Source organism: Dreissena polymorpha, chromosome 9 (assembly GCF_020536995.1).
Source record: "Dreissena polymorpha isolate Duluth1 chromosome 9, UMN_Dpol_1.0, whole genome shotgun sequence".
NCBI classification, from domain to species: Eukaryota; Metazoa; Mollusca; class Bivalvia; order Myida; family Dreissenidae; genus Dreissena; species Dreissena polymorpha.
This window is the reverse complement of record NC_068363.1, coordinates 36,422,712-36,566,890: the sequence shown is the minus strand read 5'-3', so window position 1 is coordinate 36,566,890 and position 144,179 is coordinate 36,422,712. Positions and strand designations below refer to the sequence as shown.

The 144,179-nt window shown below is 35.8% G+C and overlaps 3 protein-coding genes across 6 annotated transcripts; 2 read left to right on the top strand and 1 right to left on the bottom strand.

Moving 5' to 3' along the window:
- The first annotated feature begins 26,007 nt into the window (after positions 1-26,007).
- LOC127843684 (serine/threonine-protein phosphatase 4 regulatory subunit 1-like) lies at positions 26,008-96,507 on the top strand. 4 transcript variants are annotated; one of them, XM_052373401.1, is made up of 21 exons: positions 26,008-26,047; positions 26,128-26,172; positions 26,962-27,073; positions 27,490-27,590; positions 31,923-32,065; positions 32,344-32,404; positions 33,982-34,067; positions 39,285-39,389; positions 48,957-49,022; positions 50,613-50,771; positions 52,258-52,385; positions 52,785-53,710; positions 63,467-63,579; positions 67,525-67,710; positions 68,556-68,717; positions 70,023-70,123; positions 70,661-70,781; positions 71,360-71,475; positions 88,536-88,696; positions 91,625-91,824; positions 93,185-96,507. In XM_052373401.1, exons 1-21 carry the CDS (start codon positions 26,041-26,043, stop codon positions 93,200-93,202), a joined length of 3,117 nt encoding a protein of 1,038 aa, XP_052229361.1. In that variant the 5' UTR covers positions 26,008-26,040; the 3' UTR covers positions 93,203-96,507. The 4 variants fall into 4 exon arrangements, with proteins under 4 accessions (XP_052229361.1, XP_052229359.1, XP_052229357.1 ...); XM_052373399.1 differs by having other exon boundaries at positions 63,401-63,579; positions 91,625-91,788; XM_052373397.1 differs by having other exon boundaries at positions 63,401-63,579.
- Positions 75,943-77,779, top strand: LOC127843688 (uncharacterized). Its single transcript, XM_052373406.1, has 3 exons — positions 75,943-76,456; positions 76,799-76,894; positions 77,175-77,779. The coding sequence occupies exons 1-3, from the start codon at positions 76,237-76,239 to the stop codon at positions 77,285-77,287; spliced, it is 429 nt and encodes a 142-aa protein (XP_052229366.1). The 5' UTR covers positions 75,943-76,236; the 3' UTR covers positions 77,288-77,779.
- An 8,033-nt stretch (positions 96,508-104,540) lies between the features above and the next one.
- Positions 104,541-115,697, bottom strand: LOC127846616 (zinc finger protein SNAI2-like). Its single transcript, XM_052378043.1, has 2 exons — positions 115,275-115,697; positions 104,541-108,733 (listed from the first exon to the last, which is right to left on the bottom strand). The coding sequence occupies exons 1-2, from the start codon at positions 115,456-115,458 to the stop codon at positions 107,931-107,933; spliced, it is 987 nt and encodes a 328-aa protein (XP_052234003.1). The 5' UTR covers positions 115,459-115,697; the 3' UTR covers positions 104,541-107,930.
- Positions 115,698-144,179: the final 28,482 nt, after the last annotated feature.

Genomic DNA, 144,179 nt, shown 5'->3' with positions numbered 1-144,179 from the left:
TTTACGTGAAAGAAATCACTCGAACAGAATCGTTAATTGTATTAATTGAAGCGTGTTATGTCTTACGGGACATCGACCGTATTTCTGTCGATTGTACTTAATAGTTAATGCAAATCGTTGACCTGGAGTATGCGAAATGGCCAACGAAAACAAATATAATTAACTTCATATACATGTTCCTCAAATACTGGTACTGTGATCCGCCGTCCTTTTTAAGCACATATACAAACATATAAAAACGTTTATACATAGACATTTGTCGATAATGAAATAAAACTTGATAGAATAATATTTCCATGTTTGATGTGCAGAAGTCACAAACTAAAAGTCGCATGGAATAATAAATTATCTCCAGTTCCAGTAAGGATACGACGTGTGATCCCGTCGAAAACAAACGCAGAGGTACTTGCTTGGTGAGAACATTGTTGCGTTGAAAAGAGGCCTTTTAACGTTTTGGTAAATTGACAAAATTTAAAAAAGAATGTGTCAGATTTGCAAATTTTTCGTTGTAGTTATGATATTTGTGAGGAGACAGTAAAACTCAACATTTACCAAGCTCTAAAAATATCCATTATATGCATTTTTTAGCGATTTAAAAACCTAAAAATTATAAAGCGTTGCAACGCAAAACAATTGAATAATTTGGAGAGTTCTGTTGTTGTCGTTATATTTTGAGATATTACGTATCTCATTGTATGAGCACGAATGGTCGAGTGGTCTAAGCGTTAGACTTTTACTCCAGGGGTCAATGGTTCGAGCCCAGTTGAAGGTTAATTTGTTTTCTTATTTTAATTTTATTCTTGTGTTTTTACTGGAGCTTTTTAGATTCAATGTTTCCAAGTATCAGTATAAAGCATTCAATGACAAACTTCAATACATGCCAAAATCTGTGAAAAGGCCCCTTTAAAAATCCCAGGTGTATTATTAATTTATAAATTGTTGCCATTGTAAATCACCTTCGCTCGGGGAAAACGGTGCTTAATTCATCACTGTAAAGTGTAGCCCCAGATAAGTTTGTGTAGTACGCACAGTCTTATCAGGGACGACACTTTCCGCCTAAACAGATAAGCCTTTTCGGACTGCATAGTCTTATCAGGGACGACACTACCATTAAGTACCGGGTTCCAAGAGAGAGGCTAATATATTTGATCATATAATTTAGTATATATATATAGTATCGCTCTATTTTTCAATGTTGTATATAGGAATGTACTAACTTGAGCTTCTGGTTCCGGCGAAAGAGTTCCCAAATGTAGTCTATGAACGCGTGGTGGAAGTAGAAGACAGGATCGAACGCGGACAGGAACAGGTCTCCCATGTCGCCGCCCACCCAGTCGTGAATTCCGTCGTGTAAGATCTCCAGATTGCAGGGGCCCGCGTCCGGGGGTGATGTAATCTCCTGAAAGGGCAAGGGCAGATAATAGTACGGGGTGATCTCCTGTACAGGATGTACACGGAATATCGATCGGATATGAATCTAGTAAGTTCATTAGGTCAGGGACACACTCTGGGTCCGCTCATAATGAAGTCTCAAGCGCAGACTTCATGAACTGTGAACTACTCACTCGGTAAATAAAGATATAAAAAGGGCACGACATATGCGACATATTAACGTGATGAATACATGGGGTGGTATCGTATTTTTGGCGCGGATTATTTGAGTGAATTGGGAGAGGCTATTGAGGTTATGTTGAGCTATTGAATGGGGCAGAACATTGGGAGGTTCAAGATTTATTAATTTGAAATGAATATTACGGCGATGATAAGAGGAAAAAGATTATCTAGATGATCAATACAAGGTAAATAGATGTATATAAAGGCGGAGTTACGCTGAAGTTTGATACACTGGTTATCAATAAAAGTGCGCGTTCAAGATCGAGGGGAGATAAGTCAAACGAGAGAGATGTGGTTGGGGTGGGCTGTATTCAGTAAGCAACTTTTAAAGCAAAATATTTTACCAGTTTTTAAACGCGCATTCAAATGCTTGTGACATTTCTACACCTAGTGGACTTGTGGAAGTGGTACAAACGTTGATGATAATTCTATATAAAAAAACATGTTATAAAGCGCAAAATGTCGAGGGCAGACTTGTCAATTATGAGCTGGCGATTTATGTTTGAATAAAAATACAGACAATTTTGCGTGAAAAACAAAGTAATCAATACATATGCTATCGTAATTAAACTATTACTAATAAATATATCGCAAAAATACCTGCAGTCTACACTTGCCGAGAATGCGGATGATGTCATTCTTGTTAAGAAGTCGGCCGTTGTTACACGCGTTTCTCGCGAAGTCACGCATGATCGGCCCGCTGCGACCCCCGTACCAGCCCCGGAAAGGACCGGTCGTTATGGAGCCGTTTCCGTTGCCAAAGAAACACGGCGACCACATGACGGACTCTGAGGGGAGCGTCATGTTGTTGTCCATCGTGGAGTCCCAGTACGGCAGGGAGACAGTTGGGTCCACTCGCCGTAACTCCTCCTCCACACTACAATATGAACACGTGGGATGATACTTATGTGCCGCGTTCTAGGAAAACTGGGCTTAATGCATGTGCGTAAAGTGTCATTCCAGATTAGCCTGTGCAGTCCGCACAGGCTAATCTGTGGCGACACTTTCCGCTTTTATGGTATTATTTGTTTCAATAAAGTCCCTCCTTACCGAAAATCAAGTTTAGGCGGAAAGTGTCGTCCCTGATTAGCCTGTGCGGACTGCATAAGTATATCTGGGATAACACTTTACGCTCATGCATTTCACCCCCTTTTCGCAAAGCACGGCCCAAACTAATATTTAGTGTCTATGAAGGTAGAACATGAATGTTCTCCGTGGTGACGTCTTGTGATTAACATTACTTAAAGTGCCATTGATTTATCACTTGTATAAAGAATACCATAAAACTAACATACATCATAATAAGTAGTCCCATACTCGTGCAGTATTGACATATCACATCTGTCAATAAGGTAACGCCGTTTCTGCGATATTGACAGATGGCGTAACGTTGCGTGGCGTGAACATTCGACGTCGAACACCTGGGTTTATAGATAAAAGGGCGGTCCGGGCTATTAGCTTAATTAGGTAGAAGTGCTGCTACACACTCCGGATCCTCACATGCACTTCGAAATGCACACACATGGCTCCACATATAGGGTCCCGACAAAGCCATCAATTAAAAGATGTGTCATGTTCTAGCTATGTGCGGAAAGGTCCTTCTTTATATTTCTTGCGAGGATTTTAATTGACACCCAAAGTTGTTACCCTGTTGTATGAAATGTAGGACCGCGTGTTCTATAGGATGCTATAGCAAACCAGGGCCACAGGTCTAGCAAATCGATGAGTTTCAATGCGCTGACACCTGTTTTTAGTCTATTTGCAACGCAAATAGGCTTTTGTAATACAGTAGACTCTTTGTAGAGAGTTCCGGTTTACCAAGAGTATGCATATTGCCGAAATATACATGGTATGCATTGTGTACAGAATCACATAAAAATAAAACAAATTAATACATTTACATGTACCATGTGATAACTGTACGCAGGTACTGATGATGTTAATTGCATTCTTAAAAACTGTGTTTTTAATCGACTAAAAGCAAACAAAATCCATACCGACTTGTTTTGATTAATCCTAAAGTGAGCGTGGTGCTTTGTACATGTACGTACGTGGCATTTGTCATATAGGCGAGTGACGACACAAATAAGATTGTTGTAGATACACGATTTATTATTCAATACATACATGTACCACATTTCATAAAACATACACACAAGCTTTATCATATCCTTTAACGTAAGCTATACGCGTCTGCGTTTAGCTGGAGGCTGCGACATTTTAGATGCGTTCGAAATTAGTTCGACAATGAATGAATTTGCATACAGATGGATGGATATTTAACAGTCATATTTCTAACAGTTTATCTGACAAACAAACAAACAACCATTTCAGCGTTAAAAACATGGCTTTAAGATCTGTTAAATACCCGAGAAGATCACAAGAAAGTGATCGTCGCAACGACATGCATTAATTTTTTAATTAAATTGTTTATCATAGGCGATAATAAATAATTAATAAAACGATCGAGTCAATCACTTTTTGGTGTTACCGCACGTCTATTATAGACATTCACAGATTGTTTGACATTACTTAATCGGACTCCCACAGCGCGGTAACGACTTGACACCCTTATGGTATGTTTAATCCGATTATCGATAATTGCGCGAGCAAAATGTGTGACACCGCACTCGCTGTGCTGACAAGGTATTGTTATTTTCACGCCTCGGTCATCTTGAGAATTTAGACCGTATCGCAAAAAACTTAATAGAATTACGTTCCTTAAAAACAAAGGAAGTTAATTATATTAATATTTCATGCGAGGTAGGGGACTTTTATTGCTTGGCAATAGTCTTGTTCTTCATAAAAAAATATTTATGATAGCCTTTTACATTTTCATTCAGGCAACTAATCCTTTAACATTTACTCCAGCAGAAACTTCCCTGTATCTTGCAAATAGACTTTTAAAGCCATCGGCGCTCTCGTTAGTTTAATGGATTTAGCCAAAGGACTTTATAACCGCAAATCAAAAAGACGACTCGTCGGTTCAGAGTGAAAATGCACGGATGTAGTAGGATGTTGGAAGATGAAATATATAACTAACATTGAATTGTCTAATTCTTACAATGTTTTCAATTAGAAACTTTGTTTCGAAGATTTTCCTATGAGAATTTTTCTACCACAATTTTTAGAGAATATTTTTAACACCTTTTTAGTGAAAATAAAACAAATTTCGTTCGTAAAACAAATTTAGTTCGTACACAATTCTGTAATTGGCCATAGATAAAGTTTACTATAGATATTATGTTTCGCATTGGAAGATAACAGTTGCTTGGCACACTGGTAGCGCATCCGCTTACGAATCGTGACGACACGGGATTGAATATCGGCGTTGGCAGTGTTTTTTTTTTCTACTTTTTTCATAATATAAAACTAAGTTCAGTCTATTAAAAACAACACAGATTTGTAATCAATCATATCTGATAAAATTTAAAAAAAGACCTACATGTAGTTATTAAAACGTGATTTAAATATAAAAAGACAATATCTTTCAAATGAAATATTTGTATGTGTACAGGTCAGGTCTCAACAAATGAAATCAGCATAATTTGTAAACGACTAAGTAGAATTAAGTATAAGAATAAAGAATATTCTGTAATTTGGCATATTCAAGAAATGTTTAATCTTAAGTCATCTTGATGTTAACTACCGGTAGTTAAATGTACATCATTTTTCATATACAACCTTTTTTAATAACATAATTACCATGTGTAGCGTTTATATATTCAAACGCCGGAAGTATTTTCATGAGTTTTATGTCTTTTCTTTACTCTTAAAGGAGGAGAAATGCCGTTCTTTATTAAACCCGTAAAATACACTAATTTATCAAATTAAGTGCATATAAAAACGTTTTCACACCTTACTTCGATTCAATAACGGTGTTATTGGCAAGAACCTTTACGACGCCAAATTTCACACATTCTGTTTTACTCGATTTTTTCATTCAAACCGGAAGTGACACTCGATTGGGTATTGTATACTTAAATGTACTCCGGGAACGGAAAAGATGCTAACACGTACCCAGCCAACTTAGACTGTACCCAAGTTTTATTCCCTCTAAAAAATCCGATGTCGTAAAACGCGCAACGGAACACGAAACAAAATTCTGTTTGAACAAACCTGCCTAAACATGCTTTTTGAGTACGAGTTTCGGTAATATAGAATCCATTTCTTCAAATTACTGACATAAAAATGAAAAAAAATTTAATAGTTTGAAAAAATAGCCGACAACGACCGATTAAGCGTTATAAATCCCGGTACGTTTCAGAATATTTTCCGTACCCGGGGTACATTTAATTAGTACCCGAGCCGACAATGACCAGTCGAGCGGAAGTAACGTAAATTTGACACATGTTAATGCTCTAAAACGAAACGGCATTATGGGCTTCGAATGTGATGATTTTTGCAACTTAAGAAGTAAAAAATGATGAACAAATGGAAGATGAAAGTGATTATGAAGACTTTTCCGTACATGTATGAGCCGGAATTTAGTGACTGCTAGTCAGATTTTCCTGAATAAGACACATTTCAAGATCCAAAAAGCCATAAACTACATGACAGAATGTGCATATCTGTGTTGACTAATACACAGCACTGATAAATGGGATCAGTTTGGGAACTGACTAGCCATGGGGTTTTGTGTTACTAGTAGTTGAGAAAGTGAGAAAGCAATCCTTCCTTATGTGACATTTAATTGAATCCAGATACATGTAATTACCATTACTGAAAAATGCCGAGCTGTTAATTTATTTCATTATAGCACACTGAACGATGTTAGCAAATAATATTTATATTATTCTTATGGCTTTTTAAAATGCTGTCTGTAACTAGTCTTAGTAGAAAACGGTTAAGGTATCAAGAATGGGCTGTGAATGCGGGCGCTGATGAAGCCCTGAAGTTAAACTCACAACCCACCGAGGTGCTAGCTGCAAGTGTCACTTACTCGGTGATGAAGATGCGATGCCAGGCCAGGAAAGACGCTCCACGGTGAATGCTGTTTGTTGCGGTTGCGTGCAGACGACCGAACTTCTGCAGGATGCCGTGCTGAAATACCGGAAGTGGGAAAGGATATGGTAGAGAATCTATGTACGGAGTGAGGGGAGTAAGAAGGAAGCAGCAGAGCAGAACAAATTATTGAAACGACAACATGTAGCGCATTAAAACCTCATAACGTTAAGAAATAGTTGCACAAGTATGTTGAACAAGCGGATTCAGTACGTTCGAAGCAGTTTTTGTATTAAAAATAAAAAGATATAATCCGAAATAACACGCTTATTTTCATAGCATTTAATACGATCGAGTTATCACGACAGACGGTATGTGAGAAAAGGGAATTGCGTGTTATTCGCACGATAATAAATAAGATTACTATTTCAATATATTGGTGACTTAACCCATTTATGCCTAGCGTCTAGAAAAAAGGACTTGACAAACAGCGTAGACACAAATGAGACGCCGCATGAAGTGGCGTCTCATCAGGGTCTGCGCTATTTGCTTAAAGGAATTTCCGTAAGAAATATTCTAAATATAGAAATAAATATACTAGACATCCCTAATTTTGGAAATAAATTGATACATTTTAGAAGGATGGGAGAGTCCACTAGGCATAAATGGGTTAATATATTGATGACTTAAACTACCTTGTAGAGCTCGTTAAAGGCTATGTGCAGGCGTATCCTCTCCTCTTTTGCTAGACGACGATATTCCTTGCGGATACGGAAACCCGTCGGTGGCGGTCCCATAGCGTACCTATGGCAAAACGCCGTCATTTGAAGTAGGGTAGGAATTGTCGTCACGAGGTTAACATTTGACTGATTTTTAAAATGGGTGTTATACTTATATTTTCTTCCAGGAAATAGAAAATCACCCACTGAGATTGAATATGTTAAATGGAGACAATTTGGGTTTTTACATAGCTACGGTTTTCTTAGATTATATATGAGTCGCGTTCTGAGAAAACTGCGCATAATGCATGGGCGTAAAGTGTTGTCCCAGATTAGCCTGTGCAGTCCGCACATTTCTCGCCTAAATTGGATTTTTACTAAGAACAGACTTCATTTAAACGAAAAATGTCATACAAGCGGAAAGTGTCGTTCCTGATTAGCCTGTGCGAACTGCACAGGCTAATCTGGGACGACACTTTATGCACATGCATTATGGCCAGTTTTCTCAAAACGCGACACATATATATTTTTAGCGCTTCATATCGCCATACTTGTTTTGAACGCGTTGGTCGAAGAAGATCCGGTCTTCCGCGGTGATGTTGAGATCCGGCTCCAGGTCGAGGTAGAACTGGCGCACGCACGCTACGTTGGCCTGCATCGGGTTCACCGGATGATACTGCGTAGAGACAACGATACACGACAGAAGTTTATACACAGAGTAGCTTTCGAATTGGGTTTCTTGAATTCAAATCCGCCCCGGCCACATGACTTATATGAGGACTGGTCATAATATCATCTCTAGGGCGACTCTTACCCACTTACCTCGGAATAAATACTTGCAGTTGGCCGTAATTAGCTTAAGTGTTCAAATGTGGCACTGGTTAACCTCTTAGATCGGCTTTACTTGCCCAGGAAATCGGTGCGTGAGGTAAGTTACAGTTACTAATATATTGCTAAAATATAAGGCGCAAAGAACACATCAGAAAAACAACAAAACCATGAACTTCTATTATATCTAATACAAAGGAAATGAAAAGAAGTTGTAGCTGAACCTGTGCGTCTTTGAAACATTGTGCGACCTGTGGCGGGTAGATGTCACAATACTCCACATTGGCGGTGGCAGGGTGGAGAATCAGCAGCACCGGGCTGATCAGGAGGGAAAGGTTCAACATCTGAAGACAACAACAACAGGTTCGCTTGTTTGCCATCGGTACATTGGTTGAAAGCCATTCCCGGGCATGGGGTGTTAACTAGATTTTTTCTTAATTGCGGTTCGTTCTGGGAAAACTGGGCTAAATGTAGTGCATTCCGAACATGCTAATCTGGGACAACACCTTCCGCCTTACCGGAATTTCGTTTAGAAAATAGTTCATTTAAACGAAAAATTCCATAAAAGTATCTGTGCGGACTGCACAGACTTATCAGGGACGAAACTTTATGCACATGCATAAAGCCCAGTTTTCCCAGAACGCGGATAGATTAAAAAAAAACAGTATGAGCTGCCGCTCGGTATTCGTGCAATCATCGTTTTATTTAGAAAACAACGGGTAAAACGCCGGATGGGCATTAGAGGCGAAAAATAGAGCATGATTTTATAACAAAATCTAATGCGATACCAAATTTCAAAGCAAATGAGTGGACACAAATATATCTTTACGCAAGTGATATCCTGTTCTTCACAGATATTAACTCTTTGCATGCTGGGAAATTTGTCGTCTGCTAAAATGTCGTCTGCTGAATTTGTAAAATAAGCATTTTCTTAATTTTTTTTTTCAAAGAATACTATCAGAAGAGCAAACAGTTTGGATCCAGATGAGACGCCACGTTCTGTGGCGTCTCATCTGGATCCAAACTGTTTGCAAAGGCCTTTAAAATTCGGTTCCCGCACTGAAAGGGTTAATAACAGCGTTGTTAAAACAATGACCAAACAGTGAAGTAGTGTGATGATCAATTACTAACATAGAGCTATTGGTGTATCGGCAGCGTATGCCATGCGTTATCAGAAGTGTACAGTCTTTAACGTAAAGATAACCAATGTGACATCATCAGTGCACAGTCAGACGATATTATAACCATTTAATATCAGCAATGTACAGAAAGGAGCCATGGTAAACATTATGTTGATGTATCAGCAGATTACATTCAGACGCAGTGGTAACCATGAGGTATCAGCCATAAGATATCTTCAGTTTACGGCCAGGCTCATTTTAACCACGAGATATCAGATTTGTTCAGTCAGACACAATTGTAACTACTATTATGAGGTATAAGAAGTCTAAAGACATACACAATTGTAACCATGAGGTATCATTATTTTACAGTCAGACACAATTGTAACTATAAGATATTATCAGTTTACAAGCTGACGCAATTTTAACTAGGAGGTATCAGTAGTGTACAGACAGACGTTATGGTAACCATGAGATATCATCATTTTACAGTCAGACGCAATTTTAACTACGAGGTATCAGCATTGTACAGTCAGACGCAATAATATTGTAACCATGAGATATCATTAGTTTACAATCAGACGCAATTGTAACCATATAACATCATAAGCGAACTATCATACGAATTGGTACCAATGAGATATCATTAGCGAACTCTGAGACGCGATTATAACCATGCCATAGAGGCATCAGCAGCATACCGTCAAACACAAGTGCAACCATATGACATCATCAGCGTGTTATCAGACGTAATCGTAAATAGACGAATTGGTACCAATGAGATATCATTAGCGTGCTCTATGACGCGATTGTAACCACTGAATATCAGCAGGGTATTATGAGACGAAATAATAACCACACGTTTTCTTCAGAATTATATCAGACACAATAGTAACCACACGACATTCTTTGCAAACTTTCAGATGAAATGATAATTATATGGTATAATTACATTGTATTGTGCAATCAGACGAAATGGTAACCATGCGAAATCATCAGTTAACTTTCAGACGAAATGGTAACCATGCGAAATCATCAGTTAACTTTCAGACAAAATGGTAACCATGCGAAATCATCAGTTAACTTTCAAACGAAATGGTAACCATGTGAAATCATTAGTTAACTTTCAGACGAAATGGTAACCATGCGAAATCATCAGTTAACTTTCAGACGAAATGGTAACCATGCGAAATCATCAGTTAACTTTCAGACGAAATTATAACGATCAGTGTAATATAAGACGAACTGGCAATGATACGATATCATAAGCGTTCTCTCACACAAAATTATAAACATAATGTGTAATGAGCGTACACGTGTTGATGTGTTTGGCGGTTTTGAAGAAGTTCGCAACCACGACACACCGGAACGAAAAATATAATTATTTTCGGCATTTTGGTGGGTTAAAAATTTCCAACGCGCCAAAACGAAGTCTATCTTCCATTATGACAAAAGGAGCGCCTTTGTCATTCTGGTGGCCATATGTATTGTCCTTGCGTGTACGATACGAGTGAAATCAGCCACGTTTTTAATATTTGTGTTAAATACGGCTATGAAAAATGATTAGTAAATAATTGCATAATTAATTTTGTTTGCTGGATAAGAAAGTATCACGGTCATTCGTCACAATACTGTGCTAATGGATATTCAATCAGAACATTGTTTTCAACAGAACGAACATATATTTTGCGCTTTGCTTAGTTGAGAAGCGGTTTTATCTATCAAACATTTGTTCTTCAAACTCAAACATTAATTTATTAATAAATCCATCAGTAAAGTATACGATAGCTACTTGAAAATGTGCATCATAAGACACCATATATAGCTTACGAAATATACACAGCTCAGGTGCCGATTCTGATCCTGTAATCACAAGCCATTTCTTTAACTCAGTACTAAGAATATAGAATTATTATATGTTAATTTTATATAAATTATATTGATCTTAAACTGCTTCAGTGTTGAATATAACCTGTCCATCACCCTATATTATCATATTTCATTAGCAAGAACAATTTGGTAATTGCAACGCCTACATATGTACCCTGAATAAATGTAAATTTGTTAGTGTGTTTTCTTTAGCCCAGGTTTATTATTTAGTCTTGTGTAAACGCGAATGGGTTTGGAACTGCAGGTCATTGTATCATACAGCGCGTTCTTGTGAATGCGAAGGTCGTTAAAACGACGATAGCGTTTAAAGAAAAACGGACGATAAAAAAGACACACACTTATGTAATTGCAATACTGTAACAATTGGACACAACTGTTGGAATGAAGTATTATTGCAAGTGGCACCAATCGCTGCTCTCACTAATTTTTATCTTTCGGTCAAAATTTATGTTTGTTTAAAGGGGCCGTCCAACAGATTTTGGCATGTATTAAAGCTTGTCATTAACTGCTTTGAATGCTTTATATTGATAAATTTAAACATTTGAACTAAAAATCTCCAGTTAAAAATAGGAATACAATTTATAAAAAAAGAATAAAAAACGTTAACCTCCACAAGGCTCGAACCACTGACCCCTAGAGTCATGGAAGCTTGGAATAAAATGTCTCCCGGCTTTACCACTCGACCATCCACGCTCACGTAAAACACGGAGGTATTTTTTTATCTATATAAGTAATCCTCGTAGTTTCCCAAAATATCGATTCGCGTCGAACGACGCTTTAATCTGTTGGACAGTCCCTTTAAGCAAACTACTTGCACTAAATCAAAACGTTAAAATATGCGTAACAGACAGTAAGGCTGAGCGGACGCAAAAGCTGACATAAGTATTGATTGTAAGTGCTTCTAAAAAAACAAACATACACATATTACCATATCCGTATCCGTAAATTATATCGCTTTTTAACAAATATATTATATGTACCTTAAAAGTCCACTTTTGCAAGATCAAGAAGCTCATGTCATCACATTATTTCACTAGTATATATATTTGCGAACGAGACATTAATCTTATCAATTTTTAATTATCATATAAAGCAGTATACTACGACGGACATTCCTCTTATGTTTATTATACTTTTAAATTACTATTTCATCGTTTTGACAGAATAATACATAGAAAGGCTAACAAAAGCCTATACAATATAGCCTCATTATTCCGTCAAAACAACGAAAGCGTAATATAAAAGCGTAATAAAACATCAGAGGAATGTCCGTCTTAGTATATTAATTACGTTAATCATTAAAAATTGACATAGATGTATTTACTAAATCCAAAATTCTCTTTTTGTTAGTCCACGTCAAAACATAAATAGAACAATCAAGTAAAAAAAAATAACACAAAAGGCAAAGCAACAATTATAGATACCACTGAATCAATGTCACAACACTTGAGGAAATACGCTGCAACCTGTTAAACGACCATGTTTGCTATGAAATTCTCATAAAAACATGATATGGGTCAGAATAGTTGTTTTATTACATCTCATTGACCAACTGTCATACCTCGAAACTCTCGGCAGTGTTCGGGTGTTTCCGTAGAATTAGCGTTTGCAACATAAAATGTAAGGCCAGCATTTTTTTATTTGTTTTACGGGAAAATTTTCAAAAAAATTGAGTCGGGGGGGGGGGTGGGATAAATAAAAATAAAATCATGAAAGTGAGCAGTCTACCAAAAAATAATAATAAAACTGTCTAAACTGAATTATTTTTTTTTGTAAATTTAAAATTAAGCCAATTTTACCTTATGTATACTTGCATTAACCTTTAAGTGTTTTATATATCTTATTACACTGTTGTGGAAGCTTTTTATAATAATAGTAAACATATATTTATATGTAAAAGCACCTTTCGCATGTGTTATACTACATGTATATTGCTTCAATAGAGACCATTAACCACGCCAGGTGTGTAGTGTATTATAGTGATCGTTAAACTTTTGTTGAGTGTTAATCATATATGTATGTTTATAACAAATATAGCATGCATTTGACTTAAATAAAAAAGAATTGAAAACTTTTTAAAATGTTTAATAGCTTTAAATAACAACCAACTTTGTAACTTTCATCCATGGGTGGAATATGCACACTAAAAATACTATTTAATATACAACAGACTTGCTTTATATCATGATAATTTGTATCAATCATGACAAAAAATGAGCCACATAACAGGAAATGGGACCTAAGGGCGATTGCGACCATGTTGGCTCCAAAAGAGCAGTCTGATCAGGATCCAAACTGTTCAACATCATTGTCTTGATCCAAACTTTGTGTAGTGAAAGTTCTAGTACATAAAATGAGAATGTTTTATTTAAGAAACCGTGAGTTATAGACTTATAAAAACATGTGCTGCATTTCATTTTATATTCAGAGAGAGTTGTAGTGGATATATATGTAAAGTGAACACAAGAGGCAGGACTACAATATTTGGTGTGTAACATCGTTATAAGGTTCTCTTTGAAGTTTGTTCAAATCATGCAGAAAATTTGCCCTTTCTAGTGGTTACTGTTTTGCTTATAAATATAAATAATATAATCAATCTCTGAAACCGCATTGCCCTTTGGTTTGTTGCGTTGCATGCCAACCATATAGTGTTTTTTGCTAAGTTTCCTCAAAGCATGTCTCCGTGCTCAAAACTGTTTGCGCTTCAGGGGTCAACTGTTTTACATAGATTAATTTCTTTGATAATCCCTAACAACACAGACACCGCAAGGGTCAGGGGTTCAATATTTGGTGTGTAACATGTTAGTGTTTTCTTCTTCTAGGTGTGATCAAATCATACATTTGGAGTTAAAAATAACCCGTCCTTGCTTCACATGCTTAATATTTACTTATATAATAAAGAGTTAAACAATATTATTCTCTCAAAACGCATGGGTTAGGTGATAATTATTTTGTATGTGACATTTTCTGGTGGTAATCTTCGTAGGTTTTGTATCATGTCCATTGGCTTCACATTAGCACCAACAAAATATTGAGGTAAAAGACACAATATACCTAGAAACCTAGATTTATTTCATTGAACATTTTCTTAAGTGAAAGCCGTGTAAAGAATTAAATAGCACATGTAGCAAGGATTTAAATTGTTCTAGTAGAATTACTCTACTGGCTGTAAACAACTTACTCGCAAGATTAATTATATATAGAACACAACTTTTGAACTATGTAATTGTATATTTTAAAATAGTATTTTATTTTTAAATATTCGTAAAAGACTCACAGCATTGTCAAAATAAAATGGTGTAAACTTTTGCACATGTTATTTTGTTTCTCTCTTATTCACAGTTTAAGTTCAAATGAAAATTTCTATGGAATGTGTTGTCCGTATTATTTTAAGTAGAAACAGCAATAACATGTTTTGGATATATAATAAACAGAGAGAGCTATATAAATTTGATGATAATAATAATCCTTGGAACAAATACATAGAGCCGATTGAGCACCAGGGCCCTTGCTACACTTTGGGGGATTGGGGCCGGGGCCCTTAGAGGGATGAATTTCACGTCGTTTTCGGCGAAAAGGGGAATTTTACAAGATCTTTTCACCAATCATTCAACACTTAATACTGCTCTATTTTAATGTAATTTACATAAATATACATTTAATCAAAGGTTTATAGCAAGATACCAGCTGGCAACATAGGTATAAATGTAAAAAAATTGTTTTGGAGGGTGGAATTTTTAGGTGAAATAGGGGGAAAAAGTATACTATTTTAAGGTGGGAATGGGGCCGAATTTCGGCCCCAAAAACGGCAAAACGAGGGCCCTGAGCACATTTATCAACAGAGCCTGAGGTGTGATAAATTTATTTGCATTCCTTGCAGTACAAATCTTGCAGTATAAAACCATTATTTACAGTTGATAGAACATCATATTTCGGCTAAATAATAAATCCTTTTTGAAAAATTATGTCAAGAAAAATAAATAAAACTTTCTTGTGACTTTGACGGACATACGCACATCGGGACCCAATGCTATTTTCTTCAGCAGCTGTGTTGCATACTTTTTTTCCAAATAAAGAATATATATGGGTGGGTGGGGAATGGGATTATTGATGCAAGTACCTGTGGTTCAGTCCTCATGTTCATTATAAAGAACGTAAAGTAGTACTTTTTGGACATTTTCGGGATGTTGATTTTTATCTATAAAAAATATTACATGATATGTATTTTAATAAATACGCATATTTATTAAACCTACCCAAAACTTTTTAATACACCGAAAGTTATCGATGGTGACACCTCTGCATTATCTGGAAAAACTCATTATTATTTTGAATTTCGTATCACATAATATGGGCATGATGTCAACAATAGTGTTCTGAAGATTATCTTTTCTAATTGAAATTGTTTCTGCTCCGGTTTTAATTAATTTAATTTTAAAATATGCTACATTTGTCTCGTTGATGTTAATGTCCGCCATTTCGGAAATGCAATATGAAAATAATTTGTCAAATACTCACCGATTGGCTAATAGCGTGTGGTATTGACTGCAATAGCCAATGAAAATCGTTGACGCTTTACAAGTTGAATTGGAACAACGAAACAACCCGTATTATAAACAAATTTTGAACAACACTTTCGGCATTCTGCGCATTTTTTTTCTAGTTTTGGATAAAATACTAGGTCGGCGGGTGAAATGTAAATAAAAAATCGAAAGTGACTTTTATTTTTATTTGTATTTGTCGAAAATAGGGTCGGTCCCACCCGTAAAACAGATAATAAAGAATGCTGGCCTAAAGCGCCTTTGAACGCACCTCTCGAGTATGAAAAAGGGCGCTAGATAAATGTGGTATAAAAAAATATCGGCTGTCCGGTAAGCGCAGTGGTATGTTCTAGCACTTATCGCCCACGTGACCCGGGTTCAATCCATGCTCCACGGGTATGTGAGCTTGGTTGGTGGTCACCACACCGGACAGGTTGTTTTTTTTCACCTGAGTACTGCGTCTTCACGGCACAGCACAAGGCCAAACCAAAATTGAATATCTTTCAGTAAACACTTTATAGCTGGAAACTGTAGCTATAATTCAAAAGTTCGTTTAAACTTTCGTGAGGATAAGAATAAGGTAGGCATGATGGAACCAATTCCGGATACTCACGTTTTGCAGCCTCAGGACCTTAGAACCTTATACACTTTGATATGCACGCACGCACACCGTCATACCTGACTTATATATACAGATAACGTACAGCAGACGACATTTTTACAAAGGGCGAATCAGACGTTCATTTAAGGTTAATGAATATTTATGAGCATGTTTGATATGAGAAACATGACAAAAAAATCGAATCCGCCGGTTTCTGGGCTGTTTGTTCCTTATGACTAAATAAATAAGTCCCAGTTATTGTGAGAATTAATCATGAAAATATTACTTAAATATGGCACATTGTAGAAATGAATTTGACGTTTAGTGTTTTTTTCTAATTCAGTACAAATTACACAAAAATATGGATACAATATGAATGAATACATTAGTACATTAAACGTAAACAACAAATAAGTATAGCTTCTTAGTTTGCTGTTCGGATGATTTTATCTAAATCATAAGTGCATTATATTTTCGAACAAAGTTAATAAAGTTTCATTTACAGAAATATTGACTTCACTTCACTAATTTACCGATATTTATTTTATGCTTTCCGGTGGTTTATAGAGAAATATCAGTGAATTAAAACTGATAATTTCACTGTTACAAACAGTAGAAATTATCAGTGAAAATTATCGATAATTTTCACTGTTTACTATGAAATGACGTCATTTTTGTGACGAAATGACGTCATTATCCAAGCGAAATTCTTTAGTTAAACTCTTAAACGATGTATATAAATTGTGAAAAAAATCATAAAATAAAAAGAAAATTTGTTGGATTCGGTGGAATATCGATTTTAATTTACTAGTGATCATAAAAAATATTTTGTGGCTGCGCCACTCGTGAAAATATCATTTTCTATGATCACTCGTGAATTAAAATCGATAATCCACCGAATCCAACAAATATTCTCTATATAATCTCCGAACAAAAACGACACACCAATCAACAGTTGCGAAATAAAAACGAGAGCGCCGATGGCGTTAAAAGCATACGTGCAATATACAGGGAAGTTGCTGCTTAAGTAAATGTTAAGGGAACAGTTGACTGAATGAAAAACTAAAAGGCGAACAAGAAGAAAAGTTATTTTTAAGATTAAGTACAAATAATGAAACAGGAAGTGAGGAAACAACACAACAGTAACAACAACTTATCGTGTAATGTTGTCAGTTTAAAGCTCGGAAAAACAATGCTGAATGTGATATATGCAATAAATTGATCATTGTTCAATATAGAAGAAAATGAAGCAATATGTTTAATTAATATAATACATTTAACATTAATGCACAATATAAATTACAATAATACTTGCGATCATAGTGAATCAGCTACTCAGTTACAAAATGGCGTCACGTGGTATAATGTAATTCGATATCGCCATCCGCGAATTTCTCAAATCAATAATTTCAAACAATTACCGACTATTTAAATAGATAATCTTTCCATTTACATCAGTGTTTGAAACGCTTATGAAAAATAATTACCCAAGCCTTTCAAAATTTAAGCACGGACAGATCTGTATCGAACTAATCTTTTCACAAATGAAAATAGACGCTACCCTATTCGTCTGCGTCAAGAATTTGTCGTAGAAATTGTGGTAAGCGTTAGATGCAGACGTGCACAACAGATTTAGTTCTGAATACAGATTTCTGAATGCAGATTTTTATAGAAACTCCTCACAGCAGTTACTTCCCTTGCTTCGCCCGGTCAGTAACTTCTAGTATAAGGGAGACCACTGCGTAGGAGATTGAGATTTATAGTGCAGATAGAATTGTTTAACGAACGAAGTTTGTTTTAGGTTATAAGAAGATTTTTTTACATAAAACGGTCTTAGAAAAATTCACTAAAAACGGTGTCAGCAATATTCTTGGAAGAAAACGTTAGAAAAATGTTTCCAAATAAAAAATTGTAGAATTACCATATACTATATTAAATAGAAATTTCGTCTGATTTTTTATCAGGTAAGGCTTCATAATGGTCAACCGTATCATGTGCATTTTCGAAATGTAGTATAAACCTTAAGCATAGGTGCGTTGCACCTATGCTAAAAACTGATAATTATGTTGTGAATATGCGTGAAATAATTGTTTTTTTCCTCTAGTTTTCTCAATATAGTCAAAACTTTAAGTAAAAATGTATGAGAAAAGTTACTAATATTCGTCTTAGCAACACATTTAAAGGAAATGTCCTGATCCTAATCACTGAAATGATGATAGCCCAATGTGCCGATTTTTACTGTTTAATTATTTGTAACAATGAGTCAAACAGGTCCATGTTTTCTACAAACCGGGTAAACAACGTACAAAACATTACAGGTATAAACTGTTTAAAATGTGGTCAATTATTTACGTCCAAATACGAATAAGCCGCTCCAAGACATACGAAATATTACGCTAGTCAATTGTTCCAAGAGTTTGTATCACTCGAGTGGCTTGTGTGATGACGTATCACACGAGAGGCGGAGCCTCGAGTGTGATGCGAAATAGCACAATCCACGAGAGTGATACAAACTCTTGGACCAATTGACTAGCGTAATATTTCTTTTATTATATACAACAACTAACAAAAACAGTTAACAATTGTAGTTTTTACTTTAACAAAACTGACAAAACAATGACTAAAACGGTACGCCATAGATTATTTAAGACGCGTATGAATACAGTTTATGTAAATTAACGTGTAAACATTCGAACCGGGAAAACACAGGTTTCTGACACGCTCGCCTTAATGCCACTGTTAATCCAATGTTTATAACAATTAAGTTGACAACTTTAATCCGATGTTTATAACAAAAACGTTGAAACAATATGCACGTCCACTTCGTCCATGTCTTTATCGAAACTTAGTTTAAACCACACTATTTTATTGTATTCCTATCGAAATATACATTTATGCATGATAAACACACACTCCAAAATACGTTTTGAATTCGTTCGATGTTTTTACCAAATAGTTTACTGTTAAAAAACACCACGTCCGACATGTCCTTAAATTCCATAGAGTTTAGATAAAACTATTGTGTTTCGTCACAGAAATGAAGTCACACGATGTACTAAGTAATATATTTCGTAATATAAAATATTTCTATTTTCGGTGCGCGTAATGTGACGTCATTAAATGGGTCGAAGTAGTCCGGCTAGTATGGTAATACGGAATTGGAAACAGCGAGTAGCGTAATACGGGATTTTTTATTTCAACGATTTATACAACCTGTATTTTGTTAAAAGCATTAAACAGGTATATAATAAATACGGAATATTACGCTAGTCAATTGTTCCAAGAGTTTGTATCACTCGCGTGGCTTGTGTGATGGCGTATCACACGAGAGGCGGACCTGGTGTTTTTTAGCAGTAAACTATGTGTTAAAAACGTATTTTGGAGTGTGTGTTTATCATGCATAAATGTATATTTCGATAGCAATACAATAAAATGTATATAATAAATGTATAAATACGGAATATTACGCTAGTCAATTGTTCCAAGAGTTTGTATCACTCGCGTGGCTTGTGTGATGGCGTATCACACGAGAGGCGGACCTGGTGTTTTTTAGCAGTAAACTATGTGTTAAAAACGTATTTTGGAGTGTGTGTGTTTATCATGCATAAATGTATATTTCGATAGGAATACAATAATATTCCGTATTTATACATTTATTATATACATTTTATTGTATTGCTATCGAAATATACATTTATGCATGATAAACACACACTCCAAAATACGTTTTAACACATAGTTTACTGCTAAAAAACACCAGGTCCGCCTCTCGTGTGATACGCCATCACACAAGCCACGCGAGTGATACAAACTCTTGGAACAATTGACTAGCGTAATATTCCGTATTTATTGCTGACAGTATTGGTGGGATAGGGAAATTCAAAGTGCAACATCATTATAATATTGAGTTGCGCGTAGAAGTGACGACAGAGAGACGTTAAAAAAACGAAGACACCTACCAGTGTAACTGTTTTGTCGACTACACAAGCATATGCGTTTATTATTATCATACATGAAGGTGTCATGGTTTAATGTGCATATTAAAGGTTTATACACTTAAAGGGGCCTTTTCACAGATTTTGGCATTTGTTTAACTTATTCATTAAATGCTTTATATTGATAAATGTAAACATTGGATCGTAAAAGCTCCAGTAAAAAATCAAGAAAAAAAAAATAAAAAAAGGAAAAGAACATTGCCCGAAGCAGGTTTCGAACCAGTGACCCCTGGAGTCCTGCCTGAGTCCTGAAGTAAAAACGCTTTAACCTACTGAGCTATTACGCCGAGTACACATGCTTGACGTATTTTATACCTTATATAAGCAATCTTCGTAGTTTCACAAAATTTAACGACAAAAACAGAACTCTCCAAATTATTCAATCGTTTCGCGTTGCAACGCTTTATAATTTTTAGGTTTTAAAATCGTCAAAAGATGCATATAATGGCTATATTAGAGCATGGTTAATGTTCAGTATTACTGTTTCCTCACAAATATCATAACTAAAACGAAAACTTACGAATCTGAAACAACTTTTTTCAATTTTGTCAATTTACCAAAGCGTGAAAAGATCCCTTTAAAGCAAACTTCTGAAGCAACACTTAGCCTGCGCAGGTAACACGCAAATACTGGACGAATCTTAAAGCGTGTGTGGAATTCGTTATCAAGAGATCGGATCCGTGGTTTAGTGTTAAAACACTGCGTCCAAAACTCAGGGTCGCATGTTCGATCACTATAATACACTGCGCTATAACACACTAATATTTTTCGGACGAGACGTTAACTTGCGGTTCAGTGTAGTATGTGTTGAATATGGGACCCCAAAAGTGTCTACTGCATCTCGCACTTTGTCCAGTAAACAAACTAATAATTCGTATGGGGGCAATGGCCTTGTAAAAAATAGAGGTGCACACACAAATGATCTACATATATCCTGGTCATCATAATTGAACCTCACGAACATGGGTGTTTGACTTATTAATGTCACCTGATGTACATCATCATATGCATCACTGCACACCATCAATATTTCACCTTATAATGTTCGCTTGTGCTTTTGTGTTTGAAGTACTGTATTCATTTCCACTGCAAGTAATATGTATACGTTAAGCCAGTTCGTACGTCTTACAAGTTGTACACTTATGTACACCAATTTTAATTTATTGTACGTTTTGCACGTTATTTAAATATGTTTAAAGAAAATGCATTGAATATATAATCAAAGAAGCAATTGCATGTGTGAATAAAAAAATGCTATACATTATAAATGTGTGCGTAAGTATTACAATTTGGTAGTTGCTTCGTGGAAAGTTCATTGATAAATATATTTCAGGAAACAAACGAAAAATTAATATTTGACTTAAAGGGACCTTTTCACAGATTTTGGCATATTTTGAAGTTTGTCATTAAATGCTTTATATTGATAAATGTAAACATTGGATCTTAAAAGCTCCAGTAAAAAATCAAAAATATAATTAAAAAAAAGGAAAAACAAGTAGCCGGTACCAGGGCTCGAACCAGTGACCCCCGGAGTCCTGGAGTTAGTCTGAAGTAAAGGCTATTCCGCCGTATATACACAGTCTAAGTATTTTATACCTTATATTAGCAATCTTCGTAGTTTCGTAAATTTAAACGACAACAACAGAACTCTCCAAATAATTCAATCGTTTCGCGTTGCAACGCTTTATAATTTTTAGGTTTTCAAATCGTCAACAGATACATATAATGGCTATATTGGACTCTGGTAAATGTTCAGTAATACTGTTTCCTAACGAATATCATAACTAAAACGAAAATTTGCGAATCTGAAACAACTTTTTTCAATATTGTCAATTTACCAAACCGTGAAAAGATCCCTTTAATTCAAACACACACTCACGTACTAATGTCTCCTATTATCAATGTGTGCTATTTGTTTGAAGAGGTGCATTTCCAGCTTATAGAAATGAACAATATTAAATAAATATATATTACTCTCATAATATTTGTTTCAATGTTTTTGCACTGTTCTTATGATTTTTTGTTATCGAAACGAACGAACAAACTGATTGTATCAAATGCATGAAATGCAACATTTGGCTTTATCGGTAATTGCCGAATTGATATTTATATGGTCAGTTGCAACTGTTGAATCTATCAAGATACGAGTCTCGTTCTGTGGGAAACTGGGCTCATGCATGTGCGTAAACTGTCGTCCCAGCTTAGCCTGTTAAGTCTTCATAAAATAATCAGGATCGGAATTCAACCTAAATGAAATTCGCTTAGAAAAGACATCCTTTACATGAAAAATACCACAAAAGCGTAAATTTCGCCCTCTGATACGCATGTGCTGATTTCACGTACTAATCTGGGACGACACTTTACGCACATGCATTCAGTCCAGTTTTTCTCGAACGAGATTCAATTAAGACAAAGCTGCTTTTTCATTGAGGGATTGAATTCACTTTTGATTAATAAAATGGTATCAAATAAATTTAAGTAGTTATCGTGCCTTTTACGCGTAACATGAATATTATCCGTATTATATGTGTCGTTTTCGCTTAACATTCGCACTGGTACTACATATATAGATTTCTTAATTAGATGCCTTGGTTAGGAGAATGGTTTGGTATAGTGCACTATATGATGTTAAAATATTCACACGAGCGAAATATCTCAAGTTATTTACTTTTATATATCGGACTTGTAGGGCGTTCTAATATGAGCCGCGTTCTCGAAAACGGGGCATATTGAATGTGTGGAAAGTGTTGTCAAATAAAAGCCTGTACAAACCGCACAGGCTTACCAATCACGACAATTTACGCTTTTGTGGAATTTTATTTTAATCGAAGTGTTTCCGAAACGAAAATCCAGTTTATGCGGAAAGTGTCGTCCCTGCACAGGCTAATCTGGGATGGCACTTTATGCACATGCTTATATTGACAATTTTGATCAATATTTATAGAAACTAGACGCGTTATCTTATACTCTATTCTACCTCTATGACATTAAAAAATACTGACATATAATTTATCCGCTATTATAAGATGACATTCTCAATAATTGCGAACAATTTGGTATAAAGCAAATATAGAAACACTTAATTTAAAAGTAATATTATTTGCATTTGTATAAGTATTCTTCAAGTTTTAATTGAACGTACATGAATGTTACTTTGTGAAATAAATAACTGACCTGGTGATACGTTTTACTAGTGTATTAAGCTTTTGTTAATAAATATAAATTATAAAAATCAATCATAGAAACTTCATCAGATTGACATTTCTTTTCGCTTTTTGTGAAGAAATTCAGGATTTTATTTTCCATTTTTTCTCAGATATTGACTTTATACTAGGTATGGTTAGCCATAATTTAATTTGTTATGAAGATACTGTCTACCAATGTGTGAATAATAATCTATCTGGGTGGTTGCAAGGATACAGTTGAACTCTTTCATAAGCTTGAACACATGGCAAAGTGGTCGACATTTTACTTCATGAATTTATACATGAATTATGTATTGTGTTATAAAAGTAATTGTACAAAGAATTAAAAAAAGCGGAGTTTTAATAAATATCGTAAATAACAATAAAATAAGTGTTTCCATTTTGTTTGTTATCTTATTAACGTTTTGTAGCTTGAATTTGTGAATGATAGAGAATTGAAAATGACGATTTTTTAATCAAATAAATCTTTTAAAGTCCATTTATATGCATAAAATGTAAGGCAGTTACTCGTTGATGTTTGGAAATATATAGCTTTAGCCCGCATCGGTCATGCGCACAGCCTTGAAATGCGACTATGGAATGTTGTCAATGCGATTCATTGGTATCAAAGGTCGACATATCTAATTCAATTCTAAAAAGATATATAGAACTGTCTATATATTTTTACCATAATATCATGTTTTGTACACAATCTAACTATACCATCCTATCGAATGCCTTTTATACAAAATATACAGTGAAAGTTTGTTGTTAATGGGGCCTTATCACGTTTTGGTAAATTGACAATATTAAAAAAAAAATGTTTCAGATTCGCAAAATTTCGTTGAAGTTATGATATTTGTGAGGAAACAGTAATACTGAACATTTACCATGCTCTAAAATGTCCATTTTAGGCATCTTTTGACGATTTAAAAACCTGAAAATTATAAAGCGTTGCAACGCGAAACGGTTTAATATTTTGAAGAGCTCTGTTATTGTCGTTATATTTAGTGATACTACGAGGATTGCTCATATAAAGTATAAATACATCTATCAATGTATGAGCACGGATGGCCGAGTGGTCTAAGCGATAGAATTTTACTCCAGGGGTCAGTTTTTCGAGCCCAGTTGATGCTTACTATTTTTATTTTTTATTTATTTTAGACTCGTTTTTTTTACGGGAGCTTTTTAGATCCAATGTTTACACATAAATTATCAATATAAAGCATTTAAATAATAACAAACTTCAATTCATGCCAAAGTCTGTTAAAAGGTCCCTTTAAACACACCAACCAAAAATAAGAGGTAAAACAGCACATGTATTGCAGGTTCGGGATGTTAATGGTTTACAGTACTCTCACACTATGTACATTTTGTATAGTATTAGTGCAAATAGAATTTGCAAGAGCTATTTTTCTATTCATCTTTGTTTATCATATTTGCCATTAAACAACGGTCGAAAGTTTTGCTACTCGAAATATACAAATATTGTTTGAATACGTCCCTGTTAAACCACGAGGGCGTTGGTACGAATGGCGTAATATTTACGAGTCATATCGACAGAGATATCTATCGCCTATCGGCCAATCTGATAATTTTAATATACCGCGTTATTTTTTGTTTCAACGCATATACAATTGGAGACAACTCAAATAACCTGTTCGACCATAATGCAGGAATAGCTTCCCTTATCATTTGTACCAAGCTCTTGGTATCACAACAAGAAAAGCCATCTTTCATATATTCAACATTCCAGTGAAAATATGCGTACTTTAAAAGAACGTTTTGTTTAAAAAGTAAATTCCTAAAACGGGAAATTGAGGACGATATGTGCTTTTTCAATATTGATTCGTCTAACTAAATCGGCATTAATTAATAGTGTTTGTAAATCGAGTCGAAATTTGTATAAAGATGTGCTCAGCTTCCATTTTAATCAGCGTCGTCATCATTCAAATCATATCGAATGTAAAACCATTAAAGATTTAACTTTGTGTAATTTTAACGTTTAAAATCTGTACATGTGATCAGGGACCTATACAAACAAACAATGATGTGATGCAGTGAGATATACATGGCTAAATGCATTGCTCGCATTTGTTCTCGTCCATATAAGAAAAAATCTTATTTTGAATTGGAAAGTCGATAATAATTTTTTTTTTACATTTCACTTCAAAAATATGCGGTTATGGTGACCTATCAACGGATGATACCAAATGTTCACTTTGCACTATATTTCGTCGCGTAGACACACATGCGTAACTCTCCCCACGCCGTAAGAACACACATGTAAATAATTGTATGCACGCCTTTAACACCTGAGTTCGTGTATATTTGAAATGAAATGATGCAAATAATTAAACATTTCAATTAAAAAAGTCCTTTCATTTACAACAAATGATGTGTATTGTAAAAAATTAGTTTTAATCTCGCTTCGTAATGAATTAATGCGTAACAATACATGAATAATAAATATCCGGTAATTTCCGCCTGTTGCCGGTTGTCTCCGAAGGGTATGAAAAAAATGTAACCAATGAAATTAAACTGGTGCTAAATGCGGCAACCAATCAAATCACCGCAACAGTACCACGAGGCCTTGTCCAATATGGCGGGTGAGTCCACCTCACATTATGTATTTTTTTCGTTATTTTGGGGATTTTATGTGGTATTTATTATTTGCTTTTCATTCCAGATATAAACCTTTATCATGGAGAAGGTGATGATAACGCCGACGATGGTAAGTTTATTTTTCATATTTGTATTTGACCCTTTGTCACCCACGAAGATGCTGCTAAGTAAAAATGTGTGTCAGCGGTCGAAACAGCGAGTGTATTCAGCGTCCTGCACACAATTCTGTTCATTGCAAGTGTTTTCCTTGATGCAGTGGTCTTGTCTGTACACTACACAAAGATTATATTCTAAAATAAAGAATGTTTTAATTTGGAAAACACTAAAACCACGTGCGTTTGTAACGCAAATTTCAAACCTGACGCCAACCAACGTTGAAAGCCAGAGTCGATAACCATGATATTCAGATTGGTCACGTGACCTGTTTATTTCGAGCGGAAGGGGTTCCCGCCGGACATTTTTTTTTAGGGAATTCCTCATGTTAAACGTCAACACCCCGATTATACTCTTAATGAACGATACTGTTCGATAGTGTGAATTAGTCAGTATCGATTTTCAGAATGAGTAAGTAAACGTTAATCATTTGATTACAAAGCGTGCCTTTTATAAAAAAGTAGGTCATGTTGTTGTTGATTTTTTTCGCCAGTTTACTGCGTGATACTTATCAATATTTGCAAATAAAATACAATTTATGGTTTACTTTTGCTTTCCATTACAATTGATCATGTTGATTGATAGTTATATTGACAACACATAATTTCTGTATGTAGTTATTTTTAGAAAACAAAAATGTAAACAAAGCCTTTGTTTGATGTGGTCATTCATAATGTTTAGTACAATAATCTGTATTTAGTTATGTCATCTGCTATTTACGAAGATATTTTCTGTTAATAAACAGGTTACGGTTTGGAAGATAACTTGGACTGTGAGGAACCATTTAGTGTGGATGATAATTTATCAGCGCTACAGAAGTTAGAAAAATATATGGAAAGTGATAATGTATATACAAGGTAACTATTTGCATAACAGGGGTTCTAGTAAAGATTTGAATTACACTTTTTTATAATCTGTTCACTCCCAATAACAGAATCACAGAATACTGTTCCCAATTTAAAAGCAAAACTTGATGGACTGAAAAAGACATATGTAACTTCAATAAGTGTAACACGACTGTCAATTTAACATTTTTGATCTTAAATAGTGTAAAGAATCGATGTCAATCTTTTGAACAAATTGTCCAGGGTACAGTGTCTTTAGCAGGCATCGAATGAGTTGCAAAATAAAAACTCAATTAGTTTTTTACCTGTAATTGTTATATTAATTTACAATTAAGTCTTAGCGTAGATGTTGTTTTCTTGATCTATTTTGATTATACACCACAACCAAAACTTTTGTCACTTGCATATTAAATATGATTAATTTGTAGACAAATGGTAGCCAAAGGTCTGCTTGATACTTTACACTCTGTCGACACAGAACAGACTCGGGCCGTACTCACAGCTATGGTCAAACTGTCAGAGGATTCAGGTAAAGTGAAATGTATTGTTGTGCATTTCTTTAATTTTTTAGCTCACCTGTCACGAAGTGACATGGTGAGCTTATGTGACCTTGTGATGTCCGGCGTCCGTGTGTGTGTGTGTGCGTCTGTCCGTCAACAATTTGTTTGTGTAGACAGTAGAGGTCACAGTTTTCATCTAATCTTTATTAAATTTGGTCAGAATGTTTATCTTGATGAAATCTGGGTTGGGATTGTATTTGGGTCATCTGGGGTCAAAAACTAGGTCACATAATAGGTCAAATAATAGAAAAACCTTGTGTAGACAATAGAGGTCATAGTTTTCATCCAATCTTTATAAAATTTGATCAGAATGTTTATCTTGATGAAATCTGGGTTGGGATTGTATTTGGGTCACCAGGGGTCAAAAACTAAGTCACTAGGTCAAATAATAGAAAAACCTTGTGTAGACAATAGAGGTCACAGTTTTCATCTCATCTTTATAAAATTTGGTCAGAATGTTTATCTTAATGAAATCTGGGTTGGGATTGTATTTGGTAAGTCAGGTGAGCTATTCAGGGCCATCATGGCCCTCTTGTTTACAGTTTGATTTTGAAAATTGTCTTAACTTAAAAGATTGGGTCTTAAAAGAAATATTCTTAATTTATTTCACTTGCGAGATTTTTCAGAGGGACAGTAGATGAACTGTCACACAATCTGGTAGACGTTTCCAGTAATGTTTTGGTCCAAAATAACCGCCTCTTTTTGGCTGTTCCAAATTGCAAAATATAACATTTTTTCCACCAAAAAACTAACAAAAATTTACCCAAAAAGATGCTGAACTTTTTGAGTTTATTATACAGGGGTATAATTCTGTAGCACTTTATAAAAAAATGTAGTTGAACATGCACTCAGTGCTTTCCACAGGATTTTTGTCAGGCGCCCCGGGGCTGATAGGGGTGGTTTGGGAGGGGTTTCCCCTCCCGATGTTGATTTTTTTTTAAATTTAACATGTCAATTCACGTTCTGTGGTGCGTTATAACTCAAAGAAAAACAGCGTCAAAAGACGTTATTTGGTGCGCTATGAATACAAGAAAATCCCCCAGTCATTAAAAAAAAATAATATTTTTTTATATTGTTTGTTTTAAAACTTTCCCGCACAGATAGTAAAATCCCTACTCGAGCGATTCCCTAATACATCCGTTTCAACCTGACTCTATTACTGTATACTTACTACTTTTCAAGTTTCTATTTATTACCTGATAATCCTGTTTATTCCGTTTTTGTAAATCACTTTCTGGTAAATATTTACGATAAAAGCTCTCAATTATCTCTTTAACACAAACCTTGCCATTTTTCTATAGTATCAAATAAATTAAGTGTCTATTTATAGATTTGATGAAATATTGGCTCTGAACATGCGTCAATCCTCTGACAAATAGTGTGCTTGTTAAAACGCTCAATACACGCACAATACACATGACACGACGTTGTACATGCTTAATTTTCGCGCTCTTTTTAATTGAGAGAAAGATTCGACACAAAGTAAATTTGCACTGCTAATTTGAAGCAAGAATATTTTAACGTTGCGGTAACATTTACATTCGGAAGTGTGTTTCGGATTAAAAACCCGTTAACATCGACTTACGGGAATGGGTTTCGGATTACAAATTTAATTATGCCCATTTGAGATTTCAACAAATATTAACAGTTGCGTTATGAATTCAACAATAATTTGTTTAAACACTTAACGAGTCGAATAAATGTTTTGACGGAATTATGCATGAAATTCACGTTGTCCACGAGGATTACGGTCGATTGCCATCATCAGTCTTCTAAGTATTGATTATTGGACGAAACATTTACAAGCGTATGTAATTAATTCAACAAAAATGTGTTAACGCGCATTGCGTGTCGAATAAATGTCAGAAAAACGAGGTGAATCAGTTCTATAAATGGACATGATGAAATATACATGTACTGGAATAAAATTGTTATCTTAACCGGGAGTTATTTGCACAACTTACTCGCTATACGTAATTAATTGTTTACCACTTGCAATTAATTTCTCGTATTAATTATGAGTCATAGGTAACACTGGTTTACAGTAAAAAGGTGTGATGATGATGACTGACACCGTCTTTAATGTACTGTACTGTACTAGTTACCGGTTTTATATTACGTAAATGGTTTAACTTCTTGCTAATCAAGCTACGATAAATTCTTACTTCGTGCCCGACGTCAATAAAAAATACTGGTCGATATCTAACTCCGCCCTCCAGGGTCTTCCCCAGGCCATTTAAGCGCCCCTTGCCGGGGCGCTTGAATTTCGAAATCAGAGTCCCCGGGGCGCTTGTAATTTTCCGATCAGTGTATTCTTCAGTAAAAGAAAGTGGACATTGTCCAAAAAAATCAAGGTTTCCCTATCAGTGTATCAATATTCCCTGTTTTAAAAGAGCACTCGGTACCTACTTTCACAAGTAATCGCCATAAACACCACATAGGGTAATAGATAATCCACTGAAAAGAGAATAGCATGACGCGCGTATCGATTATTCTAGCCACATTACACGGTCATTTAAATGCTGACAAGGATGTATCTGGTAACTTTCCAGTCGTCAAACTGTGAAGTTCATAGTCCAATCGGTTACACGAATGCTTATGAGGGCGGGGTTAACTATCGACCATTATTTTTGATTGACGGCATGAAGTAAGAGTTTATCGCAGCTTGATTAGCAAGTAGTTGTACCATTTGAGTAATATAAAACCGGTAATTAGTACAGAACATTAAAGACGGTTTCGGGCATCATCATCACACCTTTTTACTGTAAACAAGTGTTACCTATGACTCATAATTAATACGAGAAATTAATTGCAAGTGGTAAACAATTATTATAGCGGTTACAATTATGTGATAACAATTTATTTAATTCCAGTACGTGTATATTTCAACATGCCCATTTTTAGAACTGATTCACCTCGTTTTTCTGACAATTATTCGACACGTAATGCGCTTTAACAAATTTTCGTTGAATTAATTACGCACACTTGTAAATGTTTCGTCCGATAATCGATAGTTAGAAGACTGATGATGGCATCCGGCCGTGATCCTCGTGGACAACGTGAATTTCATGCATAATTCCGTCAAAACATTTATTCGACTCGTAAAGTGTGTAAACAAATTATCGTTGAATTTATAACGCAACTGTTAATATTTGTTGAAATCTCAAATGGGAATAATTAAATTTGTAATCCGAAACCCATTACCGTAAGTCGATGTTAACGTGTTTTTAATCCAAACACACTTCCGAATGTAAATGTTACCGCAATGTTGAATATTTTTGCTTCAAATTAGCAGTGCAAATTTATTTTGTGTCGAATCTTTTTCTCAATTAAAAAGAGCGCGAAAATTATGCAGCATGTACAACGTCGCGTCTATTGCATACCAATGGCGTGTATTGAGCGTTTTAACAAGCACACAACAGGTCAGGGGATTGACGCATATTCAGAGGCAATATTTCATCAAATCTATGAATAGTCACTTAAAAAATTGCAAGGTTTGTGTTAAAGAAATAACTGAAAGCTTTTATCGTAAATATTTACCAGAAAGAGATTGATGAAAACGGAATAAACGGGATTATCGGGTAATAAATAGAAACTTGAAAAATAGTAAGTATACAGTAATAGAGTCGGGTTGAAACGGATGTATTGAGGAATCGTTCGAGTCGGGATTTTACTATCTGCGCGGAAAAGTTTTAAAACAATTAAACAATAAAAAAAAAATATTTTTAAATGACTGGGGGATTTTTTTGATGCCCGAAACCGTCTTTAATGTTCTGTACTGTACTAATTACCGGTTTATATTACTCAAATGGTACAACTTCTTACTAATCAAGCTGCGATAAACTCTTACTTCATGCCCGACGTCAATCAAAAATAATGGTACGATAGTTAACCCCGCCCTCATAAGCATTCGCGTAACCGATTAGACGATGAACTTCACAGTTTGACAACTGGAAAGTTACCAGATACAGCCTTGTCAGCATTTAAATGACCGTGTAATGTGGCTAGAATAATCGATACGCGCGTCATGCTATTCTCTTATCAGTGGATTACCCCATGTGGTGTTTATGGTACCAAGTGCTCTTTTAAAACAGGGAATATTGACACACTGATAGGGAAACCTTGATTTTTTTGGACAATCTCCACTTTCTTTTACTGAAGAAAACACTGATCGGAAAATTTCAAGCGCCCCGGGGACTTTGATTTCGAAATTCAAGCGCCCCGGCAAGGGGCGCTTAAATGGCCTGGGGAAGACCCTGGTTGAAAACTGTGGAAAAAAAACTTGTTGATGTCTGTTTCAGATCCAATAGTTAGGTCTGAACTGATGGATCAAGTTCCACATATTGCTCTTTATTGTCACAAGAATGGAGACCTCATTCATAACGCAGTTGAAGAGTACATTCTGCCTATGGTTGTTCGTTACCTTGATGATGCAAATAATCAGGTACATAAGACAGTCTTGTAATGGATTGTGTAAATTTACTTAAACCAATTTTCAAACAATTAACATAAATGTCAAATGTACACTTTTTTGTGTTCAATGATAAATTGTTGTTCAATTTAAATTCCATAACAACAGTATAATTTTTTGATATATTTTGCAATTATATCCATGGGTTTGTTGCATTTTCTCTATTTGAAATTGTGATAACCATATGCGATGTTTTTTTATGTCGCAAAAAAAAATCAGATGTTTCTTATCCTATTTTATGCTCTATGCAGGTCCGTAAAACAAGCCAGGCAGCATTACTGGTTTTATTGGAGCAAGATCTAGTAACCAAAGGTAAGAATTTATTAAGTCTCACTTTGGGAAAACATTGTTTGAAGCATTTTTGTAAAGTGTTGTCCAAGTCAATCGAGTGCAGTCCACACAGGCTAATCAGAGATGTAACTTTTTTTTGCTTTTAAAAGGAGGTCTTTTGTTAGCAAAAGTGTCATCCCTGATTAGAGGGTGAGGACTGTACAAGCTTATCTTTTCTTTTTTTTTCGACTGTAAACGACTGTTTTTTTTATATTTCCACTTCATGAAAAATATTTGGCTGCAGTGACTTTTAATCTTAGAATTTTAGACTCAAATTGTATGCACAATATCAAGTTTATTATTATTAATCACAAGTAAACATATGCTCATTGAAAATCTTGCTTTTTTTCAGTTTCTTGTGCGGACTATATTTACGTTTGTTGGCCTATTTTAAATTGCCAGTACTGTGTTCAACATAAACAATATGTATTAGTTAATGCTAGAGGCCTTTTTATCCCCACGCTTTTTGAAAAAAAGGTGGGGATATTGTGGTGATCTCCGCCGTCCGTCCGTCCGTCTGTCCGTCCGTCTGTCCGTCCGTCTGTCCGTCCGTCCTGGCCACTATCTCCTCCTACACTAAAAGCACTAGAACCTTGAAATTTACACACATGGTAGCTATGAGCATATGTGCGACGGTGCACTATTTGGAATTTTGATCTGACCCCTGGGTCAAAAGTTATAGGGGTTGGGGTGGGGCCGCGTCAGAAATTATCACTCATTTTTTTAGGTTATTTTACATTTACTTCTTTATTTCTACACCGATTCACTTCAAATTGATACTGGACCTCACCTATGACAATACGGTCAATCTCAACCATGCATGGCCCCATTCCCAACCCTGGGGCGCCCCGCCCACATAGGCCACACCCACCAAAAATTTCCATTTACTATAATTTTTTCATTTCTACACGGATTCACTTCAAATTGATACTGAACTTTTGTTATGACATTAGGGTCAATCTCAACTATGCATGGCCCCAATCCCAACCCTGGGGCGCCCGCCCACATAGGCCACACCCACCAAAAAAATCCATTTACTATAAAAAAAATTTAGGTTATTTTACATTAACTTCTTCATTTCTACACTGATTCACTTCAAATTGATACTGAACCTCTCTTATGACAAAACGGTCAAACTCAACTATGCATGGCCCCGTTGCCAACCCTGGGGCGCCACGCCCACATAGACCACACCCGCCCAAAATTGCCTTTTACTATAATTTCTTCATTAATACACTGATTCACTTCAAATTGATACTGAACCTCTCTTATGACAATACGGTCAATCTCAACTATGCATGGCCCCATTACCAACCCTGGGGCACCCCGCCCACATAGGCCACACCCTCCCAAAATTGCCTTTTACTATAACTTCTTTATTTTTACACCCATTCACTTCTAATTGATACTGAACTTCTCTTATGACAATACAGTCAATCTCAACTATGCATGGCCCCATGATCAACCCTGGGGCGCCCTTGGGTCAAACATGCGGCGTGGGGATACGCGTCGGCCTCTGCCGCGCCATTTCTAGTCATTGATTGTGGCTGTGTTTGCAGAACTTGTGGAAAGCCTGGTTGTGCATGTGATCTTGGAACTTGCTGGAGTTGACAGTCTGGACGAGTACAGGACAGAAGCAGTGGCAGTAAGTGGCTTTATTTCTTATTACAAATACTTAGTTGTTAGGGAAGATCCTGACATGGGACATGTGTAGGGGACTGCATAGAAATAGGTCTAAATGAATAGCTAGTTCAATCTGGATAGTCGTCAGACTACCTATTCGTGCATACTATTTTAATTAGTCATGAAACCAGACTGAAAGCTCTGTTTGGCCTCAACATCAAAATGGCTTTACAAAATAAGAAAGGAGGAGACAATTTGGTTGGAACTTGGACCCTGCAGTCTTGGACACTACACGACAGCATGGCAGCCTTTGTGAAGAGAGCGGTTGAGTCCATCTGAGTGATCGGCAAGAACCTGGTCTGTTGTGAAAGACATGGGTAGTGAGATGTTAGCATGTGTCACCTTGCTACTCTGTCTTTTGCACCATACATGTGTCAGACAGAGCAGGGAAGCCAGTAAATTAAAAGAAACAGCAAAGGATAAATACAAAGAAACAGAAAGGATAAATACAAAGAAACAGAAAGGATAAATACAAAGAAACAGCAAGGAGTATGATAGAAATGCTGTAGGAGTGTGTAAACTGGTGTTTGCGTACAATGGTCAAAGTCAAGGCCAGTAGTTGCTGCGGTCCTGGTGGCTGTCATGCATGTTGAAGTCTGTATCACAGCCTGCTTGGATCAGTAGAAACCTGGATATGGGCTCCAAGTAAAACACTGGCCCATCAGCAAGTGTTCATTGATCGGAATTTACTGAAACGGGAAAGTCTGTATCACAGCCTGCTTGGATCAGTAGTAACGTATGTGTTTGTTGATTAGAATATACTGAAACGGGTCATTGGTGAATTGAACATGTGATGAAGGATGAGAAGTTGGTTGGACTTCACTGAAAGAGGGAGCCCGTGGACAAAAGCGGTGTTTAAGCATGAGAATTGTGTGTGTCTATGGATGAAAGCATGGTGTTGAAGTCATCACAGTGGTTGTGATGTGAGGGTTGTGTTACATATCACAGCCAGCTTTGATGAGCTTTCTATGCCAAATAACATCGGATGAATTCTCAGCGACTAATGGATCTGTGGAAATTAGGACCTAACATTAATCTTACATTTGTTAATGACCTCAGTTTCTTTGGGGGGGGAAAATCTGTATTCTGGTAATGGCAATGTTAGCATGGTTGTTGCTGCTGCAGTGTGTTGTATAGCTTAAGGGATTGGATTTATTATTCCCCTGATACTTAAAGGGGTTATGAAATCGCCATGTTCATCTGTCTGTCTTGAATTATCTTGAATACTAACAGAGGTGTCCGCTTGAAACTAAAATAAGTGTGTCAATCTCATTAATAAAGTATGAAGTTAAGAAGTAACATAAATCTTGCCTCCATGTTTGTTAGAGTTATTGCCTGCAGTAAGTGTTAATAATTAAATTTGGTTTGTTGCATATCTTGAAAATGTTTTTCACTGATGAGACAAGGACAAAGTGTGATAGGGTTTATTTCAGGCATGTCATTGACAATAAATTCCAGTTAAAAAAAAACTAGCTGCCAATGATGGATCGGATTGTGATGGAGCATTTAGCCAGGGCGGTCAAAGTTGTTGTGATGTGCTGAATTGTATACATATCACAGCCAGCTTTGATGAGCCTTGCTGGATGCATTCACGTGGGTGGACATCGCAGGAAGATGGAGAGTAAGTAGTCATAAAGTGGACATATCAGCTGGGAACATGGTGTGTCAGGGTAATGCACCATTGTTTGAGGCATGCAATGGTTGAAATGGGGTACCTGACAATCTGTTTTTAATGTGGATTCATAGTCATTAAGCAGTCAGTGCACATTGGAGTGAAAACATGAATCAAGAGAATGTGTCGGTGTTGTTCATTTGATGGCTGACCCAATAAAGGAGATAACTGTAGTCCATTTGATCTGTTGTATTGTTGATTCATCCAAGTGGCTATGATGTGTTGACATCGTTCATATCACAGCCAGCTTTGATGAGCTCAACTGCAATATTAGTGACAAAGAATGGGAGTCGATTGTTCACCTTGTGATGTACACAAAAGGGGTATGCAGTGCCGTCAAAGTGGCTGTGAAGTGTATTTCCTTTCATATCACAGCCAGCTTTGATGACACTGTCCCCTAGAAAACATCTGACGGAACCAATTCATGGAATTCTCACTGACGCAGGCTTGTCTTTAATTAAGTTTGCCTTTGCTATGGCAAATCACTTCTCATTTTTGCTAGTTATCCTCACGCTTTTTGAAAAGCGTGGGGATATTGTGGTTATCTCCGCCGTCTGTCCGTCCGTCCTGGCCACTATCTTCTCGTACACTATAAGCACTAGAACCTTACAACTTACACACATTGGCAGCTATGAGCATATGTGCGACCATGCACTATTTGGAATTTTGATCTGACCCCTGGGTCAAAAGTTATGGGGGTTGGGGTGGGGCCAGGTCAGAGATTTTCACTCATTTTTATGCCCCCCTTCGAAGAAGAGGGGGTATATTGCTTTGCTCATGTCGGTCTGTCCGTCCACCAGGTGGTTGTCAGACGATAACTCAAGAACGCTTGGGCCTAGGAGCATGAAACTTCATAGGTACATTGATCATGACTCGCAGATTACCCCTATTGACTTTCAGGTCACTTGGTCAAAGGTCAAGGTCACGGTGACCCGAAATAGTAAAATGGTTTCCGGATGATAACTCAAGAAGGCTTAGGCCTAGGATCATGAAACTTGATAGGTAGATTGATCATGACTCGCAGATGACCCCTACTGATTTTCAGGTCACTAGGTCAAAGGTCAAGGTCACAGTGACCCGAAATAGTAAAATGGTTTCCGGATGATAACTGAAGAACGCTTAGGTCTAGGATCATGAAACTTGATAGGTAGATTGATCATGACTCGCAGATGACCCCTATTGATTTTGAGGTCACTAAGGTCAAAGGTCAAGGTCACGGTGACCCGAAATAGTAAAATGGTTTCCGGATGATAACTCAAGAACGCTGAGGCCTAGGATCATGAAACTTGATAGGTAGATTGATCATGACTCGCAGATGACCCCTATTGATTTTCAGGTCACTAGGTCAAAGGTCAAGGTCACAATGACCCAAAATAGTAAAATGGTTTCCAGATGATAACTCAAGAACGCTTAGGCCTAGGATCATGAAACTTGATAGGTAGAATGATCATGACTCGCAGATGACCCTTATTATGCCCCCCTTCGAAGAAGAGGGGGTATATTGCTTTGCTCATGTCGGTATGTCGGTCTGTCCGTCCACCAGGTGGTTGTCAGACAATAACTCAAGAACGCTTGGGCCTAGGATCATGAAACTTCATAGGTACATTGATCATGACTCGCAGATGACCTCTATTGATTTTGAGGTCACTAGGTCAAAGGTCAAGGTCAATGTGACCCAAAATAGTAAAATGGTTTTTGAATGATAACTCAAGAACGCATACGCCTAGGATCCTGAAACTTCATGGGTAGATTGATCATGACTTGCAGATGACCCCTATTGATTTTGAGGTCACTAGGTCAAAGGTCAAGGTCACGTTGACCCGAAATAGTAAAACGGTTTCTGGATGATAATTTAAGAATGCATACGCCTAGGATCATGAAACTTCATGGGTAGATTGATCATGACTCGCAGATGACCCCTATTGATTTTGAGGTCACTAGGTCAAAGGTCAAGGTCACGGTGACCCGAAATAGTAAAATGGTTTCGGATGATAACTCAAGAACGCATATGCCTAGGATCATGAAACTTCACAGGTAGATTGATCATGACTCGCAGATGACCCCTATTGATTTTGAGGTCACAAGGTCAAAGGTCAAGGTCACGGTGACCCGAAATAGTAAAATGGTTTTTGGATGATAACTCAAGAACGTTTTTGCCTAGGATCATGACACTTCATAGGTACATTGATCATGACTCACAGATGACCCCTATTGATTTTCAGGTCACTAGGTCAAAGGTCAAGGTCACAGTGACAAAAAACGTATTCACACAATGGCTGCCACTATAACGGACAGCCCATATGGGGGGCATGCATGTTTTACAAACAGCCCTTGTTGATTTTGAGGTCACTAGGTCAAAGGTCAAGGTCACGGTGACCCGAAATAGTAAAATGGTGTCCGGATGATTACTCAAGAATGCTTAGGCCTAGGATCATGAAACTTGATAGGTAGATTGATCATGACTCGCAGATGACCCCTACTTATTTCCAGGTCACTAGGTCAAAGGTCAAGGTCTCGATGACCCAAAATAGTAAAATGGTTTCCGGATGATAACTGAAGTACGCTTATTCCTAGGATCATGAAACTTGATAGGTAGAATGATCATGACTCGCAGATGACCCCTATTGGTTTTCAGATCACTAGGTCAAAGGTCAAGGTCACGGTGACCCGAAATAGTAAAATGGTGTCCGGATGATAACTCAAGAATGCTTATGGCTAGGATCATGAAACTTCATAGGTACATTGATCATGACTGGCAGATGACCCCTATTGATTTTCAGGTCACTAGGTCAAGGCACAGTGACAAAAAACATATTCACAAAATGGCTCTCACTACAACGGAGAGCCCATATGGGGGGCATGCATGTTTTACAAACAGACCTTGTTTAACGTTATTTTGCATTAACTTCTTCATTTCTACACCGATTTACTTCAAATTGATACTGAACATCTCTTATGACAATACAGTAAATCTCAACTATGCATGGGCCCATAACCAACCCTGGGGCGCCCCGCCCACATAGGCCACACCCACCCAAAATTGCCTTGTACTATGATTTCTTCATTTCTACACCTATTCACTTCTTATTGATTCTGAACTTCTCTTATGACAATAGGGTCAATCTCAACTATGCATGGCCCCATTACCAACCCTGGGGCGCACCACCCACATAGGCCACACCCACCCAAAATATCCTTTTACTATAACTTCTTCATTTATACACCGATTCATTTCTAATTGATATTGAACTTCTTGTATGACAATACGGTCAATCTCAACTATGCATGTCCCCATTACCAACCCTGGTGCGCCCCTGAGTCAAACATGCGGTGTGGGGATACGCGTAAGCATCTGCCGCTCCATTTCTAGTTTTCAGGATTATATTTATTAGTTAAAATTCTTAAACCTGTCTTTTTTGATTGCAATGCTAGCTTAATTTTAACAAGAGAAAGTGTATGTCAAGATTGCATTTTATTTTCAACAAAACAAAATGTTTGCTTTGGCAGCTGATGAGCAAAATGGCTCCACTGTTGGGAAAAGAGATGACAGAGAGAGTCTTCCTTGATCGCTTCTGTGAAATGTGCACCGATCCTCTATTCCATGTTAGAAAGGTACACACTGAGAGATTCTTGGCTTCCAAGGCCTACCATTTCTCGTTACTGTTACCCTTCAGTGATTTTTTTGTTCAAATTTACAGCCGATTTTCGGCTGCTTCCCAATCGCAAAAATACACGTTTTTTCCCAAAAATCTGACCAAAATTTCCCCCAAAAAAAACAACTTCCAAAAAAAACAAAAAACATTTTTTTTATTTTATTATTTTTTTAGAAAGAAGTCTCATATAACTTAATTATGATTTCATAAATCTAGGTCTCAACTATATTTTTTAAACATCTTACAAAATATATAACTTGAATTTAGTCTTTTTTGTCCATAAATCATTCCCAAACTTGCCACTTTTATTGATTAAAAAAATTCCCAATTTGACCAGACTCCTTTTCTAGAAAACTCCCTGAACATGCACTTAAAAACAATATCACTTCTGTTACTTATAATCCTATTTATAATGCTTAATTTTTCCCAATTTTATGGTTTATCGCGCTATTTTTCCCAATTTCATGGTTTATCGCGCTAATTTTCCCAATTCAAAAGGCACAGGCTGTAACAAATTAAAGCAAAAAAAATCACTGCACTTCCTTAATTTTTCCCCCATTACCATTGGTATTAATAGGGGCTCTATAGAAGTCACTTGGTCGGTTGGTCTGTCTGTCCCAAAAATTTCATCCAATCTTAATCAAACTTGGTCAGAAGTTGTTTCTAGATGATGCTTAGGTCAAGTTTGAATATGAGTAAGGCCATTTTAGCGTGGCGAAAAGCCACACCGTCCTCCCGGATCGCCACGCTGCCCTTTTCAAAGGCAAATTTCGCCACGCGCCCTTTTTTCAAAGGCAAATTTCGCCACGCGCCCTTATCGTAACATCTTTATTGCCTTGTTCTAACTTGGTCTGCAATCAGCTTCCTTGAGTTTGTGACGCTCCAACTGTGCTTGATTTACTCGTGAGACGTCAACGTCTTATCGACTATATTAATTAAGCAGATTTAATCTATAACAGTGCTCGATTTATAGGTAGGTCTTACTGACTGCTCCAAAGCTGTGAATTAGTCATGCGTGAATTACCCCGTGTCAGTATCAATCGATAATGCCGGAGGCTATGTTATACCAAGCGCACTTTTTGCTCGGCAATGTGTCCTCCTGCACGATAAAATCATTACTTCGGAGACTCTTGATAAAAAACTCGATGTTATTCTCGTGGCAATTGTGCATTGCATGCATTATTCAGTTACTGTGAAACCATTTATTTTCGACAGCACAAAATTTCGTCATTTTTATAAAAATGACGATTTCGTCAGCACTTAAATTCGCCGATTTCTGATTTTGAATTTTTTTAAAATGCGTCAGTCAATATCCGATTTGTGTAATACATATTCGCGATCAATCGCAGTTGCGAAAAAGCGTGGTACGAATGCAGGAACACACTTGAGAATCACTGCAGGAGTTGGGGCCTGTTTGTCACATGCCAATTAACTAGTCTTTTGTTATCAAGGGACAGTAATGGACCCTCTTAATGTATGCCATTCACACGTTCATTGTTATGATAAGCGGACAAGTGGGATCAAATAACCGTTAACGAGTGTTTGTAACAACGTAGCCAATTTACAATTTGTTTATTTTCTTGGGTATGTTTTTCTAGTTGGTATGATTTTTATTAAAATGCTGTCAATACCGTTTTAAAACTGTTTGTGTTATACGAAAGAGCTTCCAGATTGTAAAGTGTTTTTTTTTCAAATAAAATGCTTTTTTATTCTGATATCAACATTAAAATGATAAACTTTATGTGTGTTTTTGTTCTTAAAAAGTAAACTACCGGTATATAAATCAATTATAATGTAAATAATTTAAAAATAAATAAATTGATACATATAGAATAGTAATAAGTGTGGTTAAACGCAAACAATCAAACAACAAACAGCAATTAAAATATTCTTTATTAATTTGTGATAAATACGCATGTTTATCACACATCGTCATCTTTTCATTTGGTTTATTGTCTTTCATCGGCATTCACTGTGTGATGGCTAATATGAAACACCCCTGAAAAACACAATGCACCTTATGGGTAATAAAGTTATTAGCGCTAATTCATTACCATTCTACATAAACAAAGTCAACGCATTCGATACAGCTGTACTGCACACGCGTTTTAAAGAAGTGTAACGTGTCAGTTTAGTACCTTGTGTAATCTACATCCCTTTGTGTCAAAACCGGATTAATCTTGATTACGAAACAGCAGTGAATGTGTGAATGGATTATGTTGGAATTTAATGCCTCACGTCTACGGTAAAGTTTTAAAATATTGTTCAACTTAGTGTTTGTTTTTGTTCAAACATAGAGCATGATTGTTCGTAAGGATCTTAAATTCGCCGATTGGTCGACTGACGAAATTTATGAAAATTAATGCCTGACGATTAATAATGGTTTCACAGTATATCAAAACATATATTTTTACGCATAATTACATTTAAAATCACAAACAAATTCATTCTTTATCGTTTTCGTCTTTAAGATAATTCAATCTAATTATTGAAATAATTACTGAGACGTATACTAATTTAGCAAAATGCGAATCGCGTATACGATTTAACGTTGCTATGCGCACCTGTCGCTTACATCATTTGACATTTTATCAGCATGGCGGACTATACAGAATTAAATTGTGACTCGGCAAAAATGGCAAATAACGTCGTAAACGTTCGAATTAACGATGGAGATTATACATTAAGAAGGAATTGATGAAATGTCTGTGATAATCAACGATGCATAAAAAAATGTTTTAGATAGCAACAACATTATTTATTTATTTGTAATCTACTTGGTGGATATATGTCACGGAAACGAGTGTTTGCATATTGTTAGCGATCAATTTACCCGCAATGTTATTTTAAACATCTGTCGAAATTATTGTTAGAAAATGGGATAAAACAAACATGGTTTCATTTATATGTTAGTGGATCTGTGTATAATCAGATTCATATGCATATATTGCTTTATTATGTTTGTCGTGCTGTACAGTTAATTAAAACAGCATGGAACTTAAATGTACATTGCAAGGTAAATATATTAATATAAATCATAGTAAGTTAAATACATCTATTACCATTAAATGTGCTTGTTTATATGTTATTTTTTCCACAACTGCTTCTGATGCGATTACATGTTTCCCCGTAATTCAGGTATTCAGGGAACGTTTTTGCCCTTTTTTGCCTTAACTGCGCGCTAAAATGCCCTTTTTGAAAGTAATGCGCCATGCCCCTTTGCCCTCCTGGGAAATACACTAAGTAATGCCGTATCAAAAACTAGGTCATGGGGTCACTTAGTGCATTTTTAAACCGAAGGTATGTCGAACCATAACTATGCCATTCATTGTGAGATTTTAAAATGACTTCGTACATTTGTTCACCATCATCGTGTGTCATGCGAAAGAAGTACGTTGATATCTCCAAGGTCAAGATCACACTTTGAGTTGCCCATAAATGAGGTTGTCCGGGCCATAACTTTGTCATTAATTTGGAGACTTTAAAATCATTTGGTACATTTGTTCACCATCATTGATGGTGTGTCTTGCGAAAGTAATATGTCGATATCTGCATCTTCAAGGTCACATTTTTAGTTCAAAGCTCAAAAATGGCCATAAATGATCTTGTCCGGGCTATAACTAAGTCATTCATTGTGAGATTTAAAATTACTCAGCTCATTTGTTCACAATCATTGGACAGTGTGTCATGCAAAAAATTACATCGATATCTCCAAGGTCAAGGTCACACTTTGAGCTCAAAGGTTGAAAATGGCCATAAATGATCTTGTCCGGGCCTTAACTATGTCATTCATTGTGAGATTTTAAAATTACTCTGAACATTTGTTCACAAACATTGGACGGTGTGTCATGCGAAAGAATTACGTTGATATCTCCAAGGTCAAGGTCACACTTTGAGTTCAAAGGTCAAAAATGGCCATAAATCATATTGTCCGGGCCTTAACTATGTCATTCATTGTGAGATTTTAAGATTACTCGGTACATTTGTTCACAATCATTGGACGGTGTGTCATGCGAAAGAATTACGTCAATATCTCCAAGGTCACGGTCACACTTGGAGGTAAAAAGTAAAAAATTGCCATAAATAAGCTTGTCCCGGCCATAACTATGTCATTCATTGTGAGATTTTAAAATGACTCTGTACATTTATTTTGTTCACAATCATTGAACAGTTCTGCGAAAGAATTCAAGAGTTTAAAGGTCAAAATGGCCATAAATGATAATGGCATAATAATTCTTAAAAATTGCCATAAATTAGCTTCTATTCTTTTGTGAAGACAGCATGCAAAATATTCTGTGTCATTGCAGCATGTTGGGGTATACGTCACATCTGTGACAAAATATATTGTTTTGGCCTGTCTGTCTGTCATTCCGTCATTCTGTCATCAAAACTTTAACCTTACATAAAAGTTTTGCAATAACTTTTGAAATATTGAACATAGCAACTTGATATTTGGCATGCATGTGTATCTCATGAAGCTGCACATTTTGAGTGGTGAAAGGTCAAGGTCTTCCTTCAAGGTCAAAGGTAAAAAAAACACAAAAAAAACTTGAACCTTACATTAAAGTTTTGTAATAACTTTTGAAATATTGAACATAGCAACTTGATATTTGGCATGCATGTGTATCTCATGGAGCTGCACATTTTGAGTGGTGAAAGGTCAAGGTCATCCTTCAAGGTTGAAGGTAAAAAAAAAGCGGAGCATTAGGGGGCATTGTGTTTCTGACAAACACATCTCTTGTTTTTTTCTTCAAAACTGTGTTTTCATGAGAATAGGGCTGTTCTCCAACTCGAATTTCTTAAGCCGTATTTGTTAATAAGGAGTCTAACATTTATGTGTGTTTTTTAGCTCACCTGAGCACAACGTGCTCATGGTGAGCTTTTGTGATCGCCTTTTGTGCGTTGTGCGGTGTCAATATTTGCCTTGTTAACTCTCTAGAGGCAACATTTATTGTCCAATCTTCATGAAATTTGGTCAGAAGATTGGTCTCAATGATATCTAGGATGAGTTCGAAAATGGTTACATTTGCTTGAAAAACATTGCTGCCAAGGGGCGGGGCATTTTTCCTTATATGGCAATACTAAAGGCTTGTTAACACTCTAGGCCACATTTATTGTCTGATCTTCATGAAACTTGTTCAGAAGATTCATCCTAATAATATCTTGGACCAGGCCTAGACACTAACGGTGCCCGGGAACCCGAGGACACCAGATTTTGGCGAGGGTCACCAGTTCTTTCAAACATGGTGATCCTCCAGGAACCCTACATTTATAGAACCACTTCCTATTGATTGACCATTTGAATCCGAGTAATTGTCTTTTATTTCTTGCCGTGTTTATAAGAAGAACTTTCGAAACGGTAAGTAGTGTATTTTTAATATCTCGGACCAGTCACTATGTCCGTTAACTCCGCCTAAGAGCTACTGTTTTTAATGAATTTCTCAGGAAGAGGCCAATATTGATTTTTGCAGCTGTCAATCAAATTCTCCTTGGAAAGCACATCAACCAAGCAGCGCTCAGGCCATCGAATAATAATAATCAGGAAAGAAAAATGTGTTCTAGTATGCTTCTTATCTTGTACTTTGTCAAAAAAGTTAGTGTCAAGGCCTGTGGACGAGTTCGAAAATATGGTACTGAAGATCTAAAGAAACTTCAGCGTACAGTTTATATAGTATTGACAGACCTGTACGCTGGAGCGAACCCCTTATCGAAAGTCAACCAGAGTAGTAACATATTTATGTCACGCTATAAATCAAAGACAGTTCATTTTCTTTGATAAATTTCTACATGTATTGGTGAATGAATAAAAATTACTGCATCGGGCATATTTTAAGGTTAAAATGTTTCAAATGCATCTTACAATAGAGGAAAATAATTCTCATCAACCTGAAATTCACAATTTTGACACCATTGTCGCTTTGTCACATGACGAGTTTTCATTTGGATACTTTCGGATAGATCTTGACATTTTTTGCTGAAATTGTTAACGTTACTTTCGTTTTCTGAAATCTATTATTTGTGATTAACAACTTACGTCTGGTGGATTAAAATACTGATTTCAAAGTGAATCAGGTAATTTTAAATATTTTTATGCCCCCCTTCGAAGAAGAGGGGGTATATTGCTTTGCTCATGTCGGTCGGTCTGTCGGTCCGTCCACCAGGTGGTTGTCAGATGATAACTCAAGAACGCTTAGGCCTAGGATCATGAAACTTCATAGGAACATTGACCATGACTCGCAGATGACCCCTTTTGATTTTGAGGTCACTTGGTCAAAGGTCACAGGTGAAGGTCACAGTTACTGGAAATAGGCATTTTAAGGATTTAGCATGATTCAAACAAGGGAAACAACTACCGTTTATGCATGTTCTTTTTCTTACAGCATTTGCCTCCCTTGTAATTTATTTAAATTTTACCATATGTAAGGCTAACTGCATTTTTGTAATGCATTGTATCAATAAACATCGGGAAAAAATGAAACAACCACCACCACCACCAACCACCACCACCACCACCAAAAACGTATTCAGACAATGGCTGCTACTACAACTTATAGCCCATATGGGGGGCATGCATGTTTTACAAACAGCCCTTGTTTACTTTTAGTTTGTATTTACACTACAATTTGTTCACAAAACAAGCAAGAATAATTTAAAATACCGGGAAATGTCATTCTGAATTTGAAAACACTTGAGCACATGGTATGTTTCTAAAAATAGAAATAACGTCATACGAGCGTGAAATCTCGGGAGATTCGCATTTCAAGAATGTCTGTCGCTTCGCTGTTTTTCTCGATATGTTAGAGCAGAAAAGATAAATTTTAAATGTTTAAGATAGTATTTTGTGAAAAAATATATCAGTTAAATGTGAAAAATGTCAATCTTTCCAATCAAGTGGTTTATTTGGGCCAATAACTGCATTTAAAAGCTGTTTTGGACCGGTCTTTGTTAACTGTCAACTATTCAGGAATTTCTGGTTGACTTTCCTAATGAGGTTGGTCCATAACTTTAAAGTCGCGCCAGTCAAAAAATATAAAAAGCGATATTTTAAGTTATGGTAGCCAGAACTAATTCTATTCATGTGAACAAATCTTGAACTACGTAAACTGTGGTTAATTGTCATTAGTTGAACACTGTTATCACTGTTGACCTTATGTAGAGTTTAATGGCGTTGAGCTCAAACGAAAGATTGCCGTCATTGTTCACTCTTTGATTTTGATCACAATTAATACTGGTGACTTTGCATAACATGTTACGTGATTTTATAAGGATTTTTAGAAAAAAATCTTGTTGATGGTGTTTATTTAAATGCCTGTTTTAAGGTTTGTCATTGCGTTATGCATGCGATTCGGGTAGTCAAAATCAGTCTTCAGAATTTTCCGCCCCTCAGACTTTACCTCAATCACAGCCCTGATATGGCTACATATGGCTATAGTAAAATCTTGTTAACACTCTAGAGGCCACATTTATTGTCCAATCTTCATGAAACTTGGTCAGAAGATTCATCCCAATAATATCTTGAAGGAGTTTGAAAATGATGCCGGTTGGTTGAAAAACATGGCCGCCAGGGGACGGGGCATTTTTCCTTATATGGCTATAGTAAAACCTTGTTAACACTCTAGAGGCCACATTTATTTTCCGATCTTCATGAAACTTGGTCAGAAGATTTGTCCCAATGATATCTTGGATGAGTTTGAAAATGGTAACCTTTGCTTGAAAATAATTGCTGCCAAGGGGCGTGGCATTTTTCCTTATATGGCTATAGTAAAATCTTGTTAACACTCTAGAGGCCACATTTATAGTCCGATCTTCATGAAACTTAGTCAGAAGATTCATCCTAATAATATCTTGGATGAGTTCGAAAATGATGCCTGTTGGTTGAAAAACATGGCAAACAAGGAGGCGGGGATTTTTCCTCATATGGCTATAGTAAAACCTTGTTAACAAGATGATTTGTCCCAATGATATCTTGGATGAGTTCAAAAATGGTTTTAACACTCTAGAGGCCACATTTATTGTCAAATCTTCATGAAACTCGGTCAGAAGATTCATCCTAATAATATCTTGGATGAGTTTGAAAATGATGCCTGTTGGTTGAAAAACATGGCCACCACGGGGGCGGGTCATTTATCCTCATATGGCTATAGTAAAACCTTGTTAACAAGAAGATTTGTCCCAATGATATCTTGAATGAGTTCGAAAATGGTTTTAACACTCTAGAGGCCACATTTATTGTCAAATCTTCATGAAATTTGGTCAGAAGATTTGTCTCAATGATATTTTGGATGAGTTCGAAAATAATTATGTTTGCTTGAAAAACATGGCGTCCAAGTGGCGGGACTTTTTCCTTATATGGCTTTAGTAAAATTTTGTTAACACTCTAGAGGCCACATTTACTGTCTGATCTTCATGAAACTTGGTCAGAAGATTCATCCCGATAATATCTTGGACGAGTGAAAAAATGATGCCGGTTGGTTGAAAAACATGGCTGCCAGGGGGCGGGTCATTTTTCCTTATATGGCTGTAGTAAAACCTTGTTAGCACTCTAGAGGCCACATTTATTTTCCGATCTTCATGAAACTTGGTCAGAAGATTTGTCCCAATAATATCATGTTATCTCAGGTGAGTGACATTGGGCTTTTCAGGTCCTCTTGTTTATATAGGATGTTGGGGAATTCGTCTTGAAGTAATTTGTGTGGTAACTTATCCCTATTTCTAACTTAAGTAGGGGAGTACCGTAATTACTCTATGTTTTCGGACACTTAAAAATAATAATTTTTTTTCGTGTCCGAAAATTTAGATACGAAAAATATTAAAAAATAACGAGTGTCCGAAAATTTAGAGACAGACATGTTATGGTAGTTTGTCAATTATTGTAATAAAATAAAACCAATTATAAATGTGCAATAATTTTATTGTGTTGTACTCCCCTTACCCTGCTTCAAATCAAGTACAACTTCACTTATTTGCCATCGCTTACCTGAAATGGTTTATAAAAAGCGTCATTAAAAACAACCATACTGCTTCCTGAATACTATAAAATTTCAAATGCTGTTGGGTGTAACCATTGTTTATTTTACAGGTATACATTGTAAACTACCCAATAATGCAATTGTAATGGTCCATTGCCCTCAGGGCATTCTATGCCGGGTTTTATTACGGTAATCCGGTTGTAAAACTCCATGATCGAAGGGTCCCAGATAAGCGAAAACAGGGCAGAAATATAGTAAACTAGCGCTGTTAAATAAACTGTCCGAAAAATTGGAGTCATTAATTATGAACGAAAATCCGTATGTCCGAAAATATAGAGTCACGAAAAATAATTATTTTGGCTAAAAAGGGTGTCCGAAAACTTAGTGTTCGAAAACTTAGTAATTACGGTAGTCAATTTATACTGGAATAAGTTTGTGTACTGGTAAAGGAGGGTACACAGAAAAGGTGTGAGGTTTCTTTGACCAGAGTGATAAGACAAATTGAGATATACCGGTAGTTGAAAATAAAGGTGTACATCATTATTGTTCTATTGCAGGTTTGTGCGGCCAATTTCGGAGATTTTTGTTCAGTCGTTAGCCAGGAGAGCACTGAAAAGAAACTAGTAAGTGTACTTGACAACTCAGAAATAGTATTTGCTACCTGGTTTTGATTTCAATGAATTCTAACGCTTGTATAAGTTAGCAATTTTAATAATTATTATTTAATTTTGGAAACACAATGCATAAGTTGTCACAAGTCTTTGTGATTCAGCAATCCTAATAAAACATGAATTTGATATAGTATTGATAAATGTGAAAGCAAAGCAAAAAATTCTTATAAGTAATGTAAAAACATTAATGGAAAGTTTACTTGATAGCTTATGCTGTTGTGGACAAATCTTTACAGCAATTGTAAACTATTACACATCTGAGAATTTTATAAGTCCTAGACTTGATATTTTTGAAATCAAATTGATGGTTCAAACTTTTCAAGTGGCTGATACTGTACAGCTAAGTAATGCTCGTTTTATGTCATAAGATAGGGTCACAAAAGATTACAGACCAAATGATAGTTCAAGTCATAAACACAGGGCGTTCTTCCTGTTTTTGTGAAGCGGCCTTGGCCCCCCCCCCCCACTTTGTGAAAAAATGAGAAGCGAATTGTTAATATTTTTTTTAAACAAAGACTGTTTGTAAAACATGCATGCCCCCCATATGGGCTGTCAGTTGTAGTGGCAGCCATTGTGTGAATACGTTTTTTGGCACTGACCTTGACCTTTGACCTAGTGACCTGAAAATCAATAGGGGTCATCTGCGTGTCATTATCAATGTACCTATGAAGTTTCATGATCCTAGGCGTAAGCTTTTTTGAGTTATCAACCGGAAACCATATTACTGTGTCAAGTCACCTTGACCTTTGACCAAGTGACCTGAAAGTCAATAGGGGTAATCTGCGAGTCATGATCAATGTACCTATGAAGTTTCATGATCGAAGGCGTAAGCGTTCTTGAGTTATCATACGGAAACCATTTTTCTCAGTTGAGTCACCGAGACCTTGACCTTTGACCTAGTGACCTGATAATCAATAGGGGTCATCTGCGAGTCAACTCATGATCAATGTACCTATGAAATTTCATGATCCAAGGCATAATCGTTCTTGAGTTATCATCCAGAAACCATTTTACTGTTTCGGGTCACCGTGACCTTGACGTTTGACCTAGTGACCTGAAAATCAATAGGGATCATCTGCGAGTGATGATCAACGTACCTATGAAGTTTCATGATCCTAGGCATAAACGTTCTTGAGTTATCATCTGGAAACCATTTTACTATTTCGGGTCACTGTGACCTTGACCTTTGACCTAGTGACCTCAAAATCATTAGGGGTCATCTGCGAGTCATGATCAATGTACCTATGAAGTTTCACGCAAGCCTAAGCGTTCTTGAGTTATCAACTTATCATCCGGAAACCATCTGGTGGACAGACATACGGACGGACCGACATGTGCAAAACAATATAACCCCTCTTCTTTGAAAGGGGGCATAAAAAGATTGTGAAATTATGAAAATTTGAGTCTCGAACTTCTAGAAATTGTGAAAATCGTGAATTTTCCAAAATTGTACACAATGCCATTCTCAGAGAAGTAAAAAAGCCCTGAAACATAACGGTATTTTACAAACCTCTCTAACCTGTACTGTACTCCAATGTGCAGCTGCCCAAGTTCTACTACCTGTGTGAGGACGGTGTGTGGGGGGTGAGAAAGGCGTGTGCCGAGTGCTTCATGACTGTTTCCTGCACCTGCTCCCATGACGTCCGCAAGACCGAGCTGTCGGCTCTGTTTGTCAGCCTCCTCTGTGATCAGTCTAGATGGGTAAGCTTCAGAGGGAAATCTTGGCCATGTCTTTTGCATGAAGGAGAATCTAGGTGAGGAGTATTTTTATACCCACACAAACAAAGTTTAAGGGGTATATAGGAGTGAACTTGTCTGTAGGTTGGTCAGTCGGTATTTAAACTCCGCTCTCTAATTATGTCCCCCATCCACTATAGTGGGGGACATATTGTTTTTGCCCTGTCTGTTGGTTTGTTTGTTTGCCCCAACTTTAACATTTGCCATAACTATTGCAATATTAAAGATAGCAACTGGATATTTGGCATGCATGGTTATCTCATGGAGCTGCACATTTTGAGTGGTGAAAGGTCAAGGTCATCCTTCAAGGTTAAAGGTCATATATATGGGGACAAAGTGTTTCACAAACACATCGCTTGTTCAAGTTGTTTTCATCCGATCTTCACCAAAATCGGTCAGAAGTTGTATCTAGATGATCTCTAGGCCAAGTTTTAACATTGGCCATGCCAGGCCAAAAACTAGGTCAAGGGTTTACTTAGTGCGTTTTTTAACATTCCGCATGATGTCCGATCTCTAATTTAAGTAGTTTTCATCCGATCTTCACCAAACTTGGTCAGAAGTTTTATCTAGATGATCTGAAGGCCAAGTTGAAACATGGGTCTTGCTGGGTAAAAACTAGGTCACTGGGTCACTTAGTGCGTTTTAAACATTGAGCATGGTGTCTGCTCTCTAATTGAAGTAGTTTACTTCCGGTCTTCACCAAACTTGGTCAGAAGTTTTATGTAGATGATCTCTAGGCCATGTTCCAACATGGGCCATGCAGGGCCAAAAACTAGGTCACGGATTCACTTAATGCGTTTTACACATTCAGTATCGTGTCTGCTCTCTATTTCAAGTACTTATCATCCGCTCTTCACCAAACTTGGTCAGAACTTTTATCTAGATGATCTCTAGGCCATGTTCAAACATGGGCCATGCGGGGCCAAAAACATTGAGCATGGTGTCCGCTGTTTTTTGTGAAGACAACATGCAAAATATTCTGTGTCAATGTGGCATGTGGGGGTATTCATCACGTCTGTGACAAAGCTCTAGTTTTGTCAGGAGGACCTGCAGTCATTGAAACAGCTTTTAAAATTAGAGTTACTGTTATAGAATGTGTGTTTTATCATATCATGACTGGGAATGGCCAGAAGTCTATGACTAATATTGTTAAAATCTTAATATTAGTAAAAATAACATCTTTTATGTCCCTATTACAAGAAGGCAGCATATAGCAGTCCATCTGTCTGTCTGTTTGTCTGAACTTGTCAGGTATTTGTTGGCAATCTATTTTATTAAAACTTGGCACACCTGTCAACCATCATAGGAAGACATGTCACTGTTCTCTCTAACCCAAAGAATAAGGTCACACTAAAAAAAATATAGTGATAATTTTATTGAGCATAATTAAACCTGTTTTACTGTCCCGATAAACAGGTTCTGTTTTTCAGTTTTTTACCCCTGTTTTCAGGTACGGATGGCAGCCTTTCAACAGTTAGGGCCATTCATATCCACATTTGCCGATGCTGACTGTACTGGTCTCTATATGCAAGAGGACGGTAGTCTCGTCTTTAAACCTTCATATGCAATGAAAAAAAGGTTGGTTATGTGGAAACTCTTTGAATTTGTGGCACTTACCGTATGGCTTGGTGTCTATGACCCCTCTATTTTGAGTGGTTTGTTCTTTGTTCTATTGTAATCGGTTTTCAATAAAAGTTGTTCTTAAGTTGACACCCTTTTCTAGGCCAAGCTTAATGAAATGTTTATATGCTGTTTCCAAGTCATTTCTTCTTTACCAAACAAATGAAATTAATCCTGTATGAAAAAATATTATTCAGAAAAAATCGAATACTTCAAAAATAGCAACATTTGTGAACAAGTCCTTCTAAGAGAGAATACATAGAATTTTACAAAAATGTTGATGAGCCATATTTCCTTTCTTATTAAAAAAATGTTCATATCAAACTTATCAGGCCATGTTTCTGTTTTCTTTAAAAGGCAAAAGGAAGAGGAGGAGGATTCTGTTGTTTCAGAGATTGTTGACTGTGATAGTAAAACTTTGCCTGATGTTATACCCACCAATATGTTAGAACAAAACCAATCTGCAGTTTGTGATATTACTGCTAATGTTATGATGGTTGACATGGACACATCTGCTGACAATGATTCATTAGAAGACAAAAAGAAGAAAGTTGGAACGGAATCTGAATGGAGGGACTTCGGTAGTAGTCCTGGTCTTGTACAAGTCAATACTGACAAATCTGTTGAAGAAATAAGAGCTGAACATTACGTAGGCCAAAATATAGAAAAGGACAAAATTGTAGAAACATTAAGTGATGAAAAGACAATAGAATCAAATGTTGTAGAACCTGTTCAAGATATTGTAGACACTCAAACTAGTACGGGTCATAATAGTAATAATAATCTAACAGAAGAACATATAGGTGATGTACATACTATAGGTACAAATTCAGGCGCTCAAGACGATTCTTCTGATATAGTAAAAAGTCTAAATGATGCAAAACATAAAGTTGAGAGTGTGCAGGACCAATCAGAACATCAAGAGGTAGCTGTAAATGTAGAAAACTCCAGTAATTTTAATTCGTTTCAATTCTGGAGGACTCCTTTACCTGTCGTAGAGTTAGATCTAGACTTGTTACAAGATTCCAGCACTGAGCCAGAGATGTTTAGGGACCCATTTGAAGATAACCGACCACACACCGATCAGTGTGCCGCCTTTGCAAACACTCTTGAAGATTTGTCTATCTGTGATAACCTGCCAAATACTGTGATAGATGACCAGTATAGAATGTCCCGGGAAAGCCTGGGTAGCAATGAGGTCGACATTTCTGACATCGAGCCCATAACGCCCATAGACGATACTGAGGAGACAACTATGAGAGTTATCAATGGAGTTGTTCAAGGTGGGTTTTAACATGTTTCTGAAACACCATTAAGTGTGCCTCAATGTTAAGCCTTGGCGTTTTTCCTCAATATCAGTGTGGTCTTGAAAAACGTTACCATTAGCAATCCAGTATATGCTGACCAATTTCCATATTTACAGATAAACAATTACAAAAATTAGAGAAAAAGAAGAAAAAAAAACACACTAAAATAGTTAACAATGAGGTTTACTTTTTTTAAAATAATTTTTCTCCTAGCATCTACTTGTTATTAAAATCAGTTACTGTTAACCACCAGGACATGCAATCTTATATCTACAAATGGCAGGACAAGATGCTTGAAAGCTTGCTTAAGGTTGACAATGATATTGTCAATGCTGTTGTCAGGTCAGAAGAAAGCTTCAGTCTTTGTTTTTTTTTTCCAAGTATGACTTGTATGGCACACTGTGGTGTCAGAGGAAAAACGCTGAGCTTTCAGCTTAAGTGCTTGCAAATGTAATGAATCCTATTCCTTTTTGTGCAATGTGCATTTTTGCTTGAAAAATCTCATCTAACTGCTTGATTTTTGTTTGATAATTTTTAATTAGCAACACATATCAAAATGTGGTTGTTATATTGCCTTGATGACTGTTCAATAACATGTTTTTGCTTGTTTTTCATGAAAGGTATGTGCCTTCTTATTTTGTCTTTTTTGTGTCCATTTTGTATAAGTTGTCCTAGCACACATACTTCATAGCCAGTCTTTATTCTAATATACATATCAATCATTCATATATTTTGTTTCATTATTTGGTATTATGAAAATATAGTGGGAAGAGATAACCCTATCATTAAGACTCAGTACTCCAGCTAGGCCTAAATGGAAGGGCCCTGCCCTTTTATTATTAAAAAAAAAAAGAAGATTTTTGTTATGCCCCCGGATCAAATGATCTGAGGTATATTGTTTTTGGCCTGTCTGTCTGTCTGTCATTCTATAGCACTATTGAAAATACCAACTTGATATTTGGCATGCATGTGTATATCACGGAGCTGCACATTTTGAGTGGTGAAATGTCAAGGTCATCCTTCAAGGTCAAAGGTCAAATATTTGGCTTCAAATGCAGATTATATGCAACAGGGAGCATTCCAGATATGACCGCGCGCTCAAAAGTGCCCTTTTGAAAAAAATTGTCTCGTTGAAAGTGCCCATTTGACAAAATTGCCCCCCCCCCCCCCCCCCCTGCCCTTTTTATGTCCCCCACTATGGTAGTGGGGGACATATTGTTTTTGCCCTGTCTGTTGGTCTGTTGGTTTGCGCCAACTTTAACATTTGCAATAACTTTTGCAATATTGAAGATAGCAACTTGATATTTGGCATGCATGTGTATCTCATGGAGCTGCACATTTTGAGTGGTGAAAAGTCAAGGTCAAGGTCATCCTTCAAGGTCAATGGTCAAATATATGGGTCAAAATGGCTCATTTTATGTACACTTTTGCAATATTTCAATATTCAAGATCTTAACTTGATATTTGGCATGCACGTGTATCTCATGGAGCTGCACATTTTGAGGGGTGAAAGGTCAAGGTCATCCTTCAAGGTCAGAGGTCAAATAAATGTGGCCAAAATCGCTCATTTTATGAGTACATTTGCAATATTAAAGATAGCGACTTGATATTTGACATGCATGTGCATCTCATGGAGCTGCACATTTTGAGTGGTGAAAGGTCAAGGTCAGAGGTCAAATATATGTGGCCCAAATCGCTTATTTTATGAATACTTTTGCAATATTGAAGATAGCAACTTGATATTTGGCATGCATGTGTATCTCATGGAGCTGCACATTTTGAGTGGTGAAAGGTCAAGGTCATCCTTTAAGGTCAAGTATATGGGTCAAAATTGCGCATGTAATGTCACTACTGAAATATTGAAGCTAGCAATTTTATATTTGAAATGTGTGTGTATCTCAAGGAGCTGCACATTTTGAGTGGTGAAGGGTCATGGTCATCCTACAAGGTCAACATCATATAGGGGGACATTGTGTTTCTTAAACACGTCTCTTTTTTTTTTTAAACATCTAATAAATTACCACACACCACATTTTACCCCCCTCTCACTCCCCCTACCCCCCCACTCCTCCCATTTTTTTTTTTTTTAACATGTAATAAATTACCACACCCCACATTATACCCCCCTCTCACTCCCCCCTTGATCATGACTGGCAGATGACCCCTATTGATTTTCAGGTCACTAGGTCAAAGGTCAAGGTCACAGTGACTCGAAATAGTACAATTGTTTCCGGATGATAACTTACATTAGATCAAAGGTCAAGGTCACAGTGACAAAAAACGTATTCACACAATGGCTGCCACTACAACTGACAGCCCATATGGGGGGCATGCATGTTTTACAAACAGCCCTTGTTAAAAAATAAATCCTAGCTGGAGCACTGAAGACTTATATCATCCACAATAGAAGAAGCTTAAGTTTGATGCCTGTTAATTACACAGTCTGTAAAAGTAGATTATTATCATATTCCTTAATTTATGAGTCAACTTTTTGGAACGATGCCTGGTTTTTACTTTGTTATACTCATTCTTCATCTAGGACTCTGTCACTAATTCTTATAGAGAATTTTTATCAAAAGACTTGTAATAAAGTTTTCATCATAAATCGCTTAAAATGAAGTTCTCATCATAAATCAATCTCATTACAATCAAATCCTAATGCTGGTTGAATCTAATGACATCCCGTAAAGCTAAGGTTTAAATGGACTTTCAACAACCCATCAAATCATCACCTTCAAAAGTCTAAGAAAACTAGTTCAACTCAGGATGTAGCTAAACACCTGTTGTTATAACACCTTCAACCCTTTGGATTTTATTAACAATAAATAAGTATGGAGGTAAAACATAACAATAAAACATCATCAGGTGAAATAAATACCACATAATTTCTCATAACTTAATGAATTTAATAACATATTCAGCATCCTAACTACTATATATAAAAATGTAAGGCTATATTGGTAAAATATCATATTTCATGGCTCCTTTACCTTTCGACTTCTTAACTGCCCATCTGATGAGACACAGATTAAACTTTCTACCAGAGCACATTTAGGTCTTATATGTCACTGTGCATTGGTCTATTTGGATCAAAATTAAATCTTTGGCGAATACGGGGTAGCTTGGCTAAATTTGACCCACTTTGGCTCTAAATCATTTTTTTTCCCCAGAAAGGTCACAGGGGCAGGTCCACCCTCTAGATGTACTATATGAAGAGGGTGATAGACCTGTAAATAAACTTCGAAATACTAACACACTGATGTCATTAGATTCAGTCAGTGGATGGGGTGAAGAACATTATTCTCCAGAAGCAACGGCAGCCAGTGATTCTCCACTTACATTTAATCTAGTTGCCAGCTACTTTCCCAAAAACATTAATTGAAATGGTGCAAATATACCAGTTTATTGCTGAGTCACTGGCTACTTTGAAAATATAGCTGGCTTCTCAATTTTTTCTGGAGAACACTGGTGTAGAAGTGTCAGATGTACTGATTTTGTGGTGTTTTCTATTTTGCATGAACACAGACCATTTCAGGGCTTTTCCTGGAATTATCTGCTGAATAAGACAATATATATAAAAAAGAGTGCATGTAGTTAGATAAAAAAAAACTAACCATGAGAAGCCCTTATATCAGTGTTTTGTGGTAATTTAAGGTCTCTAGGGGCAAGTTCCCAGTATTTTTTCTCACCATTTTGGGAATGGGGCTGGGTACCTGTAGATTGGGAAAAATTGTGTGTTTTTTTACTAAAATTGGGCAATGAGTGTAACTTTGTTTTTGTGCCAAAAATTGAAAAAAACGTGAATTGAGTATTATATTTATTTAGGTTGAACTTCTAAAATTGGATAGAAGATGAACTAATATTGAGACTTACATGTATAAAATATTTTTTTTAATCTTCAATCTCCATTTAGGAAATACTTTTTCCATTGAGAATGAGTCCCCTACCAGACCCAAATATGAATGACAAAACACTGGTGTCTGTCTAGCTTAAAATATGGGACACATAAGTGTTTACCATTACTTCTGAAATCAGTCTTTATCAGGCCCTTGCTTGATTTCTTCTCATAATCGCATAAATCAACTTATTTAAACTTGAACTTCATTAACATAACAAAAAACATTACTTATCTTCAACGTAATTGGTAAAATATATGTTACAATCACTGTTGTTTTTATGCCCCCGGATTGAATGATCGGGGGTATATTGTTTTTGGCCTGTCTGTCATTGTATGTGTGTGTATGTCACTGTGTGTGTGTGTCCAAAATTTTAACCAAAACTTTAACATTGGTCATAACTTTTGCAATATTGATTATAGCAACTTGATATTTGGCATGCATGTGTATCTCATGGAGCTGCACATTTTGAGTGGTGAAATGTCAAGGTCAAGATCATCCTTTAATGTCAAAGAACAAATATATGGGTGAAAATCGCTCATTTAATGTACACTTTTGCAATATTTCAATATTCAAGATAGCAACTTGATATTTGGCATGCATGTGTATCTCATGGAGCTGCACATTTTGAGTGGTGAAAGGTCACGGTCATCCTTTAAGGTCAGAGGTCAAATATATGTGGCCAAAATTGCTCATTTGATGAGAACTTTTGCAATATTGAAGATAGCAACTTGATATTTGGCATGCATGTGTATCTCATGGTGCTGCACATTTTGAGTGGTGAAAGGTCATGGTCATCCTTCAAGGTCAAATATATTGGTCAAAATTGCTCATGTAATGTCACTTCTGCAATATTGAAGCTAGCAATTTTATATTTGACATGCATCTGTATCTTATGGAGCTGCACATTTTGAGTGGTGAAGGGTCAAGGTCATCCTTCAAGGTCAAAAGTCATATACGGGGACATAGTGTTTCACAAACACATCTTGTTTCTATTCGATTTTTATCGCATATGCACATTTTTAACTGAATTTAAATTGGCAATTTATCCCAATTAATTCCGCTTTATGCAGCAGTCTCAATTTGCAATTTGACTAATGACAGAGAGTAACTTGTACTCTTAAAAACCACCCGAACATTTCGTGGGAGATTCTTCAACAATACATGTTTATGTTCTATGCCGGCCATAGCTTAATTATTTCAAGATTTTTTGTGTTTTATTCGATTATAAATACATAAATTGATGTAACACACCCGTACATTTTGAAATACCCCAAATTGTTATTCTCCCAACTGAGTGTCGCGTGTTGGTAATTCTAAATGGCGTCATTGACTTTTAATAGAATGTTCCCACTTGTTTGACTGCGTTTTTGGATTAAACTTTTAATGTGCAAGTCTGTTTCTCTGTTTGTGATATTTGTTTAGCTCAGTACTCAAATATATTATGACTGAAATTTAGCAGTGAGATTCGGACTGTTTTAAGTTGTACAAATTCATATATTTGTTTAGCTCAGTACTCAAATATATTATGACTGAAATTTAGCAGTGAGATTCGGACTGTTTTAAGTTGTACAAATCATCAAGCATAACAATAAATGACCATCATGTGAACAATGGCTGTATTGGTTCCCGGCAGCCTTGACAAATAACAAGAGCCGATTGAAAAACTGTAAACAAGGTCAGGAGCCTGGCATTCTATACATAGATGGTTACGTCAATTACACTATTGTCGGTAAGACCGGCGTGTACACAATGCCTCAACTGAAATAAACCAAGGCGACTTGCATCAGCGGTCAGTGATGCATAGCAAATCCTCTCGCTATCAGTAGATCAGATAACGGATAATTGCACACAGCAAACAATGGCAGTATTAGTGATGGCATTGCGCACACGTGCGGCAGATTATCAAAAGAGAAAATATAAGAAAATGTCGGCAATTTTGTTTTCGCTTTGATGTAATTTGAAAGCGATATCAAGCATCGTAAGGCGACAAAGTCGCCTACGTCGCCCTCTAGGATGATCCCTGATGTGTATATGGACAAGGCCTTTCATTAAGCACACAAATTTTGACCCTTTTGACCTTGACCTTGAACTTAGGGTCCGTGTTTAGGTTTCAAAATCAGCATTTAGGTTTCAAAAAGTGTTTTATGGGGGCATATGTCTTACGATGGAGACCTCTCTTGTTCTTAATTTGTTAGGATGCTATAAAACTACCAATGAAATTTAATCTAACTTATCAAATAAGACTTAATTACATCACATCCAATAAAAAAGGCAATGTTACACTTGATCTTTTGATAAGGCCTAAATTTAAATTAAGTTTGTTTGCCCTTTACAGACCGACCCACTTTTTATCCCCCAACCCAAAACATTTTATTGCGATTTCTGAAAACGTATTTTTTTTAGTTTTTGTATTTTTCGCCAATCATAAAAGAGCCTACTGCAATATTTATCCGTGTGTGTATTATCCCTGTCCATTCTTATCCCCCCTGACCGATCTAGATCGCTTCGATAGTTGGAATTTCATATGCTGATTGGGCTTGTCGAGTCGTTGCCGAATGACAATTGAATTTCGTTTTGCTTTGCGAAATGAGGCGTAAAAAAAATGTTTGTTTCCGGTGGCCCAACCCTACCTCATTTTTTGCCGCCGGTCCTAATCTTTTTTAAGCCCAAAATTTGAAGAAAACAAAAACGGAGGGCGTATTTTTCGGCTCCGCTCAATAAACTTTCAACGTTATCCGCATTTTTTTTTGGCGCCATTCATTAAACTTTCCACATAAACAAGGGCCCAGCGCCAGCTTGTTGTTGCTGCATTTGCGAAAATATTGAGAATTTGGCTAAAGCAAAATCTGATTTGCGAAAATGCTTAAATCTCATAAAATGTCATTGAAAACATCTGCTATTTAAATCCAGACTGGTTTTCTCTCTTTCTCTTTGTTTCAATGAAAGTGTCCGCAATTTGAACAGTAAACGAAACCCGGTCTGTACCAGAACATGAGACATCAATTGACCTTATTGTTATTGAAGCGCATGTGGTAACTGGCCAATCAACATTGAGTTCGCTCACACATAATATTGGGTCAATCATGCGTAGACACTCTATGCTTGGAATACACAGTTGATATTGTCGTCTGCCAACAATTTAGCGGCCGATGGCAAACGTCATATTTTAAGATCAACAAATGAAAAGAAGCTTAGCAATAAATAAATTATTTCTAAGTTGATCACTTAACACCTTTCTAGCGACTATCGATTTGCCCATTACAGTATCGTTTGAAATTAAAAGGTGATAATTAAGTTGTTGTTTACCCACAAACTATGTTATTGTAAAGCAATATGTCAATCAAATTGTATATTAATTACGTATTTGCTAGGTAACTGGTTTTCATTTTCTGCAGTCAAATGATATGCACATTTTATTTAATGTGCAAAAACGCGTAAATTTCTGACTGTCATTTTCAGATAAATTATTATTTGTCAATTATAATTTCATGAATTTATTTTCGAAGTTCTTTATAGAAGAAATAGAATGACAAATACATATGCGGTGATACAGACGGTGTGGTTTCTAATATTTCGAATTGTATTCACATGAAATTGCAATTAGAAAGACTATAAAAAATAACAATTAGTAAGGGCTCTGGGTGGTGTGAGGGGCTCTGCCCTTTATTCCTGTTGGGTTCCTGTGGCTGCAGTTCCAAGACCCCCGGCCTAATTTTCAGAATTTCAAATTTGGGACAATCGGGCTTACTGTGACTTGTAATAGTTATGCCTTTAATTGGTCATAAAATGGACTATTAAAGCCGTTTCAAGAAGTCAACATTAAACTGGGAAACAAGAAAAGCAACAAATGAAATATTAATGAACAGCAAGTTTTATTTCATAAAATTATTTAAATACAGCCATATAGCATTTCATACATCATCAAATTTATTGTACATACAGCTGTACACAATAAAATGAGAAAAAGATGCACCATATATGATAAAAATAAATGGTGTATATAAGAATCTATAGATCATTGCAAGTTTAATATGCATGAGGAGGGATATTAACTAAACATTGTTTTCATGGTAAGAAGACATTAAAGCAGCACTTTATAATATACAAATGCTGTCAAACATGAACTTAAAAGCAATTTTAATTTTGTTTACAGTTAGGTATAATCATAAATATGATTAATGCTTAATGTTTCCCAATGTCATGGTTTATCATGCTATTTTTCCCAATTTCATGGTTAATTGCGCTAATTTTCCCAATTCAAACGGCACTGGCTGTAAGATATAAAAGCAAAAAAAAAAATCACTATTATATGCAAGAAAACAGCAAACAAGATATGGTTAAGCTACATGTACATAGGGCTTCGTACACTGCAACAGTGCTTTAATAACAGTGTTTTTAATATTCATAGACTATAAGGGTATTAAAAATATAATTTCTCAAATAAAATAAAATAATTTTCCTACCTACCTACCCACCTGTAAAATCTAGGGTCGGTAAAGGGCAAACCAACAATATTTTAAGTGTGGCCTAAGGGACAGTTACAAAGTCTAAACATGAATTAATCATTTGTAATTTTGCATTGCTCACAAAGCCTTTTACAAAAAAATAGGGTTGGGACTAAAACAAATGGTAAGAACCATGGCACAACACTGCTAGATATATTTTGTACAACAACATATCTTCTGAAATATTCCAGCATGATTGATAATGCCATTTTCTATGTTTGATTATTTCTCTTATTTTTTGGATTAATCACTTAAGGGCTCTTTCTGTTGGCACTGTGAAAAAAGAACATAGCACTGCTCATGAATAATCCAGATACATTTTAATGCTAAGCATCAAAACCCATTTATTAGAAAATTATCCAGTTTAAGTTAATGCCCAACTATCATGTATGTTTTTTAGGAAAGATAATGTGGTTGGATTTAGATTTTCATTTGTAATGAAGAAAATTTGGTTGGGAATTGTTTTTTTTTTGTGTTTTAGTTATGCAGTAATACATTTCTTGTTCTTTTTTTAAACCAAGATTTGGATATAAATAATACTAACTTTGATAATGTTATATAATGAAATCATATGAAAGTCCATACAAGCAAAAAGTTCATAGTGCTATCAAAGTTATGACAAGAGTATCTATAAGCTGTTGTCCAAAATAGTCTCTTAAGTCTTTCTTTAATGTAAATTCTCTTCTTTATTATGAATTTTACCTTTGCAGAAGTTGTAACTGGTAATAAACTGTTATCTTTGCATTGGTTTCCTCCCTTATTAATAGTTTGGGGTGTGCTATGCTTTTTTCCGCTTTTCATAGAAGTATTGTTTTTTTGTTTTTTTTTTTTCGATTATGTAGTTAGGTGGTTTAAAGTTGGCTAATTTATGTTGTTAGTTTATTTCTTAAAGATTTACGTTATGCTTTTAAAATACTATTTACATAACAAAAAATTGTATTTTTTAATTGTTTCCTATTTCAATATTTGTGGGAATTAATTGAATCTATGCAATAGGCTTTAAGCTTTATAACATCAATTTCTTTTATGAGGAATAAATTACTATAGTATGCTGATAAATGTAGTTTATTTATACTTATAAGGCAACATAATCTGCATGTGTAGAGGGAAATAAAGATGTATCAGCAGAAAGAAATGTACAGCTTTCATTAATAATGCACATAACATACATGTACCGTTTTTAACTTGTGTATAACTGTGAGAGCATTATTGATTCCTGTGTACCTGTACTAACACCTGTCCCCCTGGTTTGTTTATTGCAGATCTTTCAGATATTAACCTAGGCCATATAGACAGTAAATTGCTGCTGTCCTTGTTGCCTCTTGCAGATCTAAGTGGGGGCGTGAGCAACATGATGTACATGGACCACGACTTCTCCTCCCTTTCCCCCAGTGGTCTCCATGGAAACCTACCGGACGATGCCACTCTGGCACAACAGCAGGTACTGCTGACACTGTTGACTGTCGGGCCTAATTAAGCAATTACCATTTAGATTCCCTTTTTTGGATTATATTCGAGACTTTTCTTAATAGATTTTATAGATAAATCAGGGTTCGACACTAAGGCATGTCCGACACATTGTCTAGTAAGATCGGTGGTCGGGCTAGTAAATCTGCGGGTTAGGTTGTCCGACTGGTCCAGGGTTTTTTTTTAGAAAAAGGGGAAGACGCTGGGTAAAAGGGGAAAATAGAGCGCGAAAGAGACATATTTGGGGAAAAAATATAAACTGTTCATTTCAATTTCTATAGCTCACCTACAGACTTCAGTTGTTGTTTTTTTTAGAAAAAGAGGCATGTCTCTGACCTTTTTGTTCTTAAACACATAAACAAGTATGATATTAAAGTCAAAGTCCTAAATAAAGTTGCAGGGGTAGATCTAAAAATGGGAAATGTTTTGAACTGGGGCCGGGGGACGATGTCAATATTATGATTTCAATTTCATGATGAATGGGTAGATGATTTAGATCTGCTACAGTATTGGAAGGGAAAGGTGCGGCAGCTGCCTATTGTGTACTTTCACTTTCACAATGTTCGATGTTTATTACATGTACCTCCGAAGTCTGCTGGGTTTCAACGGTTTTTGATGATTCATTCTTAAAAAATGCGTCGACGCAATTAATATTTTCCGAGTCCGAACGTTTTATTTTGTTCGTGTATGAACGCCAATTGTGAGACTTTCTGTTTTAACGTTTATATCTTGGCTTTCACATAACCCGGATGAAAATTCGACTGGTTTCCGGTAATTAATTTACGAAACGCCATTCTCGCGCAAGACCGGAATCCAGTAAAATAGTCCCATGATCATTTCGATTAGTTGCCCGGTTTCCATGACGTAATTTAAGAGCTATATTTAGAATCACTGGTATTCCCAGATTTGAGTGTTCGTCGGGAGAGAGAGAGAGAGCGAGATCGTTGTACATGGTACAAATTGGATAAGTGTCGACTTCCCAAAAGAAAAAAAAACATTTCTTTGAGGGGAAAATATTATATTTTGGTGAAAAATGATATTTTTGGAGGGGAAATTGTATTTTTAGGGGAAAAATTCTGGTAGGGGAAGACGCCGAATATGGACGTCACTTTCTTAGTAAAAAAAAACCCTGTGGTCGTACATAAAAAATCTATACTAATTCATATAACTATAACTAACTGCTGTGAAAACCTTTGTCCTTTCTGTGTGATAAATTACTCTTGTATCCTTTATTTACATCAGAACAAAACTATCGTATATAAATTAATGCGGAGCATTCACATGCTTCATTGCTATTTTTAGACACGAATGAGAGCTTCCCTCAGGAATTGCTTGTTTCCATTGGTCAAGTTGTTACGAATATTAATGATTTTCTGCAGTGTTGTAAAACTGTTCAGCTTTTTTTTACAACTTCTTTCTAAAAATCGGTATGGTCAATGTAAACATTTTTGCGTAGCATACAAGATAATGTAATTTAAATAATGGCTTTGTCCAAGTTCGGATTTTCGTCTGACAAATCAGTTAATAAAGAAGAATCCGACGGTAAAACTGAAGGAAACGTAAATATGAAAAAACCCGAAGACTTCAATTTTATCCTATGGAAAATCGAGTCAGTTCCCATGGCATGAATTTGACGAAGAAAAGCAAAAAAATAGTTTTATTTTATTGTTTTACTCTATGCATCAAAATAACTTTCTGGTGTTCACTGGTTATTTACTGATAAATCCTGATTAAACAGTTACATGAAACAATTGCGTTTATTTGCTATGTCATTTATGGTCTAGAAGACATCAGATTCGGGCTAGTACATTTTAAGAAGAGCTGATCCAATGGTCTTGCTGTAAAAACAGTTAATGTCGAACCCTGTAAATCATTCCATTTGAAGGCTTTATATCATTACCAACCCTAAGATAGTGATGGGCAGCAAAAAGCATAAAACCTGAACAGCCTGCGAGTTAGTCGCTGGCTGTTCTTTTTTATGCTGGTTGCATATAGCAATTTTCACTCTGTCCTTTAAAAGATCAAATTAAATTAAAACTAGAAATGGCGCGGCAGAGGCCGACGCGTATCCCCACGCCGAATGTTTGACCTAGGTGTGCCCCAGGGTTGGTAATGGGGCCATGCATAGCTGAGATTGACCGTATTGTCATAAGAGAAGTTCATCATCAATTAGAAGTGAATTGGTGTAGAAATGAAGAAGTTATAGTAAAAGGCAATTTTGGGTGGGTGTGACATATGTGGGCAGGGCGCCCCAGGGTTGGTAATTGTGCCATGCATAGTTGAGATTGACCGTATTGTCATAAGAGAGGTTCAGTATCAATTTGAAGTGAATCGGTGTAGAAATGAAGAAATTATAGTAAAAGGCAATTTTGGGTGGGTGTGGTCTATGTGGGCAGGGCGCCCCAGGGTTGGTAATGGGGCCATGCATAGTTGAGATTGACTGTATTGTCATAAGAGAAGTTCAATATCAATTTGAAGTGAATCGGTGTAGAAATGAAGAAATTATAGTAAAGGCAATTTTGGGTGGGTGTGGTCTATGTGGGCGGGGCCCCAGGGTTGGTTATGGGGCCATGCATAGTTGAGATTGACCCTAATGTCATAAGAGAATTTCAGTATCAATTTGAAGTGAATCCGTGTAGAAATGAAAAAATTATAGTAAATGGAATTTTTTGGTGGGTGTGGCCTATGTGGGCGGGCGCCCCAGGGTTGGGATTGGGGCCATGCATAGTTGAGATTGACCCTAATGTCATAACAAAAGTTCAGTATCAATTTGAAGTGAATCCGTGTAGAAATGAAAAAATTATAGTAAATGGAAATTTTTGGTGGGTGTGGCCTATGTGGGCGGGGCGCCCCAGGGTTGGGAATGGGGCCATGCATGGTTGAGATTGACCGTATTGTCATAGGTGAGGTCCAGTATCAATTTGAAGTGAATCGGTGTAGAAATAAAGAAGTAAATGTAAAATAACCTAAAAAAATGAGTGATAATTTCTGACGCGGCCCCACCCCAACCCCTATAACTTTTGACCCAGGGGTCAGATCAAAATTCCAAATAGTGCAGGGTCGCACATATGCTCATAGCTACCATGTGTGTAAATTTCAAGGTTCTAGTGCTTTTAGTGTAGGAGGAGATAGTGGCCAGGACGGACGGACAGACGGACGGACGGACGGACGGCGGAGATCACCACAATATCCCCACCTTTTTTTCAAAAAGCGTGGGGATAACTTTCTTTCAATATTTAAGTTTTAAAGGCTTCCTTTCCAACCAAAAGATACTGTCAGATGAGCAGAAAATAGCCTGTTAGTTACTCGCAGGCTGTTCTGGTTTTATGCTGGTTGCATATAGCAATTTTCACTTTGCTTTTGAGTGGGATGGGTTTAGGACTGGGCTTTATGTAGGCTCCTTCTCCTAGGAGAATATCTTGGATGGAATTTTCCCCACATTTAAAGATTTCCATTGAAATTTCGTTTCCTTTTGCTAGACTAATCATCTTTATTTTTAAACATAAAAAAGTAATACATTCATTTGGGATTTTGTTTTGACTGTATTTGGGAAAAAGATACTTTTTGTAATTGGAAGTATGACTATAATGGCCTTGAAACCAGACAAAAGTCCATGTAGTAAAATGAGTTAGGTCATGGCCATTTGCTGATTTTGTAAATGGCAAAGTAAGGTTTGATTGCAACATCAGCATTCAAAGAAGGGGGATAAAATAATGCTTTTTTTACTTCAGCCAAAAAGGAAAGAGGACAAAATTTACGTTACATATTGATTTTCTAGCAGCATTTGGAGCCCCTCTGTTTAATCTGCATTTAAATAATATTTTACCTCGTTATCTTCTTTACATGAACATTTAATTGACTGTTCATGTTTTGTATGTTATTGAATCTTATCCAGCCCTTGTATTTGTGCTTACTACAGGACATAATACCCCAGAGCCTTCTGGAGAATTACCTCGGGATGACTGAACCCTCCAGGGCCCAGACTGTGGACACGGACATCACCAAATACTGTGCCTACAACTTGCCTGCAGTGGCCTATACACTAGGCAGAGAGAACTGGCATTGTATACGTAACCTCTATGAGACCTTGGCTGCAGATATGCAGGTTTGTTGATGTAAATTACAATTGATGCTGTTCTACTTGATTATTTGGTAATGCAGTGTTTTGCCGTGAATCTTTGCTGTTGGGGACAGGGACCAACTGACAAACTGCATGTCGTTTTGTTGTTGTCAAACAGTAACCAAGAAAATTCTCGAAGCCAGTTCACTTTCACATTAAGGGCGCAGACTTTTTCGTCATTCACATTGCTTAACGATGTTAGGACTTGTTGGGGTGTTATAATTATCGTCATATTTTCTAATTTTACTTTCCGGAGGAAAAAAATCAGAATCGATTTAGTTTTCTTCGAGAGGTCACTTTCCGCCATTGTGATAGCTGTGGATTTTTTTTTTATATTTGATTGGATGTTATCATCTCAACTTACCAATGAAATATAGTGTTATTAAAGTAAATTAACCATTCGCTGCGAAATGACGTCACGTCAAATGAAATAATTCGTTCTAGTAACACATTCACTGGATTTCTTTACCGACTTACACATGGAATCAATTAGTTTTTATTCCTAATTTCTGTGCGCTCGCAGACCCATATACGTAAAACGGGTGGGGACAAATCTAATTTTTTTTTGCGCCAATGACGCAAGGGTGCATCCAAGGCAGAACACTGGTAATGGCACACATTTTGACTGAAATGAAAAGTATGTAGCTGCATATTAACTGTTCAGACTTGAAAAGAAAGTGGAGAAAGTTCAGCCATAAGACAGACTTAATTTTGTAGTTAAGTTAGGAAAAGTTGGAAAGGAGTTATTCATAAATTCAAGTCAATGAATGCCTAAGGGTATTAAAAAGAGATGTTGTTCAGTGTGAATGTGGTATTTTGTTTGCTTGCAGTGGAAGGTGAGACGCACGTTGGCCTTCTCAATACACGAGCTAGCTGTGATACTGGGTGAGGAGATAACGCACAGAGACCTGGTCCCTGTATTTGATGGCTTTCTTAAGGACTTGGATGAAGTCAGGATTGGAATACTGAGGCATCTTGCAGATTTCTTGAAGGTATTCACTGGAGCCCTGCTCTCTTAATGGATACAGTCCGCACTGGCTAATCAAGAACAAGACTTTTGACTGTAATGAATTTTCTTTTAGAAGAGTGTTCCTTTATACAAAATATCCAATGAAAGGGGAAAGATTTTTATCCTATTACCAGATGAAAATCGATAGCATAACAACGATCGTATAAACATGAGCTTTATACTATTGCTATTTTTAGATCAGATTTGGTGTTTGTTTTTTAATTGTGAATATGTTTTTGTAAACTACGGAAAGATAAAATCGTCAAAAAATAAAATATTAGATAATTGTTAATGGAAAAGGGGAGGAAATAATAGGATAAATAGAATATTATGGGAATTTTGGATAAAGATCAAGTTTATAATGCTCGGCTCGAACCATGGTAGCGCTCGGCAAGCCTTGCGCTACCCTGGTTCTAAGCCTCGCATGATAAACTTGATCTTTATCACAAACTCACATAATATTCTATATGTCTCTGATTACCTTGTGAGGACTGCACTGGCTAATCTGCGACAATAATAATCCTGCATGCATTGAGGCTCATTTCTCAGATTTAGGATCATTGTGATAATTACAACTTTTGCTTTAAGTTAGTTTTTGTCTGGTATAATTATCCCCGCAATAGGCGGAGGGATATTGTTTTGGCGTTGTCCGTATTTCCGTCTGTCCGGAGTCATATCTTGGAAGTGCTTTGGCCGATTTTATTGAAACTAGGTATGAGTATATATATATATATATGGATAAGAGGATGATGCACGCCAGATGGCATTGTAGACCATCTGATAATAATGGAGTTATGGCCCTTTGTATCTTGAAAAAATGCTTTTTTGTGTGTCCAGAGCCATATCTTGGAAGTGCTTTGGTGGATTTCATTGAAACTTGGTATGAGTATATATATGGATACAAGGATGATGCAATCCAAATGGTATTGTACACCATCTGTTAATAACGGAGTTATGGCCCTTTGTATCTTGAAAAAATGCTTTTTAGAGTGTCAAATATAACACTTTTGTGTCCAGAAGCATATTGGCAGGGGATATCAATTCAACGCATTCGCTCTTTTTTTTTACATTTTCAACTGAGCTATGGATATTTTTAGGCGTAATATACAATTATTACTTCTGTTTTCATATTTTACAAATGTTTGCATTCTGTTTACATAGTATCATACTCAGTTACATAAAAGAACAAATCCAGATGTGATATGGCTTTGCCAACAATTTTAGTCATAGCATTTCACGATACTTGTACTGATACGTCATTTGATAATGATATTTTTGTGTTGTGTAGTTTTTACACCCGAACGTTCGAAGACAGTATCTGATCAAGGTTCAGGACTTCATGAATGTTGACAACAGCAGAAACTGGAGGTTTAGACAGGAATTAGCTGAGTAAGACACGATTACTTGTTTTAATTATATGATAATGTTAGAATATTGTGGTCAAAAAAGGGAATTTAGTATTTGTGTTTTTACCCAATCAATGTGTATTTTAAGCAGTGTGGTTTATGATCTTTCGTGCTTATTTCCGTTCTTGCACATCCAAGTTTGATGTGTCTTTTGAGGCATTTCAGTTTTGTAAGAAGTTAACAGAACAAATGAGGACAAAAGAATATGAGTTAATTTTTCGAAGTTGTACCTTAAAATATCATAAAATCTCCTGAAAATGAATCTTAGAATGACAAGAAGTTAAGAAAAGAAGTTGAACAAACTATTTCCATGTAATGTTATTATGATGATATTTTGTCCCCCCACCCCCACCCCCTTAAAAAAAATAAAGTAAGAAAAGAGGTTCAACAAAATATTTTCAATGAAGGTTATTCTAATAACATTTTGATTCACTTAACAAGAACAAATTGGGACAAGGAAACCTTTGGTTTAGTTTTATCATTGAGTTCAGTACCAATGCGGTATGTTTCTTTCTTGCAGACAACTGGCGTTGATAGCAGAGTTGTACTCTGCAACTGAGATCAGTGATCATTTGTTGCCAATGGCGATAGCTCTGGCTGAGGACAAGGTGGCTGAAGTGAGATTGGACGCCTACCACTTGGTATGTCAGTCTTTGTCAGAGCCCAACCATCACGATAGCTATCTCGTCTTAACCCTTTCCCCCATAAAAAAGCCAAGTGAAAAGGGCTTTTGCAACCAGCATAAAACCAGAACAGCCTGCCAGTAACTTGCAGTCTGTTCAGGCTTATGCTGTTTGCTGCTCATCAGTAACTCAGGGTTGGAAATGAAGCCTTTAAAACTAGAATGTAGTAAGAAAGGTATTTGTTTAAATTTAACTTTAATGGGACTACAAATGCGTGAAAATACATATCGTGGTAAATGGGTAATTGTTATTGCTTCTTGTCAGTAAGCTGAATTAAGCACTTATTTGTTTCAGTGATATGATGGGTACCCACTTGCAAACAGCTTATTTTACTGAGCTCACTCTAGGAAAAAGGGTCTTAAAGCATGTCTGCCTAGACTGGATACCTTAGAAGTGGAATCTAACGTCCCCGATTGTCCTTTATAGTGAAGAGGCTAAACTTGGACAAAACTTGACGGACATTCTTTAAGCCCACTTTTCTTAGAGCAAGACTTGTTTATTGTCCATCTTATGCCTGCTGCTTGTTTTCCTTGCAGATAAGTGTGATGATCAAGCGTATGAGAGATAGTGGGGATGAGAAACTAGTCCAATACCTCATCAATCAGTTGATACAGAAGTTTGCACTTAACTCCAATTGGGCTCGAAGACAAATGTAGGTTTTGTTTTGAAGCGTTTCTTTAATGACTAAACAGTTTTTAGCTCACCTGATTGCTCAGGTGAGCTTTTGTGACCGGTCTTTGTCCTTCTTCTGTCCGTCTGTTGTCCACATTTGGTTTGTAAACACTCTAGAGGCCACATTTCTTGTCCGATCTTCATGAAACTTGGTCAGAAGCTTTGTCCCCATGAAACCTCAGTCGAGTACGAAACTGGGTTGTGGCGGGTCAAAAACTAGGTCACTAGTTCAAAAAAATGAAAAAACTTGTAAACACTGTAGAAGTCACCTTTCATGCCCAATCTTCATGTTACTTTGTCAAAATGTTTGTCTTAATGATATGTTGGTTGAGTTCAAAAGTGGTTCCAGTCCGTTGAAAAACATGGCCGCCAGTGGGCGGGGCAGTTTTCCTTATTTGGCTATAGAGAAACCTTGTAAACACTCTAGAAGTCACAATTTTAGCCCAATCATCATGAAAATTGGTCAAAAGTTCTAAATGGTCCAGATCGGTGAAAAAACATGGCCGCCAGTGGGCGGGGCATTTTTTTCTATATGTATATGGTGAAAACATGTGAACACTCTAGAAGTCACATTTTTGGTCCAATTTACATTAATTTGGTCAGAACATTTGTTTTTCTTGATATGAGAGTTGAGTTTGAAAATGGTTCGGGTCAGTTTAATAACATGGCTGCTGGGGGGGGGGGGCAGTTTTCTTATATTTATATAGTTAAAAAAAAGCTTTGAACACTAGAAGTCACATTTTTTGCCCAATCATCATGAAACTTGGTGAAAAGATTGGTTTTGTATATATCACATAATTAATGCCATAGTTATTGCCCTTATATTGTATTGTCAAAATTTTCATTATATTGTACAAAATCCTTGTAAACACACTAGAGGTCACAATTTTGTTTCAGATTTTATGAATCTTGGTCATAATATTTATTTTTGTAAGCAGAGTTTGATGTTTGGTAAGGGGGTCTACTCAAAAAATAGGTCACCAGGTCAAATCTTACAAAAACAAAATCACTCCATATGCCAGAGTTTTGGTTCAATAATGATGAAACTTGACCAGGATGTTTGTCTGGACAATATTTAGGTCAAGTTTGACGTTTGGTAAAGGGTGAGCGAACGAGGGCCATCTTGGCCCTCTTGTTTGTAATTTGTCTGTACAAAACATGTATAACCATTATACAATTGTTAATTGAGAAAAAAAAAAGAAGCTTTAACTGTTAATGTTTTATTCCTGTTTTCCATATTTTTATGCTCCTGGTAGGGTGGCAAATAGCAGTCGCACCGTCTGTCTGTCCGTCACACTTTTGAGTTTACAGGCTTTTTTCTGTCTATTTTAGGAAAAGTACCTAGCAAAATTTTGATTTTTCGAGTGGCAAAATCTTCCAAATTGGGAAGAATTATCATTGACAAAAACATTATTTGGGAAAGTATTTTTCTGATTTTTTCTTTAATGGTGTGTGTGTGTGTGTGTGTGTGTGTGTGTGTGTGTGTGTGTGTGTGTGTGTGTGTGTGTGTGTGTGTGTGTGTGTGTGTGTGTGTGTGTGTGTGTGTGTGTGTGTGTGTGTGTGTGTGTGTGTGTGTGTGTGTGTGTGTGTGTGTGTGTGTGTGTGTGTGTGTGTGTGTGTGTGTGTGTGTGAGTTTGTAAAACCTACCAACCGGGGAAAATCGTATGAATACACACCAACAAACCGGGGAACACCTACCAACCGGGGAATTCCCCGGTTGGTTTTAGGCGAAAATCTCTAATCTACGTGTATGAAATACCAAACTGTCAATTTAAATTAGAAATCCAACGCCTTCCCCGATTAGCGGGTTTGTGGCATGCACAAAATATACACAAATCTTGACCAAATTACAATCGAGTGTGTATCCAGGCTAATAACAGTTCCCCGGTTGCGCTGATTAAAAATCATACACTCGGTATTTATATCATTTAGTGAAAGTATGTTGGAAAAATGGAGTTTCGAGCGAACAAACGCATTAAACTAAGGTAAGTTTTTTAATTATATTTACAACTTTCAATTACTATTAAAAAGCGTTTTTATGTAAACGTTAAAGTAATACTGGAAGACGAATTCTAAAGATCGATTTATATATTATCATTTGATTACAAAGCTTGTTTTATGGTACATATTTCACGAATATATTTTATAAATATACGTTAAACAAAGTAAAGCTCTAGGTAGTTTTTCGTTTTATATATATATATATATATATATATATATATATATATATATATATATATATATATATATATATATATAGTGGAGCTATCCTACTTACCCTGGCGTCGGCGTTAGCGTGAGCGTTAGCGTGAGCGTTGGAATGTTAAAGTTTGCGTACCACCTCAAATATTGTCTATGTCCCTTGACATATTGCTTTTATATTTAGCATACTTCTTGACCAACATGACCCCAATCTATAATCAAGAGCAGACAACTGTAACAAGCATTTTGTAAGAATTATGGCCCCTTTTTCCACTTAAAATATGCATATTATTGATAAATCTTTGTTAAAGTTTACGTACCACCTTAAATATTTTCTATGTCCCTTGACATATTGATTTTATATTTTGCATACTTCTTTACCAACATAACCCCAATCTATAAACAAGAGCAGACAACTGTAACAAGCATTTTGTAAGAATTATGGCCCCTTTTCCACTTAGAATATGCATATTATTGATAAATCTTTATTAAAGTTTGCGTACCACTTCAAATATTGTCTTTTTCCCTTGACATAAGGTTTCACATTTTGCATACTTCTTTACCAACATGACCCCAATCTATAAACAAGAGCAGACAACTGTAAAAAGCATTTTGTAAGAAATATGGCCCCTTTTTCACTTAGAATATGCATATTATTGGTTATTCTATGTTAAAGTTTGCGTACCACCTTAAATATTTTCTTTGTCCCTTGACATATTGCTTTTATATTTTGCATACTTCTTTACCAACATGACCCCAATCTATAAACAAGAGCAGACTACTGTAAACAGCATTTTGTAAGAATTATGGCCCCTTTTCCCACTTAGGATATGCATATTATTAATAATTCTTTGTTAAAGTTTGCGTACCACCTCGAATATTTTAATTGTCCCTTGACATACTGCTTTCATATTTTGCAAACTTCTTGACCAACATGACCCCAATCTATAAACAAGAGCAGACAACTGTAACAAGCATTTTGTAAGAATTATGGCCCTTTTTCCACCTAGTAACTTTGAATATTTTGTTAAATTTTGTGTTTACATCGACTTTACTTCAAAAGTATCAAGGCTATTGCTTTCAAACTTCAAATACTTTCTTACCATCATGAGGGTACTGCACCTGGCAAGTTGAATTTTACCTTGACCTTTGACCTTGAATCTGAAGGTCAAATTAATAAATTTTGATTAAATTGCCATAACTTCTTTATTTAGGATCAGATTTGATTCATACTTTGACAAAACAACGCTTACCTGATATACCACAATGGACTTAACCCAAACCATCCCACACGCCCCACCCTAGAAATCCTCCCCCCCCCCCAAAAAAAAAAAAAGAGTTTTTGTTTTCCTTATTTTTTTTAACACGTTAAAAAAAACTTTTTTTTTCTTAAGACCGTCCAACCATCCCACCCAAGCTATTGCTATCAAACTTGAAATACACTCTTATTAGTATGTTTTATGTCTTTACAAATGTTCAATAGATTGTGGAAAACATACCTGAACTCAGAATCGTCTATAATGTACCACTTCTTTAAAACATAAGCGATCAATATGTTTCAATTATGGTCCTCTTCCAGTTAGAATATGACTATAGTACCTTGACCTTATTGAATATGAACAATTTCCCCATGGTGGCTTACTTTATACTATCAAGAACTTGAATAGTCGAGCGCGCTGTCTTCTGACAACTCTTGTAGTTTTTCTCATCGACATTTCCATTTTAACATTTAGTAGCCAAAAGGGGCCAAGTCCCCTTGATCTCGCAAGAACGTACTGCCAGAATTCCGTTGATCCACCAGGTTTTGAAGTAAAAACCGTAGATGATGTCATAGGTACAAATATTTTTGTATATGGTTATGTTTAAGGTCGTTTAGAAATTATAAAAGAATATCGTAGCCCCTTTCCATTAAAAAGAAGAAAACAAACATGGACTATTGGGTTACTTAATACTGGGCAGATATATGGAAGTAGCATAAAGATTTATTGATTTTTTATGAATAAAACACTATTGGCGCCTATATCTAGCCTTCAATTATATGACCAAAATGATTATTAATATAAAATGTCTACAAATATAAATATTTCATTAACCACTGTAGTCTATAAACATCGACTTCATCATAATCACAAAAACGTTAATTATCGCTTATCCAAGAAGTGTAATATCATTAATTTTAATTTTCAGTATAAGACTTATACGCTGCCACAAATTGACAAATGACGATGGAGAATAAGATGGATGTTTAACAAAACTGGAAAAAGACCTGTGCCGTTATTTTTACCGTACAGAGATTATTGCAAAACGAGGTCGAATATCTGCAGTACTGTTTCCAAGACAGGTGAAAGAAAATATCGACCTCCTGATACGCAGCAGAAATTCTCTAACAAACTGTTTCAAAAGTAAATATCTTTTCGCAACAAAATCTGCATCATCGCATATTCGTGGGACAGATGTATTACGTTCGATTGCAATTGACTGTGGAGCTGAACATCCGGAAAGGCTTCGTTCTACAAAGTTAAGGAAACATATTGCCACAATGACTCAGCTTTTTAACTTGTCTGAAAATGAATTAGACATTCTAGCTAAATTTCTTGGTCACGACATTCGGGTACATAGAGAATTCTACAGATTACCAGATGGAACCATGCAGGTTGCCAAAGTCAGCAAGCTGCTCATGATGATGGAAAGTGGACAAATTACCATAAATTCTGTCAATTCGCTAGACGATATTGATGTTGACGACGAATGTATTGAAGGTATGTCGCATTTTCAGTGTTAAATTCATACAGTAAACTTGTATAATGTAAATAATGGGCTCATTACCGAACTTGATAACCTGAAGTGATAAAAAGAATTACAAACATTTTTCTGAAATATACTTGTGTTATGCAAGGCAATTCTTTTTAATCGGAGACGACCAGGTAAGGTGGAATGTAAAGTCTACACTCATTTTGTGCTCAATAAGGTTTACATTGGCTACTTCTAATTTTTCAATTTCAATGCACTAACTGCATATTTATTTGGTGTGCTTCGGTTGTTTCCATTATTGTTATATTATTAACTATATATAATTTTTGATCTTGTGATTTACACGACAGATGAACAATATTCTTCTGAATCATCAGAAAATGAAAATACTGAAGACCTCGAAACTCTTCTTCCCAGCCCCAGTCAACCAAAAATAACAGACAAGGGTATGCAAACACATGTGAATGCATTTAAGTTATGTATCTCCAAGTTTCTTATGTTTCTTAGAACATGATTTGCTTTCATGTAATTGTTTGATTCATTAGGCAAAATAATGTTTCCAAATTTATCGTGTGACATCGATGTCATTATCAGGTGCCGTAAGTACCTGGACGCTTTTGTCGTAATTTTGCTATGAAAAATTGTACTGAAGTATATATATTTAATATGAATATCTTACACATGGCAGTTAGCGACGTCATATGGTGTTTTATTATCCATGTACAGAAAAGGGTACTTCAAATACCAGGAGAACAAAACAAGCAGCCAAAAAGCAATGGAGTGAAAACGAAAAAGGAGCTGTTCACAGACACTTTGGTCGTTTTTTTGATAATGGGTAAATTACCAGGGAAAAAAGAAATACTTGCGTGTATTGAAAGTGAGAATGACCTTCACAACAGAAGTTGGAAAAATGTCAAAGACGTTTGCAGAAATTTAATTGAAACAAAAAAGCGACGGGGACTTTTAACTCAAAAAAATATTACACATATAATGCACGTTTAGGAGAATACGTTAAAGGATGAAGTTGCCACATGTGTTTTGTGTGTTTTCTTGTTCTATATACTCTTTTCGAAAACGATATATGTGTGCTTATTGTATTTGAATGTTTTATTAATACTGTTCAGTCAAAAACGATATTTGTTCATAATCATATCGCCGAACAAATTAGGATTGGTATATAGTTCGGCCAAAGAGTGTTTCTTTGTACTTTCTATTACGAGTTTCTACGAGTTACTCACTATACAAGTTATTTTTTACCCTAAACTTGGTGAATATGAATGAATATAGCAAACATGATAACAAATCAATCTAGAAGGCTAAACGTTCAGAGAAGGCACAAAAAAAATCAGTCGGGTAAATGGAAACAAACATTTTGTTCAAGCATAAGAAACAAACACGTTAAGATTTAATAAGATAAATGTAAATAACATAAAAAACTACTGCTAAACTACTGCTACAATGTGATAAATACAAATGAATATTTTGTCAATTTTACAAAATTTGTTTTGAATGACAGGTGTCTGACTTGCAGTTGAGTACTTAATAGTTATTTTAAAGTAAAAATTTACCAAAATGTAAATTATTGCGTAAGTATTGCACTAGAATTGATTAAATGGTTGTTAAATATTACAATAATTTCCTACACAGATTTTTGTGGATTTGTTTTGCGTGTAGATATTCACATTAACTATCAATTCACATATTTGCTTTGTGTATATAATGGTATGTTTATATGTTTTTCATATCAAAATTGCTTGATCTACAAAAATTCGCGAGGAGTTATGCATTTTTTTCCCATGTTTTTAATTGAAGTTTATAATTCAACGGCGATGAAAATTACTAAGATGCCAGATTTAGTTATGTTTTGTCTCATTTATGGTTAAAGATCAATTAACATACCCATTTCCCAGACTAAGATATTGTTAAAACAATGTATCGCGTTTGCGACTGACCTCTTTTATGCATTCTAACACAAGCTATTTACTTGTTTTTTCGAATACTCTTCATATACACACACTTGAACAAGCTGTAGATTACCAAGAACAAAACATATTTGAAACATATATTTATATGTGATATGTAAATATATGCACAAAGCTAATAATTCATCATGTTTATACACTTTGCGATATGATGCTATAATGTCGGTTGTTTTAGTGATTAATCATTATGTTAACCATGTTATCCGCCATCTGGAATGTAATTGTTTTGACATGTATGCGAAATTGATCTTGTTCGATTTGGTTCTGTATATTCAGAATTGAGTCACACTGTTATAATTTTCCTGTTGGTACATATTATTTTTAAGTTGGCACCAACAAGGGTCTAACAATTGATCCACATGTGCACTCCCAGTAAGTATATATACTATAATGTAAGTGATTTAAAATAATATTAAACTACGTGTTTGATAAGTGTTTGCTTTGGTTCATATTTAATTATTAGTGTTTTTATGTAATGATAATGCTGTCAAAGTCAGCGGTGATTATACGTGTATAACAACATTAATTATAACTTTTATATTGTTTTCAACAAATAATATATGGATGACACATCGGCATAACTTTTCAGTGCTTAAAATACACTCTTTCTATTATATTTTATGCAAAAATTAGGTACATACGTTGGTTTACATAAAGGTAGTTTGAACAAAATACGTTAATCCAACTCTTGAAAAAAAGGTGTTTGGTTTGCAAGGGAAAACAAAGCGATTGCCAGTGACTATTTTCCTAAAAATATAATCTGTTATTTCGACAGGTAGAATTATATGTAAGTTCATTATTAACGTTAACCCGTTTTTGGCATTCTCTACTCAAACAAGTGCATACATACTGTATTTTTTTAATATAGCACATGTGTAATGGTATCACAGATGTAGAATTGGAACACATATATTATAACGATAAATACTGATCATCATTCAGATTGACCTACTGCCGTAGACTAAGTCACTGGCGCATCAAAATGCATTGTTATCAAGTCGTTTTGCTCGTTTACTAAACTATTTAGTTTCTCAGGCCTCGCCACATTCGTTGTGAAACGTTCATGATTGTTTAAAGTTACATATTTTATTATTTTTGAAAATGCAATAAATGTATTTAAGACAATTTAAGTGAAGTGGAAGTTGCCATGCGTGTGAATGAATTTTCTGATGTTTACCTGTTTCAGGGGATTAAATGCATGAGTTATTTTATAATGTCAGAGTAAGGACAAAGTAAATTTACACTACTCAATCTACATGCATATGGGCAGTTCTACTTTTAGGATAAAAACTTCATAGTACGTGGAAATCGTGAATGTTTTTTTCTGATGGAAAAAAGGAATTAAACAAATAAGCCGCCTCCCCCTCTCCTTCATTCTGTTTGACAAATAGCGTGGCCGGAAAAAAATAACATTATTTTTTAGTTTTAAGAACGAATTGTATTCATTTGTTGATTAATTGCACCATGATTGTTATGGTATAATGCAGCACTTGCATGCTTGCAGTCGGCTTATAGCTAATAAAGTCATAAATGTATTGTTTGATTTGCGTTATGTCTCTTATGCTTATTTTGATGTGAATAATATTTGAGTCAATCAAATAAGGCATTTTTGTATAACTTATATAAGGTCATATGATAAACATATTTAATTTAAATATTGTTTCATACATATTCTTTTCAATTTTTTGTACTTACTTAAATATTATCCATGAACGTATATACACCGTTCCCCAGTTGGAACACATTGAAGTGCCACAGTTGGAACGCACTAAGTTCCCCTGTTAGTATACACCATTCCCCTGTTGGTACACATTGAAGTTCCACAGTTGGTACGCACTTAGTACCCCTGTTGGTATACACCGTTCCCCAGTTGGCACACATCGCAGTTCCTCATTTGGTACGCACATAATTCCCCGGTTTGCATGTAAAATTTTCTTTGATTTACTACCCTATTTATCATAATTTTTATGTCAAAATCGTATTTTAGGTTCGAAACTTGTGTGTTCTTTATCACTTTCAGCTTTCTAGAGTATGTGGAAATGGTGGTCCCCGGTTGGTAGGTTTAGAACACATTTCCCCGGTTGGAAGGTTTTACAAGTATGTGTGTGTGTGTGTGTGTGTGTGTGTGTGTGTGTGTGTGTGTGCGTGCGTGTGTGTTAGACTTTTCTTGTTTATCTGATAAAAGTCCACAGTTTCCATCCAATTCTTTTAAAACTTGTTCAGTGTCTTTATATTAATAAGGACTCAAACCCTATTGATTTTCAGGTCACTAGGTCAAAGGTCAAGGTCACAGTGACTCGAAATAGTAAAATGGTTTCCGGATGATAACTCAAGAATGCTTACGCCTAGGATCGTGAAACTTCATAGGTACATTGATCATGACTGGCATATGACCCCTATTAATTTTCAGTTCAAAGGTCAAGGTCACAGTGACTCGAAACAGTAAAATGGTTTCCGGATGATAACTCAAGAATAATAAGACCTAGGATCATGGAACTTTATAGGAACATTGATCATGACTGGCAGATGACCCCTATTAATTTTCAGGTCACTAGGTCAAAGGTCAAGGTCACAGTGACAAAAAACGTATTCACACAATGGCTGCCACTACAACTGACAGCCGGTATGGGGCATGTTTTACAAACAGCCCTTGTTTAAAAAGAGCAATATCGAAGCAATTAGTCCAGAATGACTTCCCCTTGAATACGAGAAAATTTTGAAATCCCGCTTGTTTCCGCAATTAATTCCAGTTTTCATTCAATTATTTCCTAATTTGCACAGTATCTTCATATCAATGAGGACTTGAACCCTATTGAATATGAGCAGTATCGGAGAAATAAGTACACAGTAATCTCCCCTTGAATTTGAGAAAATTCTCCTTGTTTGCGCGATTAAGTACACAGTTTCCATCCTATTCTTTCCATACTTGCACAGTGTTTATAGCAGTAGAGCGATTCAGGCCCTTGCACGATTAAGTACACAGTTTCCATCCTATTCTTTCCATACTTGCACAGTTTTTATAGCAGTAGAACGATTCAGGCCCTCATGGGCCTCTTGTTATACATAGGTATTGTCCAAAAATGGTAAGAAAGTAGTAAACTTATTTTTGAAAAAAAATTATGAGCTATTGTCATCACCTTGGCGTCGGTGTCCGGTTAAGTTTTGCGCTTAGGTCCACTTTTCTCATAAAGTATCAATGCTATTGCATTCAAACTTGGTACACTTACTTACTATCATGAGGGGACTGGGCAGGCAAAGTTAGCTAACTCTGGTTTGCATTTTGACAGAATTATGTGCCCTTTTATACTAAGAAAATTGAAAATTTTGGTTAAGTTTTGTGTTTAGGTCCACTTTTTTCCTAAAGTATCAAAGCTATTGCTTTCATACTTGCAACACTTACTAACTATCGTAAGGGGACTGTGCAGGCAAAGTTATGTAACTCTGACTGGCATTTTGACGGAATTATGGGCCCTTTATACTTGAAAATTTGGTTAAATTTTGTGTTTTGGTCCACTTTACCCCTAAAGTATCATAGATATTGCTTTCATACTTGGAACACTCGCAAACTATCATAAGGGAACAGTAAAGGACAAGTTGCATAACTCTGGTTGTCATTTTTACAGAATTATGGCCCTTTTTTGACTTAGTAACTTTGAATATATGGTTACATTTTGTGTTTAGGCCATAACTTTTTCACTTTTGAAGATAGCAACTTGATATTTGGCATGCATGTGTATCTCATGGAGCTGCACATTTTGAGTGGTGAAAGGTCAAGGTCATCCTTCCAGGTCAAATGTCAAATTTATTGTGTCTGTCCGTCCGAAAACTTTAACATTGGCCATAACTTTTTCAATATTGAAGATAGCAACTTGATATTTGGCATGCATGTGTATCTCATGGAGCTGAACATTTTGACTGGTGAAAGGTGAAGGTTTTAGGTCATCCTTCAAGGTCAAATATATGGCGTGTGTCCGTCCGAACCCTTTAACATTGGCCATAATTTTTATGTCCCTCACCCACTATAGTGGGTGACATATTGTTTTTGCCCTGTCTGTCTGTTGGTCTGTTTGCTCCAACTTTAACATTTGCAATAACTTTTTCAATATTCAAGATAGCAATTTGGTATTTGGTATGCATGTGTATCTCATGGAGCTGCACATTTTGAGTGGTGAAAGGTCAAGGTCATTCTTCAAGTTCAGAGGTCAAATATATGTGGCCAAAATCGCTAATTTTACGAATACTTTTGCAATATTGAAGATAGCAAGGGGCGCAGAAGGGGACATAGTGTTTTTGACAAACACATTTCTTGTTTTAATATTGAAGATAGCAACTTGATATTTGGCATGCATAAACTGGTGGAAGTTCAAGGTCATGGTCATCCTCTAAGGTCAAAAAAAATAATTTCAAAGTGGCGTTCTCATGAAGCTGCACATTTTGAGTGGTGGAAGTTCAAGGTCATCCTTCAAGGTCAAGGTCATCCTTCAAGGTCAAAGGTAATAAAAAAACAAAAAAATCAAAACGGCGTTCTCATGAAGCTGCACATTTTGAGTGGTGGAAGTTCAAGGTCAAGGTCATCCTTCAAGATCAAAGGTAAAAAAAATAAATTTTCAAAGCGGCGTTATCATGAAGCTGTACATTTTGAGCGGTGGAAGTTCAAGGTCAAAGGTCAAAAACAAATATTTCAAAATTCAAAGCGGCGTTATCATGAAGCTGCACATTTTGAGTGGTGGAAGGTCAAGGTCATCCTTGAAGGACAAAAAAACAAATTCAAAGCGGCGTTCTCATGAAGCTGCACATTTTGAGTGGTGGAAGTTCAAGGTCAAGATCATCCTTCAAGGTTAAGGTCATTCTTTAAGGTCAAAGGTAAACAATATATATAAATAATTTAAAAGCGGCGTTCTCATGAAGCTGCACATTTTGAGTGGTGGAAGTTCAAGGTGAAGGTCATTCTTCAAGGTCAAGGTCATCCTTCAAGGATAAAGGTAAAAAAAAAATAATTTCAAAACGGTGTTATCATGAAGCTGCACATTTTGAGTGGTGGAAGTTCAAGGTCAAGGTCATCCTTCAAGGTCAAGGTCATCCTTCAAGGTCAAAAAAATATATTTCAAAGCAGCATTTTCATAAACCTTCACATTTTGAGTGGTGGAAGTTCAAGGTCAAGGTCATCCTTCAAGGTCAAAGGTAAAAAAAGAAGATATTTTTTTCAAAGCAGCGCAATAGGGGGCATTGTGTTTCTGACTAACACATCTGTTGTTCTTTTCAAACATGGTTAAAAAACACAAATATTTATTTTTATTATTTTATTTTTGAAATACCGCCCAACCATCCCTCCCAAGAATTCCCCCCCCCCCCCCCCCCCCAAAAAAAAAATATTTGTTTTTTGCATTTTTGGAATATAATATAATAAATGACCACACACCCACACTATACACCCCTCTCCACTCCACCCCTCCCTCCTTTGTGATTGAAATTATTGAGATAGGTCCCTACACTTTTAAAAAGAAAAATAGATGAGCGGTCTGCACCCGCAAGGTGGTGCTCTTGTTTTTACCATGCAACAGTCATTGTCCACTGCTAACGTAAGTATGTGTATGATAAAAAAAACCACAGACTTTGTTATTCTTGAAGTTCTAATAAAATACATAGCTCGATATGTCATTAAGGATTTTTTATGAATATTCACAGTTGAAGGACCTGCAACTAACATATTTTTATGCCCCCGGAAGGGTGTCATATAGCAGTTGAACTGTCCGTCAGTCAGTCTGTCCGTCTGTAAAAAAAAACAACCTTTAACATTGGCCATAACTTTTTCAATATTCAAGATAGCAACTTGATATTTGGCATGCATGTGCATCTCATGAAGCTGCACATTTTGAGTGGTGAAAGGTCAAGGTCAAGGTCATCCTTCAAAGGCAAAGGTAAAAATAATAATAATAAAAATTTCAAAACGGCCTTCTCATGAAGCTGCAGATTTTGAGTGGTGATAGTTCAGGGTCAAGGTCATCCTTCAAGGTCAAAGGTAAAAACAAAAACAATTTTTTTATTATTGTTTCAAAGCGGTGCAATAGGGGGCATTGTGTTTCTGACGAACACATCTCTTTTTTATTTAAAATTCGAGCTGCCAAATGTCTGAAGGCAACCATTTTTTGAAACACAAAAGTAAAGCTGAACATCATAAATGTACAGAATTGAAATGTTAAGAAGCTACAAAGGGTAGTGACTCTGAATCTGGCAGTGGCAAATGCTCATCACCTGCTTGATAATGTGCGAGTCAGATTCTGGGTTAACTGTAAACTGACTGGCGGTAGTATTTCCACACAAAACATTCAGTTTATGTGTGCCTTTCGAGTCAATTTTTTGTATTTTACTTCGATATTACTTCGAATTATGTGACATTTGTAGACTGCGTCCGATTTCCGTATTTTTTTACCCAAATTTACTCTTTCGAACCACAGTAATGTTAAAAGTGAAACTAGTCCACATTATTTACCTCAGACCATCGATATCGATTCTCAACCAATTTACAATATAATGTGAAAATACTGAGCTGAAGTCGGGGATTGAACCCACGACCTCCTGAGTGGTAGTCAGACACTTTAACCACGTCGCTAAAGAGCTAGCCCAACAGCAAGGCTGTTGGAAGTGACCTTAATTCACTACAAATAATTTATGCGTACACTTGGTTATCAATTGTTGTACACATACCTGATAATTCTGAATAATCCAGCACTTGAATTTTTAAAAGCTAATTCTGATCCAAAATGACCGTAAATGTGTCTTAAGAAATGCATGGACACAAGCAGCCGCCATTTTGTCTGAAGTCTCAATATCGCAAAATTGAATTATGGAACACTCGATGCGATGACGTTCTATGAATTGGCATGTTTAAACGCGGCGCCTGATTATTAAAAACACGGTACCAACCGGGATGCACGTTTTTCGGCTTCGATTATTTCGGTTGGAAATTGGGATTTTGTTTTGATTATTGGGAAAAAACATCCATATGTGGCATTGGGAATGGGTCCGACTATCGAACCCGTGAGATAGGCAGAAAAAGGCCTGGTTTAGGTTTCGAAAAATGCTCATAACTTCTATTTCCCTTCAGATGTTACCTTCATATTTGGTATGCATGTGTATATGGACAAGACCTTTCCGTACGCACACAAATTTTGACCCCTTTGACCTTGACCGTGATCTTAGGGTCGGTGTTTAGGTTTCAAAATCTGGGTTTAGGTTTCGAAAAAGCATTTTTAGGGGGCATATGTCTTCGGATGGAGACAGCTCTTGTTTCCCTATATTTTTCACATGTTTAATGCCAGGGTGCCACCCCAAGCCTCAAAATGAATCAGGGGGGGGGGGGGGGGGGGGGTTCTTCTATAATATGGATATTAAAGAAACTGTATACCTTATCATTCATCCCTATAAGTTTAATCATATAACATTATCTTAAAAAAAGAAATGACAGTATTATGTATGATAACTTGTGAATTGTGAAGTATTTTTGTCCGTTGTTCTGCTTAAATAACAGTTGAACTTTGGACAGTTCAGTATTTTTAGCTCATCTATTTTTTGAAAAAAAATTATGAGCTATTGTCATCACCTTGGCGTCGGCGTCGGCGTTGGCGTCGGCGTCCGGTTAAGTTTTGCGTTTAGGTCCACTTTTCTCAGAAAGTATCAATGCTATTGCATTCAAACTTGGTACACTTACTTACTATCATGAGGGGACTAGGCAGGCAAAGTTAGATAACTCTGGCGTGCATTTTGACAGAATTATGTGCCCTTTTTATACTTAAAAAATTGAAAATTTTGGTTAAGTTTTGCGTTTAGTTCCACTTTTCTCAGTAAGTATCAATGCTATTGCATTCAAACTTGGTACACTTACTTACTATCATGAGGGGACTGGGCAGGCAAAGTTAGATAACTCTGGCATGCATTTTGACAGAATTATGTGCCCTTTTTATACTTAGAAAATTGACAATTTTGGTTAAGTTTTGTGTTTAGGTCCATTTTATTCCTTAAGCATCAAAGCTATTGCTTTCATACTTGCAACACTTACTATCATAAGGGGACTGTGCAGGCAAAGTAATGTAACTCTGACTGGCATTTTGACAGAATTATGTGCCCTTTTTATACTTAGAAAATTGAAAATTTGATTAAGTTTTGTGTTTAGGTCCACTTTATTCCTACAGTATCAAAGCTATTGCTTTCATACTTGCAAGATTTATGAACTATCATAAGGGGACGGTGCAGGCAAAGTTATGTAACTCTGACTGGCATTTGGACGGAATTATGGGCCCTTTATACTTAGAAAATTGAAAATTTGGTTAAGATTTATGTTTTGGTCACTTTACCCCTAAAGTATCATAGATATTGCTTTCATACTCACAAACTATCATAAGGGTACAGTAAAAGGACAAGTTGCATAACTCTGGTTGTCATTGTTACGGAATTATGGCCCTTTTTTGACTTAGTAACTTTTAATATATGGTTAAATTTTGTGTTTCGATCCACTCGAAGTATCAAGGCTATTGCTTTCAAACTTCAAATACTTACATGCTATCATGAGGTTACTGTACCTGGCAACTTGAATTTTACTTTGACCTTTGAATGACCTTGACTCTCAAGGTCAAATTATTAAATTTTGCTAAAATTGCCATAACTTCTTTATTTATGATTAGATTTGATTGATACTTTGATGAAACTACTCTTACCTGACATACCACAATAGACTTCACCCAAACCATCCCCCGTGCCCTCCCCCCTCTCCCCCCCCTCCCCCCCCCCCCTAATTTTTTTTTTTTTTTTTTTTTTTATAAGATCATCTCACAAATGACCACCACACCCTCACACTATACCCCCACCCCACCCCCCCCACCCCCCCCCCCCAAATTATTTTTTTGATTTTTTTTTTTTTTTTTTTTTTTTTTAAGATCATCTCACAAATTATCACCACACCCTCACACTATACCCCCCCCCCCCCCCCGATTTATTTTTTTATTTTTTTTTTTTCGCTTTTTTGGAAGATAATGTAATAAATGTCCACAACCCCACACTATACACCCCTCTTCACTCCACTCCTCCCTCCTTTGTGATTGAAAATGAGAGTCCCTTCACCTTTAAAAAGAAAATAGATGAGCGGTCTGCACCCGCAAGGCGGTGCTCTTGTTAAGAATTGGCACCATGGCGATTATAAGGAAACAGTCTTAAAGGGATCTTTTCACGGTTTGGTAAATTGACAAAATTGAAAAAAGTTGTTTCAGATTCGCAAATTTTCGTTTTAGTTATGATATTTGTGAGGAAACCGTATTACTGAACATTTACCATAGTCCAATATAGCCATTATATGTATCTTTTGACGATTTGAAAACCTAAAAATTATAAAGCGTTGCAACGCGAAACGATTGAATAATTTGGAGAGTTCTGTTTTTGTCGTTTAAATTTACGAAACTACGAAGATTGCTTATATAAGGTATAAAATACAAATACCGTTCATGCTCGGCGGAATAGCCGAGAGGGCTAATGCGTTTTTACTTCAGACTAACTCCAGGACTCCGGGGGTCACTGGTTCGAGCCCTGGTACCAGCTACTTTTTTTCCTTGTTTTAATTTATTCTTGATTTTTTTCTGGAGCTTTTAAGATCCAATGTTTACATTTATCAATATAAAGCATTTAATGACAAACTTCAAAATATGCCAAAATCTGTGAAAAGGCCCCTTTAAGCATCGACTGCAAAATCATTTATATTTTTGGCATGAATTTAAAAAAAACAACGCTTTCTGTATATGTAAATTTATGGATTTCTGAGATTAGAAAACTAAGATGACATTGGGTCGTTCAATTTTATTATGTTTTCTAAATGTCGGAATGGTAAATTTTGTGGATTGGTTAACCCAGAAAATAAAGGACAACAACTGTCCCACAAGACAACAAATGTCCCACAAGACAACTAATGTACCACAAGACAACTAATGTCCCACAATTAATGATGATTTTACTACAAAAAATTAGTGAAATCAAACAACAAAACATACCACAGACGTGTAAACATTCCAAGACATTGGGCCATATGTCTTCAGTTCTCAGCTGTTGTTGCCCTTTGTTTCAGCTACACCCTGCTGTGCTCCAGTGTTGTACGGGAGGAGTCACTGAGCCCACAGGAGTTTGCCCGGGACATGCTGCCCTCCCTGCTTGACCTGGTCAAGGACACGGTGCCCAACGTACGCATCACGCTGGCCAAGACATTGTACTCATATATCAACAATGAAAGTAAGGCTCCTTGATATTTAGTTTAAATGGTGCTAAATATTTATGGTTGTACTACTATATCACAAATGAAAGTACGGGTACCTGCTATTTAATTAAAATAGTGCTTAAGATTTATGCTTGTACTTTGATAAGGGCTTTCCACAGGCCATTTAACGATCCCTCTCCGGGGCGCTTGAATTTCGAAATCAGAGTCCCCGGGGCGCTTGAAATTTTCCGATCAGTGTATTTTTCAGTAAAAGAAAGTGGAGATTGTCAAAAAAAATCAAGGTTTCGCTATCAGTTTATCAATATTACCTCTTTTTAAAGAGCACTCGGTACCTACTTTCACAAGTAATCGCCATAAACACCACATGGGGTAATGGATAATCCACTGATAAGAGAATAGCATGATGCGCGTAACGATTATTCTAGCCACATTACACAGTCATTTAAATGCTGACAAGGATGTATCAGGTAACTTTACAGTCGTCAAACTGTGATGTTCATCGTCCAATTGGTTACGCGAATGCTTATGAGGGCGGGGTTAACTATCAACAATTATTTTTGATTGACGTCGGGCACGAAGTAAGAGTTTATCGCAGCTTGATTAGCAAGAAGTTGTACCATTTACGTAATATAAAACCGGTAATTAGAACAGTACATTAAAGACGGTTTCGGGCATCATCATTACACATTTTTACTGTAAACAAGTGTAACCTATGACTAATAATTAATACGAGAAATTAATTGCAAGTGGTAAACAATTAATTACTTATAGCGAGTAAGTTGTGCAAATAACTCCCAGTTACAATTATGCGATAACAATTTAATTCCAGTACATGTATATTTCATCATGTCCATTTATAGAACTGATTCACCTCGTTTTTCTGACATTTATTCGACACGTAATGCGCTGTAACAAATTTTCGTTGAATTAATTACGCACACTTGTAAATGTTTTGTCCGATAATCGATATTTAGAAGACTGATGATGGCAACCGGCCGTAATCCTCGTGGACAACATGAATTTCATGCATAATTCCATCAAAACATTTATTCAACTCGTAAAGTGTTTAAACAAATTTTCGTTGAATTCATAAGGCAACTGTTAATATTTGTTGAAATCTCAAATGGGAATAATTAAATTTATAATCCGAAACCCATTCCCGTAAGTCGGTGTTAACGGGTTTTTAATCCGAAACACACTTCCGAATGTAAATGTTACTGCAACGATAAAATATTCTTGCTTCAAATTTGCAGTGCAAATTTATTTTGTGTCGAATCTTTTTCTCAATTAAAAAGAGCTCGAGAATAATGCAGCATGTACAACGTCGCGTCATTTGCATAGAAAGCGTGAGTGTATTGAGCGTTTTAACAAGCACTCAACACGTCAGGGGATTGACGCACGTTCAGAGGCAATATTTCATCAAATCTATAAATAGTCACTAAAAATTTATTTGATACTAAAGAAAAATGGCAAGGTTTGTGTTAAAGAAATAATTGAGAGCTTTTATCGAAAATATTTAACAGAAAGTGATTTATAAAAACGGAATAAACGGGATTATCGGGTAATAAATAGAAACTTGAAAAGTAGTTAATATACAGTTATAGAGTCGGGTTGAAACGGATGTATTGGGGAATCGTTCGAGTCAGGATTTTACTATCTGTGCGGGAAAGTTTTAAAACAATTAAACAATATAAAGAATTATATATATTTTTAAATGACCGGGGGATTTTCTTGAAGAGTCATAGTGCACCAAATGAGGTCTTTTGACGCTGTTTTTCTTTGAGTTATAACGCACCACAGAACATCAATTGACACGTGAATTTTTTTTTTTAATCAACGGCGGGAGGGGACACCCCTCCCCAACCACCCCTATCAGCCCCGGGGCGCCTGACAAAAAACCTTTGGAAAGCACTGCTGATGTAAACCATGAAAGTAGTGGTACATTCTATTAAATTTACATAGTCCTCAAGATTTATGCTTTTACTCAGATGTCAACGAATGAAAGTACAGGTACTTGATATTTTATTAAAATGGTGCTAAAGATTTATGCTTGTACTACTATGGGTACCTGCTGTTTAATTTTAGTTGTGCCAAAACCCTGTGGAATCACAAGTTTTATCGTGTATATATGTTTACTGTTTGGATTAGACTTGCGTTTGTTTTATTTTTTAACAAAATACGAGAAAAAAATTGAATCCAAACTACATGCAAGCATGAAGCATATTTACTCAGTTATAAGGTGGCTTGGCTAAAGTGGGGGGTCTGGACTGTTGCAGCAATCATTTCATATTTGCATTGACTTGCTAGTAAGACTGTGTAGAAAAATGCAGATAATGTTATTACAATTATTGTGTCCTTAAGTATACGGGCCCTCTGCGCTTTCTTGACTTGCATCGACAGTTCCAAGGGGGATGAACCTAAATTGGATTATATTGTTTGTTGCTCTTGGTCTGGCATTTAAGTTGTGGATAGGATAAGATTTCTCTCTCATGTTTAATCGTTATTAATATCATCTAGACAGTTTGTAATTGACATGAGGCTCCCTCTGGGAAAACCATGCTTAATGCATGTGCATAAAGTGTGGTCCTTGATTAGCCTGTGCAGTCCACACAGGCTAGTCCACACAGGCTAATTAGGGACAGCGCCTCAAGCTTAAAGTGGGTAGTCTCTTAGAAGGGATTTCCTTTATACGAAAGATAACATAAAAGCAGACTGCACAAGCTAATCTTTTATTTCATCATGAAACTTAATGGGTGTTTGCTTAAAACAATAACCTTACACTAAGTTATTGTACAGTTTTTGTGCTGATGATCCTTTTGGTGGTACTCATCAATAAACACAATTTATTTGGTGGGGGATAACAATGCTAACAATTTGCTTGTTATTGAAATTGTTTGTGTGGAATGTTTAGTAACGTGGGCTCCTGTATGTTCCATGTACAGAGTACAGTGGGTGTGAGGGCCATTCCAGCGTGTCCGAGGTGGAGGAAGTGATGTCACAGCTGAGGTTGGACAGCGACCGCGACGTGCGCTTCTACTGCTCACCCGAGGCCTATCAGGAAACTACTGCCTATTCAGACGACACTAATAGTCTAAATGAATACCAGGTAGATTTCAGGCTAGCTGACCAGCTCTCACAATGGGTAAAAACACTTCAGATGAACACAGGGCTCCAGATAGGAATTGTGGGCTGGGGAGCTTTAATCTCGTAGTGTTAGATAGGTTGGTAGAGAAATTGGTTGTTAACTATTAAGTCCAAGACAAAGTTAAATCTTGGTCATCAGAATTTTTGTACAAATAAATTGAGTGGGCGGGAAAGAAATGTAATTCAATTGTGAAGTTTGTTAAAAGAGTGAATCATTTTTCACAGAGCAATACAAATGAAAAATCACTTTTTGTCATTTTGATCATTAATGTGTGCATCATACAAACTTGCAATCATAGTAAAGTGAAATGTAAAAAAGCCTGAATTTTACAATAAAAAAAGTTAACAAGCATTGAAGCTGTTTTGATATGTATCAGAAACATGGAAATAACCAGTTTAAATTGAGTTTTTCTATATATTGCCTAAGATTCTATATCCTTTCATAACTAACAGTTAGGATTCTTATCTGGAGTTCTACTTATGTTTATGTGCATGCAAAATTTGACTGTTTTTAATTCTTGATGCTTTAAAGAAGTTCAAAATATCATGCTGTAAGTTGTTCTTAACATGATGTATAAAGTAATTAAAACATTTTATTAAATTCCTAAATGCGACATATTGCTTCAATGGTATTCTTCATCACTATTATGACAAAATCTTGTTTAAAAATAGTGATTTAATGTACATTTGCATTCCCCACAGAGTGAACATTGCCCTTGACCTTTGACCTGTTCCCATGTCTTGAAGCTGGTGTTTTGATTTCCTCTTTAACTACTGTGTGAATTTTATGATCATAAACATGAGAATTTTGAGTGGAACAAGGTTTGACAGAATTATGTCCCTTTGTTTTTTAATGCTCTTCGGAATATATATCGGCTTGGTCTGGTGCCCCATTATGATTTGCGGGGGCATATGTATCTAGGACACATTGCTAGTTTTATTTGAAGATTATTTTTTATGCTTCCCCAAAATTTATTTTTGGGGGAGCAAATAGTCGCCGCTTCTTCTGTCCGTGTGTGGGTCTTTCTGTACTTCCATGCACAATTTTTGTCTGGGCTATTTCTCAGCAACTAATGTCCGGAATTCAATGAAACTTTATGGGAAGCTTCACTACCAAGAGGAGATGTGCATATTATCAGCGGGTTCTGGTCGGATGATTTTTCACAGAGTTATGGCCCTTTGAAATTTTCTTTAAAAAAATTCTTGTCCCCCCAACTACTGTGCCCTCAAGATGTTTCTTTTTATCTGAATATATAGTGCAATATTGTGCAAAAAAAACACTTTCGGGAGCATCGCCCTTCTCCGACGGTTTCTTGTTGTTCTTAGGCTTAATTTGTGTACTCTTTTCTTATTTACAGTATTCAGGAGGAATGTAAACAGATTCTGACTGTCGAAAAAAAATGTCTGAAAAGCTGTGATCATTGGATTACATTTGTGGTGGGCTGGCTCCTGGACTCTTGGGTTCACATTAAAGCTACTAGCAGAAGATTGGATGCAATAAACATTTTGATGCAACTTGCAAATTATGTTTATTCACTGTTTGTACCCATAGCTGTGCCAGGAGAAGATAATGCAAGCTCAATTGGCTTGCATGCACTAATGATTTGATATAACAGTACATTTTGGGATGGGCTCTGTGAAAAGGGGGTAATAATATGTGCATAAAGTGTCAGCCAAGATAGCCTGTGCAGTCCGCACAGGCTAATCATGGAGGACACTTTCCGCTTGTATTGTATTTTTCGTTGAAAGGATGACTGTTCTTGACGAAAATCCAATTAAGGTGGAAATGGTCATTCCTGAATAGCCTGTGCGCACTGTTAAGGTTAATCTGGGACGACACTTTGTACAAATTCATTTAACCCCCTTTTCACAGAGCCCGGCCCATTTGAAGTACGGTTCTGTTGATTGTTCACGTAATAAAAAAGATAAGCCAGTACAGAACAAGACTCATTGTTCAATGACACTTTTCTGAGATGTGATCATTGTTTTCTTTAAAATAGATGGGCTCAATCTTGGTACAATTCTAGTGTGTGTTTTTACAACACATTTTAATTTATCCAAATTTAATGTTAATGAAAATAAAGCAATAACATTTACTGTAATTTCTTTCACTTATAAATAACATCGGCCTGTATTAACAATATTACATTGATCTTTCATTCAGTTAGAAATTGTATCATTTAGTTACATATTTTTTTAAGAAAGCATTTAAAACAAACCGTGTTTTGTGTGAAAGTTGTTTATAATTTACATAAAGCTAGTTTTTTAAAAACAATTTACTGACATTAATATAAGCAAGTGAAAACATAGTTGGTATTTCGAAAACCAGATTTCAGTCTTTTCAAATTCTTTCTGCTTGCCCATCCATTGTGGTGATATTCTGCCAGTCACAGATCTTGTAGTATTTTGTTATGCATGTGGGTCTTTGAGAAATGCTCTTTAAATATGTTTCTGAACAATATGTGTTTGTTTTTTGTGTATCAGTTAAGAAGTTGGTATCTTGGTGTATTAATACGTTTTAATTAATAGGCTGCACATAATACATTTGTAATATTATTTTTTATATATAAATGTTCTTTTTTAACTTATTTGCATCGGTGAATATTTTATTAATATCAAACATAAATTATATTTGTAAGAACATTTTTAGAGGTAGCATTATCAAAAACCATTTTAAATTGTTATCAAAATACTACATGACAGCAGAGATTTGTCAGATTTTCCACCATGATGGGGTCTTTTTGTAATTTACAATTTTACGAGAGGATAGCAAGTTTTTTTTAAAGTATAATTTGCCATGTGGGATGAGTGTAACAATGGCCTGCATGTATGCATAATACAATTAATCTGTGTTGCCATAAGATAATGTGTCAGTGAATTATATGTTTATATTAATTCTAATGTGTTTCTGTGATAAATGTTTGATATTGATTAAAGCATGAACTTTGTTTGGAAGTTATTTGCCTTATTTTTGTGTTTTACTGTGCAAAAATTAAGGAGTGCTCTAAACAGTGAAGGGGGACCACTCTGATTTCTCAGGCCTTCCGAGAGTTACCTACCATTCTACTATTTTATGGGAACATGTTTTGTATTCTTCAAAAAAAATGTGCACATTTCGTCTTCTATGCATGATGTTATATGCATTTCATCAGCACATTATAAGTGTTGCAAAGTAATGTTTTGCTTATTGTGTGATTAATTGAAATTCATGTATTCTTAAAATCTTAATAATTAACATTTAGCTTGTAAACTTTTAATGTGTGTGTGTAATAAATTTAATTATTTAGTAATTAGTGTAATAAGTTAAAATTTCTAATGAATTAATATGCAAATGAATTGATATGCGAATGCATAATGAAATGTGTTTTGTAAAAGAATCAAGTTTTTATGAACTTATTGCTTCTTCTGTATGGTCTTATATTTGGATACTTATTATTCCCCGCCAAAGGCACAGGGATACCTTTTCCAGGGTATTAACAGTCAGTCCACCTGTCACAATTTTTTTTCGGAGGATATCAATTTGCTTGTGGTTTTTTATAAAGTTGCCTGAAAAAGTTCTTTTTGAAACTTGAATAATACTGTAAGTCTCTTTTATATTTACCAGTATACCAGTATGGTCCAAATTATCAAGTTCTTAGTCCCATCAGGGACGATCTACTTCTTCATCGAGGGCTGGATTTAAACAATAATACTTGATTTACACATGTTAAATTGATATTATATATATTATTCCACGCTTGATTCTTTATTTATCATGTTAACATAGTTCTTTTCAGCTTGTCGTCTGTTAATGGGGTAGACTTTATATCAATGGGCGGTTGTTAGAACGGTACCTAGATAAATGAATAAGCGTGGGTGTTTGGTAGTCAAATGTCTTTCAAATGATTTTTGGTGCCAGAATAGCATTAGATGTTGACATGTTTGTGTTTATGTCATTTTGTTGTAAACTAATTTAAGGTATCATGTTAAATAGTTAGCTTGAAAATTTGACATAGAACGTTGTTAGCTCATAATAAAAATAGTTTTTGTTTTTTTGTTTTTTTCAGCAATTAAGACAATCTCATCCTAGTAGAAGTGTTGAACTGTTTTCATCGTAGATTATTTCCTGCAATTCAAAGAATGCTTTGAGGAAAATCCTTAGTTTCAAATTTATAGTAAAACAGTCTTTCATACTCATACTTATAATAGTTTATTGGTCTGACTCAGCCGAACGTTTAACAGACTAACATAAAAGACAATTATCTTTAAACAGATTGTTCACATGATGTTTATGCTTTTAAAACGGCCAGATATGGCAACAACTATATTCATAGTCAGTGTATTACAAATATGAAGCACAATATTGGTTAATTTTGATATTCGAGAAAAAGTTAACAAGAAATAGGTTTTTATATTTTATTTGTTTTTAAAGTCTTAACATCGCAAGTTGTGTCTGTAAAGGCCTGTGAATGTCTTATGCATTGTCTTGCTTATTCCGCGTTGTAACTTGAATAACCTAAAAAGTGTATTAGGATTTTTATTGTATATGATTTTGTTTTAGTTTGATGAATAAAAGCTTCTGTATGTATATTTATTTATTTACCAGATTATTTCATATATTTCAAAATAGTGTTAAATTTCAAAGATGCCTATACACTGTTTGTCAAAGAAAATTACGGTTGGGAATAAACATAATAATTTATTGGAGTCTTGATTTTGTACCCATTTAACGTTCTTAAACAATTGAGCTTCTTGAAAACAGGGCGTCGTTCATTTACGTAACGTTTCGTCACAGATTAGCGTGCATGGTCCTTTTACTGTCCGTACATGCTTATCAGGGACGACACTTGTATTTGTTTAAAGTCTCTATAACGCTAAAAATCAACGAAAATTTCGTTAAGTATTTCGCAAAATAAAGTTAACACCTTAACAATCAGTGTTCCTTACAGCAATAGCCAAAAATTTCCACGCCAGATGTGGTATGATTACATAGATTTTTATTTATTTGTGGCCACAATTAATTCCCGCGAAAATATCTATTCATACGACACACGAACACCATTTTAGTGTTCATGTGTCGTATGAATAGATATGCAAAACAATAATAAAAACGAGCATTTTGTATCTACAAACATCTATTGTACCAGACCACATCTGGCGTTGAAATTTCGGCAATTGCCATAAGGAACACTGATTGTTAATTGGTTAAGTTTATTTAACGAACAATTGTACGAAATTTTCGTTGATTTTGAGTAGTAATGTTACTTTAAAGGAGGTCTCTTTTTAGATAAAATCCTGTTAAGGCGAATCTGGGACAACACTGTGCACGTGCATTAAGCCCTTTTTTCCCAGAGCGAGACTGTTGTAATGTAGCTTCGTTAAATGTGTTTTAGTTCGAACTGTTCAAGATTTATTATACCCCCATTACCATTGGTAATGGGGGGCTATTTAGGAGTCAGTTTGTTGGTCGGTCTGTCTGTCTCAAAAATTTCGTCCGATCTTCACCAAATTTGCTGTATCTAGTTTTTGTCTAGGTCAAGTTTGAATATGGGTCATGCTGGATTAAAAACTAGGTCATGGGGTCACTTAGTGCGTTTTAAAACGAAAGTTTGTCTGGACCATTATTATATTATTATGTCATTTATCGTAAGATTTTAAAATGAATTGGTACATTTGTTCACCATCATGGGACGGTGTGTCATGCGAAAGAAGTACGTCGATATCTCCAAGGTCAAGGTCACACTTTGAGTTCAAAGGTAAAAAAATGGCCATAAATGATCTTGTCCGGGCCACAACTATGTCATTCATTGTGAGGTTTTAAAATTACTCGGTGCATTTGTTCACAATCATTGGACGGTGTGTCGTGCGATTACCATTGGTAATGGGGGCTATATAGGAGTCACTTTGTCGGTCGGTGTTTCCCGAAAGTTTGTCCGGATCATAACTATGTCATTTATTGTTAGATTTTAAAATGACTTAGTACATTTGTTCAACATCGTGGGACGGTGTGTCATGCGAAAGAATTACGTTGATATCTCCAAGGTCAAGGTCACACTAGGAGTTCAAAGGTAAAAATGGCCATAAATGATCTTGTCCGGGCCATAACAATGTCATTCATTGTGAGATTTTAAAATGACTCGGTACATTTGTTCACAATCATTGGGCGGTGTGTCATGCGAAAGAATTAAGTCGATATCTCCAAGGTCAAGGTCACACTTGGAGTTCTAAAGTCAAAACTGGCCATAAATTAGCTTGTATGGGCCATAACTATGTCATTCGTTGTCAGATTTTAAAATGACTTGGTACACATGGATCATCACACTAATTTTGTACAACTTAAAGCAATCACGCGAAATTTTTGACAATGGTAGCTGATCTAAAGGTTATTATATTTTCGTTTCATTTTGTTTTTCTTTTCAACAGGGCACATTTGGGATAGTCATTTGGAATAGATTGCAATAAGATGTAGCAGTATGCATCATTCCACTTGGTTTTCTCAATCATATTGCAGCTCGCTTTTGAAAATGTATACATCCTATATGAAAAGCATGACACTTAAATTTCTTATATAAGGCGAAACAATCCCCCCAAAAATTAGGGTAGGTAGGTCGGCGTGACTTTTTTATTTAACATTTTTAGCTCACCTGAGCACAACGTTCTCATGGGGTGAGCTTTTGTGATCGCCTTTTGTCCGTCGTGCGGCGTCAACATTCTTGAGGCCACATTTATTGTCCAATCTTCATGAAATTTGGTCAGACGATTGGTCTCAATGATGTCATGGATGAGTTCGAAAATGGTTACGTTTGCTTGAAAAACATGGCTGCCAAGGGGCGGGGCATTGTTCCTTATATGGCTATAGTAAAATCTTGTTAACACTCTAGAGGCCACATTTATTGTCCAATCTTCATGAAACTTCATGGTCAGAAGATTCATCCCAATAATATATTGGACGAGTTCGAAAATTATGCCGGTTGGTTGAAAAACATGGCCGCCAGGGGTGGGGCATTTTTCCTTATATGGCTATAGTAAAACCTTGTTAACACTCTAGAGGCAACATTTATTTTCCGATCTTCATGAAACTTGTTCAGAAGATTTGTCCCAATGATATCTTGGACGAGTTCGAAAATGGTTTTGGTTTCTTTAAAAACATGGTCACCAGGAGGCGGAGCTTTTTTCCTTATAAGGCTATATATTGTTTTTGTAAAACCTTGTTAACACTCTTAAGAGGCCACATTTATTGCCCAATCTTCATGAAATCTGGTCAGAAGATTTGTCTTATTAATATCTTGGATGAGTTTGAAAATGGTTACGTTTGCTTGAAAAACATGGCTGCCAAGAGGTGGGTCATTTTTCCTTATATGGCTATATATGGCTATAGTAAAATCTTGTTAACACTCTAGAGGCCACATTTATAGTCTGATCGTCATGAAACTTGGTCAGAAGATTCATCCCAATAATATCTTGGACGATTTCAAAAATGATGCCGGTTGGTTGAAAAACGTGGCCACCATGGGGGCGGGCCATTTTTCCTTATATGGCTATAGTAAAACCTTGTTAACACTCTAGAGGCCGCATTTATTGTCCAATCTTCATGAAATATGGTCAGACGATTGGTATCAATGATATCTTGGATGAGTTCAAAAATAATTATGTTTGCTTCAAAAACATGGCTTCCAAGGGGCGGGGCATTTCTCCTTATATGGCTATAGTAAAATCTTGTTAACACTCTAGAGGCCACATTTACTGTCCGATCTTCATGAAACTTGGTCAGAAGATTCATCCTGATAATATCTTGGACGAGTTCAAAAATGATGCTGGTTGGTTGAAAAACATGGCTGCCAGGGGGCGGGGCATTTTTCCTTATATGGCTATAGTAAAACCTTGTTAACACTCTAGAGGCCACATTTATTATCCGATCTTCATAAAACTTGGTCAGAAGATTTGTCCCAATAATATCATGTTATCTCAGGTGAGCGACTTTGGGCCTTTCAGGCCCTCTTGTTTATAGTAACAATACTTCTTAAAAATCGCCATAAATTAGCTTCTCTTGTTTTGTGAAGACAGCGTGCAAAATATTCTGTGTCAATGCAGCGTGTGGGGATATACGTACAAAGCTCTAGTTGAATTAACACGCATGGTGGACATTGTCATTAATGAGATGAATGAAATGTGATTCAAATTTAAGTTTCTGATAGTGTAGCTTAATTCGTTGTTCTCATGGCATCCGACTTTAAGAACCATACCTCTGATTAGATAATTTATTGGGTGACCTGGTATTTGCGGAAAGCACAAACGTGTAACGTGGATAACAAATCTAAACTAAAAAATGATAAATCTAGATTTAAAATTAATTTAAGTCTGTATAACAGTGCTGTATCATCACTTACTGCATAAATGAGTGTTGGGTCAGACGTGAACTATAAATGAAACAGTGTCACCACATGGCAGTAATTAATTGTACCCGTAAAATGATACTGCCTTTTGTTTATGATAAATGGTTAGAGGAAAATACTAAAACTTTTCTGATTGAATTATGTTTCTAATGTTATAAAAAGCGTTACGTATTTGTGGGTACCTTATGTTTTTACAAGCGTCACAGAACCACGCTTTTCCGTGAGTCAAAGGTTACCCGGTTTTGTTAACAAACTGTATGATTGGCAGCAGCGTAACTGATCGACTCACTGTGGTGACCAATACCCAGTGTGTGCGCTAAGTCACCGCTAATCACTTCGAGACAGATGGCCTAGTATCGACCGATCACCGGGTAGTTGGAATTAGCAATCGGCATGATGTAAGCGGTGACAAAGTGTTATTTTTTCGTAACCTCTTTAAACGAGACTATAGGGCTTGTTTGGGACGATGGATACAATATGCCAGAGGCGTCAGTTGTCATGCAATGTATGTAATCTTGTAGAATCTGTAATCATGAAAAAATACATAGAACAGTGGAAAGATTCAATACAGAGCGAACAAAGTCAATCCCGTACTGGTAGAAACAAACTTAGAACATTATCGTATTTTTAAGCATGATTTTGATACAGAAAGTTATGTGAAATCTAAAATGCCCATAAAATATAGATCTGCTTTTGCTAAATTCCGGTGTGGGGTGGCACCTATTCGACTAGAAACAGGAAGATATGAGAATTTGCCTGAACATTTACGGTTATGTCCAATTTGCAATTTATCAATCGAAAATGAGATTCATGTAATACTTAAATGTTCTGCGTATGTTTACGATAGAAATGTCTTATTTCGTAAGGCCACAGAAATAGACAACAACTTTATTAATATGTCAGACCAGGATAAATTTATATTTCTTTTTTCCATTGAAAGTGTTATGTATGAGACTGCCAAAACCTGTTAGAAAATACTTCAATCTAGAAATAACTATTTGTATAGATAGTGTAGTTGGGCAGTAGGGGTGGTCTGTTGTATGTACACTGGCAATGTCTTGGTCTTGGTCAATTGGTCTGTGTTGCAACCCCCTGTGATGACCACCAGTGTACATGCCATGGATTACCGTACTTATTGATTATACTATCAGATGTTTAGATTATTGAATTTCATTCTTTAAGTCCTACTTGATTTTACGGTTTTACATAGCGTACAAGGAAACATAATGATTTATGATTTTCCTAAGAATATGATGTAGTACATATCAGTGGTGCTAATTAGTTTACTGCAGACATGGCCTGAGGTGATATGTGTTTTATCTACATTTTACAATTTTGGCAAAAGTCACGATATCTCTTTTTAGTATCTTAAAATTCTTGTTTTTAAGACAGTTTTTAATATTATAAATGAAAGTTAAGATTAACACTTCTGATATGGCTTTGAGTTAAATGTACAGTTGTTGCATATTGAATGCATATATACTCTCTTCAGTAGTTCAGTAATCATGTTTAAATGTCAGACAATATGAAAACATTGATATTGCATACATAGGTTAAATGGTAGTTGATCTACCAATACACTAGGTTACCAACAAGACAAGTCAATCAACACACTCATTTTCAACTTAAGTGGTCAACCACTGGCTGTGAACAATGATTCATTATAGCTCAATAATCCCTGTATTGTCATTACTAACTTATACTCAACAGCCACACATCGACCTACACTCACACCACTCTCTATCTCTCTCACTCACTCACTCACTCATTCACTCGTATTCATATCACCTACCTAAACCCCATTCATACAACTCTTACCCTCACAATCACACTCACTCACTCACGGAATACATGTAATATCTTTTACCATAAATGTGTTCTCTGTGTTATATAGACTATTTTGTATAGTCTCTTATAATTCAAATTTGAATGGCCATTTACATATGTTTTTATACATGTGTTTTTATATCTTGTATATACTATGTTGTACATGTAAATGGATGAGACTGAAATAAAATAAAATAAAGTGCAATCTTGACCAAGCATTTCCATCGTTTGTAGGACTTTAAAGTCTCGCCTGACAGTAACGAGCTTTTATATAATGGACACGAAAGATCAGAGCATGTTCTGCTTTTGAAAAGGTCGTTTGCGAATGTATAGATAGATCTATCTATCCGATTTTCTGTATGTCAATAGTTCAGCGGCAACTCTATGGTATCGAAACGTGTATATTTTTTCATGTTTTTTACATGTAATAAAAAGAAAATGATCACAAAACTTAAGATACTGGAACCAATACCTTCAACAAGATACTGGAACCAATACCTTCAACAAGATACTGGAACCAATACCTTCAACGACAAAACAATCATTAGCGGATGTTATGTCGTTCTAATCGCCCGTGATTCTTCTCATCAGAGGGAATGGGTACTTCAAACGGCGAGTTCACTGTGGCCTTTCCGAAAGATTTCCGTGTGCGATTTGAGTCCCTAGAATAAAATCCCTTTTTACGTTCGAGCGACGCCATACGTAGTTTCAAGTCTGCGGGACTCAAAACAGAGCGGCCATTATTTTTATACCTGCAATTTAACTACAAAGTGCGTCAACATTCTTCGGATATTTCTTTATTACGTTGTCTATTTCGACATTAATCAGTCCTCGCAATTTTCAAAGAAGATAGAACAGATCGCCCCGTTATAAACAGGTTGTACTCGCGGAGGAATACGCGATAAAAGTAGGACCCCACGTGGTTGATAGGTCACGTGATTCGAGGCAAGAGTGTGCCGAGCGTGGGAAAAGTTTTACCGTTATTTGTCTGTGAATATTTTTTGACTCTCTTGAGTGTTATGATGCCACAAGAAGAAAGGTTCTGTATACTGCGCGAAAAAGAACAAGATCGTTCATATGTGTTCACCTGGTAAAGATACAGCCTATTCAACGGCCTATTTAGTCAAACTAAATATAAATTGACGAATTCCGTCAAGTTGTGGACAATCATTTAATTTAATTAAATTTCGCGTAAAGTCTTGAATAACAGGGCCCTTTGTACGTTTGTCATCATAAACCCCCTTTATGCTCATGGTTAAGCTATATAATTAGAAATTCTCATGTACGATTTGAAACAATCGACGTAAATATTAGTCTTACTGAATAACATTACATTTGTAATGCATATATTTAAATTAATATTATAATTAATACATGTTTTTCTTACCAAATGTATGAACCATATCTTTATTTTATTACAAATACATGTATATTGATTACCGGTATATTGAATCTAAGTTGAATGTATTTTTTCATGATTAATTCAGATTAATATTATCACATGTGCGATACACACCCTCGAACTTAAAATTGGCTTACTTAGAAACTAACAATCGAGTCGTTCGACATGCCGATTTTCATACAACTTTTAAATAGTGCAAACTTTGCAGACGACGTCAGGATGCAACAGTACCACTGCAGAAGCACTTTTATTTCGTAGAGTTTAATTATCAACACGTGCGATATCCATTTGCTCCCCTGTGCGCTCCCGATGCGCCAGGAATGATACCGGGATGCAGTTAATACCCAGGCTCGTAAACCCCGGCGCATTCTGGCGAGCCTCAGGAGCGGTGGGTATTAAGTAACGCTCCGTGAGTCCCCACCGAGTAATGCAGATTGTTGCGATAGCAGTGACGTTAACGGCATCTCCGCAACTCGGTTGCCGCACTGGAATTTGAGAAATTGCTCCTGTCTACTTAACAATTGTTTTTTCTGACACGAGTAGTTCTCTTTGTTATCTCTATACTTCTTTTATGCATACGTATGATTTTTTTTTCTAGTTCTTTTGCAATTCAACTCGATATCGTTATATATCATATCCACCGTTATCATCGTTATCATCGTCATCATCGAAATCATCATCATCATCGTTATTATTATCATCATCATCATCATCATCGTTTTCATAAGAATCGTTTTCATCATCATCATCATCATCATCATCATCATCATCATCATCATCATCATCATCATCATCATCATCATCATCATCATCATCATCAACAACACATCATCATCAGCAGCAGCAGCAGCAGCAGCAGCAGCATCATCATGATACTGGCATCAGTGTTCACAGTATCGAATCATTGTCATAATGATTTACCATCACCAACGTCGTCAATGTAATTATTGTATTATCTCTTTTTGGAGAACTGACGGCATCCGTGATTAACAGTATTATAGGTGACTGATATTTATATAACATAGACTTGCATTAGCGGAGAGGGTTTTTACTCTGGACGATGGAGGCGAGAAACAAGAAAAATATGCTGATCCAAAAAGTTTATTTGGCACAATTGCAAAAATATTCACAAATATCTTCATTTCGTTGTTAAAATTGCAAAATAATGATAAATATACTATATCAAAACGAATCACATTCCAATCTCAATGTTTGAGTGTATAATCTAACTATTTAGTCGTCTTTTATCATACACTAGTAATAAGGCGGAGATTTATAAGCCAGATATTTTGCAAATTACGCTAAAATCAAACATGCGAGGCATAATTGGCTTGTAATAAAAAAATATTCCAAGAATGTACCCTAGTTATTAACAGTATCTTATCAGTATGGTAAATATGTAATATCTCATAAAATTAGCCTGCCTCCGTGTCGGTTCGTTGATCTAAATACGATATGAAAATGCAGAAAATAGACAATAAACGTATAAAACGGTACTCGTTAATCAATCCACCCAAACACAAAGTATGATATCCCATTAATAACACAGTAAATTCCTATCTAAAAATAGGTGTCGAGCGAAAAATCGCAATCTGCACAAAAACATGACTTTCTTAACTGGTTTTTATACTGAAATGATTTATCATACTTGCAAGAAACTTCTTACACAGTTTTGTTCCTTTTACGTTAATACACATTCATGAACAGGAAATGTAATCGAAATTAAATTAAGTTACAAACATGACAATGAACAAATGACGTCGATGTAATTTTAGCGTCTGTGAGACGTAATGTTTTCTGGGCGAGTCTCGCGTTCCGATGATGTCACGATAATCCTATAACTAGTATGCTTATAGTCAAAATTTTACAGCCTGACGTCAAAAGAATTACCATTAATATAACTATTTCACGCTGCTTATGTATTGCTTGTTTATCCCACACTTATTTCTTGAGACCCGCACAGTATATGATTTGGTCCTACAATGTGTCTATATATTACCAACTAGGGGTTACACGCTACTAGAAATATATATCTAAACGATATGAGAATTGGGTAGAAAAGCACTACGATGGCGTGTGGAACCGACATAGTTAACGTGGTAAGGCACACTATTAGGCAACGGACGCTTGTAAATGTTAGGCTAACTAGCAAACACATTTCCGCTCGTCCTATGTATTTATCAATAAACTACTCTAACAATCGGCATATTATAAAGGCAGCGATGGAAGTATAGTACCGAATATATATCATGCACGGTATAGTGTTATTCTTGTCTTGTCCAATATTATCACGTGACCTAAACGTAACAACTAAATTTCAATCATTCCAGAGAAGGCTACATCTTTGCTACATAACCTAACATTCCATTTTGATTGGTCAAATTTTATATAACCAGGTCTTAAAAATGTTTACAACCACATCATTTAATTCGTATTTACACTCGGTGTCCTTTTCAAAAGCAATCATTCTGCAAAACAAAGCACTGATACTTCAAACCCTGTCTAGGAAAAAAGAAACACGCATTTTTTAAGAACTAACAATAATTGCTTTAAAATATCCATCTTACAAGCAAAATGAATGGCCGATGTTTGGTATTTTTCAAGTGCGGGGCTGTTATACCATGATGGAACCATTTTTTTTTATTTCTAAAATATTTGCATTTCATGCAGACGCCGAGCAGAGGTACGAATTAGCTCAGAAATATACACAGTAAAAATGAAAACCACAGCAAAAAGATAAATATCAACACCTTAAAGGCTAAAATATGGAAAAAATACATTAAAACACACAAAAATATTTTATGCAACTGTGATCGTACTCCATTTTGGATGATTGTACTATGTTTTGGATGATTTTACTTTGTTTTGGATGATTGTACTATGTTTTGAAGAAAATGATTATGGTGTTTTTATGACGAATATGTTGATGATTTGAATAATTTGTAATAAATGCATGAAAAAGCACAATTGAGATCCAAAATATTCTTCAAATAAATAATGAATACATTAAACAGGTTTAATAAATATTGAATGTAAATAAGTTACGAATAAATTATTAAGTTATCAATAAATATGTATATAAAATAAATAAAACAAACCACACGCGGTATAAATAGGGAATTATTTACAAAAATAGGGGAAACACATCTATATAATTCGAACGCAAACACTCATGTTAAATTAACATAAAATAAAAACCACAAACCATACAAAAATCAATAAAAAAATATACCGTAACATAATTCATTCAACTTATTAAAAAAAAATTCAGGCAACATACCAACGACTTCTAAAATGTTGATTTTACAAAGTCCTATAGTTTATATGCAACATTTAGCACATGTTCATTCTTGGATATATTTCAATAATTTAAACTTGCAAAATAAGTTGATGTAACTATTTTTCACCGCTAATCGAAAGATGATACGCAGACAATGTTTGTGATTAAAACACGAATTGTTTTCAACAATATAAACAAAGTAAACATAAATCTGTGCATCATTTGATTTTTATAAAAAAAATCCCATCTTATAACTTTAAAAGACATAATGTATAAACATTAAAAAACACACGAACAAACTAAAATTGTACACAAATAGATTACATAACTATAAATCTTCAACTGCTTGGATTATTTGAGACGCATTCTGAGAAAACTGGGCTTAATGCATGTGCGGAAAGTGTCGTTCCAGATTAGCCTGTGCAGTCCGCACAGGCTAATCAGGGACGACACTTTCTGCTTAAACTAGATTTTCGTAAAAAGGGACTTCCTTTAAACGAAAAATTCCATTAAAGCGGAAAGTGTCGTCCCAGATTAGCCTATGCAGACATGCACGCACATGCATTATGCCCAGTTTTCTCAGAACACGACTCATTTGTAAAAACAAATCCGTGTCGCTTAGAAACTTAAACGGTTAGTAACGAAAATTGCATGAATTAGTAAACTGTTGAAGATGAGAAATGGTAAAAAAGGTGATATATGAATGACATTGATCCCTTAGTAACTTGTAGCACTTGTTTATGGAATTAGCGTTTCGACTCCCTCTTCGAAGTGTAATTCTGGTAGAATGCTTGTATGTTATTGAACACATAAATATAATCAATACACGAAAAGCACACAATGTGACATCAACGGTTCGCATGAAATTGAAAGTATAACTATAAATAAAGCGGTTAAATTATTAATTAATAATTGTTATATGTATACATTTTCAATTTTTGTTATATGTATAAATTTTCAAAACAATAGGACTATGTATTCTCTTAACTAATGTAGTAACAATTTAAAAAACTACCCGAACATCTTTTGAAGTAAAGAACGCTTAATTATAAAAAAAACTACCTTTATACAAATAATATTTTTAAATATTAAACATATTTTAAAAATGAAGCGTTCTTAATTTATGGTATAATACTTTGATTTTACCATCTCGCTATTATAGCACAACATGCGTATTCTGAACCATTGGTGACTAAAGTAACTGTGACGCCACTTCCTGTTCCTTACTCGGCCTGCTTGAACCTTTGACCCCGCATACAGGAGGACTCCTCGTGCTTGTATAGGTAGCTCTTGAGCGCGAACGCCTTTCCGCACCGGCCGCAGACGAACGGTTTCTCGGCCGAGTGCGTCTGAACATGCGCGCGCAGGTTGGACTTGTCAGCGAACGATTTTCGGCATTGCGGGCAGGAAAACGGTTTCTCCCCGGTGTGTGTCCGAATGTGACCCTGGAGCAGCCACGGTCGGCTGAACCGCTTCCCGCAGAACTTGCATTCGCAGCCCTGGTTGTGTGTGCGCACGTGCATGCTGTATGCCGGCATGGACACGTACGTCTTCTCGCAGTGCGGACATTTTCGCGCCTTCTTGTCGGCGGATATCCGGTGTGTCTGTCGATGACGAGCGAGATTGGACGAGGTGCTGTACTGCTTGCCGCAGTCTGCGCATGTGTGGATCTCGCCGATGTTCTCGTCAGACGCGATAACCAGCGGAGGCGGCGGGCTGATGTTTGCGTTATGTAGTTGAGGGTACAACGGTGCCACGCGAGGGTAACCGACGCCATATTTGTAAAAAGGGTGGTCATATGGGACAGGGTTGCTCTCCTTCAATGCTAAGCTCGCTTGTGGGGTGGTCATTAGGTCATAGAGGAAGGAAATATGCTGCTGTCGGCAACTGATCCCAAATTCCATATCCAGCGATGTGGGCCGGTTTTCGGTGGTGTACGAAAAGCCACTGTCGCTTTCATCGGAGGAAGTGGCGGTTGACGTAGGACTGGCGGCAGGCGAGGGAATTGTTGGAGCATCGCTTATTTCTGAAAGCAGAAACACAAAATAATAAGTTTATACGCTTAAAACTTCATTCTTCGTCTGCGTGCACTACGCCTATCTGTAAAAATTGCAACAGTTAACAATATCCAATGGTGAGTTAATGCTGGCATGCAGCTCGCCGAGCCAAATGTTGCTCTCTAAAAGCCATTAGCGATTTGCACAACAGAAAAAAACATTCGGTGCAAAATTAAATTATAATAAGACCACGATAAAAGATATTCCAACAGAATGGTCGCCATGGTAACCAGAGATATGGGAGCCAATGACATGCGCTCTAATCTGGGGCACGCGCGCCTGTTCTTACGGTATCCGGTGTCAGCTGATGAGAGACACATGTGCACGAGCGGAAAATAATTATCGTCTGCTGCAAGGCCGCGGTTTTACTGCTTTATTTTAGCTGAATATTAAGAGAACCGTTCGTTTAACACATTCTTAACTTTTAACGAGCATTGTTTACATCTCCTTAACTGCTCGAGGAACATTGCGCAAAATCAGCACATGTTAAAAGGCATTATTATACCGCCTCAGTACATTTTAACCGGTATTTAACAAACTATTTTTTCTGCATTTGGATGCTTTGTAAAGTTTTTGTTTTCATTCATATAAATGTCACGTGATCGTTTTCAAAGCACGACAACGTTGCAAAGCCAAGCTTTTGTAAACTTAACAGACACAGCGAGGCGATCGCGAGAAAAGTACTTCGATACACTCTTGGAACTTTGCAACGCCCAGATACCTGCCTATGTTTGTATACAATCCTGCCAGGTGAACTGTGCCAACTCAAACCACACTGACCCGAACTGACGGATAATTAATTATAGTGATTAACCCCACGTGGGGAAGATACGGGTGCAGACGAGATTATTGTTCATATCTGGACCTTATGATGGATTTATTCCCCGCAATTTACCGCAGACGTTTGATGTTGCCTTAGAAGACAGTCTGCGATCAAAGAATCGAGCTTCTGTAGTGCTATGCTGCAGCAGGCGATAAATAATAATCAAATAGGCCCGCGATTAAGAACGGTTAGAGTTTCGGAGGTGTTGGTTGACACAAGGCTTAATGAAAGCTTAATTAATAATGATTGAGCAATGCAGATTAAACGGCATGCCGAAATTAAATACAAATCTACGAGCATTTCAGGGAAAGAAGATAATCTGAGACTTGTTCACGCCTTCTGATGAAAGTGAGGGTGCGTGTGAAGCTCAAAGGAAACTGTTTGTGAAGTTGATCTAGGGGGTTTCAGATTCACACGCTCTTAGTGCAGTGTCACCTTGTGGCGCCCGAGGTTAGTGCGACACGTGGCGGGATGATGCCGTAGCTATACAAATCAAAGCGCTGACAGTGTAGACTGACTGTTAACGAGAAAAGAATTTTAAAATAGTGAACTATGCAAAAAGTTTTGTCATTGAAACATTCATCTGAATAAATGAGTTTCCTTCAAAAAAATGATACAAAATAAACATAATAAACATGGTAACTATTGAACAAAAAAAAAATACACACGCTTAGAACGATGTTTTACACTGTATTTAGAATACATTCAAAACAGAAAAAAATCCTTATGTTGTCGGCACATGAATATTTACATTAAATAATTCGCAGCAGACCGAATAAAAAAATTACTAACCGCAGACTGATTTTTAAATACCACAACTGAATCATGTGTGCTTCCGCCAACTGTCTACACATGATTCTACATGCAGCGTTCCAAGTTTTTTGCAACGTTTAACATAAGCCATGCATTCAAATGAAAGATGAGTCGATTAAAAATAAAACACTATTTATAGATGATTCATACATGTGCTTATTTTCACAATTTTACTACATTATCATCGCGACGACGAGAAAACCGTATTTGAACTTCGACGAATGACTCGTTTTGTATAGTTATTTTGTTTTAACAAATATACGAAAAAAACAACAACAACATAAAAGATCAACTGGTTTGCTCTTGTTTGTTTATAATTTTTTAACGTCTTTCTACTTCAAGCGTCCGAACAAAGATTGATATAGTTTATCCAAAAGTATATCGAGCATTCACTATTGGTAAATTTGGACACACGCCTTAAGCGAAAACACGTCTTATAAAACATCGTTATGTTTAATTTTATAATAACATGCAAATTTGCTTCAAACATCATAATTTTACATACAATACAAACATCTATGATATCCTTTACATGTCTATTATTTTATTTTATTCTTTGGTGTGAAAAAGGGACCCGTCTTATTAATCAAACGGTTATTAAAATGAATTTAATTGAACGCTATCCTCTTTTATTGCTTTTAATTTTAATCCCTATGATATCAGGTTAATTTTTATTTTCGCTTTTATGAACAATTCTGGACTAACTGTGCGGTTCTCTCCTGCTGATGATGCTGACAGTTCATTTTGTTTATATTTTATTAAACGTCGTAAGGTTTGCAATGCCATCCAGTTAGTTTCTTTTAACAAGACCTCACGCATCTTGCAAACAGTGTTCGCTTTATTACTTAACGTCAACTGCTAGTGCGGGTTATATGAAATGCTTTTCCAGTTAGTTACTGGAAAGCAGTTATGGGCTATTAAAACGATAGCATTGACTTAGACGTTTAACCATTTCAAAGGCCATTCATCATTTCCCTCAGATAACACAGTATCTCGTATAGCAACTACCGTTGACACTAGAACATGTTTTATCGTGTCAAAATGACATTAAATAAATCACGTTTGTTATCATTATCTTTGAATATTCATATTTGTGGTATATTTTTCATAATAACATACCACATTAAAAACTACCCATATAGTATATTTTAATAATAAGTACGTTCTTCAAATCACGCAGATCGACAGTAACAGAGCCACGTAAAAATTTAATAGTAATTATCGCAGTTGCTGGGCAAGTTTCTAAGTATTTATCCATGTTTGTTTGTCAGAGTTTGCTCAGCTGACATTGAATGATCTCGAGATACCAAACTCAATTTCTCTAAATAATCCACCTGTTCCATCGGGTCCATTCAATGCTGAGCCAATATTCACACCGTTCTTAACGTAAGTGAAAGTTAAAGAGAAAAAATCAATGAAATTTTTCATTTTGTAACCCCAAACTTTGATTTTGAAATCTCGTAAAATAAAAGGCATAGGCTTCGGATAAAATAAAAGCTTAGAAAACACAATAAAAGTTTGATTTAATATTCCTATGATTTCAAGGAATTGACCTAAGTTTCTAAACAGACGCTTCTACGATTATTGTTAAATGCATTAAGTTTTGAAGAATTAACTTAACAGTTTTACGGAGATTACTTTATAGTTTAGACACGGCAACTTAACATGTCCCGTTCCACTGCAAGGCATCATATCTGAAATCATTACGATGACAGCGTTTTGGCCTTTGGTTTTGGTTTGGTGCGACGGTTGTCATTTTATTTCAATATATTATAAATCTATGCATGTTTTACATCATAAATCGGTGGTATTTGTGCATACCTAATTATTCATACATATAATTCATATGTGACAATACTGCGATAACGTGCTTACTGATATAAGTTCGCATATATTTAGTTATTTTTAATGCATTGAAACATCAAAACGCGTCAAGAAAAACAACATCTACCAGGATATAAAACATGGCGCCTGGGAAATCTGACAGGCTATTTATCAACGATATGAAGAGCTTATAATTACATTTTAAGTGACCATGAAATTTATGTTCCATCGTTAATCCCGAGTGGTGAACAGTGGGGAACCAGTGGACCACCTTGCTGACCACCATGGCAAGTCATTCTACCGGTTGGTTCTCGGCTTGACGCGAGATTATCGTGTAGGATATATCTTTATAATAATTGGGTTCATTAGATTTGATTTAGGACCAAAATATCAGCATTAACGCACGTGTTAGTTTGATGGAAGCCGATGTTGATGTAAATTAAGATAAACACAAGACAGTAGTTAAAAAGAATATATTGATAGAGATAAACATGTTTCATTAAGAGAAGTTAGAAAGCGATTGATGCAAAAGTAAATTAAATTTCTCTTTAATAATGTACACACACACACACACACACACACACACACACACACACACATATATATATATATATATATATATATATATATATATATATATATATATATATATATATATATATATATATATATATATATATATATATATATATATATATATTAAAACAATTTTATAAAACTGAAAATATGTAAGCATCTGTCTTTAAAATCAATTTAATGTATTGCAGTAAAATATGATAATAATTTGATCACATCTATTGTCTTGAGTATATTGTAGACACTTAATTAACCCATTTATGCCCAGCGTCTAGAAAAAAGGCCTTGGCAAACAGCGTAGACCCAGATGAGACGCCGCATGATGCGACGTCTCATCTGGGTCTGCGCTGTTTGCTTAAATTAATTTCTGTAAGAAATATTCTAAATATAGAAATAAATATGCTAGACATCCCTAATTTTGGAAATAAATTGGTCCAATTTAGAAGGATGGGAAAGTCCTAGACATAAATGGGTTAATAGTGTTTTTGTAATAAAAAAATATCATATCTTTAGACAGGTTAACGAATAAATACAGGAAGTGTAAACTGATAATATAGCTATGAAATCGTCTGAATAAATTAATTTATAAATTGACCATCGGCTATACATGTATTTTTGTTCATGTAAATAGAACATTTTATCGAATGTAGTGAGTCATTAACCCATTTATACCTAGCGTCCTGAAAAAAGGACATTGCAAACAGCGTAGACCCAGATGAGACGCCGCATGATGCGGCGTCTCATCTGGGTCTGCGCTGTTTGCTAAAAGGATTTTCAGTTATAAATATTCTAAATATAGAAATAAGTATACTAGACATCCCTAATTTTTGAAATAAATTGATCCAATTTAGAAGGATGGGAGAGTCCACTAGGCATAAATGGGTTAAGTTACAACACGTGATTCATTGCTACAAAATTGTACGCAACTTCATCGTTTAATACGGAAAAAAGTATGAAATAAACATGCACAACACTTATAGGATGTGTTGTTTTGTGATAAAATTAAATGCGAATAACCATCGCAGCTGATCAACGTCAATTTGAGAAACAAAGACTTTCTTCGCAAACATACTTTTCCCATCGAGCCTGCCGCATTCAATTACACGAGAGCCGTATATACGTGCGTAAAGATAGTAAACTGCAAGGGGACTTGAGACATATCCGTTTTCTGTACGATTTATCTTCTTGGATGTCGCCTGACTACGACATGCAGCGTTTAATTAGCTTGGTTACGACTGGCAATACAGCGACCTGCTTTTTGTAGACGCCGAGTGTCAGCTTCGATACGATTAACAGGCATAAGGCTTTGTCGTTTCGTAGTTATAAATACAAACAAAGTAATGCTACGTATGAACAGACAATACAATTTGTATTTTTAATGTGTTTTTCCTCGAACTAGCTCTCCCTTTTTGCTGCGTCCCAACACATAACACTACCATGTCTCGCTGAATTGTAATTGAAAATGACAAGGTGCATACTAAAGGCATAGTATAAGAATTCGAAGAAATAATGGAAACTCATCCGTCCTGCAAATGCTTTGAGCATTACATTAAAGCACATATTCTTGAAATTTATGAAATTTTGTCAAACTCGAATGTACTGTGCTTATAAAGTTATGATTTCTAAAAGTTATAATTTGTTAATGAGGTGATCGTGAGAGTTCCGTCTACAATACTAGACAACTAGCGCGTGAAGGAACAGCGCTTCTAACCAAGGAGGTACACTCCTTACGGCCTCGTTAGAACAGATACTTAAATTAACTCTTTCAGCAGCTTATTCTTTGTCGTTGTTCGATAAATTCCTGAGACCTCTTCCCCTACTGTGTCAGACAATTTTTCATGAATTTTCCATTATGCATTTTAGACCATAGAAACATTTTCGAGGATCTGATATACGAGGTCCTAGGGTGGACAGGAGGCAGTGTACCAGTACCGAAACGTACCCGGATCGTCACGTATCATTTGCTGATACATACTTTCATCTTTACGGAAAGACATGCACTAGCACTGTTTTGGTCCTCACACAATTTGCATTATTCATTCTGCATTGAAAACATTCAAAGCAACAATCTATGGTTAGTAAAATGTATGGGCAAAGACAATTTGAAAAAATGCTGTTAGGTACATGAGTTTATATACATTTGAATGTTTACAATTGTTGTAAGTTGTAGCCATGTATTTTAAACAATTCAACATATGGATACTGGACACATATCATGAGTAAAATTAATGAATTCCTAAGAACTTCAGCCATTTAAGTTTATCCATTTTAAACGACCGTGACCTTATAAGTTATTAAGTTATTGATAGCTTCAAATAAACGTAGCGTTGGCAGTTAAAGTAATATGTAAAACAACGGTATTTGATCTACCGATACGAACCGACAGGGTTACATACAATTATAAAATTCTGAAAAGTAACAAAACTAGATTTTCGAGAATCATGAAACCAATTTTTAACACGTGCAACACGTACCTTCGTCGTCTGTTATATCCGTATATTTGCTGTAATCTGTATCCGCCAACGTGTCGTCTGTTTGGTACAATGTGTCACGTGCCTGTCGCAAATGCTGTTGTCGTAATTTTTGTTCCCGAAACTTTTCTTTGATCTGTTTCCATATTTTGTACCTTTTGTTTGTAAGTAAGAAAGCTTTAGGCATTTTTTGCTATTAAAAAAATAAATATAATATAATCCTGATGTAAACCAGAAGCGGTTCCTTGCAACGTGTTTTTGTCGGTTAGTCAAGATAATTTGTTCGTATGTACATTCATCAATGAACCCATTCCGACTAAGCCCCGTCAGCTGCTTCCTTTGAGTTTTGTTCAACTCTCGTCTGCTTTCTCCGGATACGTCTGCTCCTGCAGGGTTACTTATTATCACATTTTGCTCCCTATCAAAGTTAGCTCACCAATGACACTTAAGCATCTGTTGCCATGGCAACGGTCTTGTTGCTCCCGACTGGCTCAAAAGTTTCTCCGAAAAACCGTTGCTAACAAGTGGCCCAACTAAAACCAGTCTAGCGTGGCACGCGCTGCGATCTGACTGGTTGTTTGTTTTTATTCAGCACGTGCGCGTCTCGCGAGGGGGAGGGTGTAAAAGATAGCGGGTCTTCTCGAATTTCACAATCTGCAATTTTCAGGGGTTTTCTGTCCCGGGAACAAAGCTCAATTTCTTTTGCCAGTGCCTGCAGCAGGATATTCAAAACGTTTTGGAACCGCGAAGTTTCAATTAGAAATCTACGAGTTAAATATTATCTTTGTCTGTTATAATGAATACATAAATTTGATCACACATTTAATACTATGATCAAATATACCATAAAACTATGAGACAATCACCATTAACATAACAGTCTCTCTTGTTTCGGAAGGCGATATTAATGTAGCATTGCTACTTATATAAGTAATTGGTCGTTATACTTGTTAGACCGTTGCTAACATTATATATCGTTGTTACCGCAGTGAACAACAATATTAAGTTTGTGATGGTTCCATCTCCGTTTGATGATCACTTCTTAATTCATGAATTCGGTGAAGGCTCATGCAATGTGTGTTAATAATTACATCGCCGTTATGTGCATGTAACCCCCATAAACCAGTCATAAAATCGAACACGCGTATAATTACCCTTCTCACTGACAATTCTTGGGAAAACAGTAGAAAACCTAAGCGTCTGGCACGAGCCCAGGTGACGTCATATGCCACGTGACCCAGTGCCTCTCCGACACCGTTTAAAATATTGGCACCGTCGACAGACCTGGCAAATGCGATTTTTGTTATGAATGAAAGTGTGAATTTGTGAAACGGTTCTGTTTATTTAAGCAGACGCTGAAAATGATCGTGGTTGTACTCGCTTTCCCACAAATCGCGCACAGGAAGCTCTCATCAAAGCTTTTTCTCTTTCTTTCTTTTTTCTTTCCGTGCAAGCTTATGTCGGAAGACTCATTGATAGTTGGTTCCGGAAATGAACAGACGCCACCACTTGCCGGTCCTTAAGTTTGGTGTATGATTACCACATGCTTATTCCATTTGTTATTCGTTTTCCAACGGAAAAGTGGTTTTTAACCGGTTAAAATGTTTGCGGAAATCGTCTGCTTCGTGTAATCCTCAGTGAATGGAGTACTCAAAGAATGATCTTAGAGGGAATAATTTGTATTTTAAATGACCTGCTTCTATGATCTTTTTATACGCCTGAATTGAAATTTTATGGCTGAGAAGGTATTGCGTTTATTGTCACAACAAATAAAATATATATTGGTTTACTTTCCATATTTCATGTGTTGAGAAGATAGCGACCCTATATTTAAACTTAAAGCTGCCATTGACTAGTCCCATGAAGTTATGACAGTAATGTAGATTTCATTTGTGAATAAAGGGTACACAAACCACTCGAGTGTATTATAGATGGGATCTTCTTGGACTCTTAAACGGTATTTATTTATATCCGATGATTTGTTAAATACAAACAGCTGATATTGAATTTGAAGTTTTGTAACAAGTTCGACATAGTAAATAATGAATTTTTTAATGTTCTTTTATGTGACATAACAAGAATGCGGATCACATTATTTGAGAAACATGTACATGTTTGTATGTTGGTCATATCGCATTATAATATCAAAGTTTTGCATTAGTTATTAATTGCATTCGATGGAAATACGTTAATGCAGGTTGATATCCAATCAGACATAACCATCGTCAATGAATACAAATAATGATTCAAGACACGTGAATTCAGCGTACTACCTTGTGTAACCAACTATGTATTGCACATAGCAACTGTCGCATACATATGTATACATACATCTTTATGATTGGTTTTCGATAAAAAAACTTGTCTTTATTTATTTTCGTCAATTCAAATGCACAACAACAGACACTTTCCTTTGTGCATTTATTTTTGTTTGGCCTCTGCAACAAAGGACACTCCAAAGAGCAACTAATCGCGGAGTTAAATATCACAATGACATTAATTCTTTTTTTGCGGATTTAATGAACAACAACTTTAGAACTTTATGTGTTGAATTCTTATCTTGTATGCACCTTAACTTACGGTCTCAACACAACACACCTGTCTGCATGTTTTCGAATTCGTTCAAAAAGAAACATGCAATACAGTTGACAGCTTTTGTTGTGATGAAGAACGAGACAATAACATGTCATTTTAAATAAGTCTTTACGGCAGTTGCTGCCAAACGGCATACGTCTTCTGCAATTGCATTGCAAAGGGTGGTCGGGACACAAGGGAATGCGTGCAATTATTGTCAATACAGGTTGGTTAGTTTGGATATGAAGTGATTGTTGTAGTCGGGACCAACCTATTTGTTGGCTCTTCATTAGTTATCTCAATGACACATCTATATGCGTTGTGTTAGTTATCTTTTTCTTGCGCATCGTATTATGTGTGTTCGTGTTTCATCTTTCGGTCAGCACAATTGAGGTGTACGTCAATTGCTATTGTGGGTTGAAGCAACTGACAACAGGATTTTTTTTACAATTATATAGAAATAATTCAAAAATGGTTACATCAATATGTATGAAACAGAACATTTTCCGAATATTATTTAATGTTATATACACATACCTGGTTTTATGTAGCAAAATATATTAACACATAATAATCTTTATTTTTGTAACAGTGCTATGGATGTTTGTGAACAAGCAGTTTTAGATCATATCTTTGCTTGAATATTACTGATAGGACAGGAAAGGATGCACATTTGACATTCCAGGAATACATGACTACCAAATGCACGCATGTCTATTAAAGGTTCCGCTGGCGGGGGTTTAAATTAAGCGTTTTCCAACGATATGTATGTAATCCGAACGGCCTTACTAATCTAGTATGTGGTAGGTAATCTGCAATAATCCAACGCTACTGCACACGTAGACATCATATTCGCAGCTTTTTAATAAACTATAGATACGATCTCTGGCAGCGCTATCTGCTTTATCCTGACAAATTGACTATAACGAGGACAAATGATTGCATTACTGACTGTACAAATGAAATCATGGCAGATAATGAATGGTTTCATATAAATAACGACTTTACGCAGATTAATAATGTTCGCTTAATTGAACCTTAAAATATTCATTTTTATTTTATTGTAAGACATTAACATATAACGTACTCGTTAAGAGATCATTCACACCAAACGTGCTTTTACGAGGGCACGCAAATTTTGCAGTTAGAAAATGAATTGACAAATCTAACCGCTTTACTAGAAACGCACGTGTTTCATTAGAAAGAAAAAAACTTAATCCGGTAATTTGCAAATCGCATTAACTTCTGAGTGATAAGTATCCGTATTTACATTCAAACAAATAAAGAGGTCATGTTGTGTCTTGTTCTGTGAAAGCTGGATATAATGCATGTGCGTAAAGTGTCGTCCCAGGTTAGCCTGTGCAGTCCGCACAGGCTAATCAAGGACGATACTTTCCGCTTAAATGGTATTTTTCGTTTAAAGGAAGTCCCTTTTTACCGAAAATCTAGTTTAAGCGGAAAGTGTCGTCCCTGATAAGCCTGTGCGGACTGCACAGGCTTATCTGGAACGACACTGTACGCACATGCATTATGCCAAGTTTTCTCACAACAAGACACATTTGGTCACAACTGATAGCTACAATGGAAACTACTTCAAACTTTTCTTCAACTCATACCAGTAGTGTACCATCAGCTTAGCATATTGAACCAAGTTATTACTGGCTCCCTTCTGACGAGTATTCTCATCAGTCACTTCCTAATCTGCCACCGGAGTTGTTCAGTGGCTTGTAAAATGCATGATGGGGCGCCGATGCGTCGCGAACTAGTGAAATGAGATTGAAGCATGCCATCAAGGCAGCCGTTCCGTCTGCACTTGCTTTCGCCGCTGGACGCTGCGCTAAGCAGGCCGCGAGTTATCTTTTGACGGCCGTCAGGGCAGTGCTAAGTGATATACCGTAATTTGAAATTAATTTTCCTTCGTCTCGACAGGTCCGTGCAGTTGCTCTGTATCACTATCGTGCAAATGCTTTCTGTAAGCACTTTGGATACAACTCGATGATCTTTCGGTTATTACTTATTGTAGATTGCTTATAAAACCCAACCCATATACTCTTTTTCCTATTTCTTTCAGTGTGTTTAAATATCACACGATAGCATAATCGTTATTACCTACCAACCCACCGCATATGTTTTTATAAAAGCATTTTTGCGGCCTCATGTATTATATATCCAGTGATACAATATTTTACGACCGTTAAACCATTGTACGTAAATTATTCAAGTGGTTTATCATATAAACCAATTGAGTCGGGAAGTGAATCCAACCTTTTAGACACAGTATCTTATGAATCGGACAAAACAATCCATAGTCAGTATGTTGGGAGGTTTTCAATACTAATTCAAATATAAACATTGTAATTGGGCAAATGTTTTAACACGGCTCATGAAAATGACTAAATAATAAACACGCGGTCAAAGTCGCATGAAGAATGTGTCAAGATAACTCGACGCGCGTCAACATCCCTCGAAATATGACGACACTAATTAACCCCCAATCTTCCTATCATTTGGTCCGAATAACCGCGGCTACTTCTGAAGTTCTGAGTGCCCCGTGCTTATCTCTTGGAAACTGTATTCCGTCCGCTTGGGCAATTAGACTCTAGGGCAAAACAGGTGCTCCCAATTAAAAGTACCGTTAGTTCGGGATCGGGATTTGACACGCCCGTAAAGGCCATCGGCCCTTTCTGGTTTAATTTTCGATTTGGTATTTCATGAATTTATGAGTCGCATACGTTATATGCCATTGTGTCGGTTAATGTTTGCCAAATGGTTACAATTGCCGCACGAATGTTGTTGGTGTCTTAAGAACAATATCGAGGCTTCAGATGAATTTGTTGAGTTGTTATTATGATCACTAAACCGAATATTTGTAGAATGCCAGCGCTGAAAGGAATTGTCTACGAGCATTTTAAACAGGGTCATTACAGTTTTTACTGTTTTATTCTTGTTGAAATTAGATGAAATCTTTTTGCGTCCATTTAAAGTAGGAAGATGTCATGAAATCAATGGCATAATGTATAAAAAATGCCGATAACCTTTCCTGCTTTTCAAAGATTGTTTGGCCATTCTGTAGAAACATAAACTTATAAATATTTTTTTTTCAAGATATCGTTTTACGTTTATCATTATGTTGTTTACAATTAATGATCTATTATTTCCTTTAAAATCCTGTTTGTCTTCGTGCACTGGGCATGATGCTTGCTCAAGCATTATAGTCGTTATATTATGAACCTGGAGTATAGAGACCAGGCAATTATCTACCATCTGGGAACGGACTACTGTTGCATATGAATCTCATTAATAAAGTCATTTGTAGATAACCATGAGACAACATTGAGCTATCAAGCGTTGAAAGCATGTTGTTTTCTTTGCCAATTATCTCTGTGTGTATGACTAATAACGGACAGACGTACAGGTGGCGGCCGCCGTGGAGGTTCATTAGAGCTGTTTGACCGCCGTCTATCTGTGTCGCTGATAACCCGTCTGATAGAAGGAATCATCGGTCACATTCGCAGCAATGTATTATCTACAAAACGCTGTTACTGTTTAATGCCATCAGAAGACGTACATGGAACTTATGCCGCGCCTTTACCGTCTTTTCTAAATAAAGTATATGAAATTCCCTTTAAATCAACTTTTGAGATGGCCTTGTATATAATAATGTGTGCATTTTTTATTTAGAAAAATCCCCTTATCATTTTGATATAAACTGATATAAAAGCAGTTTTACAAAATTGGAATACCGTTTCTTTTTAACCCTTTGCATGCTGGGAAATGTGTCGTCTGCTAAAATGTTGTCTGCTGAATTTCTAAAATTAGCATTTTTTTCGATTTTTTTCAAAGAATACTTTATGAATAGCAAACAGTTTGGATCCTGATGAGACGCCACGTTCTGTGGCGTCTCATCTGGATCCATTCTGTTTGCAAAGGCCTTCAAAGTTCGATTCCAGCACTGAAAGAGTTAAGTCGGAAACCATCGATCGCATGGAGGTGACTTGTGTTTTTTCCTACACTTGCGCGTGTGCAGGGCTTGTGCGCTCGTACAAGCTAAGTGACGACCAGACACACACACTAACACCGAGACAGACCTTTCCATTATCTCCCTTCAATGATACTATTATATCTTTTAACAATCCATATTTACATTGACATCGTTTATGAGGCACAATTGTGAAACGTGTATCTTGTATGATGTCGTCCAAAAGCCAAGCATTCGCGTCTTTGCTCACGTTTATGCGGCGTCAGGCAACAGAAAAAACATGGGCAACACATGTAGATCGGGAAAACAAGAAGAAGATGAAGAAGAAGAAAAAGAAGGAGAAGAAGAAGAAAAAGAAGAAGGAAAAAAGATGAAGAAGAAGGATAAAAAAAAGAAAAAGAAGAAGAAAAAGAAGAAGACGAAGAAAAAAAGAAGGATAAGAAGAAGAAGAAAAAAAGAAGAAGGATAAGAAGAAGAAGAACTAGAAATGGCGCGGCAGAGGCCGACGCGTATCCCCACGCCGCATGTTTGACCCAAGGGCGCCCCAGGGTTGATCATGGGGCCATGCATAGTTGAGATTGACTGTATTGTCATAAGAGAAGTTCAGTATCAATTAGAAGTGAATGGGTGTAAAAATAAAGAAGTTATAGTAAAAGGCAATTTTGGGAGGGTGTGGCCTATGTGGGCGGGGTGCCCCAGGGTTGGTAATGGGGCCATGCATAGTTGAGATTGACCGTATTGTCATAAGAGAGGTTCAGTATCAATTTGAAGTGAATCAGTGTATTAATGAAGAAATTATAGTAAAAGGCAATTTTGGGCGGGTGTGGTCTATGTGGGCGTGGCGCCCCAGGGTTGGCAACGGGGCCATGCATAGTTGAGTTTGACCGTTTTGTCATAAGAGAGGTTCAGTATCAATTTGAAGTGAATCAGTGTAGAAATGAAGAAGTTAATGTAAAATAACCTAAATTTTTTTTATAGTAAATGGATTTTTTTGGTGGGTGTGGCCTATGTGGGCGGGCGCCCCAGGGTTGGGATTGGGGCCATGCATAGTTGAGATTGACCCTAATGTCATAACAAAAGTTCAGTATCAATTTGAAGTGAATCCGTGTAGAAATGAAAAAATTATAGTAAATGGAAATTTTTGGTGGGTGTGGCCTATGTGGGCGGGGCGCCCCAGGGTTGGGAATGGGGCCATGCATGGTTGAGATTGACCGTATTGTCATAGGTGAGGTCCAGTATCAATTTGAAGTGAATCGGTGTAGAAATAAAGAAGTAAATGTAAAATAACCTAAAAAAATGAGTGATAATTTCTGACGCGGCCCCACCCCAACCCCTATAACTTTTGACCCAGGGGTCAGATCAAAATTCCAAATAGTGCACCGTCGCACATATGCTCATAGCTACCATGTGTGTAAATTTCAAGGTTCTAGTGCTTTTAGTGTAGGCGGAGATAGTGGCCAGGACGGACGGACGGACAGACGGACGGACAGACGGACGGACGGACGGCGGAGATCACCACAATATCCCCACCTTTTTTTCAAAAAGCGTGGGGATAAAAAGAAAAAGAAGAAGAAGAAGAAGCAGAAGAAGAAAAGGATCGGATGTCAGCATATTAACGATAGGCTTTTTCTCATTATACTGAGTCACGAACAAGGAAAGCACCCGCATCTGAATGCTCACAAAGCTATTCTTAAATTTAATTTACTTCTTCTTAAAAAGCAATAATGTTCCATCCTGTTGTAAATGCATTCTTAGTCCTACCAAAGCAAAAGCTCCACACGTACTATGAAACAAGCAAATTTAATTAATGTTTAAGTGTTTCCATATCGAAAGCGTTATGAATGACGCGTTATGAAAAAAATAATAATTAAGTGCTAAATAAATTACGTCTCTGCTTTCGAATGTTGGAATAATTGATAAATAATGTTGTACAAACATTAAAAAGCAAAAAAACACTGAAGAAAGCGTTTCTCTGTTTAGTTAAAACCTGAGGTAATATTGTATTTCATAATTACATGATTACAGACACATTATTAGTGAAAGGACTTGATCTTGAACGGAACATATAAATCATAATCTATATTTTGCGTCCAATATTGGATACTGGAAATTGAGATAAAACTAATTGTACAATATTGGCCTATTCAACTTTAAAAAATAGCAAATCCGTATACACCCAAATTGTAAAACAGCGGAATCGACACTGATATAACATATGCGCGTCGTAGTCCTGTAATTTGCAGGTAATAATTAAATTTGATGATCACTCCAGTATGCACGTGTCTGTCAGAGTAACAATACCACATGCACGATGGTGTATGCAGTGGATGATTACAAACGAAGGAAGTAAGATACAATCACTTAAAGCCACCGGGCCCTTGCGAGTCATAAGGGTTTATCCGTTGTCTTCACTTATATGCTGATAGGCCCATTAGGCTTTAAATTATTTACATACAAGTGGCCGCCACTGCAAAGCATAGGCGCTTGCAGCGTTTCCAGATGTTCCACGTTCAACATACGAAGTTTTCGTTCACGCGCGACCCAGCCCCATCCAGTCACGTGCACGCTTGAGTCAGCCCGCGCACCCCATGTATCCCCATAGGACCCGGGGACACCCACGGGCAAATGTGTTTTCTCAATCATAATAGGTGAGTTGAGCAGATTAAATTGATATCAGATAGGATGAGTGATGCGATTAGAGGAACATTAAAGATTTAATGACTTTAAAACGCACGAGCGCGTGAGAGATTCCACAAGTCGTACTGTGGATTGTAGACAATCGCTTTTATAATCATCTTCGATAAAATATTAAATGCAAATTGTTAATTACATCGGCAAATGTTGTCATAAGATTTTTTTAATAACATTTATTCATTTTAGAGACACGATACAAGTATCCTTTGTTTGATTTCGAGGAAAATGTTGCTTTGCCAACTTTGATTTGAAAACGTTATGTCATGCATGATAGAATCGAACATATCCCACGCATGTTATACTTTAATGTTCACAGACATAACAAAGTGCACGTGCGCAGAATGATTCAATAATTCGTTACAAAATTTAATAATTTAAACACTTTAAAGTCTTAGAATTTCGTACGAAACTAAACATATTGACCAAAACTCAAGCAGGTCGCCGTGGCGTGATGGATATGGTGTCCGCCAAGCGACCGTGAGTTAACGGGTTTGATCCCCACTGTGGGAGTGTTTTTTAGATCTCTCCCCATATACACCAAGTATTGGTTTTAGTCCCAGGAAACGAACTTGAGAGCGTTTCAAATAAGCCGAAGGCTGTCAATGTAATCGAGCTAAAATAAATAGGTTTAAACTAACCTAAGCGTTGTTGATGCAAATTATAAGCCCAAATCTTTCATAAGCATATATGCAAATACTGTTGATACCCCTTTCAAACATTCAATGGGCGATGTGGAACACTTAAAACATTGTTATAAATGTGGTGCTGCAGAGTTTCCCTTAACGGCAATGGACGCATGTAACACACTTTTCTTGTCTATTATTTGTTAGAAACGCACAATACACAACCTACGAAGAGAACCAAATTGCAGATCGAAATGAATTCCGCCACCAGGAGGTGTGCAGGTTTGCCAAAATATTGCAAAGTCAGGAAATCATCACTTCACGACTCCCTATTGATCGTACATAAATGATATTTGACATATTTCAATTATTTTAACGGTAACATTGACTTTGACATATTGACTTTATTCGATCGCATAATCAAGCATAACACGACAACTTCATGCAAAGACAAAATACGTACAAGTTTTACAAGTTACAACGAGGGAAATAATGAACAATAACAACTCGGAACAAGAATAATGAGTGATTGTTTGCTATACTGCTTTACAAGTTCTTATCAAAGTGGAGACTTATTTATCAGCAGTAATGACCTGATAGTGGTCGACGGTGGTCATGATGCATGCGTCTGACTGACACAGCAGGTGCGCGCCAATCATAATGAACTATGTCTCAAAGACGCTTGATTGTGTCCAATAACAATGTTTACCAAAGTTGATCATTTTTATGGAATCATTTAGATAAGATTCCATCAAAGACGTTGAGAACAATGATATAGATGCGAATAGACTTGTTCACGGTAGGGAATTTTCTACCCTTACCCTGACAGAGAGATCAGCCGACAGATAACCTTGGCTACCTGACTAGGGGAGATAACTATCTGGTATATCAAGTTAGAGTCATCTTTACCGTCGATTCTTGACGACAAGAAACAAGAGTAAACAAGAACTCTCATCTTTGAAGTCAACTATTTCATGCATCAAATCCGAGTTTTCATCGTCTTTCCAACTCCCCAAGAAACCTGTATGTATTTATCAAATTTCAACTCATTAACTTTTATTAGAAATAAGTAACAAACTTACAATATAATGTAAAACCAAGTCTTATTTCGTTAAGATCGAGTTAAGGACATACAATTTTCTGAAATGGTCAGAAGTGGGTGGAGTAATGTCAAATAATTAATAATTCCTCATATTACCTTCTATATTAAGTTTGGAACAATGTGCAGAACTAAAATAACATATACTTCAGTGATACATGAACCAGTTTTAAGGAAATCTTTCAAAAATAGTAAATAATCACATGTTTTCACCTTATAAACCACTTTCTTCTTGGGCGTTTTAAGTCATTATTTTTGTTGTTCATAAATCCATTGACACCAGCTGGAACCTACACTACTGTAGAAAATAATGTTAGAGTATTATGATATATAACACACTAGAAACGCTGAAAAACAGGATCCTTTCTGGTAAGAAAAAATGTTAACAACTTGAATCTAAAAATAGTAGGAAAAAGTATGATTTGCCAGAAATGACAAATACAAATTTGATTGAAACTTTTTGAAACAGTGTTAAACATCACTTTAACAAACACATTTATTTAGCATTATCTATATATTATTATCATACGCTATAAAATTAGAGGATTTTATTAAAATGTTTTCAATATTTCTGTATCTTTCATATATTTTTTTAAATTTTCATTTTTGGCCCTCCATACTTTTTCAAGTGTACTATTTTCGACTGGAGTTTACTTTTTTTTGCACAAAAGTATCCGTTTTCAGTGTTTGTATTGTGTTATATTTAATAATACACTAACATTATCTTCTACAGTAGTGTAGGTTCCAGCTGGTGTCAATGGATTTATGAACAAAAAAAGAAAATAAGGACTTACAACGCCCAAGAAAAAAGTGGTTTATAAGGTGAAAACATGTGATTATTTACTCTTTTTGAAAGATTTCATTAGAACTGGTTCATGTATCACTGAAGTATATGTTATTTTGATTGTGCACATTTTTCCAAATTTTATATAGAATGTTAATATAAGGAATTATTGTATTTCATTACCCCGCCCACTTCTGATCAAGTGATGTCCTTTATTAAACGATCATTTGTACCTTATGAAAATTTAGCGTTTTGATCTGTGTAAACCAGCAGCTAAATATAAATGAACTCCAGAACTTCTGATGGGTCATATTAACTTTTCTTTTTTTAATAAACTGGAATTCGGAAGTATCCAGGAACAAAAAACAAAAGTAAATAAATGACGAAACAAATCGCTTATTTAATAACAATATAATATAATAATTTACTACAATATTAGTGTTATAGTTCTTTTTTAAATTTAATGTAATGTTGGACAAAGGAAATTCTTAACACAAACTTTATGCGATTCAATTTGCATTTGTGTGAATACTTGGGGGACGCATGTTATAACGAATTATTATTTTTTGTATAATTTTATGTTTTCCCCAAATAGACAGCTTTATCTCACCTGACGATATACTACCGGAATTATAATTTTAAGAAAATAATGTTACCAAAACCAAAATCAAACTTCAAGGAATCAGTGACCATTAGTTTTTTGGATATTGTGATTCTGAAAAATGGAATGTATGTACATGTACGACATATATGTAAGTCATATAGGTTTATAGGTTTATATAACATTTACAATAGACATACAGTCCATGCGTATACATGATCAAAACATAGTAACATATATAAAGACATGACATGTGATCAGTATTGAATTTCATCAGTTGTTAAATATCAATTCATGAAAAGGTCTAGGACAATTGTTTTGGATTACAGCATTTAGAATCTATCTAATAATTAATGCTATATACTTGATTGTGTTGTTTTACTAACCAGGTTACAGTGTGGTGTCAGTATGATGATATTTGTCTATGACCGTTTGAGTCGTGTTCTGAGAAAACTGGGCATAATGCATGTGCGTAAAGTGTCGTCCCAGTTTAGCATGTGCAGTCCGCACAGGCTAATCAGGGACGACACTTTCCGCCTTAACTGGAAATCTGTGTAGAAGATACTTGATTTAAACGAAAAATGTCATAAAAGCGGAAAGTGTCGTCCCTGATTAGCCTGTGCGGACTGCACAGGCTAATCTGGGACGACACTTTACGCACATGTATTATGCCCAGTTTTCTCAGAACAAGACACATTTAATGAGTTATGAAACTTTTTGGTCAGGAGTCGTAATAAAAACAGTCAACACGTGCTAGATATATAGTCAATGGCCCAGCTGCCTGGAAGCCTATGGCGGCATGAATTCAGTATTCCAGCGGTTTATGTATGGTGATTACTTTTTTTCTTCGGAGAAACCACGAGCACAAGAGGGGTTATAATTTAAAAAAAATATAGTGGTTCTCTCAGACTCTAAAATTTTATCACAACGTTCCCATGTGGTCAAAACTGGCCGCATTTTGGTCCACTTTCATGGCTTCATCTTCTTGAGAGAGTTAACAGGTTAGTTTCCAGTTAATGTTGTGGGCGTGAACGAAATGTCAAACGTGTTATGCAAGTATCAAAGTAAGAGACAAATAAAGCAATACTCATTTTGATATTGGACAGAAACGATCGACTGCAGCAGTTGAAGTGTCTCCCAGTAAAATAATTATCTTAAACAATATAAACACGGAGATATTGGAGAGCCGCTGGCGCGAGACCGTAGCGTCCCATATCTCCCTTTGTTGATGTGAAAACCAGATGTCAGCCGCTGTCTGTCGATGATCGGACGCTTATCAGCCTCTGGTACAATAGCAATATGTTTCTGGCGGATGGTATTGACAGGCATGTAGATATACCCGATTAATGAAAATGTAAATCAAAAGGTCAAATTGGGGCCAGGGAGTTCTACTATTATGGTGTGTTTTGAGTGCCCGCTCTTGCTTACCGTAAAAACATAAAAGTTTCACAATACAGTCATGTGTTTACTTTAAAGATACAAGCACTATAGCTTTAGACCTCAAATAATCTATAACCATCGTTATTTTACTAAATTTATAAAGAACAAACAGACACAACACATTTCGAATTATTACATCATTACATTTTACACACGTTTTACTTTAATGTTTACTAATTCAAACGATGCTCTATCACCCACGTCATTGTATTTTAAGCATATGCAGTTGAATAAATTATTTTTACTTCAAGAATTACTATCCTTTATATCCATTTCAGCATCTTTTAAAGAAATCAAGAAAGCCTTACAAACGACGGACACGTGTCATTTCATCAATATAGGACCATGGCCTTACAATCTCGCGTTAGAACTTTCATGATATGTTATAGAACTATCGTTCTTTCTGAACTTTCTTTCTGACTTTAAGTGCCATAATTTACAATTAATGATCAGGCACTTTTTATGATCAAGATCATATTTATAACATCACGTTTTGTACCCAGGTGGTTATTATTGTATATATATTTATTAATCAGTTTCAATTTTCTTTTCAGTGCTTCTCATTCAAAATTAAGTTTTATGGGAAGAGCAGATGTTTGCATTATTATTTTACACCGGAATATCTGTTCACAAATCACGGTTACCTGCCAACAATGTGACGATATTGTCACCTAATCTGAACCGAATTATCTTTATTTACCACTCCGTTTCCACAACCATCATTCATTTAGATACTCGATAGCATATTTACTTGTTGCTTTGCTTTATGAGACGATATTTTATTGCATCATTCCACCAACATTTCAATTTATTCTAGATAGTACTGATTTGTCAAGATACAATCAGACGTTATTTGATGCGATTTTATGTCGCTATATTATTGCTTACAATATACTGTTAACACGTGGCTGCTATCAAGAAACAAAATCTTGGAATATAAGTACCACTCAAAGAGAAGGCATTGCAACATAATTGAAGACAATGCATTTGTGTTCTTGTGTCATGAATCTCTGTTTATTTGCCATCAACAAAGGTATACGCAATAAGCCAGACAATACAAATTACAAATAATTAAACAATCATTAAAGCAATCGAAGCGTAACAAATACATATTGAAATAATACGTAGACCGCCTTTAACCGTTAGCATATTTATTATACTTTGGTCTAAACTACATAATGAAGTTGGGAGTCTTTAAGATTGTTTTTGCTTAGTTATTGATTTTCGTTTTAAGAGTTATACGTGTCTTTACAGTAGTGCTTTATTAAACCAACTTATACGTATATTGCAGTGGGGTTCAATGGTCCTTAAACAAATATAATTTTTTTTTAATACAAAATACACGTTTGAACGATTGATTGAATGTGAAGAAAATGAAACAATACAACGAATATATCTATTTAAGTTCTCTGTTTTAACTTTTGTTTATAATATCATTTTACGTAATCACGTGGACTTTCTGGATTAATATTAAGAAGACTCACTACATAAAAAGGAAAGAAGTTTTACATCTCTGTATGCCTTTGATGTATGCCTATATTTGAGAGTTATACTGCTAATTATTTGCAGCAAACATATTTGTATTGGATTGTTGGAATCATCTTCAAAAATGATTTTCAAATATGTTATGGCAATTGCAAAGTCGAATTAATGATTGTTTGTATTTGTAAACTGCATCCAAAAAAGAACCTATTGCGTTATAAGAACTACGATCCTAAATAATAATGTTTAAAAGATTTCACCACCCCCTCGATAGAACTTACGTGTTCTTACCATATATTATGCTTATTTGTGCTTGTTATGACTTTATGATATATAATGTTTGTATGTAATTGTTGCAGACTAGCACCATTGTTCAAAATAGCAGAATGATGATTAAACAATAACGGTGTTGCGGGACTGGGAGGGTCGACCACCCATATACTTTAATTGTTATGTCACATCTAATACTTATCAATTCTTTGAAGTTTCGACACTCCGAATATGGTTATGGCATTTCCGGAACTCCAAATTTGGTAAAAGATATATTTAGACCGGTTGATATGGCTATATTGTATATTTTCATTGGTTTACCATTATGAATATTAATTAATGTATGTAAATTTTTGCTGAACGTTCTCGTAGAAATCGCCCAAAGCATCAGTTTGGAAAAGGCTCTGAAACAAGTGGGTCGTATTGTTTGAATTTGTGTACGTTTTGGGGGAACTTGGCATTGTTCAGTACGTTTTATTTGTATTTTGTGTGTGTGTGTCTTGTTTTCAGTATTGTATTGAGCTTATTTTACAAATAAGTTACAATGTACTTTTTTTATGGATTATTGGTCATTTTTTGAAGTCTCCTAAAAGTGTATTCATATTTATAAGTAATCCTTATTTTGTATGAATGGAAGTTAAGTTTATTTTCAGAATGCGTAATTGATATTAATTGTTCATTTACATGTGTCAAGATCAAGCATGGTATGTGTTTATTTTCCTTTTGTTATATCTTTATAATATTGTTTATTTCAGATAACCGCAATCTTAATCGTAATCGTAAACGCAAACGTTGTTTGAATTGATGTTGAATGATGAAGAATGATTAAACGATGTATGAACTGTAATGCGCGTTATTGAGTCTTTTAACCCTTAAACGTATATCAGGCCGACTTGCATGTGGCAACTGTTTGAAAGCAAGTCGAGGCCGTGACTTTTCGCAGTAAGTGCGAAACAGTAATTATCGCATTCACGTGACATAATATAATGTGTATTTTTGAGTATGAAGACGATGTACTACTGTATAAGTCTGAATAAACTGTGTCTGTGTGTCTGTCTGTTTGTCTGTCTTTCGCAAACTATTAGCCTGTTCAACAGAAGCGCGGGTGATAGTTCTTTAACATCAACGGAATAATACCGAATTCCAAATTCCCAAACAAGTTAAGTTTATTAAGGAAAATCTCATTAATTGCGTGTTCATTATACGCATGTACGATCAGACTGTCATTTCATACCATGTTGTTTTATCAACGAGTTTGTGAATTTTGTTAGAAAGCGAGTTTTTGATACGGTTATCAATGTTTTCCTTCCACTTATAAGCGCCATAAAGTATTTCATAAAGTAAATTACACACTTTGCAGCGTTCTATTGCAAGACGCCACCATATTAATTCATTATACATTAATTAGCTGATTATTTTGAAGTTACGAAAACAATTATCATATTTCCTCAAAGCTTTTATTTACTTACAAGAGTATACAACCCCAAACGGAGTTCACTTCCCATGTAGTTAACATTTTGTAAAAATTGTTATTATTTGATTACATTAAATATGCAGCGCATTGTTGTATCTATATTCATGCAATAATTAGATGCCATGTCTGGTTCTGATGTGTATTTGGCATCAGCTGGTATCTTTGGAATGAACATTTAAAGACAGAATAGTTTTCCCACACTTATTATGTCACGAATTAATCTTTATGCAGATTAGCATTATAATTTAATAACATAATATAAGCATGGAATTCGTTTGAAACCTGTGAATTGCGTCTATTATCTTCTGCACTAATGTCATTATAGTTCACCTATAACTATTATACCTCCCTCTGAATTGGGCGTAAAACTTAATAATTCAGCCTATAAACCTATTCATAATAATGGAGGTAATTTAAGTGAAATACCTACCACAGTACAGTTTCTTGGTGCATACGTTTGATCTCTTCAACGGTTTATTTCGTGCAATCAAAAACTATCGTTGTAATCAGTCTCGAAACATCTTGGGAACGTTTTTTTTCTAAGTTTGGGTAAGGGGCGTGTGTAGTCATTGGAGTAGTTCTGACAAACGTTATGCATTCGACTGGAAGTATCTCTGTATAGTAGTTCAATTGCTGAATCGGGTGTTTGTTACAATAAGGCTATCTATTGAATGCCAAAAGTTCCTTTCGATATGCATATGAACACGTCTTGCATATGGTCACAAAGAGCTCTCAAAAGAAGATTTGTATTTCTACGTCTGATACATAATATAAGGAACAATAAAACGTGTTTATTTAATTGAAATTCAAACACCCTGAATACAGAACATTTAATTATTATTCACACTTGTTAAATTATTACAATATTAAATTAATATTAATAAATACAATTGCAAGAGTTTATAAAAATTACGTTTTTACAATTATCCCTTCATCTCAATCATAAAATTTTAATAAATATAGTTTTTCTTTATATAAAAATTGTAATGATTTATTAAAATTAAGCTTTTACAATTACCCTTTCGTTTCAATCATTGTTTTTCTTAATACAAAAATTGCAATTGTTTATTAAAATTACGTTTTTACAATTATCCATTCGACTCAATCATACACTGTTAATAAATATAGTTTTTATATAAAAAATGCTATTGCTCGTTCATGAAATATATCAACAAAAAGGGTCTTCTGTTAAAGCATTATTCATACAATGTCTCACTCTACATATATTGACATTGAACGACGGGTCATTTTCAATATTATACAAAAGACACACACATATGGTCAAAAAGAAACACGTACAAAGTAATAATGTGTTAAAGATTAAAATCGCAATTAAAATATTTATCATCGGCGAACGGCATAGTTTACACAAAGAATGAATCTGAGATATTGTTAGTTTATCGATCAACTTCAAAACATAAACTCAGACATCTCCACGTGAATAATGCAATTTAACATAAAGGCTCTCTGTGGAGAACGGCTATTTACATACGCCTTTCTCTGTTACCTCATCAGAACAAATTACCTATGCAGAACAATTTCCCATCAATTCGCAGGAGCTACAACAATAAACATTCGGCTTTGTCAATTGGTCGGTAAGAGTGCTCTGTATGATAAATCGATTGATGTACACGGTCTGGGATAGGCACATGATGTTCAAGGTCATAACGTCACTACATTCATGTTTAAATAAAAAAAACATATTTTGTATTTCGTTAAAATCATTGTTTATGTACATTGTATATGTTAACTTATATAGTTTCTGAATGCGTGCACGCACACGAGCACATGGATTTGCACATAAGCAACTACAACGAATTAATCTGTAACTCATGTTTCATAAGCTGCAGATTCATTTCCCCATCTAAATGAGATCTTTAATGTATTGCCCATTACGAAAACTCAATCAAGTAGGCCATGGGAAAAAAAATCACAGATAAGTAAAAGTACATATGCATTAAATTATTGTCGTCGCCCTGTAACGATCAATGCAAAACATAAATTGGGTGGTCGAAGGGGGTCGATAGGGTGGGGTTTAACCAATTTTCGGCATCATTCCTAGCAATACGCTTATCTTTATTTACAGAACATAATAAGGAAGTAAATTATAACTTTACCTCAAGGCATCACAATAGACACAATATATATAATAATAATAAACTGAACGTTGTTTTATATTTAAGACATTTCAAATGTTACATAATTTGTTTACATAATAATATAAATGTTACCATTGTAACCAAACATAACAAGCCCAAATACTAATATATATCTTACTGGCTTTTCAACGTTGCCATTTATTTCACGTTAAAACATACAGATACATGTTTTGTGTCCCATAGCTTTTCAAGTAAGTAATAATATTGCACAGCCCATCGATCCGCACGGTACCGGCGATTCTGATGTAGATGAATGACAAACGCAGTTGGGGAAAACTCTTCTTGTAAGCACTGATCTAATAGACATCGAACGTTACTCATCCCAACGGCGTAACCGTGATTGCATGAGTCACACATTGAGGTAAAGGTGATGATTCTAAGTGATCGGTGTTAGTTTTAATCAAAGTGCATTTTAAAACAAAAAACATAATTTGGAACTTCCTTAGGAAATGTTTTACTGAGTTACCTTGCTGGTTATTCTAGTTTTTATTATCTGTAAATGGTTCGTTTTAAAGTTTAAAAAACTGTTTTGTTCAACTTTTCATCGGCAATTATTATTGTTCGATTGTACATTTTTGATCGTTATTTGATTTGGTAAACATACTCAAAGTTGTGCAATATTGGCAAAATAGGACAACACTTACAAATCAAACGGTTGGTCGTCAATATTGAACTTAATTGTTAAGTATAAAAAAGTAATCGACATACTATAGATCACAATTTATTGCATCATACACCTTTCGCATATGCGTGAGAGAACAGGTAAATAATTATTATCTTAAATGATAATCGCGTATAACGCAGTGTGTCTTTGCCTTAATCTTTATTGATTATCCCGTGGTTTGCGCATTCCCACGCTTAGGCGGGATTCGTAATCCTTAAGTTTTGTTAACAAAATATAATTATTTTCAGCACAAATCCATGATTTATTTACGTATTTATAAGTTGTTAAAAGCATCACATCGTTCTGTTGATAAAATACTAATAACACAACGATTAACAGCATTCACAAACAAAAGGGCCTGAAATACCCAAAGTCGCTCACCTGAAATACAAAGGAAGTGATCTGATATGAGAAGCCCAATACATAATTAGGGTTTATTAAGATTAAACTATAAATGTGACTTTTATAGTTTTAATACGGTTGTACTATAGGCATATAATGAAAAATGCACCGCCCCCTGGCGGCCATGCTTTTCAATATACCGGAACCATTTCCTAACTTAAGATATAATTACCAAAAATATTCTGACAGTTCAATAAAAACTGGACTATACATGTGACTAGAGTATCAACAAGGTTTGATTATAGCAATATTAGGAAAAATGCCCCCCCCCTAGCGGCCACGTTTTTCAACAAACCGGAACTATTTTTGAAATCATCCAAGATATCAGAAGAAAAAATGTTCTTACCAAATAAATGTGATTTCTAGAGTGTTTACGCGTTAACAAGGTTTTACTGTAGCCATATAAGGAAACATGTCCCGCCCCCTGATGGGAATGTTTTTCAACCAACCGGAACAATATAAGAATTCGTCCAGGATATGATTGGGAAAAAATCTCTTACCAAGTTTCATGAAGATCGGACAATAACTGTGGCGGCCATGTTTTTCAACCAACCGAAATAATTTTCAAACTAGTCCAAGATATCAAATCTTCTGACCAAGTTTCATGATTATCGGACAATAAATGTGGCCTTTAGATTGTTAACAAGACAAAAACTTACCATGAGCACATTGGGCTCAAGTGAGCTAACAAATGACTTCAAATGTACAATGACGGGAAATGTTGAAAAATAAACTTGTTTTGGCAAGCAACTGCCATACTCTTACGAATTCAATGCAAACTAATTGAAACTCTACACATGTAGTAAAATCCGCAAGAAATAAATCGTGTCATATCCTTGAATACAGGACGTGAAGAACGTGGCACGCACTAAATCATAAGAATAAAGACAATAATCATCACCTTGGAGTAAACATAGTATCATGCAAAAACTCGCCCCTATTTACGTTATGGTCTTAACAAATTGCTAAAAGATGCAATGAGCAATATTGTGTTGCCTTCAGAGTAACTCTGTCAGGTGTTATATTCAGTAACACTTTAGTTTGCATGAGTCAGGTATATGATCTATTCTTGAACATTTCGATTAGCAACAGAACGTTCATGAATGATTAAATACTTTTAGTAAAGTTATGTATCACTTCAGCGATACGGTGATGTGAGCGTATTCGAAAATGAGAACACATTTCATGAGTATCTACTCAGTTTGAATTGAACTGTTTACATTTTGTTCTGTATGGATTATTGCTTTACAAGCAGATACAGCCGCTTACATGCTCGTAAACTGAGACTTACCCGAACGATTGATAAATCATTGTACAATCTCTTTCTGTTAGTCACAGTCCTCCAGCCGTTGGCATGGGCAATGCTTCTAGTCGATGAAGTTCGGGAAATTAGGTTGATTAAATACAACTGTTGCTCCTGAATTTGGATATCCTTCAAGGCCAAGATTACCTTAACATCATGACTCATACTTTTGTTTGTTTTATTCGTAAATAGATTCTTACAAAAGGGATGACGTATGCATAACATTTAGAACTAGAAATGGCGCGGCCGACGCGTATCCCCAAGACGCATGTTTGACCCAGGGGCGCCCCAGGGTTGGTAATGGGGCCATGCATAGTTGAGATTGACCGTATTGTCATAAGAGATGTTCAGTATCAATTTGAAGTAAATCGGTGTAGAAATGAAGAAGTTAATGTAAAATAACATAAAACAATGAGTGAAAATATCTGACCCGGCCCCACCCATCCCCTATAACTTTTGACCCAGAGGTCAGATCAAAATTTCAAATAGTGCACTCTCGCAAATATGCTCATAGCTACCATGTGTTTAAGTTTCAAGGTTCTAGTGCTAATAGTGTAGGAGGAGATATTGGCCACGACGGACGGAAAACGGAGATAAACACATAATAGATTTCAAAATCTAAACACGGACCCTACGTTCAAGATCAAGGTCAAAGGGGTCAACAATTTTATGCGCATGGATAGGTCTTGTCCAGATACACATGCGTACCAAATATGAAAGCAATATCTGAAGGGACACAAATGTTATGAGCTTTTTTCGAAGCGCGGTCGCAGATTTCAAAACCTGATAGCGGAACCCAAGTTCAAAAATTTCATTGGCATGGAAAGGTGTGGTCCAAATACACATGTGTACCAAATATGAAAGCAATATCTGAAGGGACACAGTAGGTATGAGCCTTTTTCGAATCGCGGTCGCAGATTTCGAAACCTGAATGCTGACCTCAAGTTCAAGGTCAAGGTCACATGGGTCAAACATTTTATGCGCATGGAGAGATGTTGTCCAGATACACATGTGTACCAAATATGAAAGCAATATCTGAAGGGACACAGTAGTTATGAGCCTTTTTCAAATCGCTGTCGCAAATTTCGAAACTTGAACGCTGACCTCAAGTTCAAGGTCAAGGTCACATGGGTCAAACATTTTATGCGCATGGAAAGATGTTGTCCAGATACACATGTGTACCAAATATGAAAGCAATATCTGAAGGGACACAGTAGTTATGAGCCTTTTTCGAATCGCAGTCGCAAATTTCGAAACCTGAACGCTGACCTCAAGTTCAAGGTCAAGGTCACAGGGGTAAAAATTATATGCACATGGAAAGGTGTTGTTTAAATACACATGCATATCAAACAGTAAAGCAATATCTGAAGGGACACATTAGATATGAGCCTTTTTCGAATCGCGATCGCAGATTTCGAAACCTGAAAACTGACCTCAAGTTCAAGGTCAAGGTCACAGGGGTCAAATTCTTTTTGCACATGGAAAGCTCTTGTCCAGATACACATGCATACCAAATATAAAAGCAATATCTGAAGGGACACAGTTGTTATGAGCCTTTTTCGAATCGCGGTCACAGGAAAATCTCTGACCCGGCCCCACCCCAACCCCCATAACTTTTGACCCAGGGGTTAGATCAAATAGTTCACTGTCATACATATGCTCATATCTACAATGTGTGTAAGTTTCAATTTTCTAATGCTAATAGTGTAGGAGGAGCAGGTGGCCAGGACGGACGGACGGACGGATGGAAGACGGAGATAACCACAATATCCACACTTTTTCTCCGAAAAGCGTGGGATGACAAAACATAACAATGCGTAATTGACCTTATTTTGTGATTCATCAGAATTTAAATTACATGGAACAGTTGCAAGGGAATTACACTTCAATTAATGACGATAATACTCTGCTCTGTTCGCATTTATAAGTTCTTCTGCTTTTAAAGTTGATCTGGTATATGATATAGAGTAAAATGTTTCTAAATGATTCCCCATTCATTGAATGCATAACTGGTGCGTCATGTTTCAGAAAACTGCCTTCTTATGGCCAAAATGTATGCTTCAGAAAACTGCATTCTTATGGCCAAAAGGTATGCTTCAGAAAACTGCCTTCTAATGGCCAAAAGGTATGCTTCAGAAAACTGCCTTCTTATGGCCAAAAGGTATATTGACAAGCAAAAAAAGCAAAGTATTTGTCGTGTATGTCTTGTAAAGTGGGGAACGTAACTCGAGAAGACCAAATATATTCGTTTCAACTCCCTACTAGTTTGACACGTGAGGCATAAATTCAAAGCTAACATTCATGTATTTTCTAAATAAATAATATTTAGTGGGTGAATCAATAACAATGTTAACATATGTTACGGTAATAATCACAGGAAGATTATAACAGGTGTATGCATTTGTCAGCTAACGGTTTTCATAGCCTCGTAAATTTTACATGTTATTGCCGTAGGGCGGAGAGAATTTCATAGCAAAATGTTGGGACTCCATTTTATTAGTTTATCAGTATGTACTGACATTATTTATTAAAAGAGAGTTCAATTTACAAATATGTTAGACGATTGCTTAAAAAAAAAGTGTTTACCGTAAAACGTGTCAAATTACAACACAACCGTCCCTATAAGTCGGTTTTACAGTTCATAAACACTAACCATGTATAAAAATTGAATATCTAAAAAAAACCCACTTAGTTTAATCGTTTCCTCGATTTTATTACAAATATAAGTATAAACAAATAGATTACACGTGTTAATTCGATTCTCATAGTCATAATTAAGTGTTCGCAAATTTCTTTAACTTAACACATTTATATCATATAACAACATCTGAACTTCATATGTTTATAAGCAAAATAAAGTTCAAAGAGTCTTGTTATATAAACAACTTTCGAAAAAAGAGTGGAAAATGCAGATTTACGAACAATTACTACAATGTGTGGAACGATGTTTATGACGAAACGTAGTATTTCTTTGATAATAAAACATGCAGATGGAGCAGTTCTCACGTATTGCTCTGAAGGTTACCTGTCCCAAGGTGAATGAAATTAATGTCATGTTAATGTGGAGCCATCTATGATAAATAGCTACTTCTTCTTTTTTTCAAGTACAACAATGCATCATTTTTGTATTTGTATATAAATGTATAGAGGGTATTTGTTTGCTTTCTGGGTTATAGCGTAACATATTTTCGCATAGAGACAAGTGATATTTTCGAGGGCGCTTGCTCGACTGCAAATATAAATTTGTGTATACCCATTTTATTGAAAACACATGGCTCGTTATTATACCGAAAGCAAACACATTTTGTTTTTATTTAACGCTTTTGAGAATGTTTTCATATAAGTTTTTTTTCAAATGTTGTATCCCCGTACTGTTTCAAAGTTAAATGAGTTAATCAATCGTCTATCCAGCGCCATGTCCGACTACAATGAAATACGCCTTGGATTTCAAAAAAAATTGTCCCATCAACGGCAAGGGCCGTCATGTGATTGCGTCGTCTTGACTCGAGTAAAAACAAGGCATACGTAAACGATTGGTTTCCTCAGTAATACTTAAATAATGATTGATTCGATAATGGGTCGAGCAAGCCTCACCCTTTCTGAAGCCCATATCAGGCTTGTCGTATATCTCATTATAGCACAATTCAACAACAATATGCTCTTTATGTTTTGAGGGAAAATAAATATAATGTTATTTATAATACAAACGATTTCAATGTTTCAGACTCATTAGACAACGTAAAAACGCAAAAAGTACTAGTATAGTCATACAAACTAGTTGCCAATCATAATGCGATTAGTAATAGTGTACGTAATTGCAGAGAAAGTCGCGTATCGGATGCAGATAAACGATTACGCAGTTGTTGTAGATGTTTTTTTTTCCTTTTAATAAACCATCTTTCTTAAGTACCATTACTCATAGGAAAAACAGATTGTGCGTCGCACACCTGAACCAGGTTGAATACAGATTTAGCTTGTTCACCAGTGCAGAGTGGTCATTACGTTCTTAATGTTTTACAGTACAATCAATAGTTCTGAGCATTTCGAGCAGTTTCAATCATACTGTATTCAAATACGCTCTGGTTAAATCTGGTCAAGATTGATAAAATAAACTGAACTAATACATAGTAGCATAATCACCGGGAAAATACGATTAAACAATTACATTACATCATTACACTATGTTTTTGAAAAATAATTTTAGCGATGCTGTACTTCGCGTTTGGTAGAAACTACATGTGTTATGTACTTAATGATTTATCCTTCAAGTAATTCAAGAATATAGCGAAGGTTCTTTGAATATTAAAATTACTTTCGTATTCCATTTGGTACCCATCTCTCTTATTTAATAGACGTTATGAACAAAATCTGATATATTGTATGCACTTTTGACATCTTTACATAGTTTGCATGACCAATGCGAGTACCGCGATACAAATTAATATGAGAGGATGTATTAAATATAGTGTAAGCCTTGCCACCGCGAGGTTTCCATTAACATCAAGAAATATAAGAGACTCTGGAGAGTGGCTCTGGAGTCCAGAGCTTTCGATGCAATAAAGCAAATTAATTAAGTTGAAACTTAACTCAATTCTTATCGTTATCGCGCATGTTATGTCAATGTTAGAATTATATAAAAATTATAATATTGAAGTAGCAATAGAAATTTGCAAAAGTTAACCGTTCAACATCTATATATCATTGATTCTACTACATGACTTGGTATTCAAATTGAACTTACCTCATGTTTTCTCAGACCTTGTATGAAAATACAAATCAAGTTCCATAACTCTCAGCTGCAATTCAGTATAATTATGGCAAGTGTTTTGAAACTATAAATTTAGTTACGTATAATTTGCAATATCTCTGCATCATTGTTTCTACTGCAGGTTTTCCATTGATACTTCAAACATGTGCTGGAAGTGATTGTATGAGGCCAGTCACCAAGTTCCATAACTCTGACCTGCAAAATATCAACTGTTTGTACTTACAAAATAATGTTATGCACTTCTTCGAATCTCTTTATGTTATAAAGATGTTTGTTATTAAAAACTTTTGAGTGAACATCAACTATGAAAGACCTATAATTGAACGCATATGCGATTTTACGAACGTATTGTACGATCTGTTCGTATAATCACCAATTAGAATACAGCGCTTTATTATTAATTGATTTGCCTCCTTTACTTTTCAGACAATATCGTTTAGATATTTACACCTTGGTACTCAACAAACCTTTGTATACACTTATACTAACAATTTTATTTTCATAAGCGGTAAACAACCTGACCAAGAGTAGAACCACCATAGACTCCTGTATCGTCTGTATATTAGTTATAGGTTTATATCGTTAATAATATTTGAATAAGAAATATATGTTCAAACGAAAATCTAAGTATATATAGGTTTTATTTATCCATACTTATCAATTGAACAAAAATATGCAAAAGGCCGTTGTGTAATGCATGGTATGTTATTTGTACTCGGCCACACCCGATTCAAATAACATAAAATGCGTTACACAATGCTTCAAGCATACTACATGTGTTAATTGAAGGATTCCGTTAAGTATAAGCTATAATTGAGATTGTGTTAAAATGGTTTAGCCCGTATCATAATGTTGGCACTGTCATTCTTAGGGTCAGACGTCATCTGTTTGCATCGACTTTTATTTTCTTTTGTAATTTTACAGACAATCATGCATTTGTTTAAGTATGTCAAATATTACAGAAAAATATTTATGATGGCGATATATAGTATGTAGATTTCGAGCATAATTACGAATAAAAAAATGTATGATTAACGACGTTATTCATAAGTTAATATTGAACAATATTATAAGTTCCATAATTATAAATAACCTGTGTGTCACATGTAATATTTATACCTGCAAAACATGCTGGTCATTCATGTACAATTTATTCCCCGTTACATTCATCAATTACTGGAGTAAAAATGAGTGATTGAACTATTTAATTAGTAAATGACTTGTTTAATGTATACTTTATGTACATGTCAACACATTTGTGTACAATAAACTATATTCGTTTCGGCTGTATCAAACGGAAAAGACAAGGTAAATTATGATTATACAAGTTTCGAAACAAAATATGTACTGTTTAAGTTCCCGTATCAAATATGACGTTGGAAAACAACACTGTTTAAAGACATTTCGTTTGAATTGTAGTTAAGTTTGTACAATTTAACTATAAAAATATAAGAGTAGAACATATTTCAATAGTTTTATGGAAAAAAAAACGTTTCACGAAACATTGTTACGGTTTATCAAACGCTGTTGCCTCTTAGTTACGCATTAACTTAAATGTTCTCTTTAAATACTTTCAAGAATTTGAAACAGAATACCTCATTTTGCGGTTAGTTCTGTCCTTGAGTAAAAGTACAGCATCAATCCATCCAACAGGTGCGTTAGTGGGAAAGCTAGAGTTCCAATACATCTTACCTGGTACAGGTACGTGATTGACACCTGTCGGGGCCAATCATTTAGCAAGCTATTGGGCTGGAATTTCCCACGCTCATTACATGTTCTTCCTGTAATTGGATTAGCCAGAAACATGCAAAGGTATGTTGATATGCAGTCTTAGATCAAGTGTTCTATATTAGTATAAGGTTATTGTTCAGCTTCCTATGGTTTTAATACTGTCTAGACCAGCAATCTATTTAAAGTTCGTATGCTTGTTAACGGTAAAATATATACTATAGTTTTACCCATGAGGACAACATATTTGCAAAAGGCAATATTGCAGGACAGAGTATCAATTTTTGCATAAGCAACTTGCATAAAACTTCATTTGGAAACATAGTTTGAATACACATATATTAATACGCATATAACAACATGGCAATTTCGAAATATATAGATACACCACTAAGATTAATTCCATCGGACAGTTTCCATACGTTGTCTGTAAAATGATACGCGCTTTCATAATACTCAGCCGAATGTTTAACTTATAAACTCACATATTCTTGGAATACGCAAGGTTTACTATTATTATAAAATAATTATCTACCCGAGTCACTCAACCGACATGGTAATGTTTGTACAAAAGTGTATTTAAGGCGCGTATTTACCATAGATGCACACAATTAAATGTTTCAAATACTTTGCATTATCCACATTTCATGAAAACTTCAGAATCAAAACAGTATTTTTACTTGAGAACCCCGTTTTTGTATTAAAGGGGCCTTTTCACAGATTTTGGCATTTTTTAACTTATTCATTAAATGCTTTATATTGATAATTGTAAACATTGGATCGTAAAAGCTCCAGTAAAAAATCAAGAATAAAATTTAAAAAATGAAAAGAACATTGCCCGGAGCAGGTTTCGAACCAGTGACC

Excerpts from the sequence above, each read along its gene's own strand:
- LOC127846616 (XM_052378043.1), bottom strand. The coding sequence starts at position 115,458 with ATGCCTAAAGCTTTCTTACTTACAAACAAAAGGTACAAAATATGGAAA. Across the intron at positions 108,734-115,274 it reads GGATATAACAGACGACGAAG|AAATAAGCGATGCTCCAACA; the intron begins GTACGTGTTGCA and ends TTCTGCTTTCAG.
- LOC127843684 (XM_052373397.1), top strand. Across the intron at positions 34,068-39,284 it reads ACAGGACAGAAGCAGTGGCA|CTGATGAGCAAAATGGCTCC; the intron begins GTAAGTGGCTTT and ends TTGCTTTGGCAG. Across the intron at positions 71,476-88,535 it reads AATTGGGCTCGAAGACAAAT|CTACACCCTGCTGTGCTCCA; the intron begins GTAGGTTTTGTT and ends CCTTTGTTTCAG.
- LOC127843688 (XM_052373406.1), top strand. The coding sequence starts at position 76,237 with ATGACTCAGCTTTTTAACTTGTCTGAAAATGAATTAGACATTCTAGCT. Across the intron at positions 76,457-76,798 it reads TGACGACGAATGTATTGAAG|ATGAACAATATTCTTCTGAA; the intron begins GTATGTCGCATT and ends TTTACACGACAG. Across the intron at positions 76,895-77,174 it reads ACCAAAAATAACAGACAAGG|AAAAGGGTACTTCAAATACC; the intron begins GTATGCAAACAC and ends ATCCATGTACAG.